Source organism: Hypanus sabinus, chromosome 9, assembly GCF_030144855.1.
Source record: "Hypanus sabinus isolate sHypSab1 chromosome 9, sHypSab1.hap1, whole genome shotgun sequence".
In the NCBI taxonomy this organism is placed as follows: Eukaryota; Metazoa; Chordata; class Chondrichthyes; order Myliobatiformes; family Dasyatidae; genus Hypanus; species Hypanus sabinus.
This window is the reverse complement of record NC_082714.1, coordinates 5,893,626-6,016,129: the sequence shown is the minus strand read 5'-3', so window position 1 is coordinate 6,016,129 and position 122,504 is coordinate 5,893,626. Positions and strand designations below refer to the sequence as shown.

At 45.6% G+C, this 122,504-nt stretch overlaps 6 protein-coding genes across 8 annotated transcripts in view; 3 read left to right on the top strand and 3 right to left on the bottom strand.

The window, feature by feature from the left end:
- Positions 1–1,122: 1,122 nt before the first annotated feature.
- Positions 1,123–31,175, bottom strand: si:ch211-256e16.3 (kelch-like protein 20). Of its 3 annotated transcripts, none has more exons than XM_059978942.1 (9): positions 30,282–31,175; positions 19,047–19,734; positions 17,988–18,174; positions 15,702–15,848; positions 15,025–15,153; positions 13,516–13,692; positions 8,078–8,224; positions 5,842–6,007; positions 1,123–2,825 (listed from the first exon to the last, which is right to left on the bottom strand). In XM_059978942.1, the coding sequence occupies exons 1-9, from the start codon at positions 30,296–30,298 to the stop codon at positions 2,684–2,686; spliced, it is 1,800 nt and encodes a 599-aa protein (XP_059834925.1). In that variant the 5' UTR covers positions 30,299–31,175; the 3' UTR covers positions 1,123–2,683. The 3 variants fall into 3 exon arrangements, with proteins under 3 accessions (XP_059834925.1, XP_059834926.1, XP_059834924.1); XM_059978943.1 differs by lacking the exon at positions 30,282–31,175 and adding an exon at positions 22,909–23,145; XM_059978941.1 differs by lacking the exon at positions 30,282–31,175 and adding an exon at positions 22,653–22,771.
- A 128-nt stretch (positions 31,176–31,303) lies between these two features.
- Positions 31,304–54,981, top strand: crym (crystallin, mu). Its single transcript, XM_059978948.1, has 8 exons — positions 31,304–31,573; positions 33,155–33,293; positions 35,130–35,192; positions 39,384–39,485; positions 46,299–46,482; positions 49,565–49,686; positions 51,034–51,118; positions 53,695–54,981. The coding sequence occupies exons 1-8, from the start codon at positions 31,410–31,412 to the stop codon at positions 53,769–53,771; spliced, it is 936 nt and encodes a 311-aa protein (XP_059834931.1). The 5' UTR covers positions 31,304–31,409; the 3' UTR covers positions 53,772–54,981.
- Positions 54,982–55,107: 126 nt separating this feature from the next.
- On the bottom strand, positions 55,108–61,582 carry anks4b (ankyrin repeat and sterile alpha motif domain containing 4B). The gene is made up of 2 exons (XM_059978947.1): positions 61,342–61,582; positions 55,108–59,954 (listed from the first exon to the last, which is right to left on the bottom strand). The coding sequence occupies exons 1-2, from the start codon at positions 61,503–61,505 to the stop codon at positions 58,916–58,918; spliced, it is 1,203 nt and encodes a 400-aa protein (XP_059834930.1). The 5' UTR covers positions 61,506–61,582; the 3' UTR covers positions 55,108–58,915.
- Positions 61,583–69,655: 8,073 nt separating this feature from the next.
- On the bottom strand, positions 69,656–88,123 carry dxo (decapping exoribonuclease). The gene is made up of 7 exons (XM_059978939.1): positions 87,920–88,123; positions 85,575–86,036; positions 82,834–83,060; positions 80,383–80,602; positions 74,192–74,327; positions 73,225–73,319; positions 69,656–70,646 (listed from the first exon to the last, which is right to left on the bottom strand). The coding sequence occupies exons 2-7, from the start codon at positions 86,015–86,017 to the stop codon at positions 70,469–70,471; spliced, it is 1,299 nt and encodes a 432-aa protein (XP_059834922.1). The 5' UTR covers positions 86,018–86,036; positions 87,920–88,123; the 3' UTR covers positions 69,656–70,468.
- A 451-nt stretch (positions 88,124–88,574) lies between these two features.
- LOC132399037 (inactive serine/threonine-protein kinase 19-like) lies at positions 88,575–110,503 on the top strand. Its single transcript, XM_059978940.1, has 7 exons — positions 88,575–88,702; positions 93,699–93,815; positions 95,903–96,048; positions 100,701–100,936; positions 105,071–105,168; positions 107,785–107,932; positions 109,770–110,503. The coding sequence occupies exons 2-7, from the start codon at positions 93,701–93,703 to the stop codon at positions 109,813–109,815; spliced, it is 789 nt and encodes a 262-aa protein (XP_059834923.1). The 5' UTR covers positions 88,575–88,702; positions 93,699–93,700; the 3' UTR covers positions 109,816–110,503.
- A 7,168-nt stretch (positions 110,504–117,671) lies between these two features.
- Positions 117,672–122,504, top strand: part of LOC132399034 (mitochondrial Rho GTPase 2-like) — a 45,576-nt gene continuing 40,743 nt past the window's right edge. Inside the window, exons 1-2 of the mRNA XM_059978938.1 lie at positions 117,672–117,805; positions 120,129–120,187. Of these exons, the coding sequence (XP_059834921.1) occupies positions 117,769–117,805; positions 120,129–120,187 (96 nt within the window). The 5' untranslated portion in view covers positions 117,672–117,768. The remainder of the gene's footprint in view (positions 117,806–120,128; positions 120,188–122,504) is intronic.

Genomic DNA, 122,504 nt, shown 5'->3' with positions numbered 1-122,504 from the left:
GGTGAATCTGGAATTCTCTGCCAGAGGTGGCTGTGAAGGCCAGGTCATTGAGTATATTTAAAGCAGAGGTTAATTAGTCAGGGTGTCACAGGTTATGGACAGTATGAAGGAGAATGGATTGAGCATGAGGGGAACAGTAGCTCTGTGGGTGTTTAAAGGATATAAACCACAATACTAGATACGCTGGGGGTTAAAATTGGTTAATTGGTTCACTGAAAAACGTTTGCATACAGACCAGTACATTAAGGACAAGGGAAATGCAGAATACAGTATCAGTTACAGGGAAAGTGCAGAACAGGCAGACAAGGTAAAAGGTCATGATGAGGTAGACTGCAAGGTCAAGAGTCCCATCTTGTACTAGGGATCTTTCAAGTCTTACAACAAGCAGGAGAGAATCTGTCCTTGAGCCTGCTGGCACTTGTTTTTCGGCTTTAGTGTTGGATTAGACTGTTTAATTGTTATTTTCTTTGCAGCTTAATTACTTGCTTGTATTTATACAACTACTTATATACATGTTAACTGTTTAGTAGTGGGCACAGAACAAATATGCACTTGCTCAATGTGTCCTAGTTGTAACAGCTCTGCAAGATCTGGAAAGTTCTTTTGGTATTGTGTTATTTAAATGGGGCTATCTAATTGGTTATGTCCCATCGACACATTTGAAAGGAATGTTTCTTATCTATGGAATGTAAGGAGGGTTAACCACTTGGACCACCATCTTTAACCTCCCAATTCTTAGCTACTAAACTTTTGCAGCTCTACATTTCCAACTTCTTGTTCTCTTTACACTTAATAAAATGATTAAATTCAACAAGTTTTATGCCTCTTTCCTGAGTTCCAAAAGAACCTTAGATCAAAAACGTCAGAATCCAACTGAAGATTACAGCAAGATTGCAAAGAAACAATGAACTGCAAGTGAGAAATTCAGTCGTGTTTCTGAAGCTGAAGGTCTGTGTTCACTTCCCAAGAATATGGGATTCCATTTCAGGGGTTCCCAACATGGGCTCCACTGACCCCTCGGTTAATGGTAAGGCTCCATGGCATTTAAAAAAAGGTTGGAACTCTTGGGTTAGATTATCCAGATATTTGCTCTAATTACACACAAACTGAAAGCCATAGATTCACAACTTTATTTAGTTTGGTATACTGAGGTATAAAAGCAGTTTTGCACATTTTATCAGGAGCAGTGGTTTTCTTAAATAACTATAGGGTTTTCCTTGAGTTACAGCTGTAAAAAAATTCTTTATTGCTTAAATTCACGATTATATAATCTTTATAAACTTGTGCAACATAATTTGAAACTTCACATGAAACACATTTGGAGATGTAAAATGAGGCAGTTCTCAAACAGTTAATGTCTTAACAGCCTGAGAATACAAGGTAGTGTTCTTCAATTAGCTGACAAGAGATGATGAGAGAGAGAGAGCACTGTCGAAACTGGTAGGGAATTAAACTGCAACAAGTTTTGCAATAAAACCATCAGAACCCAATGCAAAACTCACCCCAAGGATGCCAGCTTCCTTGTGGAGGTCCAGAGATACTCCGATCATAGCAATTAACCTCTCCCACCATCAGAAAGTTCTTAACGCATGATATGAGATAAACAGGTTTAATGGGGTCAAGACTCTTGGACAGCTGGCTGTGTGGCACCAAAGAGAAACCAAGGTCTTCAAGCAGTGGCTCAGAGATAAGATGTCAAAGTAGACAGTGACAGTCAACGTCAGACAATCGCAAACTTCATGTACCATCACCCGTCTGGTTGGGTGCAGACCTGAAACCCATTTTAAAAATGGGCAGTATAAAGTTTCTAAAGTAACTGTACCTTCATTAAACTGAACAAATTTAGAAGTTCCCGTGTTTAGGATGGCAAAGAACATTAAACCATCTGCACAGTGCGAGCTCAAGCACTTGGGTGCAACACACCAAAAGCAGCCTTCAGATCCAAACATTACCGCTGGGGAAAGACTGCGCACTTCTTAAACAGTCCTCAACTCAGACTTGGCCACGACAAGGTACCAAAATTAACAACGTAGAAAAGTTCAATGTCAGTTCATTATTTTTCTTCAGAAGTCATGGTATCCAAGTGATGAGAAAGCTGAGAGATCTCTGTGCAGACGAAGTAGTTAGAACACCACCCCAATACTTCAGGTTCTATAGAAAACATAGGAGTTTGTTTTATTTAAAAAAGGGCTCCTGCACCAGTCTAATTACAAAAGGCAGAAACGTCAAGGCTAAAGTGCGGACTTCACTATATCTCTCTGATGGAGTAAAGAAATGTTTTACAATAGCCATTTTTTGGTATATCCAAGTATGAATCTGAAGATGCATCTTGTACACACTCAGACCAGAGGCACACAGGAGGGCGGTGAGAACCCACCCTTAGCCAATGAACAGCAAGGAGAAATATTCTCACCACAATGCAAAGTTCAAAGATAAAAGGAATCATACCCATCCCAATCCAGGAACCCCTCCCAAATCCCTTTTGGAACCCATGGAGTTAAATACAGAAGTTACTGCCCAGGCTGCAAGGGTTGAAAAATAAGCCCTAAAGTGCTTCTATAAATGGTGGAGAACTGTGGACCTTTTCCAGTGGATGTCAGCTGACCGGATTCTGCAAACTGTACTTGACAACTGTTCTGCAAGATTGTAGACAATGCTCTTTAAGTACAGGTAGAGTTCCCCATCAATCCACAAAAATGCTGGGCCACGTCTCTTTCTGGACCTGTACGGTAACACAACTCAACCAGCTGCGGCTTGCGAGCATCTCTCCAAAGATCTCCCATTTGTCATTTTCTTCATTGTACTGTTCAATGGTGTCATGGTACCTGCAAACGAGAATGGTTAACAGAGTGAAAGCAGAGCTCATCGGGCTGTGGTAAAACTTGTGCAAATAAACTGCAATTAATTTATAAACACAAGAGATTCTGCTGATGCTGGAAACCCACAGTAACACACACTAAATGCTGGAGGAACTCAGCAAGTCAGACAGCATCTATGGAGAGAAATAAACAGTTTCGGGCAGAGAATCTTCATCGGAATTGAAGATCAAGACGGTTTACTCCTCTCCACAGATGCTGCCTGACCTGCTGAGTTCATCTGATGTTTGTGTGTTGCTCTCAATTAAATTATACCTTACCACAACCCTGGACCCGAGCATCTTTGGGCCGTGGCAGGAAACCCAGTCACGGGGCGGGGGGAAAGGTACAAACTCCTTACCCACAGCAGGAGGACCAGAGCCCATGTTACTAACCTCTACACTACCATGCCACTTGGGCTGTTTTCTCCAGAACAGGGGTACTCGACCTGGAACCCACAGTGCCCTCATTTAACAGTAGGTGGTCCATGGCATAAAATTGGTCGGGAAGCCCTGCTCTCGAGTGTTAGAAGCTGAGAGACAATCTCAGTCAGAATCAGGTTTATCATCACAGGCACTTGTGAAATTTGTTGTTTGTGGTAACAATACAGTACAAAACAAAAAAAATTACAAGAAGTTACAATAAAATAAATAAATTATGCAAAAGAGGAATAGTGAGGCAGTATTCAGTGACCGTTTTCAGAAATCTGATGGTAGAGGGGAAGAAGCTGTTCCTGAATTGTTGAGTGTGTGCCTTCAGACTCCTGTACCTCCTCCCTGATGGTGACAATGAGAAGAGGGCATGTCCTGGGTGGCGAGGGCATTTGTTGATGGATGCCATCTTATTGAGACATCACCTTCTGAAGATGTCCTCAGAGAAAACCCGAGAGGTTTATAAAATTAAGAGAGACGCAGACAGGGTCGTTTTCAGAGAGGGCAAATTTCAAATACCACAGGGCAAAGCTGAGAGAAGAAGCTTTAAAGGTGATTTACAAGGCAAGGAGCACCTTGCAACTCTTCTGGTAGGAAGATACTCACGGTGGAGATATGTCACATGACATGGGCACATAATGTTGATGCATATGAACAGCATTGGTACCTGGATGGTGTTGCCAGGGCTGGAATAACCAGGTGTATGAGGGATTCAGACAGATGAAGAGAGGAAAGGTGTGTTTGCACTCTGGTCAGATAGTTTAAATAGGCATCCCTGTTGGCACAGACATTGTGGGTTGAAGGCTCCTTTCTGTACTGGAATGGTCTATGCTCTATGGATACTGACCCCCCCCCCCCCCCCAATGTTCTTCTGGGAGGTACAACATTCTGTAATCAGCCTTGGCTTTGAACCCAGCTGACAGAGGCAGGATGAAGAACAAGCCACGGTAGCGTAGCGGTTAGCAGTTCAAAGTGTTCTGGAGTTCAGAGTTCCATTGCAGTGTTGTCTGTAAGAAGTTTGTATGTTCTCCCATGAACGCGTGGGTTTTCCCCGGGAGCGCCAGTTTCTTCCTGCAGTTCAAAGACTTACTGGTTAGTAGGTTAATTGGTCATTATAAATTGTTCTGTGGTTAGGCTTGGTTAAACAGATGGATTGCTGTGTGTTGTGAGTCGACCATGGTCATTGAATCCCAGCTGTCTAAGTGATACACAAACCCGGCCAGTACGATATGGACAGCAAGCTGTGCCTGGGGAGCAGACTCCCCCTCTCCATGCACCTGATGAACAGCAGAGACTGATACAGTTTGACACCACAGCATTAAACTCAAATTAGGAGTGTCTTAGGCACACCAGCTCCATATTCGTCCCTCGGCCTTTACTCCCAAAGCCTTCCCCATGGGTGGGTATAGCCACAAGGAGCAGAGGTTTGAGATCAGAGTTTTCCTTCTCCAAGATGAGCTGCCAACCACGGCTGACGAACCCCATCTGCCTGAAGTGACTGGCTTGAAGGCGCCTTTGGCCCTTCTGTTGGTAGAAACAGATCTGCTGGGCTTAGTAGCCAAGTCACACGCGAAGGCCAGGAACTGGATTTGGTTGTCAGGGGTTATCTGAGATGCAGACCATTGGGAGTATTTAATAGGTAGCAGGAGCTTTTCACCACTACAGTCTCTGGATATTAAAACCTTAACGAATCTAACTATATGTATTTGGCTATTAACTGCAGCAGTTATTGGAACACAGAGGTCTATCAGTGATGTGTGAACCCACGAATGAAGGAAATGAGCAGATTGTAGTGGCAGAGACTTCAATACACTCAGTAACTCTCGAGCAGACTGTAGCGTTCATCAAGAACTTCTGTACCATCTGCCACAGCTGGAACTTCCCCGTGGTCAATTCCCATTCCTATGGTCTCCTCGTGCCACGATGAGGCTACCTCCAGGGTGGAGGAGTACCAACTTATATTCCGTCTGAATGCACAAATATCGATTTCTCCTCTGGTAAACATTCCCATTCCTCACTCTGACCCGTCACTTCTTCTCACGTGCCTATCACTTTCCCCAGGTCCCCTCCTCCGTTCCTTTCTCCCATGGTCCACTTTCCTCTCCGATTCCTTCTTCTCCAGCCCTTTACTTTTCCTACCTGCCTGGCTTCACCTGTCACCTTCCTGCTATCCTCCTTCCCCTCCCCCCACCTTTTTATTCTGGCATCTTCCCCCTTCTTTCTCAGTCCTGAAGGGTCTCAGCAGGAAACGTTGACTATCCATTCATTTCCATCGATGCTGCCTGACCTGCTGAGTTCCTCCAGCGTTTTGTGTTCTTACATAGCACAGAGTAGATGTTTTACGTTGTCAGAAACAGAACTTTATCACCTGGATTCTGTCTGTATGCATTGCTTAAGTCAGTCTCAAAGCCTCCAAGATTGATTTTTAAGGAAGGCTATGGGATGGAGACAGGAAATCACAGATCAGGTACCATGTTATATAACTCACATGACTTTGACTCATGAGTGGGCCCGTTCTTTAAAACTATGCCTGTTCTTTACGCAGTGATACATACCGATCCCAACCCTCTTCTCCTCCCATCACATAGATCTTGTCGCCAATCACAGCCACGCCTGGCCGATACCGTCTCTCGTTCATGGGGGCACACATCTTCCACGTGTTGGTCTTGGGGTCGTACTGCTCCACCTTGTCAGTGTTCTCCGTAGAAGCATGCCAGCCGCCTGCGGGAGACACACACCAGATGAAAGATCCTTCAAAAATCAGTTTCCCCATTAGTATAGAGATGGCAACAGTGATGGCAGAGGGCAGAGTCTCCTCTTATTCTCTACTTGCTTAGGGTTACCACACAGAACAGGCTCTTCCAGCTCTTCGAGCTGTGCTGCCCAGCATCCCTCAAATTAACCCTAGTATAATCACGGGACAATTTCAAATGACCTGTACGTCTTCAGACTGTGGGAGGAAACCAGGGCACCCAGAGAAAACCCACACGGTCAACAGGGAGAACTTTACAGGTGTCATTGGAGATGGACTCTGAACTCAGGTGCAACAGCATCACACTAACCCCCAAGGAGTGATGGAGTTTATTCAGCTCCTGATCGCAATGGAAAGAACTATTACTACTCTAGGGTCAAACCCAACAGATACCATCCTCCAAAAGGAGGGTTCCAAAATCAAGCTTATTGCACAGTTCAACACTGGCCAGCAATGATGGTGTGATGTTCTCTGCGACTTGGACAGCTACTTCCCCTCTGCCATCAAAGGGTTAATGTTTGAGGGCTGTGGGCCGATCCTTGGAGTTTACAAGAATGACAGGGGGATCGCATTGAAACCCATCAAATATTGAAAGGCCTAGATAGAGTGGACATGGAGAGGATGTCTCCTGCAGTGGGCAAGTCCTGGAACAGAGATGAGGAGGAATTACTTTAGCCAGAGGGTGGTGAATGTGTGGAATTCATTGCCACAGATGGGTGTGGAGACCAAGTCATTGGGTATATTTAAAGTGGAGGTTGACAGATTTTTGATTAGGCAAGATGTCTCAAGTTACAGGGAGAAGAGAAGGCAGGAGAATGGGACTGGTAAATCAGCCATGATGGAATGGTGGAGCAGACTCGATGGACCAAATGGCCTAATTCTGCTAGGTATGGATGAGTTGGGCTAAAGGCTCACTTCCTTGCTATACAAGACCATGCCATAGACACAGGAACAGAATGCCATTCAGCCCATCGAGTCCCATCGTGGCTGATTTATTAACTCTCTCAACCCCATTCTCCTGCCTTTTCACCATAACTTTACTGAACAAGTACGGGCACACTGCAGGTGTAATGGGAGAAATGCTGGTACCATTCACCCCCTCAAACCATGTACGTGCTGACCAAAATCCGCAGCTAATCGAGCCCCATTTCCCTACAGGGGTCCATCTCTCTCCAAAACTCTCCTATCCACGTACCCGTACAAATGTCTTCACAGCACTTTAATTGGGCCTGCTTCTACATCATTTTAAGGTGATTAGAGGAAGGTACGGGGTGGGGGGGGGGGGGGGGGGGTTGGGAATGTCAGAGGAAGGCTTTCCATATGGAGTGGTGGGAGCATGCGTAAGGGATTTGGGGTTTACGTGGATGGGAGGGGATCAGCAGGATGCGGGTAATCGGAGGATGCTGTTGTCAGTTGGGCTGCAGGACCCATTTCTGTGCTGTTTCATGACGACTCCTTCCATCACGGTGGTGTAGCAGTTCACGTAACGCCAGCAGCAAGATTAGAGTTCCAGTCCCGTAAGGAGCTCGACTGCCTCGAGAGGACCCAGACAGCCATGTTGGCTGGGGTCAGGGCTTCATGGTTTGGCTCTTGGCAGGGTCACCCATGTCAAACAGGTCAAGGTGCAGAGGTTCAGGGGTTTGGCTCAGGGCTAACAATCCTGACCGTTACGGAAACAGCAATGAGGAATCCTTCCACATTAGAGTGCAATGGCATTCCTGAGTCTCCACCTGGGACTTCCATGATTGACCGTAGTGAAAACTGAGAGGAAGCTACTGACACGATGAAGGAAGCCCAGAGACAAGAGGTTTGTATGTCTCCCTGTGAGTGCATGGATTTCCTCCCACATTCCTGTAAGAGTTATGCATTACAGTCAGTGAGTTGTGGGCACGTTACTTTGGTACCAGAAGCGTGGTGACACATTTGGGTTGTCCCCAGCTCACCCTCACTGATTTCCGGTGATGATTTTACTGTGCGCACACTAGCTCTTATGTTTCAATTTACATGTGACAAATAAAGCTGATCTTATCATTCCTTACCAATGACATAGATCTTCCCCTTGAGAACACAGGCAGCAGAACCAGAGCGAGGAATCTGCATTGGCGCCACCTCAGTCCAGGTGTTGGTCTTTGGGTTGTAAACCTGAACCAAGTTCATTCCATCTCCGTCTTCCAGCACCGCTCCCCCTGCACAGTCAGAACCCATCAGTGTCCCATTCACCCAAACCGTGGACACCGACTGCTCCCCCTGCAGTCAGAACCCATCAGTGTCCCATTCACCCAAACCGCGGACACCGACCACTCCCCCTGCAGTCAGAACCCATCAGTGTCCCATTCACCCAAACCGCGGACACCGACTGCTCCCCCTGCAGTCAGAACCCATCAGTGTCCCATTCACCCAAACCGCGGACACCGACCGCTCCCCCTGCACAGTCAGAACCCGCCAATGTCCCATTCACCCAAACCGCAGGCACGGACCGCTCCCCCTGCAGTCAGAACCCATCAGTGTCCCATTCACCCAAACCGCGGACACCGACCGCTCCCCCTGCACAGTCAGAACCCATCAGTGTCCCATTCACCCAAACCGCGGACACCGACCGCTCCCCCTGCACAGTCAGAACCCGCCAATGTCCCATTCACCCAAACCGCGGACACCGACCGCTCCCCCTGCACAGTCAGAACCCATCAATGTCCCATTCACCCAAACCGCGGACACCGACCACTCCCCCTGCACAGTCAGAACCCGCCAATGTCCCATTCACCCAAACCGCGGACACCGACCGCTCCCCCTGCACAGTCAGAACCCATCAGTGTCCCATTCACCCAAACCGCGGACACCGACCACTCCCCCTGCACAGTCAGAACCCGCCAATGTCCCATTCACCCAAACCGCGGACACCGACCACTCCCCCTGCACAGTCAGAACCCATCAGTGTCCCATTCACCCAAACCGCGGACACCGACCACTCCCCCTGCACAGTCAGAACCCATCAGTGTCCCATTCACCCAAACCGCGGACACCGACCACTCCCCCTGCACAGTCAGAACCCATCAGTGTCCCATTCACCCAAACCGCGGACACCGACCACTCCCCCTGCACAGTCAGAACCCGCCAATGTCCCATTCACCCAAACCGCGGACACCGACCGCTCCCCCTGCACAGTCAGAACCCGCCAATGTCCCATTCACCCAAACCGCGGACACCGACCGCTCCCCCTGCACAGTCAGAACCCACCAATGTCCCATTCACCCAAACGGCGGGCACCGACTGCTCCCCCTGCAGTCAGAACCCATCAGTGTCCCATTCGCCCAAACCGCGGACACCGACCGCTCCCCCTGCACAGTCAGAACCCGCCAATGTCCCATTCACCCAAACCGCGGACACCGACCACTCCCCCTGCACAGTCAGAACCCGCCAATGTCCCATTCACCCAAACCGCAGGCACCGACCGCTCCCCCTGCACAGTCAGAACCCGCCAATGTCCCATTCACCCAAACCGCGGACACCGACTGCTCCCCCTGCACAGTCAGAACCCATCAGTGTCCCATTCACCCAAACCGCGGACACCGACCGCTCCCCCTGCACAGTCAGAACCCGCCAATGTCCCATTCACCCAAACCGCGGACACCGACTGCTCCCCCTGCACAGTCAGAACCCATCAGTGTCCCATTCACCCAAACCGCGGACACCGACCACTCCCCCTGCACAGTCAGAACCCGCCAATGTCCCATTCACCCAAACCGCGGACACCGACCGCTCCCCCTGCACAGTCAGAACCCATCAGTGTCCCATTCGCCCAAACCGCGGACACCGAGCCATCAAATTCTAAATTTGTGCATATTTACAAAATACAATTAAGTTGGTCAGTAAAACTATTGAAAATCTTTTTTTTGTATTTTTGTCAGTTAAATAAAGGTTCACATGAATTGACATGTCACAGATTTTTGTTTTTATTGCATTTTGGAAAATATCCCAACTTTTCTGGAAATGGGGTTTGTACATCTTTGCGTTTTAACTCCAGGATATGGACTCAGACAAGGACGTGTGGGCTATCTGAAGCTGCAGATGTTGCAGGAAAACGGGAGCAGCTTTGAAAGGAATCAACTGCTCTGCAAGTGAAAATCGTTGCTTTGCTGGCCTCCAGTGCACAACATTCTGTTACAACAATGGATGAACTTGTAATCCTTCCTGGGCAGCACCCTCGCTTCTTGCCCCCACTGAACATTCAGTCCTCACCTGCACTGCCAGGTCTCTGTTTGTACGCGACATCGGCCACACCCCGGTGCACCACTTTGACAGACAGGCTGAAGCAAGTGAGGGAGACCAGACGATCTCATACCCAGTGAGACAGGGACATGCCATATGAAACTCTGGGGGCGAGATCCAGCGGTGCAGTAGGAACGTGTTTCTGCAACACTTCATGGAGAGCGAAGGGCACAAGGCACAGAGGTCAGTCGTCCAGCGTAACAGAGGAGGACCGCAGTTGTCATGGCTACTCACTCCACTGGACCCGGACTTCCGAGGTTGAGAGAGTGCGATGGCTTTTCCACTTTAAAAACTCCTGCTCTGTTCACATTTCAGAGGAATAGAACAGTCTAACCTTCATCATCGAACAACCAATCAGTCACTAAACTCCCTGACCAACAGACTGTAATTTGCAAAGACAGGCAGCAACAAATCGGTTACAATTACCCTCAAAATAAGGCTGTGTCCTCTGTCCCTTACTATATTGCTGGACACAACACTGTACGATCAAATCCCGCTCCGATTCCAGCCACAACCATGGTGTTCTGCATCTCAAATTACAATGAGTCACTGCAAGAGTGTTTCTTTAGGTTGTTATAGTGAGGATGAGCTCCCACTATCTATTAAATGCTCCCAATGGTGTGTGTCTCAAATAGCCTCTGACAACCAAGTCCAGCTCCTGGTCTTAGCTACTAAACCTGGCGGAACCATTTCTACTGACAGGCGAAGGGGCAAAGCTGGGTTACTGGTGCCGTAAGCCAGCCACTTCGGGCCAATATGGCTTGTCAGCCGTGGTTGGCAGCTCATCTATGAGAAGGAAATCTCTGATCTCAAACCTCCGCCGTCTTGTGGCTATACCCATTCAAGGGGAAGGCTTTGGGAATCCCGAGAGAAACTTGGATCCCCTGTGGCAGTCCTACGCTGACTGGCGACTCCCGCGACACTGCCAAGCTGTATCAGGCTCTGCCGCTCCTTTGGATTCATCGGCGGAGTGAAGAGGGGGAGCCTGCTGCGTGGGCGACAGCTTGCTCTGCACGTGTCCTGCCCTACCCAGGATGCAACGTCCATGGCTGACCCTGACCAACAGAGGGCCTCATGAGATAGAGACTTAGCAACACGGTGTCAGGATCACACCTTCCCCTCAATGTCAGCAAAACACGGCCAAGACAGGTCAACAGCACCGATGTCTTCGGGAGATTAAACAAATTCAGCATATCCCCGTTGACCCTTGCCAAATTTTAAATCCACCTGTCACAGAAAGCATCCCATGCAGGTGCATTGCAGCTTGGTACGGCAACTGCTTTGCCCGGGACCTCGAGAAACCGCAGAGTTGTAGACCCAGCTCGGCATGTCACAGAAACCTGCTTCCCCTCCACGGACTCTCAGTAAAGCAGCCCACACCCACCCCGACACTCTCTCTTCTCCCCTCTCCCATCGGCAGAAAACACAGAAGCCTGGAAGCTCTCCCCACCAGGCTCAAGCACAGCTTCCATCCCACAAACTCCTGACCCCTCAACCCACCTCATTTTGATCTTGCGCCAGATTGTCTACTTGCACTTCCCCTGTAGCTTAATTCCACATTGTTACTGCTTTCCCTTGTTCTGTGTAATGATCTCATCTGTGTGACTGGTCTGCAAGCTTTCTCACTGTATCTCAGTGATCTGACAATAATAAACCATTACCAACATCCTGTCATGTATTGTGGCACACGGAATCCTCCTTCACACTCCCCTGGGATGGGTGGAGTCATTCTCCCAGGGTGGAAAGGTCAAATTCCAGAGGGCAGAGATTTAAGGTTCAAGGGAGATGTGAGGGGTAAGTTTTGTTTCAGTAGAAGTTTGGATGCCTGGAACACACTGCTGAGGAGTTATAGAATCACACAATACAACGAGATCTTGTACATCAGTCAATGAAAGCAAGCATGCAGGTACAGCAGGCAGTGAAGAAAGCTAATCGCATGCTGGCCTTTATAACAAGAGGAGTTGAGTATAGGAGTAAAGAGGTCCTTCTGCAGCTGTACAGGGCCCTGGTGAGACCCCACCTGGAGTATTGTGTGCAGTTTTGGTCTCCAAATTTGAGGAAGGACATTCTTGCTATTGAGGGAGTGCAGCGTAGGTTCACAAGGTTAATTCCTGGAATGGCGGGACTGTCATATGTTGAAAGATTGGAGTGACTGGGCTTGTATACACTGGAATTTAGGATGAGAGGGGATCTGATTGAAACATATAAGATTATTAAGGGATTGGACACACTGGAGGCAGGAAGCATGTTCCCACTGATGGGTGAGTCTAGAACTAGAGGCCACAGTTTAAGAATAAGGGGTAGGCCATTTAGAACAGAGGTGTGGAAGAACTTTTTCACCCAGAGAGTGGTGGATACGTGGAATGCTCTGCCCCAGAAGGCAGTGGAGGCCAAGTCTCTGGATGCATTCAAGAGAGAGTTAGATAGAGCTCTTATAGATAGCGGGGTCAAGGGATATGGGGAGAGGGCAGGAACGGGGTACTGATTGTGTATGGTCAGCCATGATCACAGTGAATGGTGGTGCTGGCTAGAAGGGCCGAATGGCCTACTCCTGCACCTTCTGTCTATTGTCTAATACAGGCCCTTCGGTCCACAGTGTTGTGCCAACCATTGAACCCATTCTTAGATCAGTCTAACCCTTCCCTCCTACATAGCCCTTCATTTTTCTAACATCCAAATGCCCAACAGTCTATTACATGTCCTTAACATATTTTCCTCTACCACCCCACCACCCCTGGCAGAGCAATCCACACACCCACCTCTCTCTTTAAAAAAAATCCACTTCTGACACCCCACGTTTTCTTCCAAACACTTTAAAGTTATGCCTGTTCCCACACTGGCCATTTCCACCCTGTGGAAAGTCTCTGGCTGTCCACTCATTCTGTGCTTCTTGTACACCTCTATCAAGTCACCTCTCATCCTTCTGTCCAAAGAGAAAAGCCCCAACTCACTCAACCCGTCCTCTCTCATCCAGGCAGCATCTTGGTGAATCTCCTCCGCACCCCCTCTAAAGCTCCCATGGCCTTCCGATGATGAGGCGATCAGAACCGAACACAATACTGCAAGTGTGTTCTAACCAGGGTTTTACAGAGGTACAGTATTAATCGTCAACCCAATCCCCTGAACGATGAAGACCAATGCCTCAGAGCAGCCTTTCACAAGGCAGTTACCTCAAGCAGCAAGCCGGCTTGGGCTCGAACTCCACCCTTACCTGCTACGTACAAGAGACCTTTGAATGCTACAACAGCAGGGCTGGTCACTGCAATCTTCATGGAGGCCAGGAAACGCCAGGAGTTGGTGCGTGGGTTGTAACACTCGATGGAGTCCAGCCTGGAAGTTCCTTCCCATCCACCTACTGCAAACACGTAGCCGTCCAGCATGGCCAGGCCTGAGGGAGGGAAGGTGCCAACATCGGTACTCGAGGTTCCGCAGATGCCAGAAATCCAGAGCAACACGCCCACACAAACAGCAGAAAGGTAGTGTAGTGGTCAGCTCAATCTTTACACTACCAGTGACCCTGGTTCCATTCCCACCGCCGTCTGAAAGGAGTTTGTACGTTCACCCTGTGACCACACGGACATCCCAGTTTCCTCCCACTGTCCAAACACGTACTGGTTGGTAAATTAATCGGTCAGTGTAAATTGTCCTGTGATTAGGCGAGGGTTAAGTCAGGGGTGGCTGGGCAGTGAGGCTCAAAGGGCCAGAAAGCCCTGCTCCACACTATCTCATTCAATAAACAAAATGCTGGAGGAACTCAGCAGGTCAGGCAGCTGCTGGAGTCAACGTTTCAGGTAAAGACCCTTCATCAGGCTGGGAAAGGAAGGGGGCAGAAGGCAGGATACGATGGTGGGGCGAGGGGGAGGAGAACCAGCTGGCAGATCAGACCAGCTGAGGGGGAAGGTGGGGGGGGGGGTGGTGAAGTAAGAAGCTGCAAGGTGATTGGTGGAAGAGGCAAATGGCTGAAGGAAGAGGAGTCTGATTGGCGAGAGAAAGGAAAGGAGGGCACTAGAGGGAGATGATGGGCAGGTGTGGAGAAGCAGGGTGAGGGGAGGTGTGTGGGGGGAGGTGTGTGTGTGTGGGGGGGAACCAGAATGGGGAATGAAAAAAGAGAGAAGGAAGAGGAAGAGAAAATAATCAGGAAAGGGAAATCAATGTTCATGCTATCAGACTGGAAGCTACCCAGGCAGAATACGAGATGTTTTTCCAACTTGAGTTTGGCCTCATCATCACAGTGAACGAACGGGAATGGACAGTCAAACTGAAACAGGTGACCAGCAGGAGGTTCACCCTTTTGCAGCAGACAGAGCAAAGGTTCTCTACAAAGCAGGTCCCTAATCTACCTTGGGTCTCACTGACGTAGAGGAAACCACACCAGGAGCAACAGATACAGCAGATGACACCAAAAGACTCAGAGGTGAAGATTGCCTCACCTGGAAGGAACGTTTGGGGCCCAGAATGGAGGGGAGGGAGGTGGTGAACAGGCAGGTGTAGAACTTGTGCTACTTTCAGGGCAAGTGTCAGGGTGGAATTTAGGGGAAATGAGTGCACAAGGGAGTCATGGAGAGAGCAATTCCTGCAAAAAGCAAGGATAGACAAAGATCCATACTCTACAAAGCCCCCACCCACCTGGACAGTCTCCCTTCTCTCGTCCCGTCGGCCAGATTACCCACCCAGACAGTCTCTCCTCTGCCCCGTCCCATCAGGTTGTTGCGCCCATTACCCAATTCAGAGCGAGCCACGTTCATTGGGAACATCTCGTGCCACATGTTATAGCAGGGGTCATAACGCCACATGTCCTTGCTGGCAGACCCATCAGGGTACTCGCCTCCAGCCACATACAGTGTGTTACCTGTGCAGAGTGAGAAAATGGCTACCGTTACTGTCTGAGTACCTGGTCACCTGCCTACGGGACAGATACAGAGACTATTTACAAGGATATTGGCCGCACTTGGGGAACTAAGTTTAGGGAAAGGTTGAATAGGTTAGGACTTTAGACCCTGAAGAACGAGGGGAGATTTGGGAGAGATATTCACACTTATGAGGGGTCTAGATAGGGTAAATGGTGTTTTTCAGAGGTTGACTGAGGCTTGAGCTAGAGGTCATGGGTTAAGGGTGAAAGGTGAAATACTTAGTGGAACCTGTTCACTCAGGGGGTGGTGAGTATGTGGAACGAGCTGCCAGCAGAAGTGGGTTTGATTCCAACACTTAAGGAAAGTTTGGACAAGTTGGGCCAAAGGGCCAGTTCCCACATTGTGGTGGGGGGGTGGGGGGGAGTGGATGGAGATGAGAGACTGATGGGAGAGGGTACGGACCCAACCCAATTGGTCAAACACACTCTTTAGTGGGTCATCGCAAAGCAGTTGCCAATTGAAAGGTGGTTCTTCAGCCCCAGCCTACCTGACGCAACCAGCCCGTGTTTACTGATGGCAAAGGGCAAACAAGACAGACATTTCCATTCACGGCCAATGGGGTCGAAGGATTCCACACACCGCAGAACCACCTTGTCATCTTCCCCGCCAGCCACGACGATCACTTCGTTTATCCCTGCAAAACACAAAACACCGGCTCCAATGGAGATTCACGCCACCACAGCGGATGTGGACCTCCTGGGGGGGGGGGGGGGGTCCCTTAACCATTGCAGCCAATACCCGGCTGGTGGGCACTACAGAAATGCAGTTACTGTTGCAACATTGGAATTTGAAACTAGATCAGTCAAAGCTGCCAGCAGAATCAAAGGCCCCACCCACTGCAGACTCTCTCTCTTCTCCCCTCCCATCGGGCAGAAGATACAAAAGCCTGAAAGCTCGTCCCACCAGGCTCAAGGACAGCCTCTACTCCACTGTTATCAAAGGCCTCCCGTACAATAAAATGGATTCTTCACCTCACAATCTATCTCGTTATGATTTTGCATCTTATTGTTTCCCTTCATTGCCCTATCTTTGTAGTTGTTGCACTGTATTCTGCATCATTACTGTTTTACCTTGTTCAACCACAATGCACTGTGTAATGATCTGATCTGTGTGAAGTGTGCAAGACAAGCTTCTCACTGTATCTCCGTACACGTGACAACAGTTAACCAATGCCAGAAGACTCACATGCCACGAAATTCTTTGCTTGTGCGAAGCGTAGTACACATGATGAAAAGACATACGACGATAAATATTGTTGGGTACCATGACATCATTACAGCTCAGGGCAGAGTTCAGAGTTCAGATCCAGTGTCCTCTGTAAGGAGTCTCTATGTTCTCCCTGTGAACTGCGTGGGTTTCCTACAGGTGCCCGGGTTTCCTCCCACAGTCCAAAAGATTACCGATTAGTACGTAACTGATTACTGTAAATCATGGTGTGATTAGACTCGGATTAAATCAGGGCGACTAGGATTAACTCAAAGTGCAGAACAGTGCACAGATTGTAGCGTTGTCTCAAATAGCGCCTCTGCTTCCTTACAAGTTTGCAAAGATTTGGCACATCATCTGAAGCTTTGACAAACTTCTATAGATGTGTTGTGGAGAGTATACTGACTGGCTGCATCACAGCCTGGGATGGAAACGACAATGCCCTTGAACAGAAAGTAGTGGATACGGTCCAGTCCATCGTGGATAAATCCCTCCCCACCATTGAGCACATTGAGCATTGTCGCAGGAAAGCAGCATCCATCAGGGGCCCCCACCATCCAAGGCCTCCTCTCCTCGCTGCTGCCATCAGGAAGGAGGTACAGGAGCCTCAGGGCTTACCCCACCAGGTTCAGGAACAGTTACTACCCCTCAACCATCGGGCTCCTGAACCATGGGTGGGGGGGGTGGGAGGGCAGGAAAGAGGGCAAGATAACTTCACTCACCCCATCACTGAACTGGTCCCTCAAACTATGGACTCACTTTCAAAGACCCTTCATCACCCGTTCTTGATAGTTATTGCTTATTTATTTATTATTATTTTATATTAGCACAGTTTGTTGTCTTTTACACACTGGCTGTCTGTCTGTCCTGTTGGGTGCAGTCTTGCACTTACTGTGAATGCCCACAAGAAATTAATATCAGGGTGAAATACGTACTTTGAGAATAAACTTACTCTAACCACAGTGTGGTTGCTCAATATTATGTACCACAGCTCCATCATGGGCATTGGCCTCCCCAGCGTCGAAGACTCCTTCAGAAGGTGATGCCTCAAGGTAGTAACATCCATTATTAAGGACCCCCATCACCCAGGACTTGCCCTCTACTCATTGCCACCATCAGATAGGAGGTACAGAAGGCTGAAGACACACACTCAGTGATTCAGGAACAACTTCTTCCCCTCCGCCATCCAATTTTTGAATGGACATTGAACCCATGAATACTATCTCACTTTTTTTTTCCAGTTTTTGCTAGCAGAGGCAAGGAAAACCTTGCATCTCCACCTCACCATCGGAACGTACAGTTTATTTTATGTATGGCACCATACTGCTGCGGCAAATCAAATTCCTGAGGTGCTGTACGTCAGTGGTTCTGAAGGTCCCATTCCCCATCAAAACTGGGTCCATGTGCAACATCCTCTGACCAGATTATACAGAACCGGGAGCTTGCTTTGCACACATTTCAGTGTCCCACCTGATACCTTACAGGCTGGGGAAGGAGCTATACAAATGCACAATCTAGGGATGGGTTGTGGGGGAGCGGTTTGGGACGCAGCCATTCCAGTGTTCACCTGTTGACCTCCGCGGCCTGGTCCTGGGGCCGAAGATCTCGCCTCGCCGATCTTGTAACAACAGGTAGTCCTTGGCCTCTGCGATCAGCCGCTGGCACGGGAGAGAGTCGTGGATAACGCTCTGGGGTTCGATGACATCGTGGATGTAGTACGGACTGATCAAGGGCAAGCGAACGTGCTCCAAGATCTGAGGAGGAATTGCACTGTAAGTTATGCACACTTTATGCTCATTTATGTTAATTTACACCTCTCATTACCATGTCATTACTGTGTTGCTGTTGTTAAAAGCCAATTTTCAGTGCCTTTATATCACATACATATAGGGCCTTCAAGACAATAAACCTGAACTTGTGGCTGGTCTGTCCCTCCTCCCCCTATAGACTCTCCTTCCCACCCTACAGAAGTCACAGCACCCTCCCTGTCTATCCATTACCAGCCACAAGACCATTAAACATAAGATGCACACAGATGGGCCATTCAGCCTATCAAGTTTGCTCCAATATTCCATTGAGACAGATTTACTATCCCTCTCAACCCCATTCTCCTGACTTCTCTCCATAACCTTTGACACTCTGACTAACCAAGAACCTATCAACCTCCGCTTTAAATATGCCCAATGACTTGGCCTCTCAGCTGTCCAGAGATTCTCCTCCCTCTGGCTAAAGAAATTCCTCATTTCTGTTCTAAAAGGAAGCCCCTCTATTCTGAGGCTGTGCCCTCTTGATCAGAGACAGTGCCAGTATAGGAAACATCCTCTCCCCACCACTGTCTAGGCCTTTTGATATTTTGTGGTCTCAGCCCAAAATGTTAATGGCTCATCTCTCTTCAGACACTGCCTGGCCCACTGAATTCCGGTACGTAGACAGGAAAGGCCTAGATTAGGGGTTCCCAACCTGGAGTCCACAGACCCCCAGGTTAATGGCAGGGGTCCAGGGCATATAAAAACAAAAAAATTTTTTAAAAATCAGGAAGCCTTGGCTTAGTGGGACTAACTGGGTCAGTCAGAACCTATCAGGCCAAAAGACTCCAAGTATAGCAGAAACATCCTCCTCCACTCACCTTCTCAAAGACAAGTTTCCTCGATTGGTCCCTCTCCAGCCAGAGGAGCACGGCGTCGAAGACCATCTCCTCCCGGGAGACGTTGAGGTCGTCGCTGGAGATGATCTGGGCCAGCTTCTCGGCAGAGAGAGCGAGAAATTCCTCCTGCGTGCGGACGGCACAGAAGTGGTGAAGGATGTAGGCCAGGCTCTTGGCCTGCAGCTCATCGCAGGAGTGGGCCTCAGCGAAGCAGTGGATGCCCACACAGTTGGTCTCATCCATCTGCCGCTCCAGGAACTGGCAGCAGGCCTCCCTCACCGGGCCAATGTCCAGGAGGTTCGCGGCGGCCAGAAGGCCCTGGACATTAGAGCCGGAGATGCGCACCCGGCCAGAGTAGCAGTAGCCCAGCAGTAGGCCCACCATCTGCGGCTCCAGTCCATTGACCGCCACACGTTCCTGCCGCGACTCCTGAAACCCCACCGAAAACATGGCCCGGAAGTAGGAGCTGGAGGAAGCCAACACGATGCGGTGACAGGGGAACTCCTGCCCCCCGCAGCACAGTGTCACATCGCAGAACGTCCGCTTCTGCCACAGGCTGTGGAGACCCTCCAGCACCCTGCCCGAATGGCCTGGCTCCTGGAAGTCACAGCCCTCGGCCTCCGTGTGGTCCATCTTGTCCACTGCGGTCAAATCCATGTTGCCCGCTTCCCTAGAACCGGAGAGAGGAAAATCAGCTTTAACATCCTCTGAGGCTTTAGAAGGCATCCGGCAGACCACCCCTGGTGTACTGAGATCGGATTTGGGCCCCTTATTTTTTATTTGCAGTTATTTCATAAATAACACTATCCTTTGCATTTCTGGTTAGATGCTAACTGCACTTCATTTGGCTTTGTACCTGTACTCGGCACAATGACAATAAAGTTGAATCTAATCTAATCTTATCTGAAAAAAGGATATGCCTGCATTGGAGAGGGTCCAGAGGAGGTTCACAAGAATGTTCTCAGGAATGAAAGGGTTAATGTATGAGGAGCGCTTGATGTCTCAGGGACTGTACTCGCTAGAGTTTAGAAGAATGATGGGGGGGATCTCACTGAAACCTACTGAATATTGAAAGAGCTCAGCAGAGAGGATGTTATAGTGGGGAAGTCTAAGGCCAGAGGAACAGCCTCAGGACACCCTTTCGGAACAAGATGAGGACAACTTTCTTTAGCCAGAGGGTGGTGAATCTGTGGAATTCACTGCCACAGACAGCTGTGGAGGCCAGGTCATTAAGTATATTTAATGTGATAGATTCTTGATTAGTCAGGATGTCAAAGGTTACGGGGAGAAGGCAGGAGAATGGGTTGAATGGAATAATAAAATCAGCCACAATGGACTGGCAGAGCAGCTTTGATGGGCTGAATGGCCTAATTATTCCCTGTTGTCTTGGGGCCATTAGTCAAAGGAGCAGAATTAGGCCATTCGTCCCTTCGACTTTCCCACTAAAGGAAACATCCTCTCCACATCCACTATCTGGGCCTTTCAGTATTCAATAGCTTTCAAAGTTCGGATTAAATTTATTATCAAAGTACATAAATGTCACCATATACAACCTTGAGATTAATTTTCTTGCTGTATATTTAATAAATCTATAATAGAATAATAACCATAGTAGAATCAATGAAAGACTGTACCAACTTGGGTTTTCAACCAGTTCGTAAAATACAAACTACAAATACAAAAAAAAGGAAATAAATAAACAATAAGTATCAAGAATATGAGATGAAGCATCCTTGAAAGTGAGTCCATGGGTTATGGGAACAGTTCAGTGATGGGACAAATGAGGTTAAGTGAAGAGCCTGATGGTTGAGGGGTAATAACTGTTCCTGAACCTGGTGGTGTGGGTCCTGAGGCTCCTGTACCTTCTTCCTGATGGTTGAGGGGTAATAACTGTTCCTGAACCTGGTGCTGTGAGTCCTGAGGCTCCTACACCACCTTCCTGAAAACAGCAGCAAGAAGACAGCATGTCCTGAGTGGTGGGGGTCCCTGATGATGGATGCTGCTTTCCTGTGACAGCGTTTCATGTAGATGTGTTCAATGGTGGGGAGGGTTTTACCCGTGACTACCTTTTGTAGGATTTTCCATACACGGGTATCGGTGATTCCACAGCAGGCTGTGATGCAGCCAGTCAGTACACATCTACAGAAATTTGTCAAAGTTTGAGATGTCACGCTAATTTTTCAGAGTCTCCTAAGGAAGTAGAGATGCTGCCGTTCTTTCTTCGTAATTACATTCACATGCAGTGCCCAGGACAGGTCCTCCGAAATAACACCAAGGAATTTGAAGTTGCTGACCGTCCCCACCTCTGATTCCCTGATGAGGACTCCAGTTTCCTTTTCCTGTAGCCAATAACCATCTCCCGGGTCAAACCCTCCCCTCCCACACCTCATTCCTGGGGATCACTCTTGGAGAACCTCCCCTGGAGCCTCTCCAATGGCATAAATCCTTTCAGCCGAGGAGCCCAAAGCTGCTCACAATACTCCAAGTGCAGTCTGACCAATACCCTACAAAACCACAGCACTACACCCTTGCTCTTATAGTCCAGTCCTCTCACAATGAATACTAACATTGCGTTTACCTTCCTCACCACCGACTCAACCCACAAGTTAAGCTTCAGGGAATCCTGCATGAGGATTTTGGCCTCTTTGCCCCTCAGAATGTTTAATTTCCCCTCTTTATAAGATGGTCTTTATTCCCTGCACCACAGTGCCTGCCTGTACACTTCCTGACAAAGTACCCCATCTGCCACTTCTTTGCCCATTCTCCCAATCTGTCCAAATCCTTCTGCAGGCTCCCTGCCTCCTAAGTCATTTTAGGGACCCACGGAGACAGTGTTATTTGCAATACAAGGGTTCTTTATTCCAATGAAGCCTCTTAGTTTAAGACCTGATAAAACACAAAGCAGACAAGCCTAAGACAATGGCACTTTCACACAGCATTAATGAGCCAGAGGCAGCACGTGGGGGGACGAGAAACTAAATTCAAATTTATTATTAAAGTACATTTATGGCATCATATAGAACCCTATAAGCTCTTTTCTTGCGGGCATTCGTGCTAAATAGAAACACAACAGAATCAACGAGAAACACACATGACAAGACAAACTGTGCAAAAGATATCAGACTGCAAACTCAAAAAAAAACTAAATCATGATAAACAAAAAAGCAATGAATATCGACAGTGTGAGGTGAAGGGGCCTTGAAAGCGAGTCCATAGGTTGTGGAATCAGTTGAGTGCTGGGGTGAGTGAAGTTATCCACGCTGATTCAGGAGCCTGATGGTTGAGGTTCCTGAACCTGCTGGTGTGGGACCCGAGGCTCCTGTACCTCCTGCCCGAGGGCAACATCTCGGGTCGGAACTGGGGACTGGCGGTCAGGGGTGAAGGGAAACTGCTGCTCAGACACGCAGCGCTGAAAGACAGCGACGGGGACGGAGCAGCCGGCGTTCGCCGACACAGCGAAGTAGCCGCACTATCGATAGCCGCCGGAGATCGGTGCAGGTCCGCGATGACACCGCGGTCACTCCCCCGCAGAACCACACACCCCTTTCCAACACAGAAGCTCCCTCCCGCCCAGTACATGTATTTCACCGGCTCTCGAGTGATGTACGGAAACTTTGTCCTCCTCTTTGCAATAATAAACGCAAGTTAAAAAGTTGTTCATTTAAACAGAGACAGTGCCCACAGAAAACACACGTCCCGCAAACCATGCTGACACTGTGTCAGCCCGGGCAGCCGGGGCAACTGTCAATCAACTAGTCCCAGGGACCAGGGGCAACTGTCAATCAACTAGACCCAGGGACCGGGGCAACTGTCGGTCACTCAGGCACCCCCACATCGCACCTACCTGCGCTTCCTCACAATAAAAACTCTGTCCGGAAGCGGAAACCACAGTCCAGACTTTTATTTCCGCCAATTTGGCACCACCCAATGCAGCACCTGGGGGAGGGGGCTTTGCAAAAGTTAAAGCTGAGTTGTTGGTGTTCGATTCAGGCCTTGGGTGTCTTTTCCAGCTTTGCGAGTGACCCAGTTAGCCCCGCTCACTGTGCAAAGTTTCCTTCTTCAAACGTGTATCCAGTCATCTGCCCGAAGCGTCCTTTAAGGCAATGCATTAACTGTACAGAAAAGGGGGTGTACACTTAAAATTACTAAAACATACATCTATCTAATCTGTACGCAAGATTAATATAGTGCGGTCCTAACTCAAGGCTTCGAACCGAAATTCCTCCCAAAGGCGCTGCTCGCCCTGAGTTCCTCCTGCAGATTGTTGGTTAATTAACATAAAGCATATGTTCATAATATATGTGTATATTAATGCAAAGACAAAATTAATATTTCTCTCTTTCCCAGTTCAGATAAAGGGTTTAAACGTTAACTGGTTCCAGAGACGCTGTCCAACTTGCTATACACCGTTATAGTTTTTAATATTAATGCAAGGTATTTGTATGGAATGGATTTACGAAAATTATTTTTCAAATGACACAAAGACGATTCTGGTTAGCACAATCCTCTAAGTCAACAACATCCTGAACTATAGTTCATATCCAGAAATACAAGAGATTCTGCAGATTCCGGAAACCCAGAGCAACACACAAAAAATGCTGGAGGAACTCAGCAAGTCAGACAGCATGCATGGAAGGGAATAAATTGACGTTTCTGGCCGAGACCGTTCATGAACCGTGATGAAGCATATTGGCCCAAAACATAAGAGCATACGGTACAGAGATGGGCCATTCGGCCCGTCAAGTCTGCTCCATCCACCATTTCATCATGGCTGATCCATTTCCCACTCAGACCCAATCTCCTGCCTTCTCTCCAAATCCTTTCATGCCCTGACTAATCAAGAATCTTCAGCGTCAGCCTTATGTGATTTGGCCTCCATTTGGCAACACATTCCACAGTGTCACTTCTTTCTGGCTGAAAATAGCCTGGCCTGGCCTATAAACTGCAGTGGCGGCCAAATCATGGATATATTTAAGGTGTGAGTTAATAGCTTCCTCATCGGTCAGGTCTCCAAAGAATATGGTGAGAAGTCAGGTGTATGGGGTTGAGTGGAGTCCAGGATCAGCCATGATGGAATGGAAGGACAGCACTGATGGGCTGAATGGCCTAACACTGCTCCAGTCTCATGTTCTACATCTGATGTGGACTTGCCAGAGTAAAGGCATTCCCAATTAACACTTCATTGTTCCTGTCTAATGCCCTTGTAAATTGCCCTATGTCAATTTAAATCTCTTCCGTAAGGACCATACCTATCCTTGTCGATACCTATCCTGGAAGTTAACCAGTTATGGTAACAATTCCCGAACTGTTCACCCATTGAAAGGTCAGTCACCTGGCCAGGCTCATTCCCCAAAACCAGGTACAGTATGGCCCCTCCTTTCATTGGACCACTCACACATTGATTTAAGAAACCTACTTAACAGATTCAAACCCATCTGACCCCTTACACTCAGAAGCTCCCAGTTTATATTGGGGAAGCTGAAATCCCCCATGACACCAGCCCTATTATTTTCACACTTTTCCTTCATCTGATTACATATCTGTTCCTCAATAGCCCCGCCCGGCCCGGCCCAATTGTTCAATTCCAGACAATGTTGCTTGGGTTTTCTCCAGGTGCTCTGGTTTCCTCCCACAGTCCCAAGGCGTACAGGTTTGTAGGTTCATTGGTCATTGTAAATTGTCCTGTGATTAGGCTGGGGTTAAATCAGGGGTTGCTGGGTAATGTGGCTCAAAGGGCCAGTACAGCCTATTCCCTACCTCTCAATAAATTCAGAAAAATGTTTTCAAAAGGATATTTTTATCCCTGACCCTGTGCCAATAGTTTCATAGTGATGGAAACTCACCAAAAATTCCAGACAAAGTACTTTCAATTTTGTAAGTCATAGAGCACTACAGCACAGGAACAAGCTGTTCAGCCCATCTAGTCTGTAACAGACTATTAATCTGCCTAGTCCCACCCACTTGCACCTGGACTATAGCCCTCCAACCTGTCCCATCCATGTACTTCTCCAAACTTCTCTTCGGTGTTGAAATTCAACCCTGATCCACCACTTGTATGGGCAGCTCACTGTACACTCACACCACCCTCTGAGTGAAGACATCCATCTCAGGCTCCCGCTTAAACATTTCACCTTTCCCCCCCAATTCATGACCTAGTTGTAGTCTCAACCAACCCCAGGGGGGAAAGCCTGCTTTCATTTACCCTATCTATACCCCTCATAATTTTGTCTATAAATTTCCTCTCATTCTCCTCCACTCCAGGGAATAAAGAACCTTTCCTTATAACTCAGGTTCTCAAGTCCCAGCAACATTTTTGTAATACTTGATAGAAATTTTTTAAAAAACCATTTCCAGCCTGTTGTTATAAATAATTAATTTACAACAATTAGATCAGTCTCAGAAATTTGCTTGGCTGAATAACTTGCCATTAGTGGTGGCAGTCAGTACACTCTGTGCACCACAATCCCCAGGGAGAATTTGGACTGTGCATAGTTAGGCACTTGACAAGGCCAATAAAAAGTAGTTAGGGTGAAGCAGAATGGCCATTTGGGAGTGGGCCAGTGTTGGATTGGTGAGTTGAGGCTTTAGCTGATCAAAGCTTTGGCAAGGGGAGGCAAAGAACGTAGCTAGATAAAGATTTTTTTCTCCGTTATTTATCCTTTATTTCTTTCTTATTGCACATTCAGAGCAATGAAGATGTCGGGCAGGATAGCGGAATGCTCCTCTTGCATGGTGTGGGAAGACAGAGGAATCTCCAGTGTCCCTGAAGAATACACCTGCATCCTCTAACAATCCGCATTAGGGAGTTGGAGTTGAACTTGATAAACTCTGGATCATTCAGGAGACTGAAGGATTGACAGGGCATTTAGAGAGGTCATTGTAGGACAGAGGAAACTGGGTGACAGTCAGGAAGGGGGAAGGGGTTAGGGGGCCAGTGGAGAGTGTTCCTGTGGCCTTTCCCCTCGACAACAGGTATATCACTTTGGAAACTGTTGGGGGGGGGGGGTGACCTAACAGAGGAAAGTCACAGATGTCAGGTCTCTGGAACTGAGTCTGGCTCTGTGACTTAGAAGGGAAGGGGGGAGAAGATGAAAGCTGTCGTGATAGGGGATTCATTGGTTAGGGGAACAAAAGGGAGGTTCTGTGGATGAGAATAAGATTCCTGGATGGTTTCTTGCCTCCAAGTTGCCAGGGAGAGGGGCACCTCAAATCAAGATCACAGCAGTCTTAAGTGGGAGGGTGAGCAGCCAGAGGTTATGGTCCACATTGATATCAATGACATGCGTGATAAGGTTCTGTGAAGTGTGTTCAGTGAGTTAGGTGCTAAGTTAAAGGACTTTCAGAGCCTCCAGGGTTGTGATCTCCAGATTGCTACCCATGCCACATGCTAGTGAGGCCAGAGTGGAAAGATTATACAGCTTAACACGTGGCTAAGGCATTGGTGCAGGAGAGAACCTTCAGATTTTTGGATCATTGGACTTTCTTCCACAGAAGGTGGGACCTGTATAGAAGGAGCAGTTTGCACCTGAACCAGAGGGGGACTAACATCCTAGTGGGAAGGTTTGTTAGTGATACATGGGGAATGGGACAGGACAGGTGACAGAAGTTTGTGTAGGGGAACATTAGGCATCTAGTGATCATAATGACATTAGTTTCATGATAATCATGGAAAAGGATAGGTCTAGTCCCCGGATTGAGATTTTAAATGGGAGGAAGGTCAATTTTGATGGTATCAGAAAGGATCTAGCAAGTGTGAACTGGGACAGGCTGTTTTCTGGCAAAGATGTACTTGGTAAGTGAGAGGCCTTCAAAAAGGAAATTTTGAGAGTATAGAGTTTGTATGTTCCTGTCAGAATAAAAGGGCAGGATAACAGTTTTAGGGAACCTTGGTTTTTGAGAGCTATTGAGGCCCTGGTTAAGAAAAAGGTGGTGTATAGCAGATATAAGCAGGAAGGAGCAAATGAAATGCTTGAAGAGGTTAAGAAATACAAGAGAACACTTTAGAAGGAAATCAGGAGGGCTAAAAGAAGGCATGAGTTTGCCTTAGCAGACAAGGAGAAGGAGTATCCTAAGGTCTTCTACAGCTGTATTAAGAGCAAAAGGATTTCAAGGGACAAAGTTGGTTCTCTGAAAGATCAAAATGGAGCCAAAAGAGTTGGGTGGAGCCAAAAGAGATGGGGAGATCTGAAATGGATTATTTGCATCTGTATTTACTCGGGAGAAGGACACAAAGTCTATAGAAGTGAAACAAAACACCATTAATTTCATGGACGCTACAGATTACAGAGGAGGAGGTGTTTACTGTCTTGAGGCAAATTAAGAGTGGACAAATCCCCAGGGCCTGACATTGTGTTCCTTTGCACCCTCTGGGAGGCAAGTGCAGAAATTTCAGGGGCCTTAGCAGAGATACTTAAAATATTCTTAGCCACAAATGAGGTGCTGGAGGATTGGAGGATAGCTAATGCTGTTCAGTTGTTTAAGAAAGTCTCTAATAAGCCAAGGAATTGTAGGCCAGTGACCCTAACATCAGTAGTAGGAAAGTTATTGGAAGGTATTTTAAGGGACTGTGGCGACCCACTTTCTGCGCAGGCGAACCGCCTCACAAATAGCCAGCGCGCGGGGGGAGACTTTGGTAATGCACCTCTGATGTCACTTCCACCTGGAGAGGGCGGGCGCTAGGGATTAAATGCCAGTGCCACAAAGTTTGAATAAACTAGTCTCCAAACAACTTACTGACTGCGTGTCGTTATTTCAGCGCTGTGTGTAGCACATCGCTACAGGACCACATATATAAGTATTTGTACAAACAGGGACTGATTAGTGATAGTCAACATGGCTTTGTGCGTAGTAAGTCATATCTAATCAAGGATGTTAGCAGGAAAGTTGATGAAGGCAAGGCAGTGGATGTCATCTACATGACTTTAGCAAGGCCTTTGACAAGGTCCCACATGGGAGGTTGGTCAATAAGCTTCAGTCAAGGTAGTAAATTGGACTAGATATTGGCTTCCTGTAAGAAGCCAGAGTGGTTGTAGATGGTCGCCTTTCTAACTGAAGGTCTATGACTATCCTTTGTTGTTTGTCATCTATATCAATGATCTGGATGGTAATGTGGTTAACTAGATCAGGAAACTTGTGGATGACACCAAGACTGGGGTGTAGTGGACAGCAAAGAAGACTATTAAAGTTTGCAGCAGGTTCTGGACCAGTTCGAACAATGGGCTGAAAAATGGCAGATAGAATTTAATGCAAACAAGTGTTAAGTGTTGCACTTTAGGAGGAACTACCAGGGCAGATCTTACAAGGTGAGCAGTGGGGCACTGTGGACTGTGATAGAACCGAGGAATCTGGGAATACAGATTCATTATTCCTTGAATGTGGCATCATAGGTAGATAGGGTTGTAAAGAAAACTTATGGCACATTGGCCTTCATAAATCAATATATTGAGTCTGGGAGATGGAACGTTATATTGAAATTGTATAAGATGTTGGTGAGACCCAATTTGCAGTATTGTGAAAGATGTAAATAAGGTTGAAAGAGAGCAGAGAAAATTTACAAGGATGTTGCTGGGACCTGAGGATCTGAGTTATAGGGAAAGGTTGAATAGGTAAGCAATTTAATTCACTAGAACATTGGAGAACGTGGGGAGATTTGTTAGATGTATATTAAATTTTGAGGGGTATAGATAGGGTAAATGCAAGTAAGCTTTTTCCACTGTGATTGGGTGAGACTAGAACCAGAGGTCATGAACTAAGGGTGAAAGATCAACTGTTGAGGGGGAACTTCTTCACTCAGAGGCTGATGAAAGTGTGGAGCAAACTGTCAATGCAAGTGGTGGATGCAGGTTTGATTTCAACATTACAGAGAAATTTGGATAGGTACATGAATGGGAGGGTAGTGAAGGGCTATTGTCTGTGAGCAGATTGATGTAACGAGGCAGCTTAATGGTCTGGCACAGACTAGATAGGCCAAAGGGTCTACGCTGTAGTGTTCTATGATTCTATGACTCATTGTTCTACTGTGAATACTTGCAAAAATGAAACTCAGGATATTATAAGGTAACATATATGTACTTTGATTATAAATTTACTTTGTGTTTGAAAGTATACAGTGAAAAGTTTGTTTTGCATACAGATCAGACCATTACATAGTGCATTGAGGTAGAACAAGGTAAAACAATAACAGAATAAAGTGTAACAGCTACAGAGAAAATGCATTCTAGGTAAACGATAAAGTACAAAGTCGTAACGAGGTAAATTGTGGGGTCAAGAGTCCATCTTATCAAGTTTATTATCATAGATACCATGAAAGTTCACTTTTTACAGCATAATCCATTACAAATATGGCGAACACAGAACAGTACACTGGAGAGGCCACTTCGCCAGTTTATACAAAATGTCCTCCTCCTCTGTATCCTCCATTCCCTTATGGCACATAAGATCTATGCTTATCTAAATTTCCAGGTGGTGGAGTGGAGGTACTTCTCCATCAAAGGAGGTGCAAGGCACTAATTCCCTCCACTAGCTTGCAGGTCACCCTTGGGCACCTGATTAGCCCCCCCCCACCCCAGTCAGGGTCAAATGAAGAGCAGCCGGTGCATATACAAGTCCTGGTTATGTGACCACTGACACCAGGCAGACCATCTCTGAAGAGTTCAAGTTTACTGTCGTCTGATTGTAAATATATACAAATGAAGCAATGTTCCTCCAGAAACTCAGCACACCCACAAAATATGTATCACACACTGTTCATATAACACCCAAATAAATAATCATAAAGAGTAAAAAAATTATATAAAGTTAGAAAGGGTGACAAGGTAGCATTACAGTATCAGCAATGTGGGTTTCCTCCCACAGTCCAAAGGTGTAAAGGCTGGTAGATTAATTGGTCATTGCGATTGTCCTGTGATTAGGCCAGGGTTAAACAGGTGGGTTGCTGGGCAGCAGGGCCAGGCAGCCTGTTCTGCACTGTATCTCAATAAAATAAAATGTACATAAACACCAGCATGTATTTTCAATGTAGAGTGTTTACAGTACAGTACAGTGACGGAGGTAATAGATGGGTGTTGGGGAGGGCTAACTAGAATGGTTAATCAGATTAACTGCCTAGAGATAAAAAACTGAGAAACAGGATTAATGTTCTAGACTGATCCTTCATCAAACATTTCATCTTTCCCTTTTTAAGTTTGAGTTTTTATAAAGACTTATAAGTCAACGAACCTCCTGAGGGCATCCATCTTGTTAAATGCGTTCAGTCAGAAAAAGGAACAAGCTTAACTAGAAATCTCAGATTTTCTCCTTGGCTTGAGTTCAGAGAATGGGGTTGATGAATCAATCAAAACCACAGTGTCAGGCTGTAACACCACCCAGGGCAGGTGGCTGGGATAAAGGAGAAACTGCCTCCTGGTCCTCCTCCTTCATTTTCTCCTATGATCCACTCTCCTCTCCTAATAGATTCCTTCTTCTCCAGCCCTTCACCTTCCCTACCCACCTGGCTTCACCTATCACCTTCTAGCTTGTCCTCATTCCTCTCCTCCCACCTTTTTATTCTGGCTTGTCCATCCTTCCCTTCCAGTCCTGAAAAAGTCTCAGCCTGAAATATAAACTGCTTATTTATTTCCATAGATGCTACCTGACCTGCTGAGTTCCTCCAACATTTTGTGTGAGTTCCTCCTTTACTGTCCTCTGCTAAGTCCTTCACTCCTATCTACCTCTTCCCTCCACTTTCAATCACTCCTTTCCCTTTACAAAGTAAGTTCAAAGTAAATTTATTATCAAAGAATGAATGTTACCATATTCTACCTTGAGAACTATGAGAATTTTGCCTGTGATAATCCTTTTTTGACAGCCCACCCCATTAGTCCTTTCCCTCAGAACCTCCTCGACCCTCAGATTATTCACCCTATATTCCCTCCATCTTCCTCAGATACTTTCCCCATTATCAGCCCTCCCTCAGAACTTAAATATTCCCTCTTCAGCGACTCTTCCCACAGAATCTCCACTCCCACACCATCCCACAGATAGTACAACCTCAATACCGGGTACACCTTACAAGACAAACTTCCCTCAGGGCCCCTCCATCAGTTCCCTCCCTCTAACCTCAAAGTCTGCACTGGTAAATGTTCCTCCCTCAGACCAAATTCCCCTCCCTTTCCCACAGATCCTCCGCTTCCCTCCTCCTCCTCTTTCCTTCGGACCCTCTTTCTGCTCCCTCAGACCATCCCCTTCAAACTTTCCCCTCTTCCGTCAGGCCCGCCTCTTCGCGCTTTCCCCTCTCCTCCTGCCTTAGGCCCACCCTCTCCCAGTCCCTCCCCTAGGGAAGGCCGTAGCCGGGGAGGCGGCAGCGAGATGTCGGCGGCTCCGCTCTACCTGAGCGCGGCCAAGGTGGCGCGGCTGCTCGAGTTGCCGGGGCTATTGCCGCTGCTGGAGGCGGCGCTCGGCCGCTTCTCGAGCGGGGACGGCGGGGTGGAGCAGCCGGTGCGGAGCACGGTGGCATTGCGGCGCTACCGCGGGTAAAGGCGGCCACGCACCGACCGCTGAGCTAAACCACATCGTCACCGACTCAGTGACCTCGGACACCCTGACCCTCCCCATCCCGCCGTCTGCCTCCCCTCCCTGCCATCTATCACTCTCCCTCCGTCCCCCTCCCCTCTCCCTCCCTCCCTCCATCCCGCCGTCTGCCTCCCCTCCCTGCCATCTATCACTCTCCCTCCGTCCCCCTCCCCTCTCCCTCCCTCCCTCCATCCCGCCGTCTGCCTCCCCTCCCTGCCGTCTATCACTCTCCCTCCGTCCCCCTCCCCTCTCCTTCCTCCCTTCATCCCGCCGTCTGCCTCCCCTCCCTGCCATCTATCACTCTCCCTCCGTCCCCCTCCCCTCTCCCTCCCTCCCTCCATCCCGCCGTCTGCCTCCCCTCCCTGCCATCTATCACTCTCCCTCCGTCCCCCTCCCCTCTCCCTCCCTCCCTCCATCCCGCCGTCTGCCTCCCCTCCCTGCCGTCTATCACTCTCCCTCCGTCCCCCTCCCCTTTCCCTCCGTCCGTCCCGCCGTCTGCCTCCCCTCCCTGCCGTCTATCACTCTCCCTCCGTCCCCCTCCCCTCTCCCTCCCTCCATCCCGCCGTCTGCCTCCCCTCCCTGCCGTCTATCACTCTCCCTCCGTTCCCCTCCCCTCTCCCTCTGTCCATCCCCCTCCCTTCCACCTCCCCCATCCCGCCGTCTACCTCCCCTCCCTGCCGTCTATCACTCTCCCTCCGTCCCCCTCCCCTCCACCTCCCCCATCCTGTCGTCTGCCTCCCCCTCCCTGCCGTCTATCACTCTCCCTCCGTCCCCTCCCCTCTCCCTCCGTCCGTCTATCACTCTCCCACCGTCCGTCCCCCTCCCGTCTCCCTCCCTCCATCCCCCTCCCTGCCGTCTATCACTCTTCCTCCGTCCCCCTCCCCTCCACCTCCCCATCCTGCCATCTGCCTCCCCTCCCTGTCGTCTATCACTCTCCCTCCGTCCCCCTCCCCTCCCCTCCACCTCCCCCTCCCTGCCGTCTATCACTCTCCCTCCCTCCGTCCCCCTCCCCTCCACCTCCCTCCATCCCCCTCCCCTCCACCTCCCCCATCCCGCCATCTGCCTCCCCCTCCCTGCCGTCTATCACTCTCCCACTGTCCGTCCCCCTCCCCTCTCCCTCCCTCCCCTCCCCCTCCTGCCGTCTACCTCCCCACTCCGGTGAAGCGTGAACTAGCTCCTGTTGCACGCCATCTATCTCACTGAGGTAAAACAGCAGAATAAAGTGGAACAACTACAGAGAACAGGCAGTGCAATAAGAGTGTACAAGGTAACATCTTATCGTCCAAGAGGCCCGGTCAGTAGGTGTACTTCAGTCGGGTAGATGATGTTCTTGAGTCTGACCTGGTGGTATATGCTTTTCAGGCTTTTGTAACTTCAGTTCGATGTGGGTGGGTGTAAAGAGAGAATGTCAATAGTGGGTGGGGTCCTTGGAGTCTGTTGGTTACTTTACAATGAGGTCCGTACGAGGGGATCGATCAACAGCCCTCTGACAGTGGGGTAGCTTGTCTCCAGCTGTGGACTCACGTGTAAACTCTGCTCAGCTTCCTAGGGGTGATGCCAGCCTACAGTGCGCAGGACGACGTTTTGGTGACAAAAATACTCAGGTTTTACCAAGGGACTGATTCAGTTCATCTCTCAACTGTGCTGCTGTTTGATCCCTCCAATGGAGTCTTAAAGGCGGTGTGTAACCATTGAGTAAATCCTACTGTGTCTGTCACCCCTTTCTCCATCAGAATCACTGGGAGACTGTTGTCTTTTATCCCTTCCTTGTATCTGTTGAGTTGAAGTGTGGTTGTTATATCTATCTGTTACTGCTTGTATCTGTTGCTTATGACAGTTGTGTGTTCATTTGTATCCATCACGTCCCACTGTTGTGTGTCATTTGTATCTGTCAAGTCCAACAGTTATGTGTGTACACTTGTATCCATTATGTCCGACTGTTGTGCATCCTCTCTCCTGTATTCATTACGTCTGACTGTCGTGTGTTCTGTTCCCTGGGTCTGTCACATTGTATGACTGTTGTGTCAGACTCTGCCATTGCTTTGAGTGCATCAGCTGCGTGGAGAGGAGGAGCTTGCTACACATGCAACAACTTGCTCTCCATATCGTACTGCCCAGGCTTGTGTATCTAGACAGCTAGGACCCTGACGTCCATAGTCAACCCTAACCAACGGAGTCCCACACGGTATATTCTCCTCCCCGTATCTGTCACATTGTGCACTTTCCTCCCTGTGTGTGTCACGTTGTGTGACTGCTGTACACGCTGTCCACCCTGTATCGTCGAGTTAGACTGACTCCTTACCACATTATGTCCCTCAGTTCCCTGAAGACCATGGGCTGCTCTCCGGATGGCTGGTGGGACAGTTAATTGCTACCTCAGTCATGTTTTCTGCAGGAAGGGAGCTGCGACAGGAACCACACATCTCCACTGATTCCTGCCTTCCAAACCAGTTCCACCTTAGTGCTCCCCGTGCTGCAACTGTCTCCCCTGGGAGGGAGCAGATGCTGGGGAGTCTCTTATAGCAGTGTATTTAGAGATACAGCTGTGGAACAGGCCACACTGCTCAGCAGTCTATTTATGTAGCCCTGGCTTTGTCAAGTCAAGTTTATTGTCATTTAACTATATGGGTGCATATATATATATATATCCATATAAAGCATATAGAAGTAAGACAATACTTCTCTGAACCAGGGTGTAAAGCACATAACACACAATAACTTATGAAGGTAAGGATAAAATCTACAGATGAATCGCACATAAATTAGAAACTAAAGTGCATAAATTAAATATTGTAAGGTAGAGAACAGATTAACGTGTGACACTTCGAATATGACACATCCAGGAATTCAGAAGCCTAATGGCCTGAAGGAAGAAACTGTTTCCCAAACTGACTGTTTTTGATTTTATGCATCGGAGTCTCCTGCCTGATGGTGGAAAGTCAAGGAGGATGCTGGGTGGATGGGTGGGATCTGAAACAATAGTAAGGGTCCTGTGTACACAGCGCCCCTGGATGGTAGAGAGACTTATGATCCTCTCAGCTGTTCTCACATTCCTTTGTAGGGACTTATGGTCCGATGTTTGACTGCTCCCATAACAGATGGAGATGCAACTTGTCATGACGCTCTCAATGGTGCTCCTGTAAAACCCTGTTAAGATGGGCGGGGGCAGAAAGGGGTACCTCACTTGCCTCAATCTCCTCAGGAAGTGGAGGTGCTGCTGTGCCTTCTTCTTCAGGAGGGCGATGTTGAGGGACCAGGTGAGGTCACCTGTGATGTGAACTCCCAGGAACTTGCAATGACCAATTAACTAACTGACTTTGGACTGTGGGAGGAGACTGGGACACCTGGAGGAAATCCATTCATCAACGGGAAGAGCATCCAAAATGTGCGATTAATGTACAGGTGGCTGGGGTTGGAGGGACGTTCCACAGCAGCTGAGGCCATGGGGAAGGATGTGGGCTGGCAGGCTGGTTCTGTCTCTGTCGTTCTCCAGGTATTTCTGTTGGTCCCCTTCAGGTGATGGATGGCGTAGTGATCACGGACAAACGAACGGCCGCGGTGTCCGCCATAGCAACCAAGGTATGGATTGGTTGGCGTCCCTCAGTGGGGAGGGGTACGTGAGGTGGGAATGACTCCTGCTGCGCTCACGGTGTTCCATGTGATGGGTCTGTTCCCTCAGGTACCTGGGACCTTCCCCTGTCACCCAACCGTTCCTGGGCAACACTTGCCACACTTTGACCACAGAGCCACACTCACATCCACATCAGAATCAGGTTTATCAGCATTGACATACAGTATGGAGGGATATTTGTTGCTTTGCAGCAGCAGTACAGTGCAATGCATAAAAATACTGTAAGTTACAATAAAATAAGTAAAAAGTAAATAATGCCAAAAGAGAGGAAAACAGTGAGGTAGGAGCAGAATTAAGCTGTTCTGCCATTCCATCATGGCTGATTTATTATCCCTCAACCCCATTCTCCTGCCTTGTCCGTGTAACCTTTGGCACCCTGACTAATCAAGAACCTATCAACCTCTGCCGTAAACATATCCAATGACTTTGCCTCCACAAATTGCTCCTCTGTAGCAATGAATTCCACAGATTCACCATCTTCTGGCTAAAGAAATTCCTCCTCATCTCTGTTCTAAAGGAACACCCTTCTATTCTGAGGCTGTGCCCTCTGGTTCTGGACTTTCCCACTTTTGGAAACATTCCCTCCACATCCACTCTATCCAGCCCTTTCAGTATTCAATAGGTTTCAATGAGATAGATTTCCTATATTAAATAAGTTTCAGTGAGATAGATTTCCTATATTAAATAGGTTTCCAGCCTGTGGCCATCAAACTTTACAACTCCTCCCTCGGAGTGTCGACCCTGAGCCAATAGGCTGGTCCTGGACCTAATTCCACTTGGCATAATTTACTTATTATTATTTAATTATTTATGGTTTTATATTGCTATATTCCTACACTATTCTTGGTTGGTGCGACTGTAACGAAACCCAACTTCCCTTGGGATCAGAATCAGAATCCTTTTATTATCGCCAAGCATGAGGACACATACAGGGAATTTGATGCCGGTTTCCCTGAGCTCTCTCTGTACAGAAATAAAAGCAAACAAAAACAATACTGCAAATAATCATAAACTATATACAATGAGGTCCACCTCATTGAATGTACAGGTGGACGATCTATAATAGACTAAAATTCAAGTGTTCATAAGACTGATGGCATACGGAAAGAAACTGTTCTTGTACCTGTTTGTCCTGGCATACAGTGATCTAAAGCGTCTACCAGAAAGAAGGAGTTGGAACAGGTGATGTCCAGGGTGTGATGGGTCCACAATAATGCTGCTTGCTCGCTTCCTGACTCTAGATGCATATAAGTCCTGGATCGAGGGCAGCTTCATATCAACAAAGTATGTCTATCTGATTCCCCCCTCATTCATCTGAACTCGGGGAGTACAGGCCCAGTCATCAAACGCTCTTCACACATTAACCCTTTCCTTGCTGGAATCATTCTCGGAATCTCCTCTGATTATGTACCTTTTTCTCCAGTCCTGCCAAAGGTCCTCGGCCCAGAACGTCGACTGTACCTTTTTGCATTGGTGCTGCCTGGCCTGCTGAGCTCTGCCAGCATTTTGTGTGGTTTGCTAATATATCTATATATACAGTAACATGCAAAAGTTTGGGCACCCCGGTCAAAATTTCTGTTACTGTGAATAGCTAAGTGAGTAAAAGATGACCTGATTTCCAAAAGGCATAAAGGTAAAGATGACACATTTCTTTAATATTTTAAGCAAGATTACTTTTTTTCCCCATCTTTTACAGTTTCAAAATAACAAAAAAAGGAAAGGGCCCGAATCAAAAGTTTGGGTACCCTGCATGGTCAGTACTTAGTAACACCTTAGTAACAATTTAGTTACTAACTTAGTACTTGGTACTTGGCAAGTATCACAGCTTGTAAATGCTTTCTATAGCCAGCTAAGAGTCTTTCAATTCTTGTTTAGGGGATTTTTGCCCATTCTTCCTTGCAAAAGGCTTCTAGTTCTTTGAGATTCTTGGGCTGTCTTGCATGCACTACTCTTTTGAGGGGGACTGTGAGGGCCATGGTAAAACCTTCAGCTTGTGCCTCTTGAGGTAGTCCATTGTGGATTTTGAGGTGTGTTTAGGATCATTATCCTGCTGGAGAAACAATCCTCTTTTCATCTTCAGCTTTTTTTTTTACAGACGGTGTGATGTTTGCTTCCAGAATTTGCTGGTATTTAATTGATTTCATTCTTCCCTCTACCAGTGAAATGTTCCCTGTGCCACTGGCTGCAACACAAGCCCAAAGCATGATCGATCCACCCCCATTCTTAGCAGTTGGAGAGGTGTTCTTTTCATGAAATTCTGCAGCCTTTTTCTCCAAACATACCTTTGCTTATTGCGGCCAAAAAGTACTATTTTAACTTCATCAGTCCACAGGACTTGTTTCCAAAATGAATCAGACTTGTTTAGATGTTCCTTTACAAACTTATAGCACTGAATTTTGTGGTGTACGTGCAGGAAAGGTTTGCTTCTGATGACTCTTCCATGAAGGTCATATTTGTGCAGGTGTCGCTGCACATTAGAACAGAGCACCACCACTCCAGAGTCTGCTAAATCTTTCTGAAAGTCTTTTGCAGTCAAACAGGGGTTTTGATTTGCCTTTCTAGCAATCCTACAAGCAGTTCTCTCGGAAAGTTTTCTTGGTCTTCCAGACCTCAACTTGACCTCCATCATTCTGGTTAACTGTCATTTCTTAATTACATTACAAGCTGAGGAAACGGCTACCTGAAAACGCTTTGCTATCTTCTTATAGCCTTCTCATGCTTTATGGGTATCATTTATTTTAATTTTTAGAGTGCTAGGCAGCTGCTTAGAGAAGCCCATGGCTGCTGATCGTTGGGACAAGGTTTGAGGAGTCAGGGTATTTATAAAGCTTTTAAATTTGCATCACCTGGCCTTTCCTAATGGTGTCTGTGAACAAGCCATAGCCCAAACATGCTACTTGAGGTCTGAGACCTTGGTAAAAGTTATCTAAGAGCTCAAATTTCTTGGGGTGCCCAAACTTTTGCATGGTGCTCCTTTCCTTTCTTTCCCACTCTAAAATTGTACAAAACAAAAATAATACACTAATCTTGCTTAAAATGTTGAAAAGAATGTTTTGTCTTTAACTTTGACTTTTGCAGATCAGCTCATCTTCTACTCACTTAACTATTCACAGTAACAGAAATTTTGACCAGAGGTGCCCAAACTTCTGCATGCCTCTGTTATTACTGTAATTTCAGTTATTTTTTCCTATTGTTATGTATTGCAATGTACTGCTGCTGCAAAGTTAACTAATTTCACAACACGTGCTGGTGATAGTAAACCTGATTATGCCCCCAGGGTGGAACTCCTGGTCTAGAGGAAACTAACGTGGTCACGAGGAGAATGTACAAACAGCATTAGAACTGAACACAAGTCGCTGCTGCTGTCATAGTGTTAAGCTAACTGCTACACTTCTATGCACTGAGATACAGTGAAAAACCTGTCCTGCATCCCGTCCATACAGATCATCTCATTACACAGTGCAATGAGGTTGTACAAGGGAAAACAACGGAATAAACTGTCAGAGTTACAGAGGAAGTGCGGTGCAGGCGGACAGTAAGTTACAAGTCCGTGACAAAGTGAGGTCCAGAGTCCGACTTGGTGTATTAGAGGACCGTCCCCAACAGTGGGGTAGAAGCTGTCCTTGAGCCTGGTGGGATGTGCTTTCAGGCTTTTGTATCTTTTGCCCATTGGGAAGGGGAGAGGAGAGAATGGCTGGGCTCTTTCATTACATTGACTGCTTTACTGAGGCAGTGAGAAGCATAGACAGGAATCCATGGAGAGGAGGCTGTTTTCTGTGATGTGCGGAGCATTTGCCGTTCCAGGCTGTGGTGAATCCGGACACGATGCTGTCTATGGTGAATTGATAAATATTGGTATTGGGTGACGGCCATATTTCTTTAGCCTCTTGAGAAAGAAAGGGCATAGGTGAGTTTTCTAGGCCATGGTATCTACGTGGTTGGACCAGGACAGGCAATTGCTGAATGTCACTCCTGGGAACTGAAGCACTCAAAACCCTTTCAACTCAATCGAAACTGCTGAAAGGGTCTCTGATGCATTGCTACACTCCCTGCCTACACCCTCACTTGTCTTCCCCAGAAACTAAAGCCGTTCGGTCAAACGTGGGCTCTCCCCCTAACCCCTTTGTCCATCTGTGCAGTACCTGAGACCTCAGAGCCTGGATGTGCTGTGTATCCTGGGGACGGGTGCTCAGGCCGTGAGCCATTACCAGATCTTCACTCAGATCTTCCCGTTTAAACAGGTACGTGGACATGCCTCTCCTTGCCTCCCCCCCCCCCCCGCCTCTACCAGCCTCCCCCCACCTCAGAGTTTGCACTGGGAATGCCTATGGTTCTGTACTCCAATATGATGGGCCAAAGGGCTGTTTGTTCTACAAACCCCATTTCCAGAAAAGTTGGGATATTTTCCAAAATGCAATAAAAACAAAAATCTGTGATATGTTCATTCATGTGAACCTTTATTTAACTGACGAAAGTAGAAAGAAAAGATTTTCAATAGCTTTACTGACCAACTTAATTGTATTTTGTAAATATGCACAAATTTAGAAATTGATGGCTGCAACACACTCAACAAAAGTTGGGACAGAGGCATGTTTACCATTGTGTTACATCACCTTTCCTTTTAATAACACTTTTTAATCAGTTTGGAACTGAGGATACTAATTGTAGTAGATTTGCAATTGGAAGTTTTGTCCATTCTTGCTTGATATAAGACTTCAGCTGCTCAACAGTCTGTGGTCTCCGTTGTCTGATTCTCCTCTTCATGATGCGCCATACATTTTCAATAGGAGATAGATCTGGACTGGCAGCAGGCCAGTCAAGCACACACACTCTGTGTCTACAAAGCTACGCTGTTGTAGCCCGTGCAGAATGTGGTCTGGCATTGTCCTGCTGAAATAAGCATGAACGTCCCGGGAAGAGACGTCGACTTGATGGCAACATATGTCTCTCTAAAATCCTAATATACGCATCAGAGTCAATGGTACCTTCACATACATGCAACTCACCCATGCTGTGGGCACTGATGCACCCCCATACCATCACAGATGCTGGCTTTTGCACCTTTCGCTGTGTTACGTCCGTAGCCCCTTCCTTTGTGAGAATCGCAAGATCACTGTTGGGTTGGGTCAAGGGGCCCAGGAAATGAGAGAGGGACGTGCAGAATGTCTTGTTTCCCCGGCGATGTAAAGCTACGGGACATGGCCATTGTCTCCGGAAGGTGAAGTGTGGATTGGAGACTCGGCTACATGAACGCCCTCAGGCAAAGTGGGCTGGTTGAGGGAGAGATTGCACACCCCCAACCTGATTGACATGTACGACCCTGCAAGTCAGGATAAAAGAGGGTCTGTAGGAACAGCCCCTCAGACGCACCAGAGGAAACGTTAAGCGACCACGTAACAGCAGGAAGTCATCGGAAGGAAGGAGGCCACGTGCGTTCAGTTCCGTTGCTGGAACTGGTGGCTGGAACCACGGAAAATGGCTTTTAGCTAACAACGGGGAACCCACTCCCCTGACTCAACGGATTGGCATCATAAAAGACCTGGGCAAGTTTAAACCGCCTCGCTCTTAAACCCAAAAACGCTGCAGCTTGAACGAACTAACAGTGACTGTTATCTTTCCATCGGGCAAGACATTAACCCCTAGACAACGATAGAGCTATTTCTTACTGGTTATTATTGTACCCGCGCTTTAGATTTAGTATTGACGACGTATATTATCTGTATGTTTGCATTAATCTTATTTTTGTGCCCCTTTATCAATAAATACTTTTAAAAAATAGTACCATCGGACTTCAACGGACCTCTCTATCTTTGCTGGTAAGTGACCTAGTTACGGGGTTTCGTAACAAAATTGGGGTTCTTGTCTCGAGATTTGACACCAAATTGGGAGGCCAGTGAATCGGGCTTGTAAGTCCAAACTTGGATCTGGCTACGCGGGTAGCCAGACGGGAAACCAGCAAAGATGGACGTGGGTGAATTTATAGAAAACCCGACTCTGGAGGCAGCCTCCAAATCGGACTTGATAAATTTGGCGAAGGGGTTAAACCTCGCAGAGGTGAGGTTGTCAATGAAAAAGTGGGAGGTACGAAGGGCAATAACTCAATATTATACCGGGAAGGATGTATTTGCGGCTGCGGTATTGGAAAATATCCCTGTAAAGGTACCCGCTAGTGGGACGGCTCAGTTAGAGTTGGAGAAATTAAAGTTGGAACATGCAATTAAGTTAAAGCAGCTGGAGGCAGCCGAGAGAGAGAGAGAGCAAGAGAGGGAAAGGGCCGAGAGAGAGAAAGAGAGGGAGTATGCTCTCCAGCTGAAGGAGTTAGAGTGAAACGAGAACATGAAATGAGGTTAAAACAGCTGGAAGCAGCTGAGAAAGAGAAACAAAGGAAACATGACTTGGAGATGGAGAAGTTACGGCAAGAGCCACGAGTTCAGGGGTCAGACCGAGAGGAGCGGTTCAATGTTAGTCGAGAGTTGAGGTTAGTACCTCCGTTCGAGGAGACGGATGTTGATAGTTATTTCTTGCTTTTTGAAAAGGTGGCAGTGAATCAGAAGTGGCCCAGAGGTCAGTGTGTGGCGCTGTTACAAAGTGTGTTTAAGTGGAAGGCACAGCAGGCATATACGGCGTTGGCCATGGAGGAGGAGAGTTATGACAAAGTAAAGGCAGCCATTCTCCGGGGTTACGAGCTAGTACCTGAAGCATATAGACAAAAGTTCAGAAATTTACGGAAAGGGTGGAATCAGACGTATACCGAGTTTGCCCATGAGAAGGGTGTGCTCTTGGACCGGTGGTGCACCGCAGAGAGAGTGGGAGAAGATTATGGGCGTCTCAGGGAGTTAATTCTGATTGAGGAATTTAAAGGGTGTGTTTCAGAGGATATCCGGATGTATTTGAATGAGAAGCCGCATAAGTCCATCTCGGAATTTGCTAGGTTTGCAGATGAATTTGCCCTAACCCACAAGACAAAGTTTTCCTCGAATAAAAGTTCCCAGAGAGGCTGTGGGAACGATCGAGAAAGTCCGCCGGCTGAGGCAGAGGTCCCGCCGGAAGCTAGTGGTAAGGTTGAGGGGGAAAGGCCAGACGGCCAGAGATTTCCGGGCTTGACCTGTTTTAATTGTGGAAGGGGGGGGGGGCATATTGCATCTCGGTGCTTTGCTCCGAGGAAAGAGACAGGAAAATGGAAATCGGATGTGCCGTGGTAATCAGTAAACCGACAAGAGAGCCCCGGGTAGACAGAGTACGAGAAGGGTCTGAGACTTGTCTGTCACACGGAACCGTGTCTGTGAGGGAGGGCGACACACCAGTTCCTGTACGGATCTGGAGAGACAAGGGGGCTGAGCTGTCGTTGATCAGCAGCAAGGTACTAGAGTTTGGTGGCAAGACGGGAATGGTAGCTGTGAGGGGAATAAGTAAAGGGACAGAAATGGTGCCCTGACATAAGGTCATTATGGATTGTGAGCTGGTATCTGGACCAATTGAAATAGGGATGCGATCAGAATTCCCGAGAACCAACGCGGACATCCTTCTCGGTAACGATTTAGCAGGTGGTAAGGTTTGGGTAGCCAGGATGCCGACCCGCCGGCTGGTGAGTGTTGCGGCCCTGCCCCTAGATTCCAAAATCTATCCCGCATGCGCGGTCACTTGCAGCCTGCCGAGAGAGGCAGCTGAGAAAGGGAGCAGTTTAAATCTGGCCAGTTTTGATTTGGCCGAGACATTTCTACCGACCCTGTACCACGAGGGTTTAGAGGGTGGTAAAACGAAGAGTAGTAAAGTGAAGGAGGGTAAGGGAGCAGAGGTAGATCTGCCCTTAGCGAGGAGAAAGGTCCTAGAGGCAGAAAATAAAGATGAGGAACCGATAGAGTGGTTAAGAGGTCCAGAGTTGGACAGGGATGATCTGTCTGGTTTGGCAGAACTGTTTGAAGAAGTTGAAAATTCTAAAGGTGTTCCCGATAATGAAATGAGGGCAGTCCTAGATGAAAAGGGTGCCCTTGCCTTGAAGAAGTCTGCTAGGTTGGCAGATGAGGTTGTTTCAGCCCGCGGGGTTGAGTTTACTCCAGAAGGGAGTTGCCCAGAGAGTACCTGGGAGGATCGGGGGAACTTAGAATTTGAAAAGGGTACGGGTATTGAAAGCCTGGAAGAGGCCAATGTCCCATTTGAGTGTGTCCAAGATGGGGATGCACGTGGTACTGAACCTAGTAACGGAGCTCAGAAAAAGTCTGAGGTACTTGATACAGTGGAACGAGACGGCCGTCCTTGTGGGTCAGATAGACTTGGTTCAGTGAAGAAAGGGTTAACCTTGGTAATAGTGGGAAGTGAGAGTTCCCAGGTGTTTGTGCTCGAAGGTGTGTCAAAAGTAAATGCGGAGTTCAAAAATGGGGAGATAAATATTATCATTGAAGGAAATTGGAAATCTGTAGTTCCCAAATCGAATGAAGAAATTTTAAACCCTGCCGATCGCTTACCGATTAAGCCAGGAGATGACGGCCCCCCCCCCCCCCACGCTATTGTTATTCCAGAGTGTGGTGTGAAAAGGCAGAATTTGAAATGCTGCTTGAGCAAAGAGGTCGAACTGAAAACACATAGCCTGAAGGGTCCTGACGAGAGGGCTAGCCACCTGTGTAAAATTAAAGAGATGGGTGGAAATTCAGAAGATGGTCTAAGTTTGGGACATGGTGTTGATAAAATAATTCCTATGGAAAAGGCGGGCGAGGGGTTATCTCGCCACATTACCCAAGCTCCCCACGTGGGAACTCACCAGGAAAGAGGCAACGGTTAATGGGGACACCATTTTTAAATAGCAAAACCGGTTTTACGGGATTTCGACAAAGCCTGTGAATAATAAAGACAACCCTCTGGAAGCTGCCTGTTCAATTGAAAAGACTGAAAGATTAGTATTTACATAAACTTTTGTAGATGCACATAAGCTAAGATCACACCTCCTTAGTTTTGTTGCTGAAGGAAAGAAATAAAAATAGGTGGTTATTAAATTGAAGTCTGATGCTACAAGACTTTAGTACGGTACAAGATGTTAAGATATTAAAGAAAGTGACACTGTAATCGTTAACTGTTTAGATACTGAATTGAATGTATAACTGTATTACTCTAGAAAAAAAACTTTGGTGTTGTGTTAGATTCTAACACCCTGTAAGACTGTACTACTTCGTTTTTTCCCGATGGTAAAAAACGTGTTGAAGAAAGGGGGTGTTACGTCCGTAGCCCCTTCCTTTGTGAGAATCGCAAGATCACTGTTGGGTTGGGTAAAGGGGCCCAGGAAATGAGAGAGGGACGTGCAGAATGTCTCGTTTCCCTGGCGATGTAAAGCTACGGGACATGGCCATTGTCTCCGGAAGGCAAAGTGTGGATTGGAGACTCGGCTACATGAACGCCCTCAGGCAAAGTGGGCTGGTTGAGGGAGAGATTGCACACCCCCAACCTGATTGACATGTACGACCCTGCAAGTCAGGATAAAAGAGGGTCTGTAGGAACAGCCCCTCAGACGCACCAGAGGAAACGTTAAGCGACCACGTAACAGCAGGAAGTCATCGGAAGGAAGGAGGCCACGTGCGTTCAGTTCCGTTGCTGGAACTGGTGGCTGGAACCATGGAAAACGGCTTTTTAGCTAACAACGGGGAACCCACTCCCCTGACTCAACAGATTGGCATCATAAAAGACCTGGGCAAGTTTAAACCGCCTCGCTCTTAAACCCAAAAACGCTGCAGCTTGAACGAACTAACAGTGACTGTTATCTTTCCATCGGGCAAGACATTAACCCCTAGACAACGATAGAGCTATTTCTTACTGGTTATTATTGTACCCGCGCTTTAGATTTAGTATTGACGACATATATTATCTGTATGTTTGCATTAATCTTATTTTTGTCCCCCTTTATCAATAAATACTGTTAAAAATAGTACCATCAGACTTCAACGGACCTCTCTATCTTTGCTGGTAAGTGACCTAGTTATGGGGTTTCGTAACAACTGATAACAATCAGGATGGTCATTTTCATTTTTGGCACGGAGAACTTGACGCCCGTTTTTTCTGAAATCTAGCTGAAATGTGGACTCATCTGATCACAGCACATGGTTCCACAGTCTTTCGGCCCATCTGAGATGAGCTCGGGCTCAGAGAACTCGCTGGCATTTCTGCATAGAGTTGATGTATGGCTTCCTCCTTGCGTAATACAGTTTCAACTTGTATTTCTGGATGCGTTGACGGACTGTGTTAAGTGACAATGGTTTTCCGAAGTACTCCCGAGCCCAGGTGGCTATAATTGTCACAGTAGCATGACGGTTTCTTAGGCAGTGCCGCCTGAGGGCTTGAAGATCATGCTCATTCAACAGTGGTTTCCGACCTTGCCCTTTACACACTGAGATGTCTCTGAATTCTCTGAATCTTTTCACAATATTATGCACTGTAGATGTAGAAAGACCTAAATTCTCTGCAATCTTGCATTGCGAAATGTTCCTTTTGAACTGACTAACAATTCTCTCACAAATTTTGGCACAAAGGGGTGAGCCACGACCCATCCTTGCTTGCAAAGACCGAGCCTTTGATGGACGCTACTTTTATACCCAGTCATGATACCTCACCTGCTACCAATTAGCCTGCTTAATGTGGAGTCTTCCAAACCGGTGTTACTTGAATATTCTGTGCACTTTTCAATCTTATTTTAACTCTGTCCCAACTTTTGTTGAGTGTGTTGCAGCCATCAAATTTTAAATTTGTGTATATTTACAAGATACAATTAAGTTGGTCAGTAAAAGTATTGAAAACCTTTTCTTTGTACTTTTGTCAGTTAAATAAAAGTTCACGTGAATTAACATCACAGATTTTTGTTTTTATTACATTTTGGAAAATATCCCAACTTTTCTGGAAATGGGGTTTGTATGTTCTGAGTGAGACCATAGGACATAGGAGCAGAATTAGGCCATTCAGCTCTGCAGTGTAAGCCACATCTGCATTCCATTCTCCTCGCCTGTTTACCGCCCCAGCCGCTGCACCGATTCTTTGTCGGGGCTGTTGAACTGATTGCTGCTGTTGGAATCCCGCAGGTGAAGGTGTGGAGCCAAACCCGCGAGCGGGCAGAGAGATTTGCACAGAGGGTGGCGGGTCCCGTGCAAGTGTGTGGATCGGCTCAGGAGGCTGTCAGTGGTGCAGACGTGGTAATCACAGTGACCATGGCCACTGAACCAGTGCTGTTTGGGCAGTGGGTCAAACCCGGAGCCCACGTCAATGGTAGGAAGCAGCCGGAGGCTCCTGCAGCCTGGAAAAAACACTCGGGCTCAGTCTGGAGTTTGAAACTGGGAATATACAGAAACCTCAGGGGAGTCTTTTAAAAGTTTAGCTCTTTGCATTATTACCTTCCACTGTCCCAGAACACATCCTGCACAATCAAGAAACAGGCATCAGTGCCTTTATTTTCTGAGGAGGCTGAAGAGGGCTGAACCTTAGACATCCATACTCACGTCATTCTATAGATTTACAGTAGAGAGCATCCTGGCAAGCTGCATCGCAGTGTGGTACGGAAACTGCAGTGCAGCGGATAGGAAGGGTCTACAATGGGTAGTCAAACCTGCCCAACGTATCTCCAGTACCACCCTGACCGCCTTCAAGAACATGTATACAGAAAGGTGCCGGAAAAGGCCAGCAATATCCTGAAGGGTCTCACCCACCTTAATCATAGGCTGTTTGTCCCATTCCCATCAGGGAGGAGATGTGTACCATCCACATCAGGACCGCCAGACTCAAAAACTTACTTTCCCCACGCAGTAAGACTGATCAACACCTCTGCACACGAACCCAAACCTCCACACCCCAACCACCACTACTTTACATTTCCTGTCAGTCAGCTTACGGACTTACAGTCAATCTGTGTATATAAGCTATTTTACATGTTTATATCTAATGTGTTTTTTATCATTGTGTTCTTTAGCTCATTGTGTTTTTAGTGCAACATCAGGTCTGGAGTAACAATTATTTTTGTTCTTTACACTTGTGTACTGGAAATGACGTTAAACAATCTAGAATCTTATCATACAAGGGAACTGTTTAATAGTAGTCCTATATGAGCAGGACAATTGAACAGTTTCTTTGTACAATAAGATGGCTATTGACCTTGCAATCTGCCTCATTATGATCTTGCACTTTACTGTCAACCTGCACGGTATGTTCTTCATTTTGCATTGTTAGTGTTGTCCCTTGTTGTAGTGGAGAGGCTTGTGTTCCCATGGCGGTGAGGTTGAGGGGGATGTTCCGGACAAAGATTGATCCAACCAAGATGTCAGCCGTGGAGCTGGCGGAAGATGATGCCGCATCAGAACGGCTGCGAAGGCAGAGGAAATGCTGCAGCAGAGACCGATCCCCAGTTGTCATACATTCCACGCCACTGGACCCTGACCCCGATCTGTTAAAGACCGTGTGGTGGCTGCCTGTGCATCAGCCTCCCCACATTGCACAGAGTCGCACACAGGCACTCTCGTTCAAGGGAACATCATACTCAACTTGAGTCACCACACTAGTTCTACCTCAATTATAACCTGTAAGGAAGGCGTTCAAAACAGTATTTTACTCTACACGTGACAATATTAAACCAATTTATGAACATATTATTGGTATCTGTCGCCCAGGACATGTCCTCTTCTCAGAGGAGATCCAGGAGCCTAAAGACATGCACTCAATGTTTCAGGAACAGCTTCTTCCTCTCTGTCATCAGATTTCTGGATAGATAAGGAACCCAGGAACTCTACCTCTTTTTTTTTTTTGCTTTCCCATTGTACTACTTATTTAATTTATTTCTTATTGTAATTTCTATATTTTATTATACATTGTAATATACTGCTGCCGCAAAGCAACAAATTTCATGCGATTATTAAACCTGATTCTCATTCTGATCATGTGTAGTGAAGTACAGTGAGAATCTGCATGAAAACTCCCAGGAGTAGTTGTAGCAATAGTTAGTGTGCGTGATGCTGCTGGTGCTTGGGGCAGCAATGAAGGTCCTCCATCCCTGTTTGTCCTTTGCCATCTTCTCTATTGTGTCTCAGGTGTGTTTCAGAATCCTCAGTTCTGCCTCTGCAGTACGGCACCAAGTTGTCTGTGCTTCCTCTGCCATTCAGCAGTCCGATGATGGAGCTGGCCTCTCTTCTCATCACATGCCCAATCCATATCGAATGTTTGCTCATGATGATTGTGGCCGTGTCCTCTTGATAACACTAAAGGGGTAGAGCAAAGTTGGAGATCTTTCTTGGCCTGAAAATAGGGAGGATGATAGTAGAAAATGGAAAAAGAAAACAGGATGCAGGATGAGGTGTTGCAGAGATGGTGCAAGTAGACAAGGTGAAAGATCAAACTGAGGTCTAAAAAAATCTCTGCTCAAACTCCTAATGAGGTAGAGCCGCTGGCGTGGCCTTCGTAGTGAACTTTGTAAAGGTGCAGAGGCTGAGAGAAATCCCCACTTAACCCCTCACTCAGTGGGCGGGGGTGCCCTCTCGGTCTGTGTGTGTACACGTAAACTGCGTTCCTCTTGTGGGTCAGGCCCACATTCAGATTCACCTATTAATCACGTTGAATACGCACACAGACCCATCCTGCTGAAACCCGTCGGCCCAAAATGTCGACTGTTTACTCTTTTCCATTGATGCTGCCTGGCCTGCTGAGTTCCTCCAGCATTTTGTGGGTGTGTGTTCTGATTTCCAGCATCTGCAGATTTTCTCTCATTAGTGAAATGTGCTGTTTGTGTTAACGACCAACACAACCTAACAACGTGCTGGGGGCAGCCCACAGGTGACTCCACACATTCCGGCTCCAACGTAACATTTCCACAGTGTTCAGCGGAACAACACAAACAACAACAACAGAAAAACAAGCTGCTTTTCTCCTTCAAACCCACCCTCTCTCTCTCACACACACACACACACACACTCTCTCTCTCTCACTCTCACACACACACACACTCTCTCCTCTCTCTCTCTCTCTCTCGCTCGCTCTCACACACACACTCTCTCACTCACACACACACACACACACACTCTCTCACTCTCTCTCTCTCTCTCTCTCTCTCTCTCTCTCTCTCTCTCTCTCTCTCACACACACTCACTCTCACTCCAACCCCAGGGTAGGCCAGCTCAGGGTCTCTGGTCCTTGGCCTAGACTCTCACATATTGGGCTGCTGACTTTCAGAGCTCCCCTCTCCATCCCAGGGGCCTCAGCTATCAGGCCTTGGACTTACAAACTGTGGGGAGGCTGGAGGTCGGGGAGGTGACCTGTCTCTGAGCCTTGCTAATTGTCTGTCTCTCTCCCCCTCCCTGTCCTGCTGTAGCTGTTGGGGCCTGCCGACCTGACTGGCGGGAGCTGGACGACGCGCTGATGAGGAATGCTGTCCTCTATGTGGACAGCAGGGAGGCTGCTGCCTGCGAATCTGGAGACGTCATTCTGTCGGGGGTAGGGCACCCTCCCCTGAGATTCCCCCCCCCCCCCCCCCCACAGCCGGACATTGACAGGGTTCAACCCAGAGAACTGTGAAATGATTCATTTTGTAAGGTCGACCGTGAGGGCAATTTTCATTGCAACGTGGAGGAACAGAGGGATTTCGGGGTCTGAGTCCAAGGGTCCCTCGAAGGTTCCGCTCATGTTGATAGGGTGGCTAAGAAGGCAAATGGTGGTTCAGCCTTCCTTAGTCAGAGGAATAAGTTCAAGAGCCACGAGATAATGTTGACACTCTATAAAACCCTGGTGAGACCACACATGGAGTTTTATGTTCAGTTCTGGCCGCCTCATTGTAGGAAGAATGTGGAGCATTAGAGAGAGGTGCTGGCGAGATTTACCAGATGTTGCCTGGATTAGAGTGCTTTATGAGCTAGGACTTGTTGGATTGAAGGAGGATGAGAGATGACTTGATAGAGGTGTACAAGATAAGGGGCATAGATAGAGTGGACAGCCAGAGACTTTTTCCCAGGGTAGAAGTGGCTAATACAAGGGGTGATAATTTTAAGGTGATTGAAGAAAGTATTAGTGGGATGGTCAGAGGTAGTTTTTTTCCACACAGAAAGCGGTGGGTGCGTAGATCACACTACCAGGGCAGGTGGTGTATTACTTTGAATTTCATTTTCTCTTAGGCACTTACAGGAAAATAAAGAAATACAATAGAATGTATGAAAAGCTATACATAAGTAAAGACAGTTGCACAGGGAGGTATCAGGGGCCAGGTCTTGGAGCTTAGTGATAGCTCCGAGGGAGATAATATTGACTGCCGAGCTGCAGACAATGAAGAGCATCCTGATGTATGCATCTTTATTGTCCAGGTTTTGCAGAGCTAGTGAAAGGACATCTTCTGTTGATGATAGTCAAGTTGGAGTGGATCCAGGTCTCTTCTTGGGCAGGAGTGGATGTGCTTCGTGATCGCCCTCCCAAAGGGCCTTATCACGGTGGATGTACAGTAACTGCTTTGCACTGACTGGACGATGGTCACTGAGACAGGGTCCCACGTTCTTCTTGGGCACCAGAATGATTGAAGCCTGCTTGAAGAAGGTGGGTCCTTGGAGCAGGTGAAAAGGTTGTCGAAACGTTTGAGGCTTTATTGGCGTTGTTCAGATCATTCTCGGAGTATTCTGAACAGTTTAGGTCCCTGTATCTAAAAAGAGATAGGCTGGCACTGGAGAGGGTCCAGAGGGGGGGTAACGAGAATGATTCCAGGAATGAAAGGGTTAACACGAAGAGCATTTGATGATATAACCCCCTGTCTAATTGTGAGCGATGCAGTACTGATTAGAGTTTGTCCTGTTCTCACAGGCGGAGATCTTTGCAGAGCTGGGAGAGGTGATTGTGGGGAAGAAGCCAGCCCTGTGCGACAAGACCACAGTTTTCAAATCGCTGGGTAAGAACAAGGAGGCTTTGTGCCTGCTGGTGGGTCAGTTGTAGTGTACACTGCTCCCAGACTCAGGCTAAACTGAACTGTGGCTGGGGCTTTATAAAGCATTAATCAGACCATTGTGGGACCACCACTGATCAGACCTCCACCAGACTATTGTGAGAGTTCTGGACCCCTTATCTCAGAAAGGATGTGCTGGCATTGGAGACGGTCCAGAGGAGGTTCACGAGAATAATCCAGGGAATGAAAGGGTTAAAGTACGAGGGGTGTATGATGACTTTGCTGGAGTTAAAGTACGAGGGGTGTATGATGACTTTGCTGGAGTTTAGAAGAATGAGGGGGGATCTCATTGAGTAAAGGAAGTCACAGAGGCACAAGAGAGGAGCTGGCCAAAGTTGATGGAAAGTAGCAGGGACGGTTGAGTTTCTGGGGACAATTCCGAAGGCGCGGTATAGTTCCCAGAAATGAAGAAGTTTTCCGAAGGGAGGATGAGGCAACAAGGAAAGCAAAAGAGAGGGAATATAAGAGAGCAAATATCAGTGGGAAGTTAGAGGATTGGGAATCTCATTATGTCCTATTGAATATTGAAAAGTATAGACAGTGGATGTCTAGAGGATGTTCCTATAGTGGGGGGGAGTCTAGGACCAGAGGGCAGAAAGGGACATCCATTTAGAACGGAGATTAGGAGGAATTCCTATAGCCAGAGGGTGGTGAATCTGTGGAATTCATTGCCACAGACGGCTGTGGAGGCAAAGTCACTGGATGCTGGAATCTGGAGCAGCAGACAATCTACGGGAGGAACTCGGTGCGTCTGGCATCACCAGAGGGGGAAGAAAATGTTCATAATTCCCCTCCTCCCCCCCCCCCCATCCACAGATGCTCTTTGACCCTCTTTGAGCTCTTCCAGCAGACTTGTTACCATTAGGCCATTCAGCCCCTCAGGTCTGCTCAACCCCAATCATACTGTTTTGTTTCATTCTCCCCCTTCATAACATTTGACTCCCTCACTAATCAAGAACCAGTCAATCTCTGCCTTAAATATACAGTACTAAACTATCTCCACAGCCATCTGTGGCAATGATTTAATACCCTCTAGCTAATGAAATTCCTCCTCATCTCCATTTTAAATCGATGTCCCTCTCTGCCTTCCCCCACTTAGGAAGCATCTTCTCCACATCCACTCTATCCAGGCCTTTCTGTCTCCCGATAGGTTTCAGTGAGATCCTCCCTCATCCTTTTGAACTCCAGTGAGAACAGGCCCAGATCCATCCAACACTCTTCACACATTAACCCTTTCATTCCTGGGATCATTCTCGTGCTGCTCCTCTGGACCCTCTCCAATGCCTGCACATCTTTCCTTAGATACAGGACTAAAACTGCTCACGATACACCAGGTGCTATCTGACCAAAGCCTTATAAAGCCTCAGCTTTATGTCCTTCCTTTTGTATTCTAGTCATCATGAAATGAATGCATTTTCCTTCCTTACCACTGACTCAACCTACAATTTAACCTTTAGGGAATCCTGTAGGAGACTTCCAAGTCCCTTTGCATCTCTGGTTCTGAATTCTTGGCAGAGTGGTGGGACTGGAGTTGAGGATGGTGTTGGTGCCTGAGTGAGGGGGGACCCCACATCAAGGAGAACTTCAGGAAGACACCTGGAATGGGAGACACAAGAGGCTGTGAATCTGCTGGAGGAACTGGGGCTTATCGGTATCTGGGGGAACAGAAAGAGTAGAAATAGATTTCAGCACAGGGGGGTAGAAGACTGAATAACGAGGAGGGGGGAGGAGCCTTCTGCCCCCTTCTTTTCCAGTCCAGTGAAGGGTCATAGCCCGAAACGTCAGCTGCTTATTCCCCTCCAAAGATGCTGCCTGACTTGCTGAGTTCCTCCAGCATTTTGCTCAGGATTTCCAGCATCTGCAGAATCTGGTGTTTCCGAGGTAAAGTGAGAAGCTTTTGTTTATGTGTATTCCAGACAAATTATTCCATACAATGCATCACTGACACCAGCTTACCCAGCATCCAGGACATATAAACAGAAAGGTGCCGGAAAAGGGCCAGGAACATCATGGAGGATCCCACCCACCCTGCTCATGGACTGTTTGTCCCACTCCCATCAGGGAGGAGGCTACGTAGCATCCACACCAGGACCACCAGACTCAAAAACAGTGACTTTTCCTAAGCAGTAAGGCTGATCAACACCTCCACCCACTAACCCACCCCTTCACACCTCCAACCACCACTACATCATCATTTCGTCAGTCACCTTGTGTACAGACATTCCTGCACCTAGTGTTACTTTAGGGATATACAATCAATCTATGTATACAAGCTAGCTTATGTATTTATATTGTGTTTTTTTTAAGTTATTGTGTTCTTTATTGTATTGTGTTTTTTTGTGTTGCATCGGATCCAGGGTAACAATTATTTTGTTCTCCTTTACACTTGTGTACTGGAAATGACATTAAACAATCTCGAATCATAAGTTTATTGAGGTGGTAAGAAGAGATCACATCCTGTGGATATGTGGCTGAGTGTGTGACTCTGCTCTGAGCTGCCTCGTACTATCCGCTCCCTGTAGGAATGGCCATTGAAGACGCGGTAACAGCAAAACTGGTCTACGACCGCTGGGAAGCTGAAAACAGTCAGAAGCCATGACGAGAGTCTCCCACTGACGGCTGCAGGTGGATAACAAGGAACCTTACGGAAAGGGAGAGTTTAATTCTTTGCCTTAATTGATTTTTTTGTTGTTATGAAATACATTGGTGACATTTATGAAACCCTTAGATAGGCACATGGATGAAAGAAAAATGAAAGGCTCTGTGTGAGGGGTGAGTTAGATTGATCTTGGAGTAGGTTAAGATGTCAGCACAAGGGCCTGTACTGCGCTGTCCTGTTCTATCTGATCCTGTTTAAAGAAACATTGAGTAAAGTTAGGGCCTTTGATTATATTCCTACAAGATCAAACCCATTTGTCCCCTTGTGCTTGCTCCAGCATTCGACTCCATGTTCCTCGCATCCCATAGTGACTAAAAAATCAATTTGAATAAGACATAGGAGCAGAATTAGGCCCTTTGATCTGTCAACTCTGCTCTGCCATTCCATCATGGTTGATTCATTATCCCTCTCAACCCCATTACCTGTCTTCTGGCTGTATCTCTCATGCCCGACTAATCAAGAATTTACAAACCAAGGCTGAGTGACCTACTCTGTACCTGTTTTCTTATGTTCTTTCACCAAACCCCTAATATTTAAATGACTTAAATACAATCAATAACCGCACCTCCATACCTGCTTTACTTAGAGAATTACAAAGATTCACTACCTGCAAAGAAAGAGTTAAATTTGATTCCTCCTTGGTATATGCTAAGACGTGCAACACAAAATGGAGGTACGTGCGACAAAATGGAGTCAGCTTGGAATGGAGTGATATCCTGGAGATGCGCGTGGACGCACATCCTTGAGATAAGGTATCGGTAAAGACCTTCCCTCTCAGTTTCTAAGTGATCTGCCTAGGCCAAAGGTCGCGAGAGATAAGGATGTACGAGCTGACACCACTCGGGGACGTAGAAGTAGTGGGGTAAATGTTATTTTTTTCTGAAGGGCTTAAAAGGGGCAATTTCTTCATGCAAGTGAGAATCTTCTCTGGCTGGGTTGCAACTAGGAGTTGGAGATAAGAGACAAGGAGGGAGGGAAGGGGAGAGAATTAAAAAAAACACAACTGCCAGGCCTCACTGGTTCCCTCCAGCAAAATGTTGTGTGGTTTAGTGATTGGTTGATAAGTGTTATTTAGTCTCTTTCATCACTTTATTGATTTATTTTCCCTTCTGTATGCTTTATATAACACTAATAAATCTCATAACCTTTATCACATGTGTGGTGCCTCCCTTGTTTGTGGTTACCTCTTGCTGCTGAATCAGGTACAAATTTTAAAATGTTCTCCTTAGAGCCCTATACTCAATAAGGAAAGATTTTTAAAAAAGTAACTTTGTCACATGTACATTGAAATATAAAAATGTACAGTGAAAAGCATCTTTTTGTGTCAACGACCGACATAGTCCGAAGGAATGCTGAGGTGGTGTCAATATTTTTGTTACAGTACCTTCTGAATAAAGACATTTCTCCTAATCTCTCTTAGATAGCCGACTCCTGATTTTGAAACTGACCGCAGACGAGGAAGCATCAATTCCCAACGTATATTGTTGAGCTCCTGAAGAATTTTGTACATTTAAAGGAGATCATATCTCATTCTTTTAAATTGTACAAAAGGTCAGACCAATCTGCTGAATGTATCTTTGTTCAGTACAAGTCATATTATGGTGGCATGATAGTGTCATGGTTAGCACAAAGCATTACAGCGCGAGCTGTATAACGGGAGTTTGATTCCTGTTGCCATCTATAAGGAGTTTGTGCACTCTCCCCCTGACCTCCTGCATTCCAAAGACATATGGTTAGTGTAAGTGAGTCCTGGGTATGCTACGTTGACGCCTGATTGGCCTCTACAGCCACCCAAGGACCCACCAGTAGACAATCCCCTAGGAAAACAATGTACTTGCTCATTGTTGTCTTTTGTACATAGGTTGTTTGTCCGTCTCTGTCCGTGTGCGGTTTTTCACTGATTCTATTGTGTTTCTTTGTATTTATTGTGAATGCCCACAAGAAAATACATCTCAGGGTTGTACATGGCGACGTGTGTACTTTGATAATAAACTTAATTTGAACACTACATTTAACATGAGTAATGTACAATTTCACATCAGACCATGTTCAATGAAAGGGGAGACAATTCTAGGCAGTTAAATATTTATTTTAAATAACATTGTGATTGGCCAAAGAACATCATAAAGGAGACAGAATCACCACTAGCTGAAGACTGATAATCACAGGTCAATTGGCACCGGTTGATAAACTCAAGGTAATATTGACACAGCAGATATTGACACAGTCACACATCAGGGGAAAAGCAGAAACACACAAAGATTCATCAATGTAGGAATGTTAAACGTTCAGGTTTCCTTTGTCAATTCCTTTCTGTTTCAGGGTGGTGTTGGAGGAGATGAACAGAGCCCCTTCCATTTTGAGGAGCAGACACTCTGCAGGTGAAGCTCCCACACTGACTGTCCTCTCCTGATGGTCTATCTTCAGAAGGATTCCACCAAGGGATAACAGATAGGTTGTAACCACGGCCACTCACTTCAGACATTGTCGGTCTCCAGACTTTTGTCCAGTAAGAAATTACAACCTACAAGTCAGTGAACAGGAATGAGGCGAGGGTGGTGGAAGCAGGCCAAGCAGAAGTCTTTTGTTTGGAGGTGGCCATTTTGTGAGACTGTCTTTGCAGCCACCATTTTGTGAAATGATTCTTGTTCCGGGATAATTAATCAGAGAGGCTGAACGTGGACTCGAGTTTCTGCTAATGTCATGACTTTCCATCTTTCAATAATTTCCCATTTCTGTCTATAGTGCCTGAGTCCACTTTTCAGAGAGAAAACAGGCTCTTTGGCGCAGCACGTTTGTGTTGACCAAGATACCTGCCTCTGCTCATCCTATTTGCCTGTGATTCACCAATATCCCTCAAAATCCTTTCCTATATCCAAACTTGGTCACATCGTGAGCAGGAACCCTCCCAAATGTTAGAGGATATATAACAATGTTTGACACTTCCAGAGAACATTGGTGGTCCTGGTGAGACCCCTTCCCAGGGGAGTAGAGGGGCACTACTCATCCCAAGAAAAAGCAGCATTAGCAGAGGTGTACAGTGTGCAATCTCATTGCCACCCTGTAGGAAGGGTGTGATTGTGTTGGAGGGAGTGCAGAGGAGATTCACCAGGGCATTGCCTGGATTGGAGGACACTAGTTATGGGGAGAGATTTCCCTGGAGTGAAGGGGGTCAAAGGGTGACCTGATTGAGGTTTGCAAGATTATGTGAGGCTTCAGCAGAGTTGAAAAAGAACAGAACATTACAGCACAGTACAGGCCTTTCAGCCCGCAACATTGTGCCAAGCTTCTAACCTACTCTAAGATCAATCCAAGTCTCTCCCATATAACCCTCCATTTTACTATCATCCATGTGTCTATCTATAAGTCTGTTAAATGCCCCAGATGTATCGGCCTCTACCACCACCCGGGCAGGACATTCTGCACACCCACCACTCTCCACGTAAAGAAATTATCCCTATACTTTCTTCCAATTATCTTAAAAATATGCCCTCTGGTATTAGCCATTTCCACCCTGGGAAAAGTCTCGATCTATACCTCATCATCATGTACACCTCTATCAAGTTACCTCTCATCCTTCACTCCAAAGAGAAAAGCCCAAGCTCACTTCATCTCTCCTCATTAGGACGTGCTCTCTGATCCAGACAGCATCCTGGTAAACCTTCCTCTAGTTAGAGTCCTTCTCCCAGGTCTGGAGTATCAAAGTATAGTTATACCTGATCAGCACCTCCACCCCTAACCCTCCCCTCCACATCCCTCACCACCACCACCACACAGCCTCAGAATACAGGGACATCCATTCATAATGGAGATGAGGAAGAATCTCTTTCACCAGAAAGTGGTGGATCTGGAATTTGTTGCAACTGGTGGTGGTGGTGGAGGCCAAGTCATTGGATATATTTCAGGCAGAGGTTGATAGACTCTTGGTTGTTCAGGGCGTGAAGGGATATGGGAAGGCAGGAGATTGGGGCTGAGGGGGAAAAGGATCAGCCATGATGAAATTGCAGAGCAGACTCGATAGGCTAAATGGCCTAATTCAGCACCTCTATCTTATGGCCTGGTTTCCTGTCAGAGTCACTTTATGAACAGACCCTCCCACACCTAGCGTCACTTTATGGACATACAATCAATGTATATAAGCTATCTTTTGTATTCAGGTTTTTTTTAAATTATTGTGATCTTTATCTTTTTTGTGCTGTGTCAGATCTGGAGTAACAATTCTTTCTTTCTTCTTTATACTTGTGTACTGGAAATGGCATTAAACAATCTAGAGCACTCTGTGCTGATGCAGTGAAATGGGATTCGAGTAGCTGGCCATGGAGGTGGACGGGCCAAAGGGCCTGTTTCTGTACTGTACACCACTAAGGTGAGAGGGGGGAGTTTAGAGGAGATTTGGGGGGTGTTATTTTTTTCTTACACACAGAGTGGTGGGTGCCAGGGCTGGTGGTAGAAGCAGCCATGATGGTGATGTGCAGGAAGCTGTTAGACAAAAGGACAGACACAGATCACGGACATGCAAAAAAGATTCAGTCTAATTTGACATTGTGCTCAACAGAGAAATGATGGGCTGAAGGGCCTGTTCCTACAATGTACTCAAACGTAGGCAGTACAACAGAGGAACAGGCATTTTGGCCCTCAATGTTAATGCTGAACACATTAAATTAGTAAGTAAAAAAGAAGGAGCTAGATAGATATCTGATGGATAGGGGAATCAAGGGATATGGGGACAAGGCAGGGACTGGGTATTGATAGTGAATGATCAGCCATGATCTCAGAATGGCGGTGCAGACTTGAGGGGCCGAATGGTCTACTTCTGCACCTATTGTCTATTATTTTTTATGCTTTTATCCTTCCATTTTCCTCACATTCACATGCCTGTCTAAAGATTGTTTAAGAGTCTCTAATGTATCTGCGTCTCCCATCACCCCAGGCAGCACATTCCAGGCACCCACCACTCACACCCCATTTAAAATTGTACTACAGAACGGCCCAAGGTGAAGTCAGTGGGAGACAGAGACGCCTGAATTCACAGCAGCAGACAGGACCACAGTCAGGAGGACTGACATCTCCTAACCAGGGGGAAACTACAATACTGTGTCCACCAGCTCACTGGCGGTTTCCAAGATTAATTTCCTCCGCTCGACCGCTGAGAGGATCTTTTTCCGTGGCCCGAGCGGCAGGTGGATACTCTTCAGATCAGCTTCGGAGCAGAGCACGAGCGACTCGAGGTCCATCTGCTCCCGGACCAGGAAGGGCAGGAACTCGCTTAGGTTTTGGGCAGCAAGGAACACCTCGAGGGGGCTCGTCTCCGGCTCCTCGTCATCCAGCCCCAGCTCCTGCTCCTCCCAGGGCAAGTCCTCACACTCCTCCTCACCGAGGGTGCCAGGCTCCTCACCACCCTCCTCAAAGTCCAGGAACTCCGCGGGCACCAGGGGACCCATGTCTTCCAGCTCCTCCTCCTCCTCCTCCAAGCATGGGACAAAATTCCTCCGGAATAGCATGTTGCCCAGCCCTGGCCGGTTGAAAAGCGATTCCCGTTGCTCAGTTTCGGTGAATGCCAAGTCGGGAGAGGCTGCGTTTGGCTCAGCAAACACTTCCAGCACGCTGGTGTGGCCACTGGCCTGGTTCCCGAGGACGCCGTCTGCACCCGGCTGTTCCGGCTGGACCCTCTGGCTGCCCTCCTTCTTCCAGAGCTTCTTCTGCAGGGACCCCTTCAGCAAAGAGGTGAGGGTGCCGGACCCCAGCGAGCCAACGCTTCGGGAGCTGACACTCTGCCCCTGCCCCTCCTCTCCGTACTTCTTGTTCATCTGCCTCTGATGCTTCTTCTGCCGCCTCTCGCTCTCTCGGATCTGCCGCTCGCAGTCCTTCCTTGCCTTCTCCTTCAGCCGGGCGACCTGCTTGGGGTTGGCCGCCGTCTGCTTGGAGGCCGCCGCGTCCAGGAAGCGGACGCACTCCATGCGGCCCTTGCCGGCCGCCGCGTCCAGTGGTGAGTGCCAGCTGTTGTCCAGTGCCCAGATGTTGGCACCGAAGTTGACCAGGAAGATGACGATGTGGAGGTGGCCGTTGGTGGAGGCGTGGTGCAGGGGTGTGTTCCCCCAGATATCGCACACGTCAGGATCACCTCTGGAAGAACAACAAGGGTGAGATGTTTAATCCAGATGTTTATGCAAACCCTCATCCTCCCTGTTGGATCAAGGGCTAAAGTGCTAATAAATTTGTTATTTATTTTGTAATTTAACTTTCTTGTGCTTGTTTATATGTTTGAATCATCATCCCTTTACCTATATACGATATAGAAGCAGAATTAGGCCATTCAGCCCATCAAGTCTGCTCCAACATCCATCAAGCCCGAGTTATTATCCCTCTCAACCCCATTCTCCTGCCTTCTCCCCATAACTTAGATGCCCTAATGAATCTGGAGCCTCTCATCCCCCACTTTAAGTGTACCCAGTGATTCCCCCACAGATTCCCCTCCCTCTGGTTAAAGAAATTTCTCATCTTTGTTTTAAAGTGATGTCTCTTGATTCTAAGGCTGTGTCCTCTGGTCTTCGACTCCCCTACCATAGGAAACATCCTCTGCACATCCACTCTCCCTACAGCTTTCAATACTCGATAGGTTTCAAAAAGGTCTCTCATTCTTCTGAATTCCAGCCAGTGTAGGCCCAGAGCCATCAAATGCTCCTCATATTTTAACTCCTTCACTCCTGGAAACATCCTCGAGAACCTCCTCTGGACCCTCTCTAGCATATCTTTGTAAAGCCTCGGCACTACGCTGAGTTATTCTTGTTCACAGACTGCTCTAACAGAGCGGGCCGGTGGAGATTTATAAACTCACAAGGGGCGGAGATAAGGTGGTCATTCCCCAGGGTACGGGAGTCTAAAACTGGAGAGCACGGGTAAAGATGAGGGAGGAGATATTTAAAGGGACAACTTCTTCACCCAGAGGGTGATGGATGTGAAGAACAAGCTGCCAGAGGTAGTTGTAGAGGAGGGGAACCATAACATTTAAAAGGTGCTTGGACAGGTACATGAATAGGAAAGGATTTGGGCCAGACATAGTAATAGAACAGGTTCAGGTAGGGAACTGGTTAGCATGGAACAGTTGGGCCAAAGGGCCTGCTTCCTGTATGACAGCTACCCTGTGGGGTTGCCGGTTCTCCCAGGGAGAGGGGGACCGTGTAGTCTCCCCAGAGAGGGAGGGAGAAGAGAAGACGGGGGTTGGTGAGGGAGTGTTTCGCAGGAGACGGCTCACTGAGAACTGGGGGTGGGGGGTGGCGGGCTGCTGGCCGGAGAGGGATTGAGATGGGGAAATCTTCCTGGAGAAGTTGGGGTGTGTCCAGACAGGGAGGGGCGACAGTTTCACCCGCAAAAAAAGAGCGGGGTATCTTACCAGGAGGGAGAGGGGGCCCAGAGAGAGAGGAAGGGGGAATATTCCTGGAAGGAGTCTCCCCGGGGATCGCAGCCACTCCGCAGGAGGGGTGAATGCGGGCGGAAGACACGGGACACCCACCCTCGACTACAGATGAGCTGCAGAGCCTCCAGGTGGCCATGGTAGGCTGCCCACAGGGTCGGGGTCATCCCATCCTCGTCCGAGCTGTTGAGGTCCTTCCTGGTGGCTTCCTTCAGCGGAGCCAGGTACCCGTCCCGGGCCGCCTTGTGATAACGACCGCTCATCGCTGAAGCTGCGGCGGACACCGGGGGCGGTCACGGTCCCGGGACCAAGGTCCGGCCCGCTCTCTTAAGGTGGACCCTCAGCGCGGGGTGGGAGTGCACTGAAGCCAAACGAAACAACACCCCACAGAAACTAAAGCTTATTTTGCACGGAGACTGCTCCCGGTGTGAGTGTTGGAATTGATCCGAGATCGGGTCACCATTGGCTAGCGTTGTCCCAAATACTGGACGACCTTAAGAGCTGAAGCAGCGACCTTTGATTTACAAGCGCTTGTTGCAATAAACTGATCTCCTCCAGTGGGTGTTACAATCTATTATTCTGCTTCAGTTGTTTAATGGTTCTTTCTCACAAGGCGTTAGGATATTGCCTATATCCACAGGGAGGAGACTTGGGTCCCACACCACCAGGTTCAGGAACAGTTATTACCCCACGCCCATCGGGCTCTTGAACTTGAGGGGGTAATTTCACTCAACCCAACCCTGTTAGATCGAAAATGTATATTTAATTTGGAGTGCAGCTCTGAACAGTCAGTTCCTAAGAGCTGTGAATCCCAGTCCAGACAACGCTGATTAAAATTCATTTGGATATCTGCGGTGGGGAGGTGAATCAGGAGATGTGAAGGTTGTGTGCAGTTTCAAAGAAAGCAATGTCCATATATTGTAAATATGGAGTTGCCGTTTGATGCTTGGCACATATAATATCAAGGCCCATGTTTCCACCGAAAGCGTCTCCATGTGATGCCTGCTCTCCCTTGTTTTGTCGAGTAAAGAAGCTGTTTTACACCTGCCAGTACTTTTTTATGGCGACTTCATTCATGCAACAGCACCCACAACTTAAGGACTCTACACTAGTGTTCTTGATATCGATTTTATATATACTTTTTCTATATGCTGAGTTTGTTTTTACACATCGGATATCTATCGGTCTCTGCTTTGTGCAGTTTTTCATTGGTGTCTCTTTTACTGAGTATACCTGCAAGGAAGTGAATCTGAGGGCTGTATATGGTGACATACATGTACTTTGATAAAATATTTACTTTGAACTTGAGAACAAAGGAGTTTCTGACCATGCTGACTTTATCTCTGTAGATTTGAACTGTGAATTGGAGTTTGAATCTGCTGGGAATTATGAATGGTAAGGGTCCCATGCTCCCGTGTTGTGATTTCTTGATAGCCAATAATGTTTATCAGCTCCAGGATGAATTATTTCTCATTTGAGCTTGTTTTGATAATTACGTTGCAGCTCGTGGGAGCTCACAGTGCACAACATGGCTACTCTGTTTCCCACATTACACTCAATTATCTACAGCCACAGATCTCTCAAAGTTGCTACGGAAGTTAAGAAGGTGTATGGTGTGTTGGCCTTTGTTAGTCAAGGGATTGAATTCAAGAGCCACGAGGTAATGTTGCTGCTCTATAAAACGCTGGTTAGGCCACACTTGAAATATTGTGTTCAGTTCTGGATGTGGAAGCTTTAGAGAGGGTGCAGAGGAGATTCACCAAGATGCTGCCTGGATTAGGGGGTGCAGAGGAGATTCACCGGGACGCTGCCTGGATTAGAGAGGGTGCAGAGGAGATTCACCAGAATGCTGCCTGGATTAGAGAGGGTGCAGAGGAGATTCACCAGGATGCTGCCTGGATTAGAGAGGGTACAGAGGAGATTCACCAGGATACTGCCTGGATTAGAGAGGATGCAGAGGAGATTTACCAAGATGCTGCCTGGATTAGAGAGGGTGCAGAGGAGATTCACCAGGATACTGCCTGGATTAGAGAGGATGCAGAGGAGATTTACCAAGATGCTGCCTGGATTAGAGAGGGTGCAGAGGAGATTCACCAGGATACTGCCTGGATTAGAGAGGATGCAGAGGAGATTCACCAGGAAGCTGCCTGGATTAGAGAGGATGCAGAGGAGATTTACCAAGATGCTCCCTGGATTAGAGAGGGTACAGAGGAGATTCACCAGGATACTGCCTGGATTAGAGAGGATGCAGAGGAGATTTACCAAGATGCTGCCTGGATTAGAGAGGGTGCAGAGGAGATTCACCAGGATACTGCCTGGATTAGAGAGGATGCAGAGGAGATTTACCAAGATACTGCCTGGATTAGAGAGCATCTCTTAGGAGGAGAAGTTGAGCAAGCTCAGGTGACAAACAATGAAATGATCTGATAGAGCTGTACAAGATGATAAGAGAGTCGACAGCCAGACACTTTTTCCCAGGCAGGAAATGGCTAATACAAGGGGGCATAAATTTAAAGCTATGAAAAAAAGTATGGGGGGGATTTCTGAGGAGGTGTTTTTTTTACACAAAGCCTGGTAAGTGTATGGAATGTCCTGCCAGGAGTGGTGGTGGAGGCAGATACATTAGGGGCATTTAAGAAATTCTTAGATAGGCACACGGATGATAGAATACTGGAGGGTTACATAAGGTTGTATTGATCTTGAGTAGGTGAAAAGGTCAGCAGAAGATTGTGGGCTGTGTTTAGCCTATCGCGTCCACACAAGTGGTTCACCATTACCTGCCATAGGTGACCATGGCCTGTGACTTGTACACTACTTGTAGTGGGAGGAACTAGAAAAGTTGATGTCAGAGATTTTGCAGACCGAGGTGACGTCTTACAGTTTCTCCACAAAACAGTTTATTCTTCTTTTCTCCTGTCTTTCTTTTCTTTTTATGTTGACTGGGGTCCTGTTGGAGTCTGTGATCGACAGCTATAGTTCAAACTAAGGTTGTCCATGGCTGATGGGTTCTTGTTTGCAGACTCCCTAAGCAGCCTGGTGTTTCGATAGCTCCAGGTGCAGCCTGGAAGACATGCGTCTTCAGGGTGTGGCCCTGTGAATGAGCCAGTTCCTCGCCAATGTCACTGACTGAAGCGTTGTAGGAGACTGAAACATTAACACAGCAGGCAATATGCACTGCTGTTGGAAGAAGGCCCCTGTACACGCTCTCTCTCTCTCTCTCTCCCACTTAATCTTTTCGATGGTGAGTGAGAGCCTTTTGGTCCTCAACTCGGGGGACTCAGAGAAGCGACATGGCTGACTGTAACGTCCAAACAGCTGGTCCCCTGCTCTCGTTTCTTGCAGGAGCAACCTCTCTCCATCGCTGATGAGAGAGAGCTTGTCTGAGATACCAGAATGTTAGGATGGATTGGAGTTTTTGGTTGACCCTAGATCAAGGGTCTGTTTGGGGACTTTGCTATTGCATGCATGGTGGGGGTCGGTGCTTTTGCTGGGGAAAGTGGGTGGAGGGGGTTGATCCCTTTGTTGCTGCTTGCAGTGGGGGCGGTGGTTAAGGTTCTTCCGTTTCTGTCATTTACTCTTTGGGTTTTTTTTCTGTTCCATGAACGTTTGCGAAGAATAAGGATTTCAGGTTTTATATAAATAGATATTAAATAGAACCATTGCCCTCTTCACTGGCACTGGTTATGTCAGTGATTTTACAAGATGGGTGACCCCAGTCATTATCAATGCTCTTCAGAGATTGTCTGCCTGGCGTAACCAGGACCTGCAACTTGCACCAGCTGCTCATACGATCATCTACCACCTGCTCCCATGTCTTTACGTGACTGTGACTGGGAGCGGGGGGCTAAGCAGGTGCTACACCCTGCCCAAGGGTGACCTGCAGGTTAGCGGAGGGAAGGTGCATCTTCTCCCTCCTTTGGTAGAGGCGTATCTCCACCTCATCACCCTGTGGCTACACATCTGAAATACTTGGCTGGTCGGAATAGCTTTTGACACTCTACAAGGTGCTTCAGAAATGTAGCTTTCTCTCATCAACAGAGATATCAGAGATTAGCTTCATACGTAAAGTGAAATGCTTTGCTTGCGTTGGAGATGTGCTTGGGGCAGCCATCAAGTGTCGCCACACTTGCAGCCCCAACATGGTGTGCCATGACCGACGAACCCGAACTGGGAACGTGGGAGGAAACCTGGGCACCCGGAGGAAGCTCAGTGGTCATGGGGAGAATGTAGAAACTCCTCACAGACAGCAGCAGGAATCAAACCCGATCTTACAGCTGACACTGTAAAGGTTAAGCCAACTGCCCTTAATAACATAATTTTTTAAAATTAAGGAGCAGACTTTTGATCCTTTTTAAACTGTAAACACCCAGAATGGGTCTGGTTGATTTTCAAAAATCACTAAAACCATCCCTTCTGTCAACAGTCTAGTGAGGGTGACTGGACTATTGTGCAGAGGTCAGTGAAACATTTGGTACTGTACTGAGCTATGACAGTCATGGGACACAAGAGGAGAAATCTACATTGATGTACCCCTTCCCATCACATGATCCTTTTCAGAAAGAAGTGAATCCTGACAAATACACAGTGGCCACTTTATTAGCAAGGAGGTACCTAACAAAGTGGCCACTGAGTCTATGTACGTGGTCTCTGCTGCTTTAGCCCATCCACTTCAAGGTTCGAAGTATTGTGCGTTCAGAGATGCTCTTCTGCACACCACTGTTGTAACATGGCTACTTGAGTTACTGTCACCTTCCTGTCCAGTCTGGCCATTCTCCTCTGACCTCTCTGATTAACAAGGTGTTTTCACCCACAGAACTGCACTTACTGAATGTGTTTTTCACATCATTCTCTGTAAACTCTGGAAACTACTGTGTATGAAAATTCCAGGAGAACTGAGAACTGACTAAATTCAGAAAGTAAAGAAAGTACGGAGGGTAGAGATTTCTCCACATTATGCTGATGACCTTTTGCTCTACATCTCTAAAGTGACACCTTATGTGTGATACCAATCCTTAAAATACCCGAGATGTCAATGGATTTATTAAACACGATGGCTAAAGGCTCTAAAGCCAAATCAAAAAGCAAAGGACTCAAAGGACATCTTTGTCTGGTTCCACGTTGGAGCCTACATGGTTTAGAACTCTGAGGGTTAGTAAGAACCTGTGCAGTGGGAGTTAAATGAAGTAATTTAATCCATTGAATAAAATTGGATCCAATGTTAAATTTTTCTAATATTTTAAATAAATAATTCCATTCAACCTGGTCGAAGGCTTTCTCGGCATCTAAAGAAATCACACATTCTGAAGTTTTTTTTAAGAAGGAGAATAAATAACATTCAGTAAATGACGAATGTTAAAATGAGAATAATGATTTTTGATAAATCCGATCTGGTCATCAGAGATAATAGAAGGCAGAATATTTTCCATTCTATGGGCCAAAAGTTTAGGTAAAATTTTAGCATCACCATTAAGTAAAGAAATAGGTCTGAAATAAAGAAATAAAACATATAAAATTCTAAAGGGATTGGACAGGCTAGATGCAGGAAGATTGTTTCTGATGTTGGGGGAGTCCAGAACGAGGGGTCACAGTTTAAGGATAAAGGGGAAACCTTTTAGGACTGAGATGAGGAAAAATTTCTTCACACAGAGTGGTGAATCTGTGGAATTCTCTGCCACAGGAAACAGTTGAGGTCGGTTCATTGGCTATATTTAAGAGGGAGTTAGATATGGCCCTTGTGGCTAAAGGGATCGGGGGGGGGGGTTATGGAGAGAAAGCAGGTACAGGGTTCTGAGTTGGATGATCAGCCATGATCATACTGAATGGCAGTGCAGGCTCGAAGGGCTGAATGGCCTACTCCTGCACCTATTTTCTATGTTTCTATGTCTGAGTTTCTGTGATACTCAAACCACCCCATTTGGCACCAACAATCATTCCAGTCAAAGTCACATAGATCATATTTTTTCCCATTCTAAAGTTTGGTCTGAACAACTGACCCTCTTGACCATGTCTGCATGTTTTTATGTATTGAGTTGCTGCCACATGATTGGCTGATTAGATATTTGCATTAAAAAGCAGGTGTACCTAATAAAGTGGTCACTGAGTATAAATAAAGCTGATCTTTAACAGTGTGTCTGTGTTTTCCTGGTGGGACTCTTGAGTTTGTTGAAACCAAGCCATTTCAGAGAGTTCTTGCTCCTGTTCTCTTGTCTTTGCCTATCTAATCCAGGATATTTTCTTGGATGAGTGAGTATTATGTGAATTGCCCCAAGACCTGCCAGCAGTGTTAATGGCAGGAGCTATTAATTTCTAGGATGGGGTTAGTTGATGGAAATTGACTCATCGGAGAGCATGAAGATGGCATGGTAACGAAGCAGTTAGCATAATGCTTTACAGTGTCAGCTGTAAGATCCGGTTCAATACCTGCCGTTGTCTGTAAGAGGTTTAAATGTTCTTCCTGTGACAGTAAGGGTTTCCTCCCACAGTCCACAGATGTATGGGTCAGGGATAGTGAGTTGTGAGCATGCTATGTTGGTGCCAGAAGCATGGCGATATTTGCAGGCTGCCTTGCTTGGTATCCAGGCGAGGGTACCCAATGCATGTTGGTCATTGACACAAAGGTGAATATCAGTTCCATTTGGAAAGATGTTGCAGCACTTTGGGTATGCAAACAGTCACAGGACCATGCAGCACAGAAATAGGCCCTTCAGCCCATCATCTCTATGCAAGACCATGAGCCACCTATTTGGAGCAAATCTTCCCTCATATACAGGAGGCAAAACAGCTTTGTAAAGGTGGGATGGACAAAGCACGTCCATGCACAGCGAACCAGATCTGACTGTGAGTGCATGCAGAATTACTCTGCGATATTAATATGTAGTTATAATCGTATTAACTAGTGAAGGATTCCCTAAAGATTAGCTTGCAGGTTGAGTCAGTGGCGTGAAAGGTAAATACAGTGTTAGCATTCATCTTGAGAGGACTGGAATATAAAAGGATGTAATGACGACGCTTTATTGATCAGTCTGCTTGTGAAGTATTGTGAGCAGTTTTTGGCCCCTTATCTAAGAAAGGATGTGCTGACATTGGAGAGGGTTCAAATGAGATTCACAAAAATTGTCCTGGGAATGAAGGAGTTAAAGAATGAGGAAGCTTTGATGGCCCTGGGCCTGTACTCGCTGCAGTTTAGAAAAATGAGAGAATCTCATTGCAAACTATCGAACATTGAAATGCCTAGATAGAGTGAGTGTGGAGAGGATGTTTCCTATAGTGGGGGTGTCTAGGACCAGAGGGCATAGCCTCAGGACAGAGGGGTGTCCATTTAGAACAGAGAACAGAAGGAATTTCTTTAGCCAGAGGGTGGTGAATCTGTGGAACTCATTGAGACACGCAGCTGTGGAAGCCAAGTCACTGGGTATATTGAAAGCAAAAGTTGATGGCTTTTAAAATTTTTATTTATTTAGTGATACTGCACGGACGAGACCTTTTAGTCCCCAAGCCATACCACCCCAGTGACCCCTGACAAACCCTAACCTAATCACAGGACAATTTACAACGAACAATAACCTACCCGGTGCAAATTTAAACTGGGGGACCCGGGGAAAACCCACTCATTCTGTGGGAGGATGTACAGAATATCCTTACAGAATGGCACCGGAATTGAATTAAAAGCTCCGTAATGCTCCGAGCTGTAATAGTGAGGCACTTAACACTACGCTACCATGGGCATCATTAATTAGTCAGGCCATCAGTTACTGGGAGAAGGTAGGAGAATGGGGTGGAGAGGGGTAATAAATCAGCCCTTATCCAATGGCACATTATGAGCTGAATGGTCTAATTCAAAGGATAAGCTTTATTTATCAATGTACACTGAAACATACAGTGAGATGTGTTATCCCATGCCAACACCCAGAATACTTTGAATATGCCTGCAAGTCCCACCACTCTTCTGGTGCCAACACAACATACCCACAACTCACTAACCTAACCTAATCTTTGAAATGTGGGAGGAAACCACAGCACCCGGAGGAAATCCACGCGGCCATGGGGAGAACGTATGAACTCCTTATAGAGAGCGGCAGGAATCAAACCCCAATCAGTGTTCGCAGGCACTGCAAGCATGTTCCACTATCTTATTGTCTTGTGGGGGAGTTGCAGTAAGGCAAAGGTTAAAGTCAATGTCCAGACAAGAATGGCCTAGGGCAGTGTGTAATCAACCCAGACAAGTGAGGCCTCCAGAACCATCCCTGCTCACTGCAGACGACGGCGAGGATGACTGCAACAGTGTGTAATCAACCCAGACAAGTGAGGCCTCCAGAACCATCCCTGCTCACTGCAGACGACGGCGAGGATGACTGCAACAGTGTGTAATCAACCCAGACAAGTGAGGCCTCCAGAACCATCCCTGCTCACTGCAGACGACGGCGAGGATGACTGCAACAGTGTGTAATCAACCCAGACAAGTGAGGCTTCTAGATAGTTCTTTAAAGAACACAGATCTCCTTGACATAATAGAGGGTGCCGGAGACAGACGAGATAAGAATAATGGAAGGACGTGAAACACTTGCAACAACTAAGAGACAGTTGCTTTACTAACATGAAAGTAACACTGGTTGTCAGCTTGTAATTTATATTACCACCTCTACTGTAAATAGTGATTGATCTTTCAAAGAAGGAATTCAAACAGATACAATTTACCGAATGGCCCATATACATAACAGATAAATCAATTCTGTATAAAAATAGCAATTTTCTGTCCTGGTTCCAGAGCAGTGTGCTGACAGGGGCCATGCTGTTCTGCTTATACACGAGTAAAATGAAGTACAATTGAGGAGTAAGTGTGTGTGTGTGCGCGCGCTCTGAGTCCAGTTAATTGGAGATGACACTTGTAGACTATAAGGAATTCCAGAAGTCCAGTTCCACACCTCATGTGCATTTGCTCTGCCCGAAGTGACACTTGCCATTCAGGCCACTGGATGTGACCGATAGGGAGATGTTCTGAAGATGCCAAGTGCAGCACTGCGTTCCTGCAGGTTTAAAAGCAGAGGGGAGAAGGGAGATCGAGTTGGCTGTTGACTTAGAGGTGCCTGTGCAGTCCGTGCCATCTCCAAACTATGCACAACACACAGACACAGAACAGGTTTGCAATGCTGCCATGGCAATTGTTACAAGGATGTTTGACAGATTGGCTACATTAAACTATCGTAGTGTTACAGTGGCAAATCCATCCCTAGTTTCCTGTCAACGTTGACTCAGATGTCGGGGCTTTCTCACCAACAGTGCACAAGGGGTCTATGCGTCCAATTTCACTTTCCACATACCAGTCAGGGAGGAAGGTGTATGAACCATCTGAGTGGACTGAATATGAAATATCTTTGCCGGGCGCCCAGGAGAACAGTGTCACCATCCTAAGGAAAAGAAAGGTGATAAAAAATGTTATCCTGCACATAGAATGTAAATACTATTACAAAGGCACAACAGCATTTTTACTTTCTTAGATATTAGCATAGATTTAGCATGTCACCTAAAACTTGGACAAACATCTTCAATGCACAGTGGAGAGTATCCGGATGGGTTGCATCAAGGCCTGGTGTGGAAACACCAATGCCCAGGGACAGAAAAGTCTGCAGAAAGTGGTGGATACAGTACATCACAGGAAAAGCCCTCCCCACCATTAGACTTTAGAAGATTAGGAGTCTATAGAAGGATTTAGACAGATTAGGAGAATGGACAAAGAAGTGGCAGATGGAATACAGTGTCAGGAAGTGTATGGTCACGCACTTTGGTAGAAGGAATGAAATCTTGACTATTTTCTAAATCGAGAAAAAATACAAAAACTAAGGTCCAAAGGGACTCGGGAATCCTTGTGCAGGATTTCCTGAAGGTTAATTGGCAGATTGAGTCTCTGGTGAGGAAGGTAAATGCAATGTTAGTATTCATTTCAAGACTAGAATATAAAAGCACGGATGTAATGTTGAGACAGGTGAGGCCTCACTTGGAGTGCTGTGAGCAGGTTTGGGCTCCTTGTCTTATAAAGGATTTGCTGAAACTGGAGAGGGTTCAAAGGAGGTTCATGAAAATGATTGCAGGATTGAATGGCTTGTCACATGAAGAACATTTCATGGCTCTGGGCCTGTATTCACTGGAATTTAGAAGAACGAGGGGTGACCTGATTGAAACCTATTGAATGGTGAAAGGCCTCGATAGAGTGGATGTGGACAGGATGTTTCCTATGGTGGGAGAGTCTACAACCAGAGGACACAGCCTCAGAATTGAGGAGTGTCCATGGTGGGCAGAGGAAACGTTTCAAAGATGATATCAAAATCAGCCTGAAGAAAGTCAATGTTACATGTAAAAACTGGGAAGACATTGTACTCAATAGAAACACCTGGAGGAAATCTGTTCAAGAGGGAGCTGCGTGACATGAGAACGACCTCCGGTGTGATGCAAAGAATAAGCAGCAGCTGTGAAAGGAAAGACTGAGTAACCAGTAACCACAGTCACCACTTACTCTTGCCCACACGGCACCAGAATATGTGGATCCTGGATCGGCCTCTGCAGTCGCCTGAGGACCCACCAATAGACAACCTCTGAGGAGAACATTGTACTCGACTTGAGTAATCGCTCTACTGCTATGACTTTCTGACTCAAAGTAATACTAGTTAATTAGTTAGAATGCTAGTTAGTCCCAGTTTCCTCCCCTCTGTGTGTACTCAGAAGCCATTGCTGGTTCACTGAAAGTCTGTCTCAACTGGACCACAAATTTAAAAGGATTTGATTCCACATTCTATCATGGACATTGAGGTTTGAACAGATTCGGGTCAATGTTTGCAGATTAATTTTTAACAATGTTTGGCATAGACCACTTAACATTAGGTTCATGAATTGAATCAATGCATTGACTGGTTCGTTAAGGTTATTATAGCCGGGGGTGGTAATGAGGACAAGCTCCCACTGCCTACTAAATGCTCTCAATGGTGTGTGTCTCAAATAGCCTCTGACAACCAAGTCCAGCTCCTGGCCTTCACTGTGGCTTAGCTACTAAACCTGGCAGAATTGCTTCTACTGACAGGAGAAGGGGCAAAAGATGAGTTACTGGTGCCTTCATTCGCTTCGGGCAGGTGAGACTCTGCAAGGAAATTTTGATCAACACACACAAAGTGCTGGAGGAAATCAACAAGTCAGGCAGCATCTATGGAGAGGAATAAACAGTCGACGTTTTGAGCTGAAACCCTTCATTGGGGCTGGAGGAGAACAGTAAAAATGTGGGGGAGGGGAAGGAGTTACAAGCTGGCAGGTAATAGGTGAGAGGTGGGAAACAGGAAATGAAGTAAGAAGCTGGGAGGAAGAAATCTAATAGTAGAGGAGAGTGGGCCATGAAAGAAAAGGAAGGAGGAGGGGCACCAGAAGGAGGTGATGCATGGGTGAGGAGAAAGGGTAAGAGGGGAGCCAGAATAGAGAATTGAAATGGGGCGGGGGGGGGGGTATTGCTGGAATTTGGAGAAATCAATGTTCATGCCATCAGGTCAGTGGCTACCCAGACAGAATACAAGTTGTTGCCCCTCCAACACGATAGTGGCCTCATTGTGGCAGAAAAGAAGGCATGGACTGACACATCAGAATGGGAATGGGGAGTCAAATTGAAATGGGTGGCCACTGGAAAATCTCCCCTTTTGCAACTGGATTCAGGGAGAAAGTGCTCGTAATTCATAGTCTTTGCTCTGCACTGCAGTTGCAAAACAACAGATTTCCGGACATAAACGCATGAGCTGCTGGAAATCCAGAGTCACACACACGAATGCTGGAGGAATTCAGCTAGTCAGGTAGCATCTCTGGATATGAAAAAGCTGCCGATAACTCGGGCTGAATCCTTTGATCAGCACTGGGAGTTGATGATACTAAACCTGATTCTGATTCTGAATGGAATGAAGCTCCTCCCCACATGCAGGCTTCTGAGACAGCTATAGGACAGTAAAGGATTTTTACCGGGGATTGTCCTGAGTCACCACCTTCTTCACAAAGGACAGGAATGCGTCACAGAAGTTGAGGCAGACTGCAGGCTTCCAGCTGTTCCGCTCGTTCTGTGAGAGAGGGAAGCAGAGGGAGAGCATGTCCTTTAGCGTTGACAGAGTTATTTGTCCAGAAGTCAAACAAGATCAATCCAGTTCTCCAAGGAAACTCCACCATAGCAATGGGGCACAACCAAGTGATCCTACCGTTATACATTGCAGTTGGAATTTGATACCCCATGGGAGATTAATCAAACCTGATTCAAAACAGATGTTTAGATGCAAAGCTAGAACCTGACCCCACCCTGATCAAACAAAACCCAACCCACCTTCAACCTATCATTTGACCAATCCAACCCTGACCAATCCGAGCCCCACCCTGATCCACTGACTAATCCCAGCCCCAGCCTGACCCAATCTGACCAATCCCAGCCCCACCCTGACCCGATCTGACCAATCCCAGCCCCAGCCTGACCCAATCTGACCAATCCCAGCCCCAACCTGACCAATCCCAACCCCACCCTGACCCGACCTGACCTAATCCCAGCCCCACTCTAACCCAATCTGACCAATCTGAGCCCCACCCTGACGCGATCTGACCAATCCGAGCCCCACCCTGACGCGATCTGACCAATCCGAGCCCCACCCTGACCCGATCTGACCAATCCCAGCCCCACCCTGACCTAATCTGACCAATCCCAACCCCACCCTGACCCAATCCAAGCCCCACCCTGACCCGATCTGACCAATCCCAGCCCCACCCTGACCTAATCTGACCAATCCCAACCCCACCCTGACCCGATCTGACAAATCCCAGCCCCACCCTGACCCAATCTGACTAATCCCAGCCCCACCCAAATGGCTGACCTCTTTCCAAAGACACTCTTGACCCACCAATATTTGTTTCAGGTTTTCACTATCTAAACTTTTTTTCGATCGTATACCTTGACCAGCTGATGAATCTTCATCGTTTCAAAAGTCTGAAGCGAGACCACCGTGCCATTATCATCCCGAAAACCCGCGATGATCCGAGGGACTCCTGGCAAGAAAGACTGTGCCCACCATTTGAGGAGTTTAAATCTACAGAGACAAGGTGAGCATGGTCAGCAATTCCAGTTTCCTTTGTTCTGTTCAACATCACAAAATGCTGCAGGCCAGGCAGAATCTACAGCAACGAGTAAACTGTCCGAAAGGGAAGGGGGAAGATGCCAGAATAAAAAGGTAGGGGGAAGGGAAGGAGGCTAACTGGAAGGAGACAGGTGAAGCCAGGCAGGTGGGAAAGGTCAAGGGCTGGAGAAGGAGTGTGGACCATGGGAGAAAGAGAAGGAGGAGGCACCTCAGGGGGAGGTGATAGGCAGGTGAGGAGATGGGGCAAGAGGCTAGAGTGGGGAATAGAAGAGGGAAGGGGAAGGACCAATTTATACTAAATTTCCTCATCTGTACCCTGTGTATTCTCCATATCCCTTCATTCTCTTCACATTCTTGTGTTGAATTGTGTCATGTCGTTTACACTATTTATGGTAACATAAGCACTTTCTGTACTGCAATGTGCCACTGCTTTCAAACAACAAAATATCAACATGCACTCAGTGTCCACTTTATTAGATGCAGGGGGTACTGGAACCAGAGTCACTGATAAACCTGATTGTGATCTCTACATAAAATATCTCTGTTCTACTTTCCTCTGCCCGATGACACAGCCCTCATTGTCAGCTCTACATTTTAAACACAAAACTCCCGACTCTTGTCCACTCAGGAGATTCTGCAGATGCTGGAAATCCAGCGCAATGCACACACACTGTTGGAGGAACTCAGCATCAGGATCAGAACCAGGTTTAATACACAGTGAAATTTGTTGTTTTGTGGCAGCAGGACAGTATGTATGAAATTATAGAATTACAATAAGAAATATTTGTATGAAATTAAATAAGCAACACAAAAAGAGAACAAAAATACTGAGGTAGAGTAGGAAATAACAGAAGAGGGAAGGGGGAGGGACAAATGATTACTGGAAGGAGAAACTGATGAGCATACCATCAGGAAGGAGGCGACCCAGATGGAATATGTGGTGCTGCTTCTCAACCCTGAGAACGGCCTCGCTGGCAGGACAGGAGGCGGTGGACCAACATGGCGGAACCGGAATGGGGATAGGAAGTGGAGTGGTTAGCCACTGAGAAATTCTGCTTTTGATGGATGGAATGGAAGTGCCTGACAAAGCCTCCCCCCCCCCAATTTACGTCGGGTCTCGTCAATGTAGAGGAGGCTGCACTGGGAGCATTGGACACAGTAAATTAGCAAATGTTATGCTGGAATGTAATGTCGGAAGCTGATGGCTGACCTGCCAGGAGCACAGGAAACTATAGGAGACATCAGTACAGTAGGTAGTCAAGTCCTTTCCCCAGGGTGAAAAATGTCCAAACTCCACAAGGTTTATTGAGAAAGTAAGGAGGCATGGGATTCAAGGGGACTTTGCTTTGTGGATCCAGAACTGGCTTGCCCACCGAAGGCAAAGAATGGTTGTAGATGGGTCATACAGAGGTCAGTCACCAGTGGTGTGCCTCAGGGATCTGTTCTGAGACCCCTCCTCTTCATGATGTTTATAAATGATCTGGATGAAGAAGTAGAGAGATGGATTAGTAAATTTGCTGATGACACAAAGGTTGGGTGTGTTGTGGATAGTGTGGAGGGCTGTCAGAGGTTACAGCAGGGCATTGAAAGGATGCAAAACTGGGCTGAGAAGTGGCAGATAGAGTTCAACCCAGATAAGCGTGAGGTGGTTCATTTTGGTAGGTCAAATAAGATGGCAGAATATTGTATCAATGGTAAGGCTCTTGGGAGTGTGGAGCATCAGAGGATCCTGGCTTCCAAATCCATAGGACACTCAAAGCTGTTGTGCAGGTTGACTCTGTCGTTAAGAAAGCATACAGTGCATTGGCCTTCATCAATCGTGGGATTGAGTTTAGGAGCCGAGAGGTAATGTTGCAGCTATATAGGACCCTGGTCGAAGAAGAGTTAACCAACTTTAAAATCCACAACCAATCTTCTGTTATCAGGGTCATGTTAAGCTCTCTCTCCCAATCTTGCTTAATCTTAAGTGAAGGGTAATTGTGCTGTTGTAACAATAAATTATAATTTTTCCCAATAAAACCCTTCACGAAAGGATTCGTTTTTAAAATAATATCTAACAGGTCAGAATCTTGTATATATGGAAAATTATTTAAGTTTTTTTGTAAGAAGTGTCTGACCCGAAGATATTGCAGGTAATGTGAATATGAGAGAGAGTATTTAGTTACTAATTTCTCAAAAGACATCAATCGGCCATCCTGGAACAGATCCATGAAGGAATAAACCCCTTTATTCCTTCAAAAAGAAGGATCACTTAATGAACATTTAAATAAATAATTTCGATAAATTAAACTGAAAAGTTCAAATATTTTAAGATTAAAAAAGTTACGAAACTGGAACCAAATTCGTAATGACTGCTTAATCACAGGATATGAATTTAAATTAATAATTTTGGCTGGTTGTACAGGTAAAGAAGCTCCTAATAATGAAGTTAAATGTAACTGTTAACTCTTAGCTATTCTTCGATCTGTGCCAATCACTCTATAATTCAATTTAAAATTGTACATCATTACTATTTAACAAAGGAGAGACTGTCAAAAATGTTTTCTAATGTTGATAGTCAATGTGATAGATGTAGACCCGAGACAGCCACATTGACACATATGCTTTGGTCATGTTCAGTACTGAAACATTTTTGGAAGTCTATTTTCTCTACAATTTCTAAAGTTTTAAAAATTAATTTACAACCTAATAAATTGACAGTTTTATTTGGTATAGTGCCTCAATATAATCATGGTATTTCTCCATCAGACCAACATATAATTGCATTCGTTACATTATTGGCCAGAAGGGCGATTTTGTTGAAATGGAAAGATGTTTCTGCTCCTACTTTGATACAGCGGTTTTCTCAGGTGATGCTATGTCTTAGTTTGGAGAAAATCAGAAGTCTAACTTTCAATCCTCAATTTGATTTTGAGAAAAGGTGGAGTTCATTCGCCCGCTACTATCATTTCATTTAGTTAATTAATATGGTTTCCTTCTGATTTTTTAAAAAATGGATTTGAATTGGCCGATTGTTTTTTTTTCTACTGAAGCTTGTATGATGTATAGCTTCAGAGTTATGCTCCCAATGGTTTTTTTTTGTTTGTTTTTTTTTCAGTTAGTAGGGGGTTTTTTTGTTAGCAGGGGTTCTTTTTTTCCCTTCTTTTTCCTTCAAAAAAATTCTTAACAATTTATTTTCTCTTATTATTGATATTGTTATTCTCTTATTATTATTGCTTAGCTTTGTTAATCAGCTATTTGCTAGTATAATTCTTTATTGTATATAATGACATATTGACTCAATGTATCTTTTTTTTGTTAATCTTCAATAATAATTAATAAAAAGATTTTGAAATGAAATAGGACACTGGTCAGACCCCACTTGGGAGTATTATGCTCAGTTTTGGTCACCTCACTACAGGAAGGATGTGGAAACTATAGAAATGTACAGAGGAGATTTACAAGGATGTTGCCTGGATTGGGGAGCATGCCTTATGAGAATGGGTTGAGTGAACTTGGCCTTTCTTCCTTGGAGTGACAGAGGGTGAAAGGTGACCTGATAGAGGTGTATAAGATAAGTGACATTGATTGTGTGGATAGTCAGAGGCTTTTTCCCAGGGCTGGAATAGCTAGCAAGAAAGGGCACAGTTTTAAGGTGCTTGGAAGTAGGTACAGAGGAGATGCCAGGGTAAGTTTTTTTTACGCAGAGAGTGGTGAGTGCGTGGAATGGGCTGCCAATGGCCGTGGTGGAGACGGATAATAGAGTCTTTTAAGAGACTCCTGGACAGGTACATGGAGCTCAGAAAACTAGAGGGCTATGGGTAACCCTAGGTAATTTCTAAAGTAAGGACATGTTCGGCACTGCTTTGTGGGCTGAAGGGCCTGTGTTGTGCTGTAGGTTTTCTGTGTTTCCACTATGGACAGTCCGAACCCCGGCTGAGAAGGGAGGGTTGGGCATGGGGCTAGTAACTCCATCCCATGAAAATCCAGAGCTACAGAAACTGCAAAGAGCTCATACCTGGGAGAGGAAGGATCTCTAAAGATGGGCTACACCTGGGGATAATGTGAAAGACTGGCCCTGGAGAGTTAACCCTGGTGAGCTGCTGTTGATGGCTTCCGCCCCAGTAGGGGTGATGGGCTGAAGTAAGTCAGAAAAATGTCAAATACCAGACAGCAGAGATTGAAGATAAGGAGTGGTAAGTTTAAAGGAGACATGGGAGCTAGGGTTTGCTGTAAACGTGGACAGCACTGGGTGCCTGGAACTTGCTGTCAGGGGAGCTGGTGGCAGCAGTCACGATAGCAATATTTAAGAGCAATACACACAAAATGCTGCAGATCAGGCAGCATCTACGGATGGGAATAAGCAGTCGACACTTTGGGCTGAGACCCTCATCAGGACTGGGGGAGTGAAGTTCGAATTGGAGAGAGGAGTGTTAAAGACAAGACGGTTGATGGCTCATCAGCAGTCAGAAACAAAAAGACCCAGAGCGGGTAGAAGACCAAGGTGGGGTTGTCCAAAAAGATGAGAAGGGTGGAAGATGGGAAAAGGGGTCATTGTAAGGCTGTATATTCCCATCTACAGGGGCTGCCAAACCTGCGGAGATCCTCCAGCACATTGTGTGTGTTAGTCTAGATTTCCAGCATCTGCAGTACTCGCGTCTCACCATATTTAGGAGGTACAGTCCGCGCTCCGTATCTGCGGATTCAACCAACCGCAGATCGGGATCTAAAAACAAACCAAGAAGTTCTCTCTCCAGCACTCATTATTTGCGCATGTGCAGACTTTTTCTCTTGCCATTATTCCCTAAACAATGCAGTATAACAACTATTTACATAGCATTTATATTGTATTAGGTATAATAAGTAATCTAGAGATGATTTAAAGTATATGGGAGGATGTGCGTAGGTTACATGCAAATACTACGCCATTTTATTTAAGGGGCTTGAGCATCCCAGAACTTGGTATCCGCGGGGTGTCCTGGAACCAAACCCCCATGGATACGGAGGGCCGACTGTATTTACACTGGCATTTGTACAGGCAGGGAATGGAGGGAGATAGGGACGTACAGGCAGATGGGATTAGTTTAAATTGGTGTCATGCTCTGCACAGACTTTGCGGACAAAGTGCCTGTTCCTTACTGTTCTGCATTCCATACTCTGATTTCCATCTGTGGATCACCTATCATTGCTACACCACCTTGCTCTAACAGTCACTCGCAGTACTTGCTGGAGTTTTGGGGTGGGGGGGGGATATAAATCTCATTGAAACCTACCAAATATTTAAATGCATAGATAGAGAGAATGTGGAGAGGATATTTTCAATAATGGGAGCATCTAGGATCAGAGAGCACAGCCTCAGAATAGAGGGACTCCCATTTAGAACAGAGATGAGGAGGAATTTCTTTAGCCAAAGGGCGGTGAATCAGTCATTGGGTATATTAAAACTGAGGTTGATAGATACTTGATTAGTAAAGCTGTCAAAGGTTAGAGTTAGATTGATCTTGGAGAACGTTAATGGATCGGCACAATACAGTGGGTACATTTAAAGTGGAGGTTGACAGGTTCTTGATTAGTCAGGACATCAAAGGTTACAGAGGGAAAGCAGGAGAATGGGATTGAGAGGGATAATAAACCATCCATGGTGGAATGTCAGAGAAGACCAAATGGCCTAATTCTGCTTCTATATCCTATGGTCTGCCTACACTGCAGTTTCTCTGTAACTGTTACACTTTGTTTGCCTTCTGTTGTTGTTTTCCCTTGTACTACCTCAATGCACAGTTGGAAATGAATTGATCCCTGTCGATGTTACATGGAACAAAATCTCTCACAGTACCTTGGTTCAACCAACCAAAATAAACTAATTTACCGATGACCCAATAATTCAGGGATATGGAGGAATGGGTAATGAATGGCTGGTAGTGCCCACTTCCCTGTGAAATTGCAGAACTCTAAAATCACACCCGCCCTTCCGCTGTTGTGCTTGGCAGATCACTTAGAAATAACCGATTTCATCTTCATCTTTACCAACCGAAAGAAGTTCCTCTGTTGGTTTGCGTTGTAGATCTCCCTGCTGGTCTTCAGCTCCAGGTAACACTGGGGGGGCTGTAACCTTGGGTTGGAGATGTCTTTGCAATCCACCTCACCGGAGAACACGAGGGAGTGACTGTTCAGTCGTGTCCGGACCACGATACAGTATGCTTCGTTGGTGTTAACCACTCCGGCCGGATTCGGACTCCCATCTGGATTATCTGAAAGAAGAGGTTAGATTACATTAGATTAAAGTGTTAGATAGATTAGAGTATTAGATTAGATTAAAGTACTAGATTAGATTAGATTAAAGTGTTAATGAAATGTTTATGCTGCCTGGATTGGAGAGCATGTCTCTGAGTACAGGCTGAGCGAACCGGGGCTTTTCTGTCTGGAGAGGAGAAGGATGAGAGGTGACATGATAGAGGTGTACAAGAAGATAAGAGGCACAGATCGAGTAGACACCCAGATACATTTCCCCAGGGCAGAAATGGCTAAACACAAGGGGGCATCATTTTAAGGTTTAAGATTAGAAGAAAGTAAATAAGGTGGAAGTCAGGTGGATCTTTTACAGAGAGAGGATGGTTACATGGAACACCCTGCCAGGGGTGGTGACAGAGACAGATACAAAAGGGATATTTAAGAAACTCTTAGATCGGCCTGTGGATGAAAGAAAAATGGAGGGCGATGTAGGATTTGAAAGGCCAGGTTGATCTTAGAGTAGGTCAAAGGATTGGCACTGTGGCGTGTTCTGGGGTTAAGTATATAACAAATATTAATTTCATCAGCAACCAGTCTTCAGATTTGAATGTGAGAAAGCAGCTCAGAACAATGGCCTTCCTGGAGCTGCAGATCACCTGAGATGTCTGCACATACATGAATGCAGCGAGAGACAATGGGGATTAATGTTCAATGTGGGTGAGAAGGTGGATGTGTGTGAAAATTATATGTAGTTCAAAGGAAGCATTGTAGATGCAACGTAACTATAGAATCGTCCTGTTACCTTGGATCTTCAGCATATAAAAATGTCATGTACAAGTAGGGCTCTTTTCCGAACATGATGCCTGAATGTACTGATCTTGCTAGACTAAAGGCTTCTACATGCACTTGCTTCAGTGTCTCTCCAGAGACTTGGCTCACACGATAACAGGCACATCGTTGTGGGCCAAAAGGCCTGCAATGTTCTATGAAACAGAGTGAAATGCAAACTTCCATCTCCCTATCCTCGTTTCCCAGGGTTTTGCTGCCCGGATGCGTTTCCGGGAGGTTTGGGTTATCATCTGCGCGGGGTCAGTTTGATCAATGCGTGACATCAGTGTGCATATTGTCAGCTATCCGACCACTGAAGATCTTAACCATCATAGGTGCATGTTGCAGCAGTCGGCTTGGAAACAGTGGCTCATCATGTACTAACCCCTACTCCCAGGTCGAGGTACTGGTGCTCAGGTTTAGCCAAGGCAGTAAGACAGAAAAATGGTTTCTCCCAGAGGGCTATTGTGCAGCTGAATAATGCTACACCCCAGCTTGCCAATGGTCTTTGAGTGTTATGGGCCATCAAAGTCACTTGTTGCATGTAAATATGGGAGTTTTTTTAAAATTAAGCCACACTGCATGCTTTGCAGAGATCTGTTTTGCACAGACTGAAGTAGCACCTTAATCTCATTGTCTTGAGCAATGACTATAAAGTTCTATTTTATTCTGTTTCACATCCACTGGGCTATAAACACTTAGAGGAAAAGCACTTCATATTCTGTCTTGGTAGTCTCCAACCTGATGGCATGAACAATAATTTCTCTAACTTCCAGTAAACGCTCTCCCTCGCCAAGGCCCCACACCATCCTCTGCTCATTCCCACCATCAGGAGGGAGGGACAGGAGCCTGAAGACCCACACTCAATGATTCAGGAACAGCTTTTTTCTTTCAGCCATCAGATTTCTGAATGGTGTAAACACCCTTCCACACTGCCTTGTTTTTCTTCTTTGGTACGGTTTATTTGTGACTTTGCATTGTACAGTTGTTGCAAAACAACAGATTTCACAACATAGAGGTTCAGTAATCATAAATCTGATTCTGATTTACCGTGGGCCAACCCTTCAGGATGTGGGAGGAAAGTGGAGAACTTGGAGACAGCCACACAAACTACACAAAAACAGTGATGGTGATCAGGACTGAACCAGGATCTGCGACACAAGCATTCTAACAGTTACCTTACTAGTCAGTAGCACAAGAGATTCTGCAGATACTGGAAATCCAGAGCAAAACACACAACGTGCTGGGGGAACTCCGCAAGTCAGGCAGCATCCGTGGAGGGGAAAATACAGTCGACGTTTTGGGCCGTAACCTTTCATTATTCTTGTTACTAGTCAAAATTTTCTGGTTTCATCAGATCAAATGCATTAACCTAAAACCTAGTCCGACACGAGGGCCTGGTAGTTTTGGATCAGTCTCCTACCTGCACACAAGTACTGCTCAAACTTGTACCCTCCGTACATCAGCTCCTCTTGCTGTTCGGTCCGCTGCTCTCTCTGGCGCCTCGCCTCCTCAGTCTCCACCTCGCTCATGTAATATGTTCTGTTAAACAGCGTCACGGCCATCAACCAGCCCTCTCTGTTCTCATAAGGCGTGGTGAGAATTTTTGTCAGATGTCCTCTCCACGTGATGAAGTCCGTGTGCAGCTGACTACAAAAAAAAAGAGACAATTGTACCAGCAAGTGCAAAGTAAGGCTTCGACCCGGGTTCGACTCCCGGCACTGTACGCAAGGACTTCATATGTCCTCCCTGTGACTGTGTGGGTTCCTCCAGGTGCTCCAGTTCCCAAAGATACAGGGACCAGTAGGTTAATTGGTCACATGGGTGTAATGGGGCTCATTGGGCCGGAGGGGCCTGTTACCGTGTTGTAAAATAAACAAACATACACACACAGACAGGCAGATACAGGTTAACTCCTTAACTCCTGGTGGAGCCATCGGGGTGCTGTCATGACAAGCATTTTGCACCTATCTTTTTGGTGATAGCTCATCATACAACATGTCTCGGGCATCTGAAACCTGGCGGAGCCCATCCCTCTCCAGGTTTTTTGGAGTCGACTGGATTCGAACTCAGGAACCTTCGGTCCAAAGTCCAGTGCTGATGCCACTACGCCACCAGCCCAGCCGGCAGATATAGATGTATGGAGGAGGAAACATTTAAGGTCAAAATTGAATATTTTTATCAAAGTACATCCATCACAGGCAAATTACATCCCTCCCCATCACTGAACTCATCTACACAGAACGCTGTCACAGGCAAAGCAACACCCATCATGAAGGACCCTGACCACCCAGGCCACGCTCTCTTCTCACGAGTATCATCAGGCCAAGAGCCTCAGGACTCACACCACCAGGCTCAGGAACAGTTATTACCCCTCAACCATCAGGCTCTTGAACCAGTGTGGATAACTTCATTCACCCCATCACTGAACTCACTTTGAAGAACTCTACAACTTGTGTTCTTGATATTATTTATTTACTTTTTAAATTATTTGCATGATTTGTCTTCTTTTGCACGTTGGTTGTTTGTCAATTTTTGTTTAGGTATAGTTTTTCATTAATACTATTCTATTTCTTTATTTTCTTGTAAATGCCTGCAGGAAAGTTTATCTCGGTAGTATAAGGTGATCTAGTTGTACTTTGATAATAAATTTACCTTTGAACATTTTTTGAACAGAAATGTAACCATATACTACTTTTGAGATTCATTTTTGCAAGGATTTACAGGGACAGAAAATCAGTAGAACTTAAGAAAAGTTATATTTATTTAATTTGTTGAGATTCAGTGAAGAACAGACTCTTCTGGCTCTTTGAACTGCACAGCCCAGTAACCCCCGATTTAACCCCAGCCCAATCACGACAATTTACAATGACCGATTCGCCTACTAGCCTACACTGCTTTGGACTGTGGGAGGAAACCAGAGCACCCGGAGGGAACCACACGTTCTATTAGGAGGCGTCCAGACTCCGTTATGAACGATGATAGAATTGCACTCTGAGCTGTAACACTGTCACGTTAACCATCACACTATCGTGGCGTCCCAATACTGACCAACAAAACATTTAGTTTGTAATGCTGCAGTGGAGATGTTGTAAAGGGAAAAAAGGCAGCTGAGCTGGCAGGGTGCGTGTTAAACACAGGGCCGAATACTAAAGGTAGATTAGATTTATTGCATCAAATTAGAATTATGTGCACCAAAATATACAGTGAACTGTGTTGTCTGTGTCAATGACCAATACAGTCAGAGAATGCGCTGGGGCAGCCCGCAAGTGTTGCACGCCCACAACTCACCAACCCTAACCATCCATCTTTGGAGTGTGTACACTGACGGGGAGAACGTACAGACTCCTTACTGACAGCGATGGGACTGGAGCTATGATTGGTGATTGCTGGTGCTGGACAGTGTTATGCTAACCACTACATCATAGTCATACACCTCAGGCGCAGGCCCTTCAGCCCATCTTGAGCATGCTGACAATCAAATAACATAGAACGCTGCTGGATTAGGGTTGAGATTGTTAATTTTGTTCTATTTTAATGGTTTTAGCTTCCTTTACATATGTTTGTCCAATCACCTTTTTTTCTCTGTGAACTTTCATTAACTCAGAATCAGGTTTAATATCACCGGCATATATTGTGAAATTTGTTGTTTTGCAGCAGCAGTAGAAAACAATGCATAACATTAAAAAAATGATAAGTTACAATAAGAAATATATATAAATTAAATTTAGTAAGTAATGCAAAAAAGAAAGAAAGAAATTCCTGGCGTTGCAGTAAAGGAGGCACAGCATCCTTACGATCTGCACAGTCGCTCTACAGCAGTGGCTGTCATTCCCGCCACTGTCTGGCAGGAGTTTGTACGTTCTTCCCATGACCGTGTGGGTTTCCTCAGATGCTCTGGTTTCCTCCCACACCCCAAAGACGAATCGGTTAGTTTGCTACATTGGCACCGGGAGCATGGTGACACTTGCGGGCTGCCCCCAGCACATCCTCGGACTGTGCTGGTTGTTGATGCAAACAAAGTATTTCACTGTGTGTTTCAATGGACATGTGACAAATAAGGGCTACAACTTAATGTTTAAATCCCAGCATCTTTCAACAGTGAAGAGGCAGAAGGAAATGCAGAAAGTTGGAGTAATGCACATGATCACTCTTTGAACTTACTTTTTCCCAGCTGGGGAGCTGTTATCTCTAGTCACTGTGGGGAATTTATGCCTGTTGAGTAAAATCCACCTCAGGATGTGATCCAGTTTCTCCTTAATGTCCTCATTCCTTTTTATAAACCTGTCTTTGAAGCCGTCTCGCAAGTTGAAGTTCAGCTGCTTGTGGGACGGCACCCGACAGTACTTCAGCTGTCTGTCGTCGTTAAAGAGTTGCCGGTGAGAGTCTAGTGAGAAGCAGCCGATCTCGACAGGCTGCCTGTAGTCAGGAAACCTCTGATCGTAATGTCTTGGGAACACAGACAGGCAACGTGCGCATCCATCTCCCGTGTTCTGGTGTGAAGAGCAGTGCCTGCCCGTGTTGGCATGCTGCACTCTCCTCGGACTCTCTAGCACATTGTCTGCTCTGCAGCCGGAAGCACCACTGAGATCAAGGTGCTGCTCCATCTTTTCGATGACCGAGAGCCTGTAACAGAATTAACAAAGTTTAAAGTAAATTTATATCAAAGTGCAACAGTATATCACCAAATACAGCCTGGAGATTCATCATCTCGTGGGCATTCTCAATAAATCCGTAATAGAATCAACGGAAGGGTTAGGGTTCCATTGGCCAGGTCAGGCACCAACTGGCTGTTCAACCTGTGTGCAAAAGACAACAGACTGTGCTAATACATAAAGAAAGAAAGAATAATAATAAATAAGTAAGAACTAAATCTTAAGAATGTGAGATGAAGAATCCTTGAAAGTGAGTCTCTAGGTTGTAGGAACATTTCAATGATGGGGCAAGTGAAGTTATCCCCTCTGGTTCAAGAGCCTGATGGTTGAGGGGTAGTAACTGTTCTTGAACCTGGTAGTGTGGGTCCTGAGGCTCCTGTACTTCCTATCTGATAGCAGCAGCAAGAAGAGAGCATGGCCTGGGTGGTGGGGGTCCCTGGTAATGGATTCTGCTGCTGACAGATCCAACATTAATCTGTGGGCCTGGAAGTAGCAGTACTGGCTTTTGCATCCCCTGCCCAGCGGGAGATGTGAGAAAAGAGAATGTCTGGGGTGGATGAGGTTTTTGATTATCCTGGTCACTTTACCGAGGCAGTGAGAAGATTAGATAGTGGCCATGAAGGGAGGCTGGTTTCTGTGACGTGCTGAACTATGGCATCAACTTACTTAGGAGCAGCTTCTTCCCCTGCACCATCAGATTTCCATGAACCCGTGACATGACCTCATCATTCCTTTCTTTGGCACTAGTTATTTATTAGTCCATCTATCTATAGGTTTGATTTAGGGATACAGTGCAGAACAGGACCTTCCGGCCCACCAATTTAACTCTAGCTTAACCACGAGACAATTTACAGTGACCAATTAACCTACTAACTGGTATGTCTTTGGAATGTGGGAGGAAACTGGAGCACCCAGAGGAAACCCATGTGTTCGGGGGAGGACATACAACCTCCTCCAGAAGGCGCTAGAACTGAATTGCAAAGTCTAATGCCCCAAGCTTTAAGACCATAAAACGTAGGAGCAGAATTAGGCCATTCAGCCAGTCAAGTCTGTATTAGCAACATGCTAACCACTACGCTACCATCAATTGATAGTAATTTTATGTTTTTACTCTATACTGCTGCCGTAGAACAACAAATGATACAAGGCAGTGATAACAAAACTGGTTCTGAATTCTCTGGATTTTTTTCTTAGGCAGAGCAGTTGCCATTCCAAGTCATGGCGTATCTGGCAATTTTAACCATCAAATCTCCTCTGCTATTCAGAAAATCTCTGATTTTCTCCCTGCCGTCTCCTTGTAACTATCAGCTCTCTTACAAAACAGGAACCTATAAATTTTTGCCTTAAATACAGATAATATTCTGGCCTCCACAACTCTCAGTGGCAACAAATTCCAGAGATTCAAGACCTTCTCTTACCTCCCTGCAATTGATGTCCCTCTAGCAGAGCCAATACTGAAAAGAGAGATCCTCGTAGATTACCCCAACTGAATACCCTCTCCTTGCACTGGGAGCCACAGGCAGTGAGTTGTGATGCGGAAATCACACCGCAGAGATTCATTGCTGTCAAAGCTTCATCAGTATCCAAGTACCCGTCAAATATTAAAACAGTTAAACGGTAAAATCATCCTCTGCCTCTCTCGATATTAACTCTTTCAACCTATTGCTGTCCAGTAAGGTTCAAAGGGAAATCTACCAATGAATGAGATCAGGTGGTCCTGAGGCACCAAGAGCAGGGAGCCGAGTGCGTCAGGGTAGTGAGTTACTTCAGGCGGGGGAATGGAACTACGACTGAGCTGCAAGTAAGTCGGAATGGGGTGTGGAAAGCCAGGAGAATGCAGACGTCGCCATTTACCGAGCCGGAAGAGTTTTGTGACTTGACCACTCCGTTCCTCAGCCTGAACTCCGACGAGTGAGGTGCGGTGTTTCGTGTCTCTTCCCGACTACATTCCCTCTCGGTAACAGACCCGCCGATCCCTCAGTCCGGAGGGCGACGGAAACCGTTCCGTCCGCTGTTCTCATCCGGACAGACCAACCCCGGGACAAGGCATCAGAAATAAACTGGGGACTGATGACTAAATTATGTGGATATTCTGAGAAGAAAGAGAGTAAGAATTTAAGCCCAAAATCAGTTAACGTGTTCCGGTGATTGTTCGAAGTTCAAAGTAAATTTACTATCAGGAACGTCTACCATCGACTGCACTGAGATTCCTGCGGGCATTAACAGTAGAACAAAGAACTACAACAAATCAATGAAAAACCGCACATAAAGTGACAAACAACCTGTTTGCAAAATAAGACGATTTGTTCAAATATAATAATAAATAAATAAATAAATAATAGCAGTGAGTCCATAGGTTGTGGATTCTATTAAAGTTACAAAGTATTAAAATGTAAACGTAAATAAGCTGCCTGTGTAGTGAATGTAGTTTATATTTATGCTTTTGTTTGTCGCTCCTGGAACCTATTTCCCCCGCAGTCTGAGCGACGGACACGACGGAACTATTTAACGACGCTCACCTGACGTCATCCAGACGCGCCGCAGGCTCGGTGGCGGAGGGTAAATTCTGTGTCAACATCTGGTGCGTTGGGCGGAGGCCACTCGGCCCCTCCAACCTCTGTTTCGTCAATTCTTGAGGTAATTGTGGTTTTTCTTGACCCTTCACTAGGCCAATGTTTCAATATATGCACTTCAAACATAGTCTTTTTTTTACTTCTTCTGTCCTTTGAGGAAGTGAGATCCAAAACTACGTACCCGGAGGCAGTGGACGAGGCAGGTACATTAACAGCTCGACCAGTACACGGATGGGAAGAGTTCAGAAAGTTACGGGCAAAACTTGGGCAAGTGGGATTATTGGGATGAGTGCTGCTGGAGAACTCAGCTGGCCGGGCAGCATCTATGGAAAAGAGTAAACAGTCGACATTTCGGGCTAAGAACCTTCAGCTGGACTTAAGAAGAAATGAGGAGTTAGAACAAGAATGTGAGTGAAGGAGAGGAAATAGTACGAGGTGGTAGGAGGTAGGTGAAACACAGAGCTGGGATGTTGATAGGTGAAAACTATAAAGGACTGGAGAAGGGGGAATCTGATGGGAGAAGACAGAAGGCCATGGAGGAAAATGAAGGGGGAGGAGTACCAGAGGGATGTGATGGTCCAGTAAGGAGATGAAGTGAGGGAGGAAAATGAGAATGGTGAGGGGGGAGGGCATTACTGGAATGTTGAAAACCTGATGCTCAGGCCATCAGGTTGGAGACTACCCAGGTGGAATATAAGATGTTGCTCCTCCAACCTGAGTGTGGATTCATTGCAGCAATAGGGGAGGCCATGGACCGGCATGTTGGAATGGGAAGTAGGTGGCAACCAGGAAATCCCACTTTTTCTGATGGACGGAGTGTAGGTGCTTGGCGAAGCAGTCTTCCAATCTACCAATATATAGGATACCACACTGGGGGCACCGGATACAGTAGTGTCACTTCACTTGGACGGGGTCCTGAGTAGTAGTGTGGCAGGAGGGAGGGATGAATGGACAAGAGAGTCACGTAGGGAGTATTCCCTCTGGAAAGTTGGGGGGAGAGGGGTAGATGCGCTTGGTGGTGGGATTCCGTTGCAGAAGGCAGAAGTTTCGGTAGGGGCTGTGTTGATGGTGGAGGAAGTCTTTGAAGAAGAATGAAAAGCCTCATCCTAAGAGCAAATCCGACAGAATGGGAGGAATTGAGAGAAGGAGAAGGAAATTTTACAAGTGATAGGGTGGGAAGAGATATTATCCAGGTAGCTGTGGGTTTGTAAAAGATATTGATAGATAAACTGTCTCCAGAGATTGAGACAGAGAGTTCGAGAATTTGCCAGTTGGTAAATTCACCCTAGTGTGTGGGCAAGGGATAGAATTGATGAGAAAGGAATTAGTGTAAATTCAGATTCATTTATGTGTCGTGTGTACATGGAAACATAACAGTACAACATGTCATTTGTATTAACAATACAACACAAGGAGGGCTCCAAGTGCCACAGTAGCAGTTAGCATATCACCACTATAGCTCGTGGTGTTCCTGAATTCAATTTCTGCCACTGGCTGTGCGTTCGTGTGGGTTTCCTCCCACAGTCCAAAGGTGTAGAGTTCAGTGGGTTAATAGGTCCTTGTAAATTGTCCCATGATGAGGCTAGGGTTAAACTGGTGGGTAGCTGGGTAGTGTGGCTCATTGACTGGAAGAATCTGTCCTGGGCTGTATCTCCAAATTAAATAAATAAAAATAAAATTTAATGTATCACGGTTTATACAGAAATAAATTATGAAAGCACCAAATTTTAAACAGGCCCAAAGGGGAATTAAAGCTGAGCAGAACAATTCAGTGGTGACCTTTTGAAATCCAGTTTGATTAAACAAAAGTCCTTGATTACATAATTGTCATTCTAATTCTCCATTTCCTAATTTCATCAATTTACAGTGACGATTAATGTATGGGATGTGGGTCCCTGAACGGCACAATTACATTAATTGAATGTGGAGTGAACACCTTTTGGTATTCACAGATATAAATATGTAACAAGTTATAATGTATTACACCTCTCCCAACTTGTGTGAAATACAATAAAACACATCAGTGTATTTCTACAGTGAGATGCTCGGCTGCTGAGAATTTCCAGATGATGGCAATGGGAACTCCAGCAACATCTAATACAGTAAAACATCCTGAAGCTTTTCACCGGAGTGTCAGCAAGCAAGTTCAAAACCAAAATTCTTCAAGCAATATTATCACCAAACAACGTCTTGGTCACATACACACAGTGGTCACCATATCTGCTACCTCCTGTATCTAATGAAGTGGCCACTGAGTGTATGTTCATGGTCTTCTGCTGCTGTAGCCTAAACGTCAACGTGTTGTGTGTTCAGAGATGCTCTTCTGCACGCTGTTGTTGTAACACGTGTGTACTTGAGTTACTATCCCCTTCCTGTCAGCTTGAACTAGTCTGGACATTCTCCTCTGACCTCTCATCAACAAGGCAATTTCACCCCAAGAACTACCACTCACTGGATTTTTTTTTTGTGTTTTGCACTATTTTCTGTAAACTCTAGAGGGTGATGTGTGTGAAAATGCCAGGAGATCAGAAGTTTCTGAGAAATTCCAACAATTCTGTCTGCCACAAAGAATCTTTCCATAGTCAAAGTCACTTAGATCTAACTAACACAAACACTCACTCACTCCCCCACCCCCCCCAGGTCTCCAGTGGTCTCATGGAGAGTCAGATATCAGGCCTGACTTCTCCGGTTGGCTTGCAGATCCAGAGCTTTGGCCAACAGCCCCCAACTCCCAAACTTACTGACTTTGGTGTTTAATCTTAAGAATTGACCCGAGGACTTGCCATCACGGGACTCAATCTCTGGACTCGCTGACCTGAGGTGGGGGCAGGGGTCACAAGCCCTCATCCTTGCTGGTCTTCATACACAGCAGGAGTTTCCAACCTTTTTTTATGCCATGGACAGATGCCATTAAGCAAGGGGTTGGGAACCCCTGATCCCTAGTGTAAATGTTGGTTTGATGGTCAACAGGTGCTTGGTGGGCCGAAGGGCATTTTCTTTGTTTAACACTCTTACTATTATTGACAGTGACTATTCTGATGTCACAAATGCATACTTCTAACTCCTGTTTGGTTATATCAGATAGTATGTGTATTATTGCCATTAACACAACATGATACAGTGGATCCTGGTTATTTGGGACACATTGGGACCACTGCAGTTTGACTCAATTATACAGCTGTCCCCAAATAGCTGAAGTTTCATGGAAATAGTTGAAAGGGTATAAAAAAAGACAAATTACTGTTTAGCTGAGTAAAAAATTATGTTTTTAAATGAAATACAGAACAAATTGGTACATTACCAATAGTACTACAGTACTATAAAACTGTGTATTAGTTTCTAATAGTTATTGATGGAGGAATTCATCCAGTGTATGTGGCAGTATTCTTTTGATTGACTGTAAATTAACAAATAAGTTCAGACACTTTCGCAGACAATGGACTACTTTCATGTAAGGTCTTCAACAATTGCATCCTCCAAATGTATATCTTCAAATTCTTCATAGTCCCTAACTTGTCAAAGTAGAGAAATTGTTTCATTTTCACTTCCGGCTGTTTCTGGCATCTCCAAGCCTGAATGCTTGAAACCACAGTGAGCAAAATTGTTCTGAATTGTCTGGCTGTTTATTTCACGCCAACTATCAGTGATAAAATAATCACTACTTTTTGAACACAAAGACATGAATTTGACACAATTTTAAAAACTTTGCTCTAGGCACGATATAGTGTCTAACAGCCAAACAAGTGACTGGCACTAGTTAGATCAGGCATGGGCAAACTATGGCCCGTGGGCCATATGCAGCCCATTAAGCTTTTTAATCCAGCCCGCAGAACTTGATGAAATTATATTAATAAACCTTGTTAACGTTTTTTCCCCACAATTCTGGCGTTTTCCCAATAGATGACACACTCTATATACATTGACCTTTGTTGAGGTGCAGCGTATTACTCCACATTTGCGCTTTACTGTTTGTTCGGCTCGACCTATTTGTGTGAACAGGCGTTCAGCGTCATGAACGTCAACAAAGCCAGCCACAGATCCAAGTTAACTGACCAAAACCTCAGATCCATCCTGAGAATCACCACAACAAAACTAAATCCAGACTTTGATGCGCTGGCTAAAAAGGGAGACCAACAACACTGTTCCCACTGAAATTAAAAATAAGTTTCTTCATTGTGTTATGTAAAAAATGCATTTGAAAATATTTTTTTCAATAAGCCTTACATGTTACATGTCATTTCTGTTAAGTGATGGACGTGAGTAGTGCGCTGGTGCACGTACGTTCTCAAAATAAAAAATGCGCTCCAGATCAAATAACGCGCTCCGCATACTGGCATGCTGTCACTGTTCTGTCCTTGTGCTGGTCGTTGTTGAGTTTTGGCACAGGGGACAATTGAATAAGAAGGAGCAGGACAAGTAGACCTACATCTCCTACCGTTTTTGAAATAAAGACAGTCAGGAGGAGAGTGATGATGATAATATCTTGAAGGATAACAGAATTTTCAGTGCTTTAAAATAATAACTGTTACTATTAAAAAAAGCTGTATTTTATTCATTTAATTTTCAGTGTTTTAAAAGTCATTTCAATAAATAGCTAAATACCATGGGACTTCAAAGACAGATATTTTGTTGTAATGCATTTGTTCATTTTCAATTGAAATTAAAGCACATGTTTTCTACATATCCCATGATATTTTATTTTCTCTTATGAGGTGTATTACCAAAACACTCCGTCCATCTGCTCCTGGTCTGGCCCCCCTGTCAAATTTTAGAACCCTTTGTGGCCCACAAGTCAAAAAGTTTGCCTACCCCTGAGTTAGAAGCTATTCGGCAAAAGTCTCTTGTCCCAGTTAAGCAACATAATGTCCCAAATAAATGAAGGGGTTTCCAGCTATTTTCTCAATTAGTTTTTATTCTTTGAGTTGTCTCAAATAAGCGACTGTCTGAAGTCACCAAGATGGCGCATTTAACCAGATTCCGCTGTACTGTGCCTTGAAGCAGCTCTGGATATGGTAACTGACAGTGTGGTGTGCACGCTGTCATTTGTTTTTCACTTACAGCTATGAACCGCAAGAGAAACCTGATTCCAGACATCTTCCGGCAGGTTAAGAGGCGTAAATTAGAGACTGCAGATGGATTTAATTCATTGGATAAGAACAAAATGGATGAGTATGAAGGTAATCATGTTCAGATGAAAAACCTTAATGTTTTAATTTCACCTTTTGGCCAAGGTCTACTGAGTTCAGAATTATTATCACTAACATATGATGTGAAATTTGTTGTTTTGTGACAGTAATCCAGTGCGAAGACAGAAACATCAGGTTTCATGTCACTGGCTTATGTTGTGAAATTTGTCATCATGCAGCTGTAATACGGTGCATAGATTATAATAAAAACTAGGGTATTTTAAAAAATTAAATTAAGTGAGTGGTGCAAAAACAGAGCCAACTGGAAAAGGTAGTGAAGTAGTGTATGTGGGTTCATTGTTTTGTGACAGCAATGCATAATTTTAAAAAAACCTATAAATTACAATAAGTATTAACACTTAATTACATGCATTGCAAAACAAAGGGAAAACAGTGAGGTGGTGTATATGGGCTCATTGTCTGTTCAGAAATCAGATGCTGGAGGGCAAGGAACTGTTCTTAAATATTTTTCACATTCCTGTACCAGCTCCGTGATGGTAGCAATGAGCAGGGGGCATGTGCTGAGTGATGGAGGTCCTTAACGATGGATGCCGCCTTTTTGAGGCATCACCTTTAGAAGATGTCCTCTGATGGGAGGTGGTGTTACTGCAAATTAAAACTAAACAGAGCAAATGAAGGAATAAGGAGGTCATCTTCACTGACCATCCAGAAACCTGATAGAAAGGGGAAAAGAGCTGTTTCTGAACCCTTGTCTGTGAGTGAAGTAGAGAGAATTTTTCCAGTAGTGGGTGAGTATAGGAACAGAGGGCCCAGCCTCAGACTACAAGGATGTCCCTTTAAATACAGAGGTTCCCATCCTGGGGTCCACAGACCCCTCGGTTAACGATGGGGTCCATGGCATAAAAATGGTTGGGGACCCCTGCTTTAGAACATGTGATGGCTGCGGAGGCCAAGTCATTGGGTATATTTAAAGTGGAAGTTTCTGTAATTTTCTCTAGGCCCCAGAACTCCTACAAAATTGGCAGCTTGATAATCCCTATAACCAGGTAGGGTAAGGTAGAGGTCCACTATCAAGGGTCCTGAATCAAATCTCGTGGCTCAGATTACCAATTTTAAATTTGGGACGTTAAATAGATTTGGAATTTTAAAAAAATCTAATCTCAGTGATAAGTTGATGGCTCCGGGCCTGTATTTTCTGGAGTTTAACATTGAAACCAATCGAATATTGAAAGGTCTAGATAGAGTGGATGTGGAGAGGTTGTTATCTATGGTGGGGGAGTCTAGGACCACAGTAGCCTCAAAATAGAGGGACATCCCTTTAGAACAGAGATGAGGAGGAATTAGTCAGATGGTAGTGAATCTATAGAATTCATTAACACTGACAGCTGTAGAGGCCAAGTCACTGGGTATATTTAAAATGGAGGTTGACAGGTTCTTGTTTAGTCAGGACATCGTGTTACAGGAAGAAGGCAGGAGTTTGCAGTTGGGAGGGATAATAAATCAGCCACGATGGATTGGCAGAGCAGAATGGATGGGCTGAATGGCCTAATCCTGCTCCTGAGTCTAATGGCCTTAAGGCGATGTAATAATCAAGAAACACCTGGATCTTGGTGTCAAAGCCGATAGTTCTGCCTTGTCCACTCTGGTCAGTATGCGACTGCATACTCAATCGTGTAACACTTCAGCTCAGGGACAGTTAGGATGTGCAATTAGTGTTGGAATTCTCAGGAATGTACACGGTCAGGATCGTGTTATAAAATGTGCTGTGTCAGCAAGGGTTGTGCTGGGAGTAGCCCGCAGTATTGCCACGCATCCAGCACCAACATAGCTTGCTCACAGATTACTGAATATTACTAATCGGTAAATGTTTGTGGAGTGTGGGAGGAATCCAGAACACCTGGAGGAAATGCACAAGATTATGAGGAGAGAGCACAAACTCCTTACAGGACAGGGCAGGAATTGAACCCAGATAGCTGGCGCTATAATCACCCTAATCTAGCCACTACTCTACGGTGCTACCATGCTCTACCGTATCATGGTAGAAGTTTTATATCTTCTGTCTTTTTGTAAATGACCAAATAAAGAGAGGCTTTTTTTTTGTCTTTGCGATTTCACAGATGTGCCAAATGACACGAAATCTGCATTGATTTTTCTGGCATCCTTGTTTCCTCGCAAGTTATTCGATGATTCCCTTCCACCCATTGTCCTGAAGCATCAGCTTTACAGCATTGTTAAAGACAAAACTTTGGTCGATCGTCAGCTGGTAAGTCAGCATGTCATCTCAAACTTTGATAAACTTCTGTAGATGTGTAGTGGAGAGTACACTATCTGGTTGCATCATCTTCAGTTGTCCATCGGAATCCGATGACAACGTCCACTCCTTTAACGGTGAGATCTTTGATGACTATACAGTCCTATCCTGGACCCACAAGCTCTATTGCAGGTGGGACATGTATATGTGGTAGTGATGGCAACCATGGCTGCATTTCTTCTGGCTCTCTTCTGCTGTCTCCTGGTTGTTCTTTCCATTTCCAGAATACGAACCCTGTCCCTATACAGCTGTCGCCAAGTGTTACAGTCAGCAGCAACATCCTCCAGGTCCTTGGGTCTGATCTTGTACTTCCTTAAAGCATTCTTCATCTGATCCTTGTAGCACTTCTTCAGCCCTCCAGCTGAGCGTCGACCATGATGTAGCTGGCCGTGTAACACTCTGCGGGGTAGCTGACATGGGGGCATCCTCATCACGTGCCCCAGCCACTGCAGCTGACGCTGGGCGATCATGGCCTCAATACTTCTGCAGTTGGTCTTTACAAGTATTACAAGTCTCGTGATGTTAAAGAGGTTGCCATCTAATCTGATGTCCACTGCCACACCGCTGCTATCCTCAATCTCGTTCTGGAGAAACTTGGTAACACACAGGAGGAAGATGTTAAAGAGCATTGGTGCTAGCACACACCCCTGCCTCACCCCCGTGCATACAAGGAAGGGCTCGGACTCTTGTCCTCCTATGGTCACCCGAGCAGTCATCCCATCATGGAACTGGCAGAGGATGTTAACAAATTTACTGGGACAGCCAAACCTGAGGAGGACATCCCGTAAGAGCTCTCTTTGCACAGTATTGAATGCTTTGGGGAGCTCGACAAAGGCCATAAACAGGTCTTGATGTTGCTCCCGGCACTTTTCCTGAGGATGCCGAGCTTTGAAGATCATTTTGATCGTGCTCCTGTTCTTTCTAAATCCACACTGCGATTCAGGCAGCATTGACTCGGTGATGCTGCTGATGAGCCTCTGAAGCATCACCTTAGCCAGGGCTTTTCCAGCAACAGAAAGGAGTGAGATGCCCCTACTATTGCTGCAGGTGGCCTTGTCACCTTTGTTCTTATAAATGACAATGATGTTTTCATTTCTCCATTGCTGTGGGATGTTCTTATCCATCCAGGCCTTGGTGATGTACTGGTAGAGGGTGCACATACCAGTATGTCCATGTACCCTCCATTCTTCAGTAACTCGGCAGGGATATTGTCAGTGCAAGGGGACTTGTTGTTCTTAAGGGAATGGACAGCTGATAGAACCTCCTGGAAGCCTGGTGGTAGACTGTGGATAAGAGAAAGTTCAGGCAGTTCGTCCAGGATGGTGGGGTCTGCATCAGAATCCTGATTAAGCAGGTGTTAGAATACTCAGCCCGCCTCAGCAGAATGGTATTCTGATTCTTCAGAAGTGTTTGACCATCTGCTGTTTTCAGGGGAGTAATGCATCGATTTATTGGGCCGTAGATGGTTTTGACAGCATTGTAAAAATTGTGTGTGGGTGGAGTATTTGCTCACAGGGTGTGTGTGAAGCATCCAGTGTAGCAGTGCAGTAGTGCTTGTAGTTAGTGCACGTTGCATGCTGTATGCCACATAGTGCTCTCTGCTTGCATCATGGCCTGGTATAGAAACACCGATGCCCTTGAACAGCCCTCCCAAACTAGTGGATAAAGCCCTCCTCACTATTGAGCACATTTACAAGGATCACTGACAGAGGAAAGCAGTGTCCATCATCAGGGACCCCCACTACCCAGGCCATGCTTTCTTCTCACTGCTGCTGGAAGGAGGCACAGGAGCCTCAGGACTCACATCACCAGGTTCAGGAACAGTTATCATCCCTCAACCATGAGGCTGTTAAACCAGTGACGATGAGTCAGCTTACAGTGAGGAGGTGCAGTGGCTTACAGACTGGTGCAGAGCCAACAACCTGTCTCTGAATGTGAACAAAACAAAAGAGATGGTTGTTGACTTCAGGAGGGCACGGAGCAACCACTCCCCACTGAACATTGACGGCTCCTCAGTAGAGATCGTGAAGAGTACCAAATTTCTTGGTGTTCACCTGGCGGAGAATCTCACCTGGTCCCTCAACACCAGCTCCATAGCAAAGAAAGCCCAGCAGCGTCTCTACTTTCTGCGAAGGCTGAGGAAAATCCATCTCCCACCCCCCCCATCCTCATCACATTCTACAGGGGTTGTATTGAGAGCATCCTGGGCAGCTGCATCACTGCCTGGTTCGGAAATTGCACCATCTCAGATCGTAAGACCCTGCAGTGGATAGTGAGGTCAGCTGAGGAGATTATCAGGGTCTCTCTCCCCGCCATTACAGACATTTACACTACATGCTGCATCCGCAAAGCAAAACAGCATTATGAAGGATCCCACCAACCATCATACAAACTCTTCTCCCTCCTGCCATCTGGGAAAAGGCTCCAAAGCATTCGGGTTCTCACGACCAGACTATGTAATGGTTTCTTCCCTCAAGCTATCAGATTCCTCAATACCCAGAGCCTGGACTGATACCTTATTACCCTATTGTCTTGTTTATTATTTATTGTAATGCCTGCACTGGGTGGGTCTGTAGTCTAGTGTAGTTTTTTTCTGTGTTGTTTTTTACATAGTTCAGTCTAGTTTTTGTCATGTAACACCATGGTCCTGAAAAAGTCTCGTTTTTACTGTGCACTGTACCAGCAGTTATGCTCAAAATCACAATAAAAGTGACTTGACTTGACAGTGGGGATAAGTTTTCTCAACTTCACTCGCCCCATCACTGAACTGTTCCCACAACCTCTGGACTTGCTTTCAAGGACTCTTCGTCTCATGTTCTTGATGTTTATTGCTTATTTATTTATTAATATATTTTTTCAGTTTGTATTTCCACAGTTTGTTGTGTTTTACACATTGGTTGTCTGTCTCTGTTGTGTGTGGTTTTTCATTGAGTCCAGTGTGTTTCTTTGTATTTATTGTGAATGCTCACAAGAAAACGAATTTCAGATTTGTATATGATGTATTTTGATAATACATTTACTTTGAACTTTGAAGTGATGCCGTGGTGTGTGAAGGCATGTGACCAATTGGTCGATGACCAGTGCGTACTTTGAATGTATTTTCAAAGTTCAAAGTAAATTTATTATCAAAGTACATATATGTCACCATATACAGTGCAACCGGAGTTTAATTTTCTTGCGGGCATTTACAAGAAAACTAAAGAAACACAATTGTGTGTATGAAAAGCCATACATAAATAAAGACAGACAGACAAGCAACCAACATGCAAAAGAAGACAATAAAAAATTAGTGGTTCAATGAATTACTTTAGCATCCATTAGAGTTCTGGATGTGTCTGCAGGCAGACAGTCCCTTGAAAACAGTGCCAGTTTATTCAGCCTCTGCTTGTAACTCAAGCACACCAGTCCCAGTAACGTTGCCTTAGATCAATTCTTACTCCCTTCCTAGTTTAATTTTGTCCTCCAAGAGCGGGGAGACTGGAACTGTACAATTCCTCCCAATGTAGCCATATCAGCTGTAACATGATGTCCTATCTCCCAGCTCCTGTACTGAAAAGCGTGGCTGAAAGCAAGCATTTCAGTGGCCTTCTTCACTCCCCTATCTACTTGTGTGTCATTTTCAAAGAACAATGTAACTGCTCCCTAGTCAAAGGTCCATGTATTATCGCAGTATACAACTCTGAAGTTCTTTAAACCAAGAAAGAAAAGAAAGCCAGCACGGTCATCGATCCTCTTCACCAAAGAAAACAAATAAAAACAGAACAAGATTTCCCCTCACGCAAAAAAAAAATTGCCCCTTTTTATAACCTTCAAGAAAATAACATAACTTTTACCCCAGTGCTTTTCCATCCCCTAGAGATGCTAGCTTGTACTTTTTTATCTCTCACAACCTTTGGCCAAGTCACCTCGCTAAGAAACAAACAAGAAGTCTATAAGGAGGAAAACATTCTTCACCAGTACTTCTTCTCAAGGATGTGTGTCTGTCCACATCTCCAGGATACACCCCAATCCAAGCTGACTCCATTTTGTCTTTCAAACTTCCATTTTGTGTTACAAATTTTAGCTTATTGGCCAAGACGATAAGATATAGGAGCATAATGAGGCAATTTGGCCCATTGAGTCTACTGTGCCATTTTATCACGGTTGATCCATTTCCCTCTCAGCCCCAATCTCCTGCCTTCTTCATGTATCCCTTCATGTCCTGACTCATCAGAAATCTGTAGCTAAAGAAATTACTCCTCATCTCCTTACGAAATAGGTGTCCCTCTGTTCTGAGGCTGTGTCCAAGACTCCCCCACCAAAGGAAACATTCTCTCCACATCCACTCCTGAGGTCTTTCAACATTCAATAGATCCCTCTTATTCTTCCAAATTCCAGTGAATGCAGGCCCTGAGCCATCAAACGATCTTCATATGACAAGCCTCGCAATCCCGGAATCATTTTTGTGAACCTCCTTTGAATCCTCTCCAAGAAGGAATGAAAATCTTTCTTATCACAGCCCTAAGTCTCTGACATATTAACAGAAGGTATCTGCTGTTGTTCCTGGGGTTGGATTGTAAAATGGATGAAATGAGAGTCTTTATCTTCACTCTTTTGTTTGTCAGAATGAGATGAAGGAGCTGGGAGTTGTTCGAATTTTCCAGTTTGGATTTGACATGGATGTATTCGGCGTTGTTTTTAGTGAAGATTACAAAAGGAAAGTTCTGGCTGCCACGGCGATGAGAGATGCCGCAGCAACTGTGCAGAGATTCCTGGAGACGGTGCTCAACTCGTGTGTCGACATGGGCTTCACCAAGGATCAAATGCTCAAGGAGTTTTCATTTCAGGACCAAGAAATTACGTGAGTGCCCTGCAGCCAGGCAGGATCAGAATCAGGTTTAATATCACTGGGATATGTCATGAAATTTATTGTTTTGTGGCAGCAGTACAGTGTAATACATTAAAAAACTATAAATTACTATGAGAAGTACTATATATCTGTATATATAGAAAAAAATAAATTAAATAGTGCAAAAGAGAGCAAAAAGTAATAAGGTGGTGTTCATGGGTTCATTGTCCATTCAGAAATTTGATGGCAGAGGGGGAGAAAGAATTCCTGAATCATTGAATGTGTGTCTTCAGGCTCCTGTATCACCTGTGATGGTAGCAATGAGAAGTCTTGGGTGATGGAGGTGGTTAATGATGGTAGCTGCCTTTTTGAGGTATCACCTTTTGAAGATGTCCTCAATGTTGGAGAAGCTAGTGTCCATGATAGAGCTAGCTAAGTTTGCAACCCTCTGTAGTTGTTTCTGATCCTGTACTGTGGCCCCTCCGTACCAGATGGTGATGCAACTGGTCAGAATTCTCTCCACGGTGTATCTGTAGAAAGTTGCTGGAGTCTTTGATGACATACCAAACCTCCTCAAACCCTAATGAAATATAGCCACTGTCGTGCCTTCTTTGTAATTGCATCAATATGTTGGGCCCAGGATAGATCCTCAGGGATGTTGACACCCAGGGGCTTGACACTGCTCACCTGCCCATTGCTGATCCCTCGGTGAGGACTGGTGTGTGTTCCCTTCGTGAAGTCCACATTCGGATCCTTGGTCTTATTACATTGACAAGGTGGTTGTTGTGGCAGAGCCATCCAGACCTGTTTCACCGTTCAATCAGTGGACAAGGTCACTTCGTGGATCAAGGGGATCAACTTTATTCAATATTTACACTTGCACACATCAGAAATTTGCCGTGCATGCAACAAAAATGACAAAATTCAACCATTATGAACCATTACATCCCTCCCATCTGTACAACAATTTCTTTGACCCTCCCCACCATCAGGCAGGAGGTACCATAGCACTGAGACGAGAACTGTTAGGACGGGAAACTGCTTCTTCCCCCAGGCCGTAAGATTACTGAACTCCCTGCCACCACCCAGCTCTCATCGTGTATGAAGCACCAATAGCGGTATGCAGTTTATTTTTTAACTTGTGTCATAAATGCCCCTTATTTAGGAAGAGGGGAACATCTGGTCAAGATGGTGCCTGCATACAACATCTTCGGTCAACACCTTCTGGATAAATCACGAAATCATATATTTCACTTTTTTAATGTCCTTTACATTTGTTTGGGGTTATACATCTGTACAGTCAAATGACAATGAACTTGAACTTAAACTTAAATAAAAACCTAAGAGAGGTTCTTATCTAATAAAGTATGTTCAGGCGTTACAGAGGGTCCAGGGAAGATTCACATGAATGGTCCCGGGAATGAAAGGGTTAATGCACGAGGAGTGTTTGGCAACTCTGAGTCTGTACTCACTGGAGTTTAGAAGAATGAGAGGGGATCTCATTGAAACCTGTCGAATATTGAAAGGCCTGGATAGAGTGGACGTGGCAAGAGTGAGAGTCTTGAACCAGAGGCCACAGCCTCAAGACAAGCAGGGTCTTTTAGAACGGAGACGAGGAGGCATTTCTTTAGCCAGGGTTTGGTGAGACTGTGGAATTTATTGGCACAGACAACTGTGGACGCCAAGTTATTGGGTATATTTAAAGCAGAGGTTGATAGGTACTTAATTAGTAAGTCAGTAGGGAGAAGACAGGAGAATGGGGTTGAGAGGGATAATAATCAGCCATGATGAAATGGTGGAGCTGGTTCAATGGGCCGAATGGCCTAATTGTGCTCCAGTGTCTTATGGTCTTATAATTTAGAGGTTCAAGTGCAAATATGGAATCAAATGTGCATAAATATTAGCCTTTATTTACAATACAAGCAGCATTATAAAAACTGTTTTAAAGTATTTATAGTACACTGAGGTAATAGAGTGGGCTGGAGGCTGCTAATGATTGTTCAGGTTAATGGCCGTGGGTAAGAGGTTTTTAAAATGGAGCATTATTGCAGGAAAGCAGCATCCATCATCAAGGATCCCCACCACCCAGGCCATGGTCTGCTCTCGCTGCTGCCATCAGGGATGAGGTCCAGGAGCCCCAGGGCTCACTCCTCCAGGTTCTAGAACAGTTACTACCCCTCAACCATCAGACTCTTGAATCAGAGCGGGTATCTTCACTCAACTTCATTCACCCCAACACTGAACGGTTCCCACAACCCGTGGCTTCGCTTTGAAGGACTCTTCACTTCACGTTCTTGATACTTATTGCAGATCTATATATTTATAACCATTATTTTGTTTATTTTTTTTCATTTTGTATTTGCAGTTTGTCGCCTCTTGTGCATTGTTTGTTTGTCCATCTTGTTCAAAGTATGTTTATTATCAAAGTATGTGTATGTTATACAACCTTGAGATTCGTCTCCTAACAGGCAGCCACAGAAAGAAGCCCTTAAAACAAACCCTATATATATATAAAAACGGAGGACTGTCTAACAACTAAGGTGCAGAGAATAAAAACCACATCCTGCCCATAAAAATATAAAAGAATAAACTAACCCATAAAGAAGACTGTCGAACACCCAATGTCCAATAAAAAGAAAACATCATGCAAACCGTAACTGCAAGCAAATAGTGTTTCTGAACTGAAATCTGTCAAGAAGCCCCATAGTTCAGCGCAAAGCCGTGTAGCGGTGATCGGAACCGGCTTTGGGCCTCGACATCCTGACCTTTTCAATCTGGCCCGGCATCATCCCTCCGTCCAAACAATGGGTTCTGCCGCTTCGAGCAGCAGTTTGGAAGCTGTGTGTGGTTTTTCATTGATTCAGTTGTGTTTCTTTGCATTTACTATGAATGCCCACAGGAGAATGAACCTCAGGTTTGTATATGGTGACGTTTATGTACTTACTGAGGACCTAGAGGATGTTGCTCCTGACCGTAACACTTGGCGACAGCTGTGACAGGGTTCGTACTCTGGAGATGGAAAGAACAACCAAAAGACAGCAGAAGAGAGCCAGGAGAAATGCAGCTATGGTTACCATCACTACCACCAACACCACATATACATATCCCACCTGCAACAGAGCTTGTGGGTCCAGGATAGGACTGTATAGTCATCAAAGATGTCACCGTTAAAGGAGTGGACGTTGTCATCGGATTCCGATGGACAACAGAAGAAGAAGATATGTACTGAGATAATAAATTTACTTGGAATTTTGAACTTTACTCTGTAATAGGGTTTTATTCAGAAAAGTTTGAATGGGTAGGAATGGATAATGGAAAGGAAAAACAGACATGGGGAGTAATTGCTGGAACTCCGAGGAATCGATGGTCAGGGTGGAGACTACCCAGAGGGAATATGAAGCAACACACAAAATGCTGGAGAAGCTCAGGTAGCAGCTTTGGAAGGGAATGAACAGTCAACTTCGCTTAATAATTCTTTGACTCACAAAGTTCAAAGTACTTTCAAAGTAAAAAAATTATCAAAGTATGTACTGTATATGTTCCTGTATACTACCTTGAAATTCAGGAAAATAAAAAAAAGAAAATCTATAAATTTAAAAAATGACAGACAACCAATATGCAAAAGACAAATCATGCAGATAATAAAAAATAATACTGAGTTGTAGAGTCTTTGGTAGTGAGTCTGTGGCTGTATAATCAGTTCAATTTTGTGGTGAGTGAAATTATCCACGCCGGTTCAGAGCCTGATGATTGTAGGGTAACAACTGTTCCTGAATCCGGTGGTGTGGGGATCCTTGATGATGGATGCTACTTTCTTTTGGCAGTGTTCCATGTAGATGTGATTAGTGGTGGGGAGGGTTTTGCCTGTGATGGACTGGGCTGTATCCACCACTTTCTGTAGACGTTTCCATCAGCGTTTCTGTACCAGGCTGTAATGCAGCCAGCTGGGATTCTCTCCACTGTCATCCATAGAAGTTTATCTAAGTTTTAGATGACATGTCGAATCTGTGCAAAGTTCTATGAAAAGAAATGTATGTCAGCTGAACTGGCTGTAGTTCCCCTTTTACACTTCCCCTTCCTTTGGCATTCTGTAAATTGAGACACTTGATTGCTTCCACTTTCTGACTGTTCTGGTTCTTCTCACAGGCAGCTGGTGAACGCTGGAGTGCTGACAGTGCGTGACGTGGGAAGCTGGTGGCTTGCTATTCCAGGCGCTGGCCGATTTGTAAAGTATTTTGTGAAAGGTACTATTGATTGTAGCATGCTTGGTGAAAGAGCCCTTCGGACTCCGTTGGAAGGGTGCTGCCAACTTTGTGGCTGTTTAACTCTAAAGTGCTGAGAATATTGTGTGACGTGGCTCTGCATTGGACAGTTGTGAGTTTAAGCACCACTCCAGCTCTCAGCTTCCAGTGCCGGGCAGAGGGATCAGATGTTGATTCAGATCAATTTATTTATCACATGTACATTGAAACTTAGTGTGAAGAGAATTTCTCTTTTCCTGTGCACATGTATGTAGGCACCAAGGACCCATGAAGTCAAGTTTATTGTCATTTAACTATATACACATGTACCGTCAAACAAGACAATGTTTCTCCAGACCAGGGTGTAAAACACAGTAGTACTCATAACACACAGTAACTTAAGGGAAGTAAGGATAAAATCTGCAGAAGAATTACATTTAAAAAAAACATTTTACAACATTGAATGACAGTGGATTTAATTTGGCTTCTTTGAACTGATCAATAGAAAAGTGAAAGCAAATTTCTACAAATTTCTCTAAATTTATTACAATTATTAAACCTAAATAATTGATTGTACAAGTACACCCCCCCCCCCCTTCAAGTCTGTATTTAGTAGATGTAATTGCAGCCTTTGAGTCTGCATGGAAAGGTCTCTGATCAGCATAGGTGTCATGAGTGAATAACCCTTTTCAAGTCCAGCCACAAATTCACAATTGGATTGAGGTTTGGATTCTGACTTGGCCACTCCACAACATTAACTTTGTTGTTTTTAAGCCATTCCTGTGTAGATAGCTTTGGCTTTATGCTTGGGCTCATTGTCTTGCTGGAAAACAATTCAGTCACTTTTATTGCAGACTGCATCAGGTTTTCCTCCAGGGTTTTGCTGCATTCATTTTACCCTCCACCTTCACAAGACTTCCAGGGCCTGCAGCAGTGAAGTAACCCCACAGCATGATGCAGCCCCCCACCATGCTTCACGGTAGGGATGGTGTGTTTTTGATGATGTGTGGTGTTCGGCTTATGCTAAGCATAGTGTTAAGTATAATGGCTGAAAAGCTCAATTTTGGTTTCATCAGATCTTAGAATCTTCTTCCAGCTGACTTCAGAGTTTTTTTTAAAACAGGGACTTTCTCATCACCACTCTCCCATAAACCTGCGACTGCTGAAGCACCCAGGCAACAGTCACTGTACGCACAGCCTCTGAAGCTGGTAACTCCTCCAGAGCTGTCACATGGCTCTTGCTGGCCTCCCTCACTGGTCCGCTTCTTGCACGGTCACTCAGTTTTTGATGGTGGCCTGTTCTAGGCAGATTTACAGCTGTGCCATTTTCTTTCCATTTTTTGATAATTGGCTTAACTATACAAGGGATATTCAGTGACCTGGAAATTTTCTCATATCCATCTCCTGACTTGTGCTTTTCAATAACTTTTTTGCGGAGATGCTTGGAGTGTTCCTTTGTCTTCCTGGTGTAGTTTTTGCCGGGATACTGACTCACCAGCAGTTATACCTTCCAGACACAGGCGTATTTTTACTACTATCAATTGAAACACCTTGACTGCGCACAGGTGATCTCAATTTACTAATTATGTGAGTTCTGAAACCAATTGGCTGCACCAGTGATGAGTTAGTGTGTCTTATTAAAGGGGGTGAATACTTATGCAATCAATTATTTAGTTTTTTTTAAATTTGTAATTAATTTAGATCACTTTGTAGAGATCAGTTTTCACTTTGACATGAAAGTGTCTTTTTCTGTTGATCAGTGTAAAAAAAAGCCAAATTAAATCCACTGTGATTCAATGTTGTAAAACAATAAAAAATAAAACATGAAAAATTCCAAGGAAGCTGAATACTTTTTACAGGCAGTGTATACACAGAAAGGTGCTGGAAGAGGGCCAGTAGCATCATGAAGCATTCTACCCACTCTGCTCATGGACTGTTTTTCTACTGCCATCAGGGAGGAGGCTTCGTAGCATGCACACCAGGACCAAAAATGGTTACTTTCCACAGGCAGTCAGGCTGATCAACACTTCCACCTACTAACCCAGCCCTCCACACTCCCAACCACCACTACTTTTTTCATGACGTACAAAAAAGCTGGATGAACTCAGCAGGTCGGGCAGCATCCATTGAAGGAAGCAGTCAGGACAAAGGGTCTCGACCCGAAACATTGACTCCTTATTTCAACGGATGCTGCCCGACCTGCTGAGTTCATCCAACTTGTTTGTACGTGTTGATTTGACCCCAGCATCTGCAGTGTGCTTTGTGTTCACTACTTTTTTCATTTCCTGTCAGTCACCTTGTGTACAGACACTCCTGTTCCTAGTGTCACTTTATGGACATATAATCAATCTATGTATATAAGATATCTTGTATATTTATATTTATTGTGGTTTTTATTACTATTGAGTCCTTTGTCTTGTGTTTTTTGTGCTACATTAGATCTGGAGAACCAATTATTTCATTCTTCTCTACACTTGTGTACGGAAATGACATTAAACAAGCTTGAAGTTTTGAAGAGAAAGGGGAGGCGGGTGGGGGAACGGTAGATGGGCTGGGTTGTTCTAAGCTGCAATTTGCTTTCCGGTTGTTAAAAGCAGAAACTTGGGTTGCACACCACAGGTCGGAAAACTGTTCTGGGGATGATCCGGAAATCAAAGTTCAATGAGGTGTTGCAGTCGGAACTGGAGACTCGGAAAGTAACGTCTGCTGTGAAGATGGGCATCCGGTATCATGTCCATGACATCGTTGGAGCAGAGTTGGTGAAATGGTAAAGAGTAACAACAACTCTTTTGGTTAAATAATTTATTTATTTCGGTCCAGTGCCTGAACAGGCTCTCACAGACCAACGAGCTGCACCGCCCAACAACCCACCTAGGTAATCCCAGCCTAATCACAGGACAATTTCTAAAGACCAATTACCTACTAACCGGTGCATCTTTGAACTGTGGGAGGAAACTGTACAAAGTCCTTATAGCTAGTGGCAGGAATTGAACCCTGAGTAATGATAGCTGGCATTCCAGCGTGACTGCTAACGGCCAGAAGTTCTGAGCACTAGCCAGGTTCTTAATGTCATTAGCTATTTGTAGACATAGTACTACAGCACGGATTAACAGGCCCTTTGGCCCATCTAGCTTGTGCTGAACTGTTACTCTGCCCAATCAACTGTGATGGAAGAAGGGATGTCCATGTGATTGAGATCTTGGGAAATCAGAAAATGTGCTTATTCAAAATGAAGGATTTGAATATGCGATTCATATCTACAGGACTGTACCGTTCTTTAACATTATCTTCAAGGATCAGGTAAGTTTGGTAGCATCCTTGGTGTATATGTTGGTTGTCTGTTGTATCCGATGATGACGGGAAACCTGTGTGGGAAAGCTTTTAAAGTAGAAGAGCCACTGTACTGGGGCAGTTCTACTTTCTCGACTTTGGAAGCTCGGATCCAGTGGTCCGAGTATTTGTCAGAACAGGGGTTTTCCTCGGTTACAATGGATGACCATGACCCCTGTGCCTTGTTATGCCCTTCACTCTCCACAGAGTGTTGCAGAACTGCCTTCCTGGCTGTTGGATCTCAACTGCCAAGTTCCCCTGGAGCTGACTTCACATGCTAGGACACGTTCCTATCACACGGGGGTATGAGGCTATCATCACCTGTCAAAGTGCTGTACTGGGATGTGGCCACTGCCACATGCAAACAGCTACTTGGAACCATAGGAGACAGCTGAGTGTCCAGTGGAGACCAAAGATGAATGAGCTGCCCCAGAATGGACACAAAAGAGCACCTTCACCGGAGGTATTACCCCTCCCTGGCCACTCCATATACCCTGGTGCATATACGCTACAATTTTCATATTACTGTTGTTAATTGCAGAGAAAACTTTATGTTGGTCATTGCTTGGGCCTTTACTCTGAAATAGTTTCAATTTTTCAATAGAAAAATACTGTATCTGTTGGGACTTTATTCCCTAGAGCGTTGGAGAATGAGGGGAGATTTGATAGAGCTATACAAAATTATGAGGGATATAGAAGGGTAAATGTAAGCAGGGATTTTCTACTGAGGTTTAGTGAGACTAGAACTAGAGGTCATCAGTTAAGGGTGAAAGGTGAAATATTTAAGGGGAATCTGAGGGACAACTTCTTTACTCAGGGTGATGAGAGTGTGGAATGAGCTGCCAGCGGAAGTGATGGGCATGGGCTCCGTTGCAATATTAAAGAGCTGGGGTAAGGTACAATAATGGGAGGAGTATGGGGGGCAATGGGCTGGGTGTGGGTCAATGGAACTAGGCAGAATAGAAGTTTGGCAGGGATTAGATGGGCCAAAGGGCCAGTTTCTGTGCTGTAGCACTCTATGGCTCTGAGGGAATTGGGAATAGGATGAAAACTGGAACTGAAGCCAAAATTCCACCATTTTCTATCACATTGAAAGCTAGAGCTGACCAGAGGGCTTACAAGGCTGGCTTCTGTTATTGTGACATGTTACCCTTTCTTCAGTGCTCTAAAAAATTGTTTCTGTTTTCCAAATCTTCAGCCACTGACACATGACAAATGCTCGGTTTCTACCTCTTTGTAGCCAACATCAATTGTATATTTAATTCTGTTAATAGCATCCCTACGAGCAGCGGAACTTTACTGCGCCTGAACAGCACCTGACCCACGCCAAACCCACAATTTGACAAGATGAGGGACAGATGCAACAGGCAAGGATATAACGAATCCCTGCAGAAGGGCGGCCAAACGGGCAGCACAGTGGAAAGAAAGGGTGCTGACGTCAAATGTCAAAAGAAGGACTTGTTAAAATGACTGAAGGAGGAACTGTGTATTATGGTCTTTAATTAATTGCCAAGTCTGTGAAACCAGAATAATATATATTTATATAAAATGTGTATAGTTTCCATTTAAAGTTTCATTGGTAATTAAGTCACTGAATTTTCCTTTTTGATGCATCAAATTGACTGCAATAAATGGCGAATGAATCAGAATCAGCTTTAATATCACTGGCATGTGTCCTGAAATGTGTCAACTTTGCAGTTGCAGTAGCAGTACAATGCAGTACATAAGATCATAAAATATAGGAGCAGAAGTGGGCCATTTGGCCCATCGAGTCTGCTCTGCTATTCAATCATGGGCTGATCCAATTCTTCCAGTCATCCCCACTCCACTGCCTCCCCATATCCTTTGATACCCTGGCTAATCAAGAACCTATCTATCTCTTTCTTAAATGTACCCAATGACTTGGCCTCCACAGCCACTCATGGCAACAAATTCCACAGATTTACCACCCTCTGACTAAAGTTAATTTCTCCGCATCTCTGTTCTAAATGGATATCCTTCAATCCTGAAGTCGTGTCCTAGACACCCCGACCATGAGAAATAACTTTGCCATATCTAATCTGTTCAGACCTTTTAACATTTGAAATGTTTCTATGAGATCCCCCCTCATTCTCCTGACTGACATTCTTCATACGGTAACCCTTTCATTCCTGGAATCATTCTCGTGAATCTTCTCTGAACCCTCTCCAATGCCAGTATATCCTTTCTAAAATAAGGAGCCCAAAACTGCACACAATACTCCAAGTGTGGTCTCACGAGTGCCTTATTATAGAGCCTTAACATCATATCCCTGTTCTAATATTCTCTACCTCTATAAATGAGTGCCAACATTGTATTTGCCTTCTTCACAACTGACTCAACCTGGTGGTTAACCTTTAGATTATCCTGCACAAGGACTCCCAAGTCCCTTTGCATCTCTGCATTTTGAATTCTCTCCCCATCTAAATAATACTCTGCCTGTTTATTTCTTCCACCAAAGTGCATGACCATACACTTTCCAACCTTGTATTTCATTTGCCACTTCTTTGTCCATTCCCCTAAACTATCTAAGTCTCTCTGCAGGCTCTCTGTTTCCTCAACACTCTCTGCTCTTCCATCTATCTTTGTATCATCGGCAAATTTAGCCACAAATTCATTAATCCCATAGACCAAATCATTGACATACATCGTAAAGAGCAGTGGTCCCAACATCAACCCCTGTGGAACTCCACTGGTAACCGGCAGCCAATCAGAATAGGATCCCTTTATTCCCACTCTCTGTTTTCTGCTGATCAGTCAATGCTCCACCCATGCTAGTAACTCCCCTGTAATTCCATGGGCTCTTATCTTGCTAAGCAGCCTCATTTATGATAATGGTTCAAGTTTACTGTCATTCAACCATATACATGTATACAGCTAAGTGAAACAACCTTCCTCAGAGTCCATGATGCAAAACACATAAATCAGGTTCCTCAAAGTTGTCATAGCCAGGTGAAGGGGGGGGGAGGTAGTGGAGATAAACTCCTACTACATATTAAATGCTCCCAATGGCGTGTATCTCCGACGACCAAGTCCAGTTCCTGGCCTTCACGTGTGGCTTAGCTGCTAAGCCAGTCTGAACGGTTTTTACTGACAGGAGAAAGGCAAAGACTGGCACCTTAAAGCCAGTCACTCTGGACCAATGGAGTTCATCAGCTGATTTTGACAGTTCACGTAGGAGTAGGAAAACTGATCTCAAACCTCTGCTACCTTGCAGCCAAACCCACTCATGGGGAAGGCTTCAGGAGTAAACCCGGAGCTGGAGACCCTAAGGCAGTCCGTTGAGTTCAATGCTGACTGACAACTGCTATGACGCTGTTGGTGCCAAACTGTATTGGTCTTTGCCATTCCTTTGGATTCATCGGTTGCGTGGAGAGGGGGAGCCTGTTACATGGACAACAGCTTGCTCTCCATATCATACTGCCCTGGCTTGTGTGTCAGTCATGTGGACAGCTGGGACACAACATCCATGGTAAACCCCAACCAACAGAGGGCCTCATTATCACCGACAGCAAAGAAAATAATGTTAACATGAGAATATTAACAGATAAAGTATTCTGTAAGTCTACAAGTTAACGTAAAATACATATATAACATATGGTTAAATATACAACAGCATACTGCCACTGGTGCTGTCGTCAATAATGTGTGTACTGGGAGGTAGCAGGGTGTTCAGAAGTCTCACAGTTTGGGGGAGGGGGGAGCTGTTACACAGCCCACCAGCACATAGTTTGTTGAACTGTAAATGAGTTTGGGATTCAGTTTAAAGTTACAGCATTCAAGATTAAAGACTGGCATTATTTGTCACCTGTACGTCAGAACATTGAAAGATACAGTGATGTGGCATTTATGTCAAATTGGCCAGGATTGTGCTGGAGGCACCCGTAAGACTTGGGAGTCCGCTGCGGTCAGGGCGCTTTCACTGTGCGCTGCGTCTGCGAAGGCTGGGTCTGACGGCGCTGTGGAAGCCCTTAGCAGGGGTATTCCCTTCTGCTGCCTGCGTGGGTTGACGAGTGTATCGGGACCCTGAGGACTTGTGGAAACTGCACTGTGGTTTCTTTTAAACTTACAGTCTTTTAACATCTTTGGACTATTTTTACTGTGCCCATGGTCTGTTTTTTTTAAATCAATTAGGGTATTGTCTGCACTGTTGTAACTATATGTTAACTATAACTGTATGTAATTATGTGGTTTATGTAGGTCTTGTAGCTTTAGTTTTTGGTTGGTTGGGTGGTCTCCTGACTTGGTGTGTCTGGTGGGTTTGTAGCTCCTTTCCAGGGAACGCGCTAAGATGGTAGTACGATATTAATATGCAGCAGCCTCTCCGGACTCAGGATTTGGGGATTACCAAACGTTATGTGGATTTTCTGGTGTAATCTGTTTTGTCGTGTGCTTTTGTGATATCATTCTGGAGAATGTTGTCTCATTTTTTAACTGCATTGCATTTATGGTTTCTAACTGAAACTGAACTGAAGTGTCACTACATTTCCAGTGCCAACATAGCATGTCAAAAATTTTCTAATGTTAACCTTTTGGAATGTTGGAGGAAAGCAGAAAACCTGGAGGAAGTTGACATGGTTAAAGGGAGAGTGTACAGGCTCCCTATAGATAGCAGCGGGACTCAAACCCTGATTGCTAGTGCTGTAAAGCAATTGTGTTAACTGCCACACTACTGTGTCAGCTGTTAGCTAGAATACTGTAAGTTAGAGAGAACCTGCCCATAAACTGTTTAGTGGATCAACCACATTAAATGGACCAGCTCTCGACCAACATTATATAGTCAGTATCACCATCCATAGTAGCGTGTTCCACTCACCTCCTGCTCTCTGGGGGAAAAAACTTGCCTCTGACATCCCTATACTTTCCTCCAATCAAACCTGCCTCCATCACCACCTACACTCCACCTAACTGGTTACATCACCATCTGGTACAGAGGAGCCATTGCATAGTATTGGAAAAATGCAGCAGAAATTTGTGAACTCAGCCAGCTCCATCGTGGGCACCGGCCTCCCCAGCATCCAGGACATCTTCAAAAAACAATGCTTTAAAAAGGAGGCATTAAGGACTCTCCTCACCCAGGACATGCCCTCTTCTCATTGCTACCATGAGGAGAAAGGAGAGGGGCCTAAAGACACAAAAGCATCATTTCAGGAACAGCTTCTTACCCTTTGCCATCAGATTTCTGAATGGACAACAAATGAACTCTTAATATTTTTATTTCCCTCCCTTTTTGCATTAATTACTTAATTATTTTTATTGTAACATAGTTTTTTTTAATTAAGTATTGCAATGTACTTCTGCTGCAAAACAACAAATTTCAGAACATATACCTGTGATGCTAAACTTGATTTGTGTTACAAAATACTTGCCTCATAAATCTCCTTTAAATATTCCCCCTCTCATGTGAAACCTCTGCCCTCTAGTGTTGACATTTCCAGTCTGCAACGAAAGACTGATTTTCTATTTCAATGATTTTTAAACGAAGTAAACTTTATTCATAATAAAAGATATTTACTAGAATAAACTGTTTGATGCCTTTTCAATCTTTACATTCATAGTCAGTGCTTTCATTTGCAATGTTCTATTACATTCGTTCCCATCAGTCGCACAGCTGCCACTCCTCTGGCACTCTGGGGTGGTATATTACTCCAATGATAATGGAGAGGCTTCCTCCCCCAACATGGCCTCTCCCTCTCCAGCAGGAAAAGAATCCTACACCGTGGTCCTTCCCCACTGAGTCCTTGGGATGGCTGCACCATACTACAGTGTGGTCCACGGCACGTACTCCTGCAGCCTGAACCGTGCCGGTCAGCAGCATTCTTCCACGGCAGACCAAAGAGTGTCTTCACTGAATATGTGATTTTGCAGCAGCACCTGATGTTGTCTCTGTGTGTGTCCCTGACCGTCGTAAATCAAAGAGTCCACTGTCACACTTTCTATGATGAATCAATAAAAGTTGATGGGGTGGAGGTCAAAGGGGATATGTCAAATTCCTGAGGGAGTGGAGGCACTGCTGTTTGTTCTTGGCTGTGATGTCTACGCGGTTGGAGCAGGGCAGGTTAAACTCTGCTGGGTGTTTTTTATACACCACCCAATAGTAACAGGGACAACGAGGAGCAGATAGGCAGACAGATTCTGGAAAGGTGTAATAATAACAGGGTTGTTGTGGTGAGAGATTTTAATTTCCCAAATATCAATTGGCATGTCCCTAGAGTGAGGGGTTTAGATGGGGTGGAGGTTGTTATGTGTGTTCAGGAAGGTTTCTTGACCGAATATGTAGATAAGCCTACAAGAGGAGAGGGCTAAGTTGTGGTGATTTCCCAGGACCATGGTTGAATGTTGCAAGTCTGATCAGGGTGACAGAGTGCAGAATGGTACACTCCTCGTGCGAGTCAATCCCTTTATCCTGTTCATCAAAGGACAGAGTTTCACATCAGTAAATGTACTGAGAGTAAATGAACACGCAAAGGCTGCTTTATCAGGTACACCTGCTCATTAATGCCAATATCTCATCAGCCAATCATGAGGCTGCAACTCAATGCATTAAAATGTGTAGACATGGTCAAGACAATGGGGAAGAAGTGTAATCTAAGTGATCTTGAAAGTAAATTACAAGAAGTCCGGGTATGATCTTTGGAAAGCCATCTCGCAGACAAAGTGGCTATTCTGGACCAAACTTCAAATCAGTGAGGGATGCTCAACAGTTGTGGCAGGGCTTGAATACCATCACCTTTTATAAAGTTGAATCAAGCAACATAGGAGACAGCAGGGCTCCAGTTCCAGATGAGCTCAATGCCTTCTATGCCCACTTTGACACAGAGGAACCATCACAAACCCCTACATCCTGATGACCCCATGAAACCACTGTGCAGCCTTCAGGTGGGTGAACCCAAAGAAAAATATGGCTCAGTTGGAGTACCTGGCCAAATTGTTACCCTGGGCTTACCTGCTCCATGTTGATCAAATTCCTATCCAAGTTAGTCCCATTTGCTCATGTTTGGCCTATAATCTAAACTTTATATAGCTTTCTACTGAATATCACTTATACTATTAAGACTACTATACATAGGAGCAGAATTAAACCAATCAACCCATTGAGGCTGCTCCATTATTCCATCACAGCTGATTTATTATACCTTCCAACCCCAATTCTCCTGCCTTCTCCCCGTAACCTTTGATGCCTTGACTAACCAAGAACCCATCAACCTTTGCTTTAAATAAACCCAATGACTCAGCCTCCACACATGTCTGTGGCAATGAATTCCACAGATTCACCAAACTCTTGCTAAAGGAATCTCTTTTCTAAATGGACATCCCTCTATTCTGAGGCTGTACCCTCTGATCCTGGACTCTCCCACTCTAAAAAACATTCTCTCTACATCCACTCAAGTATAGGACTATTGAATGGTCTCCTAATAAAATGGACTTTTGGCCTCATAACCTACGCCAATATAACCTCACACTTTATTGCCTCCTTGCACTGCACTTTCTCTGTAACGGTAACCCTTTATTCTGTGTTCTGTTATTGCTTTCCATTATATTACAGCAATGCGCAAATATATTGAACTTGATGACATGCATATGAGTTATTCACTGTACCTCAGTGCATGTGACTATGATAAACCAATTTACAAATAATGTGAATGTTCCTTAACATTAGGAGTTTGAGGAGACTTGTTAAGTCACCAAAGAGTCTCACAAATTTCCTCAGAGCATTCTGACAGGTTGCTTCTCTGTCTGGTAAGGGGGGGGGGGGGTACTCCGCAGGATTAGAAAAAGCTGGAGAAAGTTGTAAACTCAGCCAGCTCCATCATGGGGCCACTAGTCTCCCCAGCATCCAGGAGACCTTCAACAGGCAATGCCTCAAAAAGGAGGCATCCATCATGTAGGACCCCCATCACCCAGGACGTGCCCTCTTCTCATTGCAGCCATCAAGGAGAAGGGAGAGGGGCCTAAAGACCTACACACATAATTTCAGGAACAGCTTCTTCCCCTTTGCCATCAGATTTTTGTATGGTCAATGAACACATGTACACAACCTCACTATTTGTTTCTTCTTTTTTTGCTCACTTTTTGCACATAGGTGTGCAAATATACACGTAGGTGTGTGTGTGTGTTTGTATAAAATTAAATACCTATTGAAATTTATGTTTTTATTACTTATTGCAATGTACTGCTGCCATAAAACAACAAATTTCACAACATATGACTGTGATACTAAATATGATTCTGATTCATAGGAGACAAAGAAGGAGGTTTAGCAACTTCCAGAGTTGATACTGATAAATGGATGTGTATACTTGATGGTTGAAATGGATGTGAGGGCTGTGTGGCATATTTCTGTGCTATATCACTCTAAGTATAATTGGTTCCTTACGGTTGTCATTGCCGGGGGAGGTGATGGGGACAAGCTACCACTACTTACTAAAAGCTCCCAATGGCGTACATCTGAAATAGCCTCTGACAACCATGTCCAGCTCCTGGCCTTCATGCGTGGCCTAGCAGAACCATTTCTACTGGCAGGAGAAGGGGCAAAGATGTGTTACTGGCACCTCAAAACCAGTTGCTACAGGCAGATGGGGCTTGTTAGCTGTAGTTGGCAGATCATCTAGGAGAAGGAAAACTGATTTTAAATCTTTGCTACCTTGCTGCTATATCCACTCATGGGAAAGGTTTCGGGAGTAAATTCTGAGGAAAAATCGGAGCTGGCATCTGACTGAAACTCCTGCAATGCTGCTGGTGTCAAACTGTACAGGATGCTGTTGGATTCTAAAAGGCAAGGTAATGGCAATATGATAAATGTCGTTACTGTCCCGAAAAAGCTGAACAAGGAGTTCTCTGGAAGATGGACATCAGAACTGAAAATGCCAGAAACAGTCAACAAGTCGGGCAGCATTCGTGAAAGCTGAGTCCGACGCTTCGCTCTCCGGAAAAATCCGAATTGCCGTTGGTTGTCGCACGACGGGATGAACCGAATTGTGGCGGAATTTACCGAACAGTATTTGGGCTGATCTCCGGAAGTTGCCGAACAGTATCTGGGCGGATCTTCGGAAGAAGCCGAACATTCTCTAGCAGCTTTCCGGAAGTTGCCGAACAGTCTTTGGCTGTCTTCCGGAAGTTGCCGAACAGTCTTTGGCTGTCTTCCGGAAGTTGCCGAACAGTCTTTGGCTGTCTTCCGGAAGTTGCCGGTTTGCCCGGCGGGTTTGATGCTGTCGGTTGGTCTGCCGTTCCCCGAGCGGAGAAACCCTCACCAACATGCGGGGAAACGTGAGGATTTTACTGGTGGGAGAACGTGAGTAAAGTCAGACGGAGTGAGGGGAAAGTACACGGAGGGCGAGCAGAGAGTACTGACGGAGAGAAGTTCAGGCAACCGAGTGAGGAGGGAGGGAGAGTGAGTCAGTGAGGGTCATTGTGAGTGTGAGAGAGTGGGAGGGGTGAGGGAAAATGGGTGAGAGAGAGAGAGAGAGTGAGGGGGAGAATGGGAGGTGAAGGGATAGAGAGGGGGAAGGAAGGGGCAAAAGGAGGAGAGCGAAAGAAGGGAGGGAAGATGTTGGAGAAGTGGAGGGAGAGAGGGAGGAGGCAGAGAGTAAGGATAGAAGGAGGCTGGAGGGAAGGTGGGAAGAAGGGTGAGAGAGTTGGGACTAGAGGAAGAAAGGTAGGGAGGGACTGAAGGGGAAGAGTTGGGATTTTGGAAGTGGAAGGAAGCTATGTGAGTTGTCCCGGAGTAACTGTGAGGGAGGGGGTTGGCTTGTGACTGGGGAATGATTATAACCTGGGTCGAATGCAAGAAGAGTCGGCCTTCAAATCTCAGCAGTAGAAAAACTAAAGACTCAACAGGTAGCATCTGTAGAGAGAGAAAATAGTTAACGTTTTGGGTCACCAATCCTGTCTCAGAACTGGAAAAATGAGAAAGCAAGGTGCTTTTTAAATTGCCCCCGGGGGGGGGGGAAGGGTTGGAAAAAATAGAGGGGACATCTGAGACAAAATAGAGACCAAGGTAGTCCATTTAACACAAAAATTTTTGAGCTGTGTAAATAATGAATAAGGACAATTAGAGAGAAATTAAAATAACTGAGAGAGATTCCCTTTCCTGAGAGAATCCATGCAAATGTACAACCAAATTAAACAACATTCCTCTGGACCATAATACATATGTCACACACACCCACCACATAAATTAAAATATAAGTTAATAAAATATACTTTAAAATGCATATAGTGTGTAGTGCAGGTAAATGGTAAACAGCTTGTTGTCCTAGTGACAATCTCAGTGGTACAGGGTGTTCATTAGTCTCACAGCCCGAGGGAAGAAGTTGTTACCCAGTCCATCGGTCCTCGTCCTGATGCTCCTGTACCTCCTTCCCGACGGTAGAGGGTGGGATGGGTGGTAGGCTGAAAGTTTGCACAATTTCGGATCAGGGAGGGAGGAGACTGATGGGCTATGTGAAAATGAGAGCAGGGTGAATACTGACGGTAAACCCAATGGCATTTGGAGTTCTGTGTGACTTCAGCAGGAGGTATGAGAGGATGAGTGAGAGAGCAGCCTGAGTAGGATAGAAACCTACAGTACTTCCTTAAAAACAGTTCCACAGCATTTAATGCGGAGCCAGGGCCAACCGGCTCTGGGACAGCTTCTTCCACCAGGCCATCAGACTGCATAATTCACACTGATACAATTGTATTTCTATGTTATATTGACTGTCCAGTTTTACATACTGTTTATTACAAATTACTGTAAATTGCACATTTAGACGGAGACATAACAAGATTTTTACTCCTTGTGTATTTGAATGATGTTAGAAATAAAGTCAATTCAATTTAATTCAGAAAGGTTCAAAATTCAAAGTAAAATTTATTATCAGTATACATACATGTCACCACATACAACCCTGAAATTCTTTTTCTGTGGCAGACTCAGCAAATCTTTAGAATAGTAACTGTAAACAGGATCAATGAAAGCAACAGCATAGAAGGCAACATACTGTGCCAATGCAAGTGTAAATAAATAGCAATAAATAACGAGAGCATGGAATAACAAGATTAAGAGTTCTTAAAGTGAGATCCTCGGTCATCTACCTCAATAGATGAGTGTAGTTATCCTCTTTTATTCAAGAGTCTGATGGTTGAGGGGTAGTAACTGTTCTTGAGCATGATGGTAGAATTAGTCTTGGGCCAGTACAAATTCCCCAAGTTGCATCTTAGGGTCAAAATTGTTTGAATTAATTTCCAGACCACAACTGTAAAGGAGAACAAATTAATTGTTACTTCAGCTCTGATGCAACACAAAAATAACACAATAATAATTAAAAACTTAATTTACAGAGATGATAGCTTTTTATACACAGAACAGGCGTGTTTGTACATCAGCTAAACTGACAGGAAATGATAAAGTAGTGGTGGTTGGTGTTGTGGACGGGTTGGTTAGTAGGTTCCCCTGCTTGGGGAAAGTAACTGTTTTTGAGACTGGAGAAAGTGAATGGAGTTGAAGGTAAAATTGTTCAATATGCATGATAAAAAGAGAGATCACAGACATAACCAACCTGTTTCTTGTGAGAGGGTAATGACCTTCTATCTGTTCAGCAATTAATGCTTGTTTCTTCTCTTCATCTCTCCAGCTAAAGTTGGCAAAACATCACTGATCATGTCCTTGGTCAGTGAGGAGTTTCCTGAGAAGGTGAGTCTGTCTGGATTTTATAGAAGCAAGCAGGCATGCAATTTTGTCACTGGAATGTGTGGCAACAATGGTTGTATCGTCAGCAAATTTATAGATAACACGAGCTATGCCTAGCCACAGTCATGTATATAGAGAGTAGAGCAGTGAGCTAAGCACACACCCCTGAGGTGTGCCAGTGTTGATCGTCAGCGAGGAGGATATGTTATCACCAATCCATGCAGATTGTGGTCTTCCAGTTAGGAAGCCGAGAATCTAATTTTAGAGGGAGGTACAGAGGCCCAGGTTCTGCGACTTCTCAATCAGGGTTGTGGGAAAGAAGGTATTAAATGCTGAGCTATAGTCGATGAGCAGCATCCTGATGTAGGTGTTTGGTTAAGGTTTAGCATCAATCTTATCATACTAGCGGACTGTTCAATAGTCGTTTAACAGGGGGGTGAATGCTGTCCTAGAGCCTGGTGGTATGTGCTTTCAGGCTTTTGTATCTTTTGCCTGATGGGAGAAGAGAGACTATCTAGGGTGGGTGGGATCTGTGATTATACTAGCTGTTTCACTGAGGCAACGTGAAGTGCTGACAGAGTTCATGGAGGGGAGGCTGGTTTCTGTATGTACTGAGCTGTGTTTGTAAACTTTTTAGAATGTGGCCTTGGGCAGAGCAGCTGTCATACGAAGCCACGATGTACCTGGATAGGATGCTCTTCCTTTTGCAGAGCAGTGGCTTTGCAAGAGCTGAGATTATGAATTGGGTGTTTCCTTGAATGGTTCGTGCAGCCTGTGGATTCCACAGGTATTTATTTTGGCATGTTGAAGTACAGTTGAAACAGTTGACAAGATCTTTTAGTTCAGACTCCACACCTCTGGGTGTGGAACAACTTTTTCCTGTCACAATAAGTCTACACAGCTCCTCCCCAGCCTCTCTTAGTGACTGATGCCCTGTTGGGTATGGACGAGACAGGAAGTAAATATGACGGTATAGCAAGATAACAGGGAGGCACACGGTATGTTGTTCTTTATTGTTTTTTGTAAGCAAGTCTCCTGTAGATTGATTGTGACCCTGTGCAATGAGGTACCTTCACTGCAGCCCCCGGCAGAGATAGGACAGGCCAGGAGAGCATCAGATGGGGGAAGTAAGCAGCAGAATCTTTGATGAATCCGTGTTTTCCAATATCCTTTAACAGAGAACAGGTCAATCTTCTGTTCAAAGTAAATTTATTGTCGTACATAAATGCCACCATATACTCCCTTGAGGTTCACCTTCTTGCAGGTATTCGCAGTAAGTAGAAAGAAACAATGAAAAACTACACACAACAACGACAGCTCAATGGTGGCTTGACACAAGTAGAATATGTTGAAAATGTGGTAAGAAGCATGGATTGAGTAGACAGCCAGAGACTTTTTCCCTGGGTGGAAATGGCTAAGAACGCAGGACATGATTTTAAGGTCACTGGAAAAATGTACAGGGGGGATGTCAGAGGTATTTTCTTTACACAGAGAATGGAAAGCCCTGCTAGGATTGGTGGTAGAGGCAGATACATTAGGAGCTTTTATGAAACTCTTTGATATGCACAAGGATGAGAGAAAAATTGCAGGCTATGTAGGAGGGATGGGTTAGATTAGGGGTTCTCAAACTGGGTCCACAGACTGCTCTGTTAATGGTAGGGGTCCATGGCATAAAAAAGGTTGGGAAAATCTGGGTTAGATTGATCTTAATAGGTTAGAATGTCAACACAACATCATGGGCTGAAGGGCCTGTGCTGTAGAGTTCAGTGTTCAGTAGGTTGGGGTAGAAAGGGAGTTAATGTTTCAGGTCATTATCCTTTTGTCAGAACTAGTATTCAAGATGAAATACGTTTTAAATTGCAGAGAAAGAGGAGGGGTGGAGAGAACAAGAATACCTGCAGTTGGATAGAGACCAGGAAAGACTGTATGTGACTAAAGGTGATGATAACCAACTGAGGGATGTAGTGAGGGTTGCTAATGATATGTCTAGAGGAGATGTAAAAAGAGAGAGAGAGATGAGTGAGACTGTAGAGAAGAGAAGAAACTATAAAATGGTGGAACTAAGAGGTAGGAAACAGTGTTATTGCTTTAAATTTGAAAGCTGAAAATACTAATGAGGTTTGGCAGCAATTATGGAGTAAAACCTTCATCAGGACTGGAAGAGGCCTCGGAACTGAAGCACTGCAGTTTCTCTCTCCACTGCTGCGGTCTGACCTGCTGAGGGTTCCCCATGTTTTTTGTTTTTGTTTCTGGTTTTCACATTTCAGGTTTATTCGTTCCCTTTGCATGGGGTTAGAGTGCTTGGAGAAGGCTGACTCAC

Excerpts from the sequence above, each read along its gene's own strand:
- si:ch211-256e16.3 (XM_059978941.1), bottom strand. The coding sequence starts at position 22,771 with ATGGTTTGCGGGACGTGTGTTTTCTGTGGGCACTGTCTCTGTTTAAAT. Across the intron at positions 18,175-19,046 it reads GGAAACTTGTCTTTGAGAAG|ATCTTGGAGCACGTTCGCTT; the intron begins GTGAGTGGAGGA and ends ATTCCTCCTCAG. Across the intron at positions 13,693-15,024 it reads CGTGGCTCGCTCTGAATTGG|GCCTGGCCATGCTGGACGGC; the intron begins GTAATGGGCGCA and ends TCCCTCCCTCAG.
- crym (XM_059978948.1), top strand. The coding sequence starts at position 31,410 with ATGTCGGCGGCTCCGCTCTACCTGAGCGCGGCCAAGGTGGCGCGGCTG. Across the intron at positions 35,193-39,383 it reads TGTCCGCCATAGCAACCAAG|TACCTGAGACCTCAGAGCCT; the intron begins GTATGGATTGGT and ends CCATCTGTGCAG. Across the intron at positions 46,483-49,564 it reads ACCCGGAGCCCACGTCAATG|CTGTTGGGGCCTGCCGACCT; the intron begins GTAGGAAGCAGC and ends GTCCTGCTGTAG.
- anks4b (XM_059978947.1), bottom strand. The coding sequence starts at position 61,505 with ATGAGCGGTCGTTATCACAAGGCGGCCCGGGACGGGTACCTGGCTCCG. Across the intron at positions 59,955-61,341 it reads CAGCTCATCTGTAGTCGAGG|AGGTGATCCTGACGTGTGCG; the intron begins GTGGGTGTCCCG and ends TTGTTCTTCCAG.
- dxo (XM_059978939.1), bottom strand. The coding sequence starts at position 86,017 with ATGGAGCAGCACCTTGATCTCAGTGGTGCTTCCGGCTGCAGAGCAGAC. Across the intron at positions 80,603-82,833 it reads TGAGCAGTACTTGTGTGCAG|ATAATCCAGATGGGAGTCCG; the intron begins GTAGGAGACTGA and ends CTCTTCTTTCAG. Across the intron at positions 73,320-74,191 it reads AGATTCATCAGCTGGTCAAG|AACGAGCGGAACAGCTGGAA; the intron begins GTATACGATCGA and ends CCTCTCTCACAG.
- LOC132399037 (XM_059978940.1), top strand. The coding sequence starts at position 93,701 with ATGAACCGCAAGAGAAACCTGATTCCAGACATCTTCCGGCAGGTTAAG. Across the intron at positions 96,049-100,700 it reads CTTTGGTCGATCGTCAGCTG|AATGAGATGAAGGAGCTGGG; the intron begins GTAAGTCAGCAT and ends TTTGTTTGTCAG. Across the intron at positions 105,169-107,784 it reads TGTAAAGTATTTTGTGAAAG|GTCGGAAAACTGTTCTGGGG; the intron begins GTACTATTGATT and ends TGCACACCACAG.